The 121,826-nt window shown below is 42.7% G+C and overlaps 4 protein-coding genes across 11 annotated transcripts; 1 reads left to right on the top strand and 3 right to left on the bottom strand.

The window, feature by feature from the left end:
- Positions 1-26,669: 26,669 nt before the first annotated feature.
- On the bottom strand, positions 26,670-64,234 carry CDC123 (cell division cycle 123). 2 transcript variants are annotated; one of them, XM_061368114.1, is made up of 13 exons: positions 64,042-64,232; positions 62,945-63,016; positions 59,198-59,252; positions 58,385-58,417; positions 54,171-54,266; positions 53,125-53,231; positions 45,061-45,109; positions 43,001-43,076; positions 39,416-39,538; positions 35,735-35,763; positions 30,119-30,247; positions 28,279-28,416; positions 26,670-27,512 (listed from the first exon to the last, which is right to left on the bottom strand). In XM_061368114.1, exons 1-13 carry the CDS (start codon positions 64,113-64,115, stop codon positions 27,486-27,488), a joined length of 1,008 nt encoding a protein of 335 aa, XP_061224098.1. In that variant the 5' UTR covers positions 64,116-64,232; the 3' UTR covers positions 26,670-27,485. The 2 variants fall into 2 exon arrangements, with proteins under 2 accessions (XP_061224098.1, XP_061224099.1); XM_061368115.1 differs by lacking the exon at positions 62,945-63,016 and having other exon boundaries at positions 64,042-64,234.
- Positions 64,235-65,148: 914 nt separating this feature from the next.
- On the top strand, positions 65,149-78,181 carry NUDT5 (nudix hydrolase 5). 3 transcript variants are annotated; one of them, XM_061368118.1, is made up of 10 exons: positions 65,149-66,243; positions 68,429-68,536; positions 72,478-72,545; positions 73,662-73,714; positions 74,647-74,754; positions 75,286-75,381; positions 76,324-76,425; positions 76,837-76,900; positions 77,550-77,602; positions 77,858-78,181. In XM_061368118.1, exons 2-8 carry the CDS (start codon positions 68,474-68,476, stop codon positions 76,869-76,871), a joined length of 525 nt encoding a protein of 174 aa, XP_061224102.1. In that variant the 5' UTR covers positions 65,149-66,243; positions 68,429-68,473; the 3' UTR covers positions 76,872-76,900; positions 77,550-77,602; positions 77,858-78,181. The 3 variants fall into 3 exon arrangements, with proteins under 3 accessions (XP_061224102.1, XP_061224105.1, XP_061224104.1); XM_061368120.1 differs by lacking the exon at positions 65,149-66,243 and adding an exon at positions 68,251-68,355; XM_061368121.1 differs by lacking the exon at positions 76,837-76,900 and having other exon boundaries at positions 65,359-66,243; positions 76,324-76,434; positions 77,549-77,602.
- Positions 78,182-79,722: 1,541 nt separating this feature from the next.
- On the bottom strand, positions 79,723-96,292 carry SEC61A2 (SEC61 translocon subunit alpha 2). 5 transcript variants are annotated; one of them, XM_061368094.1, is made up of 13 exons: positions 95,907-96,156; positions 94,739-94,806; positions 92,245-92,386; positions 91,300-91,365; positions 88,948-89,026; positions 86,694-86,825; positions 86,440-86,549; positions 85,687-85,840; positions 84,216-84,376; positions 82,976-83,173; positions 82,263-82,454; positions 82,049-82,125; positions 79,723-80,806 (listed from the first exon to the last, which is right to left on the bottom strand). In XM_061368094.1, exons 3-13 carry the CDS (start codon positions 92,320-92,322, stop codon positions 80,620-80,622), a joined length of 1,434 nt encoding a protein of 477 aa, XP_061224078.1. In that variant the 5' UTR covers positions 92,323-92,386; positions 94,739-94,806; positions 95,907-96,156; the 3' UTR covers positions 79,723-80,619. The 5 variants fall into 5 exon arrangements, with proteins under 5 accessions (XP_061224078.1, XP_061224082.1, XP_061224079.1 ...); XM_061368098.1 differs by lacking the exons at positions 92,245-92,386; positions 95,907-96,156 and adding an exon at positions 96,185-96,292; XM_061368095.1 differs by lacking the exon at positions 92,245-92,386 and having other exon boundaries at positions 95,907-96,155.
- Positions 96,293-97,477: 1,185 nt separating this feature from the next.
- On the bottom strand, positions 97,478-115,383 carry DHTKD1 (dehydrogenase E1 and transketolase domain containing 1). The gene is given in 18 exon segments (XM_061368093.1): positions 97,478-98,023; positions 98,737-98,822; positions 99,317-99,486; positions 100,558-100,640; positions 100,993-101,157; positions 102,129-102,235; positions 103,127-103,277; positions 103,654-103,793; positions 104,495-104,579; positions 105,745-106,057; positions 106,861-107,059; positions 107,750-107,921; positions 108,718-108,987; positions 109,295-109,489; positions 111,280-111,491; positions 112,324-112,479; positions 115,019-115,085; positions 115,087-115,383. Coding segments are annotated over 18 exon segments (2,760 nt in total). The 5' UTR covers positions 115,174-115,383; the 3' UTR covers positions 97,478-97,921.
- Positions 115,384-121,826: the final 6,443 nt, after the last annotated feature.

Raw genomic sequence — 121,826 nt, 5'->3', positions numbered from 1 at the left:
GAATTTAGGGAGTCTGTAATCTTGCTTGACTGACAAGCACCTGCAGAGCTATTGTGGCTATTTGAAGAATGAGTGTTTTTAAAAAATGAGAATTCTACATGAAAAGTTCTCTCTTTGCTGCATACAGCAGAGCCTGCTGCGCCTATGGGGCTCTGTGTGGCTGCATTCAGTGTTTCATTACATACAACTAGATTACATGAACATCAACAGAGTGGTAAAATGAAGCACACAGAAGTGCCAGAATTCAGACTGCCAATAAAACATTGATTTGGGCCCTTTCTGTAGCCGCACGGTGGCAATTTCTTATTACCTGGGCATGCTCTGCAGCTCCGTCAAGGGTTAGATCAGAACAGTGCTAATGAGCAGATGTGGTTGATGTGCTTTTGAACTAGCTACACATATTGCATGTGCACCCAATCACTCCATCCAACAAAACTCCAAACCTTTACTTTGGAGAGGTAGAAGTTCCAACTTTTTTATAAAGCCTCCTGTGGGAATATTGGAAATTTAGGGGAGAAATTAAAAATCAGCTTCTAGATGAGATGGTTTATTTCAAAGTAAAGTGATAGGATTTTTGGAGTAATATTTAAAACTACATCTCTACCACTTTGCTCCTTCCAGGTGATGTTGGGGTTGCTCATATATGGTACAGCTGCTCTCAGCCACACTCGCTGCTGGCCCTTAACATGGGCACTGTGGGAATTACATTACAATGAGCATAAGTAAAGGAGTCATGTCTGCTTTCCAAGATCTTTCATTTGCAACCTGCTTTTCTTCTGCTAAAATACTATAATATTGGATCTCTTTCCCATCGCTGTTTCTGAGTCATACAATATAATCTTCCTTTTCAATTTTAAATCAACACTATTGATGCTTTTCTGCAAAACTGTCAGAAACATGCCAGTTGCTCATTTGCCCAGGTCCATGCTCAACAGATAAACACCCACATGTCCATGCCCATGCTTAGGGTTAAAAACCCATGTGCAAGCTGTACTTTGTAAGGCAGTGACCTCCAGCATCAGAGCTGGAGCAGCTTCAATGTAAAGCAAACAACATTGAAGCACACAAGTGTCCTCTGCTGCCTTTACGACCATGTAGCAACCTTGGATAGTCCTCTAAAAACTGGGGCCAACCCCAGAGAGAAGGTGGATTGTTGATTTCACACACATAGGTATATACATATGCTAACTGCAGTGCAGCAGGAGCGAAGTTATTTGGTGCTGGTCTGCTCTCACAGATGCTGATAGCAACACTATCATAAGTGAGTGTAGACCTTGGCAAGCAATTCAAAGCAAAATGGTATCTCAGATGCTGCATAGCCTCTAGGATGAGCCCAACATGAAATAAAAACCTGGGGCAAGGCATCTCGATAGAACAAGAGGAAACGGCCTCAAGCTGCACCAGGAGAGGTTTATACTAGATATTAGGAAAAATGTCTTCACTGAAAGGGTGCTCAGGCATTGGAACAGGCTGCCAGGGCAGTGGTGGAGTCACCGTCCCTGGAAGTACTCAAAAAACAGGTAGATGAGGCCCTCAGTGCCATGATTTAGTGGTGGCCTTGGCAGTGCTGGGGTAAAGGTTGGACTTTATGATCTTGAAGGTCTTTTGCAACCTGGTTGCGTCTATGATTCAATGCGTCTGTGATCTTCAAATTCGGCAGCACAGGTTACAATCTTGCTTTTTAAGGGACCAGGTCTGACCAGCATGACAAACATTCCCTCCAACCTCACTTTTTTTCCCATGCATTCACACATCTCTTGGCATTTTCAAGAGTGGGAATATTGTAGCTCCAGCCTCTGACCCAAGGTGACCCATTTGGAAATTTAGAGGAAATCCTCTTGGGTATTGTGCTGAGTCATGAGAAAATGAATTTATGATAAGAATTGTTTGCTTAAAAACAGAGACAGAAAGTGGCTTATTTTAAATGAGAAATTTAAATGTTTATTTAAATGAGAAAGTTGCTTCTCTTAGAAAAATAAAAACGGTTCACTGCTATTTCTTTCATTGGATGTATTAAAAAGAACCACAGTTTGAAAGGTGCTCTTTGCTAGGGGACCACAGGTTTGGGGTTTTTTTACCACAGATTAAACTAGTGCTTATGGTTGGGTTTTAATGTTTTCCAGGTTAGCTTTGACACCACAAATTCAGTACAGAAAACTATAAACTCAGCTCTAAAGACGTCCACCACATCAGGATGAACCTGCTGCAGCTGATGCCAGCAACAATGCTCCTTTGAGCTGACTGAAGACTTTTCAGTGACTTCAGGGGACCTTGACTTGGACTGTGCTTCAAGACGATGCACGTGAAGAAAAGAAAATGCCAAACAAGAGACTTCTACAGGTCTTAGATATGCAGTGTTTTGTGTTCATTTAGGGTTAAGTATAATCAATGTCCTTACACCACCCTTAAGCACATTAAAGCCTTTGATCAGTTTAAGATCTTTAAGATGACCTAAGGCCCTTGCTCATTGCAGATAGTTAAGCCACTGTCCAAAAACACACAAAAGCAATGAAGAGGAGGTAATAATGGCTGCTGCCTGTGCTGCTTTTCTCACAGGGAGGAGAGAGTTTAAACTACCATAGGATTTTTAACCATGTCTTTAAAGTGGAATAAGCAAGCATTGATATAGATGTGAATGCTCAGCCTGCAATTAGTTGTCTGAAGACCATCTGGTGCTTGGTTAAGCTCCCAGGTGTTTTTATTACTCTTGAGGTTCAGAGATGCCAGCTAGCCCCTTGAAGTTGTGACTTTGCTGTTTTTATTCTCATCTGAATAAACCTAGGCAGTTAGAGGACAAAAGTCTCGACAACATGATGCAGAGGCCACTTGTTTCACTATGGAAAAAATGGGATTTAAGAGAATAATAACCAGGCTGAACACATCATTTGGGGTCTGCCGTGCCATGCGTGCACTGCAATAAATCTTTAAACTCAGGGTTGTAAATCACAGTCACATAAAAGTGCTCTGGGAGGAAAGAAACTATCAGTGAGGATCAGAGTAACATGGTGGTGAAGATGAATGTGAGCAATGGGAGATATGGCAGGAGCCGAACATGTCTCACAACTTTAACGAGCTGCATGGCTATTACAAGCCCTGCTTGTTCACCTCCTCTTCCAGTCCCTGAGCTGTGGAGGCCTGGGCTCCAGATCCAACAGGCTGAGGCTCATCAATGAGCCAAGCTCTGGTGAAAATGAGAACTGTATCTTTCTCCGGTTGGTGTGGCTGATTTGGCTTTGCATGCTTTGTTCTTGTGGGGAGTACTGAGTTGGGACATTACAGCTCCAAATCTCACATTGAAAGAACATCTGGTGATGAGATAAAGGACTCAAAACCTGTGAAAATATTAAACATAGAATAGAATAGAATAGAGTAGAATGCCTTTACACTTCCAATTCAACAACACAGAACTCATTCAGGTTGGAAAAGACCTTTAGGATCATCAAGCCCAAACATTAACCCAATTCTGCCAAACCCACCACTAAACTATGTCCCTAATAACCACATGTACATCTAAACACCTCCAGGGATGGTGACTCCACCACTTCCCTGGGCAGTCTGTTCCAGTGCTTGACAACCCTTGCAGTGAAGACATTTTTCCTCATATCCAGTCTAAACCTGCCCTGGTGCAGCTTGAGGCCATTTCCTCTTGTCCCATCCCTTGTTCCTTGGGAGCAGAGCCCAGCCCCCTCCTGGCTCCATCCTCCTGTCAGGCAGTTGTAGGGAGCAATGAGGTCTCCCCTGAGCCTTCTCTTCTCCAGACTGAACCCCCCATGTCCCTCAGCCGTTCCCCATCACACTGTGCTCCAGGCCCTGCACCAGCTCCGTTGCCCTTCTCTGGCCCCGCTCCAGCACCTCAATGTCTCTCTTGCAGTGAGGGGCCCAGAGCTGAACACAGGATTTGAGGTGCGGCCTCACCAGTGCCCAGTGCAGGGGCACAATCACTGCCCTGGTCCTGCTGCCGCACTGGCACTGATACAGGCCGGGATGCTCTCAGGTGCCTTGGCCGCCTGGGCACAAGCTGCTCATGTTCAGCCAATACAGGTTTACTTAATTTGTTTGTTTTCTTTTTCCCCTGGGATTTCTCCCTTGCAGTGAACAGCTCAGCAAAGGGGATTCAGCTGCACAGTGAAGGAGCTGCCCCTATGAGTCTCCTTCCTATTCCTGCTGCCCTGTGTAGGGTACTCTGGATGGATTAGCACTGGGAGACAGGAACAAGTCAATGGGAGTTGTGCTCCAGGCACACCAACTGCAGTGAGATGCCGAGTGCTGTGGAGGATCAGTTCTCAGGTGTTGCAAATTGAGTACCCAAAATTAGCAATTGTCTTTGATCATTTTGGCCTTAATCTCCCTGTGCCATGGATCACCAGCTGGTGGTATCGCAGGAGCGCTGTGAAGATAAATGCATTAATATTGATCAGATGCTGAAGCATTAAAGGCGCTTGCAAGGAAATTAATGTTGAATTCAGTGTGCGGTTTGAACTGTGTGTGTTAATGTGGCCTAGAGCCATTTACTGCATTAAAATAACCCCAAATGATAGGTGATAGATAATTAAGGGATGCATTACATTCAGTGTGCACAAAGGCCCAAATTGTGGCTGTGCAGGCTGTTTAATTCTGGTGTTTTCCAGCTCATGAGCTTGATTTCACAACCCACATGGGGTTTATAGACCATACCCCCAGGAAAGAAGGTTTATCCGATGACACCCTCTCTCTGCGCCATCTCCATGCATGTGCCTGTTGATCTCTGCCACCCCAGTAACTTTTGACTCTCATACCTGATTCCAACCACGTATAATCCACCATAGGATTTAACTGCCCACCACACTACTCTTTCATCCAGGGAATATATCCATCAGAGAAGTGGGCTTGTGAGCTTCAAAATAACACACAGAGGCCAGATCCTACCCACTGGGAAGCAGCCAGTGGTCACAGCTTTGCTGATTGGCACTGTGGAAAAGCCTCTCTTCCCAATCCAGCCTGGTCCAAGCTTGTACTGAGTCCATGTTTGCCCTAAGGAGGTTCACAACTCCTTAGATTCATGTGACTTTACTGTTACAGCCATACATCTACTATGAGTTCTGATCTTCCCAAGCTCGATGTGCTCATTTGAGCCACATGAATGCTGCAACAACACAACTCACTTCCAGTAGTGACAGGCCAGAGCTCTCCTCTCCAAAGGAGGTGACTTATTCTGGCTATCTTATCCATTTGCACTGAGAAGAGATGTCGGTAGCCTCCAGCACAATCTCACTGCACTGATGGAGTCACGTAGTAAGTGAAAAGTGGAGGAAAAGAAATGAAATAACACAGAGAAGGGGAGAAGATACGGAAAGCTGCTCACATGCCTGCAAAGTAATCACTTTTGTCATTTAAGCAAAGCACTCAGCTATTTTTTATATTGCTACTGGTAAAGTCTTCTTAGAAGCTAGAAATTAATTTTTTTTTATCTATCTCCTCATTTTCTCTCTTTCCCCTTTGACAAACCTTCTTTGCCAAATGTCCCACATTTCTCACAGAACTGAAATGAATTTGGCTCATCTTGTTCTTTTCTTCAACAGACATTAATGTTGCTGAATAATGAAGAAAGAAGCTTTGCTAATTAGCTGCAGCCACCCAAGAATAGGGACATCAGGACTGCCTGTGGCTGTGCCCTGAGCTCAGATGTTCTTGTGTGGAGGGTAGATGCCTGAACAAGAAGCTACCAGTTAGGCTGATAGAGAGCAATTCATGCAGGAGATAATCCTGTTCACAAGACCAGGCATTATTTCATAAGACCAGACTTACTAAGTCACCAGAAACTTGGTTTGGGGAACCAAAGTGAGATGTTTTCTTGGATCTAGACTTCAAACTATTTTGCTGTGCACAGTTCCCAGCAGCAAACAAGTGATGGAGTTCTGTCCCCTAGAATCACAGAATAGTTAGGGTTGGAAAGGACCTTAAGATCATTCAGTTCCAACCCCTTGCCATGGACAGGGACACCTCACACTAAACCATGTCACCCAAGGCTCTGTCCAACCTGGCCCTGAACACCGCCAGGAATGGAACATTCACAATCTCCCTGGGCAACCCATTCCAGTGCCTCACCACCCTTACGGTAAAGAATTTCTTCCTTGTATCCAATCAAAAGCTCCCCGCTTTGCTTCATTTACACAACATAATCACCAGGTGAGCTGCCAAGCAAAGAAAGAGTCCAGTTCTCCAGTTGTAGCCAAAAGCCTCTTTCAGTGCCAGATCTGAAAGCAGCAGTTGCCAGTGTTTAGCAAAAGCATGCATGTTTTGGAAAGTTTTAGTGGAAGTCCTGACTTTCAGGACACCAGGGCCAGTGTCAGCCAGTTTAATTCTACCAGGCGTTCAAATGCAAGTCTGCTGGGATGTGAGCAGCCTGTGAAACGATCTTCAGAAGGTGAGTTATGCAGAGTTTGGTGGAGAGGAAAAGGGCCTTAGTAAAAGGCTGAATCTCATTTTTTCCAGAGCTCTGTAACACAGCTGGAAAAATGTGCTTTCATCTAATTGATATGAAAGCTACAGCCCCACAAAGGTTGTTACATGGTGTTTAATCAAACGGTGAAATCAATGGAGGTGGCTTTCTCTGATGGAACTGAAGTTCACTTTGTGTACTTTGAAAACTTGTTTAATTAAATGGCTTGGTTTAGACACTCTCCCTTAATTAAATTTGCATACGCATAGAAAGCGAGGAAAGACAAGGTGCTTTATTGAACTCTGCTCCTTTCATTTAGCAATACCCATTTCTTCCTCAACATCAAGCTGCCAAACTCACTTTTAGGCCAGCTATAGGTTGAACCATGCCTTCCCACGCTCTTGTTGGCTTGCCCTCCCTCATGTACACATGTACAGAGCTGGTTTAGTGTGAGGTGTCCCTGCCCATGGCAGGGGGTTGGAACTGGATGATCTTAAGGTCCTTTCCAACCCTAACCATTCTATGAGTCTATGATTCTATGAGCAGTGACTGCTGTGGAGAGTGTGCTCTATGGCCACATCAAACCCCAGCAGCTGACAGAAAAAGGCTCCTTACGTCAGCTTTGCAGTAATTTCTGCTGGAATATGATGACCTGTGTCCTGTTTGCTTGGCTCTTGTCTTGATTTCTCCTACCTGCATGCTGTTTGCTTGGCTCTTGTCTTGACTTCTCCTCCCTGCATGCTGTTTGCATTATCATCATCATGGTTATATAAGGGGAAACTGAGGTGCAGAGAAGCCATTTGCCTGATCATCTCTATCACTGGCATGTTTTGTGTTGAGTTGCATTGAAACTCACTGACTTTAACACAACCCTTCACAGACACTTAACCTCAGCCCCCAAGTGCAGGTCCATGATCTTAAGGTTCCTTCCAACCCTAACTATTCCATGATTCTATGCTTCTATGTCTCCAAGTAAAACAAGAGGCTGATATGAGAATCAGTTCAGGTGCTGTGCATCTCTCACCAGCTGCTCCTCCAGTCTCACTCAGTTTTGATAATAGCTTGAACAAAGAGACAAATTAAATAGTGATTACCCACATCTCCATGTGGTTTCTGTGACATGCCTGTGAGGCTCCAGAGCCGGGCTGGGACCTGGCTCTGCACAGGAGAAGCAAGCCAGAGCTCATGAAAATTAGCACAAAAACAACTATTTGGAAAAAGCCAGGTATGATCGGGCAGGAGAAACCTCCCCAGAACTCCCAGGCTACCACTGCCCCAGAAGTATCTACCACATGAAGGATTCAACCTGTGTTCCCACCACTTTGCTATGTCCTTGAGTAACACTGTCTAGCTGCACCATCATGCCTACGGCTTTTGCCTTTTCTCCTCACGCTGCATCTCCCACAGCCACTGGTTACCCTCCCATTGGAGAGGAATCCAGACATTCTTTGTCCCTATGGGTCACTTTTTGAGCCAGACTGTGCTGTGTTTTGCCATGTTCATGTGTTTCCAGTGCTCGCTGACTGCCAACTATGGTCAGATAAGATCTAATCAGGGCTCTGCAGGCAGGAAAACACCAGCTGGCGTGAGGTTTTACATTGTGCACCCCTGTCTTCCTCATTGAGCATTTCCATGCAGATTCAATCCCCTTAACAAAAAGCTTTCTGTCCTCTGTGGATTTTACTTTATCCCTGTTTAACCACACCTTAGAGCTTGGCTGCTGCAGAGCAAGTTGCGTCCTGGCTCCATCTCCATGGTAAGACTTCACATACCTGAGAGATAGTGTCCCTTCTGAAATAGACCTTGGTGGATATTCACTAAAGCATGAACCTTGCTTGTCCAACTCCCTAGAGCAGCAGAGCCCATAACCTTTGTGATGTTTTGACTTGATTCATTCCCATGTTCAGAAATCAACGAGCAGGCTGAGTCTGGGATGTTAACAACCCAGTTGTCAGCTAATTAGGGCAAACCTGCCAGGGTTACCTGTGCAAACCCAATGCCATTGCAATGGTTTGTATGGTTAAAAATAATAATAAAGTGATGGTGTCCATCAGTGTAACTCCCATGTAAGATGCTGTGCTCAAATGCTTTTCATTTCAAGACTAATGATGCACCAAACTGCAGTGTGCAGACCCTTAATGCCTCTTTATCCAGCTGGATTCTGTGCACCACAGGCATGTTAGACAGCTGTTTTTTACAGTCTTAATTAGCCTGAACTAAGAACCCTGGGCCAGAGTCAAGTGGTCAACAGGTGACAGAAGGGTTCATTTATCTGGCAGAGGTACCTTAGCATGTACAGTCACACATTTATGGCCAGATGACTTCACCATGGCAAGCAAAGCCTTGCAACGAGGCTTTGAGCTTGCAGGGTCATCCTGCCCTTGTACATCTGCTTCCACCTTTCTGCTAACTTGGGAAAACAGACCAGGATCACCAAGCATTGCAGGGTCTGTCCGGAAAGACTCAGAATTCTTGGAGATTGTGCATCCACTGTGTAGGGAAGGCCACTGCTCCCCACCAGGGTGGTTCAACTGGGGAATCATGCTTTGGATGAAGATCTGGAAAAGCCACAATGCACCTGTAGTTCCCTCTAGAAGCCCATGGCAAAGATCTGGACTCATCTCACCTACCTCCGGCCTTCAGTACACACCACGTCTGAGCTTGCTGTCTTCCTTAGGTTCATCCAGTCCACCTCGGGCACTTACTAAGGGGATGAAGGTGCCATTGCTCAGCACTCATTGCAAAGCAAAGCAGGGCTGCTGGCTCAGCATCTCACTTCATTGGACATGACCTCCATTGCTTTCCATCTCACTGCACATCTGCAAGGCAGAATGGGTTCTTGTCCTTTTGCTCTCCATCACCAGGGCAGTTTAGATGAGTGGCTGGTTCCCAGCAGTGCAGTGCTCAGGCAGTTTCAGACTGTTAAAGAAAAGTAGATCTACTAAAGGCAATGAACTGAAAATCACAGCACAAATGAGAAAAGATCTAAAGCAGATAACACCTGAACAGTACTGCCTTTTCTTCGAAAAGTTTCATTATGTACATCAAGAGGTGGATGGGAAAAGTCTGTTTGACCCAGCCTATTTGATCCTTAATTTATGTACCAAATGGGGAAATAAAGTTTTCAGTAGTTTGTGGGTTTTTTTCAACAAGAGCTTCTCTAGTTAGAGAAAAGGGTTGTTCCATAAATGCCTGACATTCTTCTGGAAGGGATAATACTGTTCTTGGTGCTGCATGTCTTATTATAGCACCGTGACATGGGTCTCCTTGTACCCTGGGTTGCTCTCTGTTTGTCACAGGCTAGAGCGCACAGGATGGCAATTCAGACAAACAGCTCTCTTCTTGGAACCCGCCACACCAGGAAGCCTGTGACAGTCACATCTGTGATGTTTTCGACTCAGCACAGGCTCATTTATTTTTCCCATTACCTCCCAGCACAACAATCCCACCTGCCCTGCCACCGCTTCCCATCACCCAGCTCCGTGCTGCTTCTTCCTCCATGAGGAGCCTCTGCACTAACACGTGATGACTTCCTCTTCTTAAAAATCACCTCCCAGCCAGAAGAAAAGCCCTTGTTTGCCTGGGAATGGCTGTTTTCAGAGTATGTCCTTGAGGGGGGAAGAAAGGGCTGTCTCCTTTCCTCTCTTCTCCTTACTGCTCTTATTATTCCTCCTCATTTGTCTCCATGCTGCCATAAGAAAAACAGCAACAAAGTCTCAACAAAGTCTCCATACCTTCTCCCTTAAGGGAATTCTGGATTAATTTGGAAATCCAGGCTGATAGCCATGGGCATATATGGGTATACTTGCCTTCTAGGAACTAATTTTTCTCTAAAGGCCCATAGGGTTGCTGTGGTCAGGGAGGAGGGTGCATAATCTACTGATGCAGGGGTAGATCTTGTAGGTATCAGTTTGGCACCACTTCTTATGGTATATATTATAAATATAATACAGTCATTATAACAGATATTGGGTTACTGGGTAGGAAAAGAGGCTTTGAATGTAAAATATACAAACATTTGCTCCTGATGTATATTCTTTTACTGCTATACTGCCAACTTCTCTTCAATTAGATCTACAATGTTTCTTCATGGGAAGCCCAAGACATTTACTTCCCCAAAGCAAAGGCAGCAACCAGAGCACACAGGCTGGGGACCAAGGCAGTTTTCCTGCCAGTTTAATACTGGGCAACTTCACATCAAATATTCCTGATTTCATCTGGCTTGGGTGATGGTGCCCAACTTCAGCGTCCAAAGTGCCAAGTGGCAACTGAGAATCTGAAGGTGGCACATCACCATCATCATCCCTTCTCCAACATCAGTTTGAAGCCAATACAGTGTGATCCCAGTGAAACTCCAGTGAATTCAACAGTCAGCGGAAATCCAGTTACTCCCAGTTTGGCATGGGGGAATGTGTAGAAGTGCAAGGACCTAAATAAAGGGAGATTATAGAGATGTTCAGAATTGTCGCTACTTTTCACTTACTGACATTGTCCAGGAGCAAGGGGCATTTTGTGAATTAAAATCCAGTAAGAAAATACTATTCTTAGGGCAGAATCTAGCATTTCTTCCATCACTGGCTGCTCAGTGCTGGTGAAGTGTGGCTGTGTGGACACCCAAAGGCTTTCACCTTCACAGTTCCACCATTCAGCACTTCAGGAGCAGAAGTGACACTGCAGCAAGGGGCTTTAGCAGAAGGACTTTTCTACCCATTTTCCCCTTCTTGAGCAATGCACTTTTTCACTGTCATGGGTTTCTTTGACTAGGCTGTTTTCAGCCTTGGCAAAATAAATCTGGAGTCAAGGAAACATCTTTGCCACTCAGCAGTGTAGCCTTGCTACGGATGCTCTCCCACCCTGCTCCTTACTGTTGTTAAATCAATATTAACCACAGGAGCTTACAGCAAAGGGCTCTCACACAGCCATTTGTGCATCTGATGTGCCCCGTGCAGACATGAGAAACCAAGCACTTGCTTTCCTTCACCTTACCCTTCCTGCAGAAGGGATGCTCCCAAAAACCATTCCCCATTCAGCAGCCACCTCCAAATCCTGCCTCCAGGCCTCCTTTACTGCAAAAGCTAATAGGAACATCATCCTAATCTCACAGCTGAGACAAAGCAGGTATCTCCTGCATGGATTGTTTCAGACATCCTCACTGAACTGGCTGCATGCTCCTGCTGTCCCCTGTCTCAGCCTGGAAACACCATGGGGAACATCACCTTTTGGTCAGCACATGAAATTCAGGCCTTTTCTACAAGGTGGATTGCACATCCATAATATAAAGAGGTTAGGTTGGGGTTTTTTTCAGCTTTACATAGTTAAATCCAAAGCATGAGCAAATAGCTATGGTCTCAGCATCATCCTTGTCACCTAAACACAAGCAGCCTGCACCGGCATCAGCAGAGGGGATGGAGGGCCAGCCAGGCACTTAGGCAAAGCTCCATCAGAGGGCTGTGGAAGGATGGATCCTAAGCAGGTTGTCTGAATGCAGCACAGGGTTTGCTTTGCTTCAGATTGCTCAGTAGATTTGTAGGAGGACCTAAGGTACATCTTTCTACACAAAAGCCCTGGTTTGCATGGAGCTGCCCCAGGCGGCACAGAGATAAATGTGAGTTGCTTCCCAAAAACCACTGCTCCCTGCAACCTCACGGGTCCCCACAGGCCTCCAGCTAACATTGAAAGAGCTGCAGTGCTACTCTTCAGATCACTTGTGCCTGTAAAGCCATGGCCAGCATCTGGAACAGTATAAATTTGGAGCTGTGCTGATTTCTATCAGCAGAGAACATCGTTCTTTGGGCTTGGGGTTGTTTTTTTGAATCAGAGAAGATATCCACTAAGAAGCACATTTGCTTCCACTTTTGTATCTGAAATGAAAGAGCAACTATTCTTGTCTGGGGAGAAAACCTAAAGGCCTGATAGCTGCCCTCTCGCAATGCATAACAATTTACTCTTCTGACCATAAGAAAACTTTGGGTTTTCCTCATTCTTGGCACAACTGAAATGTGATTTAATTACTTGTTTCCTACATTCTCAATTGAGAAGTCAAAAAACTGTTTCTTGCCTGGGCCTAAGTGCCCAGGTCTCACAGGAGGGTCAATACAATAACCAAACCCCATGGCCTGCTCCCCAGCAGCAGCAGCACTGCCTGTGCATCAGGCAATGAGTCTTTCTGCTGCTGTTGTGTACCCAGAACTCTGGAAGTGAGATGCCTACAGCCCCAGGGAAGTGTGGTGGGGCTTTGCCCAAAACAGTATTTCTTTCTAGCTCCCATCAAGCTTTCTGGGTTTTTTAGAACATATCTAAGGAATGATGATGTTTTAGTAGCTCAAGGACTGTAACTAAGGCAGACTCCAGCAGGACTGACGCAGGAATAGCTCTTATATTAGAAACTACATAGCCAAGAGACTTTATTAAAAATTTTATTAGGTTCTGAATATCTAAAACCTATGGCTGCTTTAATGATTTAGTCCTTGCTCAGACAGAAAAGCAGTACAAGTGGTGCAATGACACCACATCATTACATATATATTCATTTATATCATGAAGACAGAAAAAACACACCCATGTGAAAACTTTGATACTGCTGTAAAACCTGACATCAAGTCTGTGAACTAGAACTGAAATCTCCACTTCCACAGCCTGCTGATGGGACCTTTCTGCTGTGAGTGCCATGCTGTTATTTCTCCCCATGGTGAGGATGTGCTGCCAGAACAGAGACGCACAGATGAAGTCCTCTCCATCCCACACCATCGTCTCACATGGGACTGTGAGCCCTGGACACACCAGGAAAACACAGTGCAGGTCGTCCCCATGCTGGAGATCCTAGACTAAATAGGTTGTGGAGGGGTGGAAGAGGGAGACTGAGGCAGAACTGCCCCAGCAGGGTGTGTGGGGCTATTGCTCACTCAGGGTTTGGACAGGAGCAGGGGATACTGGGGATACTGTGAAGGGAGCTATTCCTTGGAAGCCTCTGCATCAAACCATTATCTCTCTGGGGAGTGTAAACGTGTCTTTTGGTACAAAGGTTGAAGTTTCAGGGAAAAGAAAGTAAGACCCCCTAAGGTATTGCATCCCAAGCTGAGCTCTCAGCCAAGTCTTGCTAACTTTCTGCTGCCCCAAACCCAGTTTTCTAGCAAGACACTCCATTATCACCCCCCTTGGTGTCATGGACTGGCAGATCCCTTACCAGCAAGCAAGGATGTGGCTTTGTAAAGGTGCTTCAAGGAGTTCTGCATGTGACTGGTGCTCAGGACACATCGTATCTGGCCCTATACATTCAGCACAGCTTCACTAAATGAAGAAGTCTTTCATTGTTCAGGCAGGCTTCTGTGCTGCAGCCCATCACAAAGCCTGTGAGCAGGCCTGTGGGCACCTTTCTTCTTCAGCATTCTGGCTTTAATGGCTTTTCACAAGGAATATTGTCTTTGTGCTCCCTTAGATGAATTGGCAGGCCCTAATGAGCTATGAATGCAATTTAATAAAGCTCACATTTGGAGGACGGAAATGTTTCTGTGGAAGGAAATGAAGGGAGGCAGGAAGGGGGGAAGGAGGGCAGAGAGGTGTGTGGTCTCAGAGCATGAAGATGGAACTGTAAGGACTTGCAGAGTCTTCAAACTTAGAAACAACCAGAAGGGAATATCTGCTTCTGTATTGAGGAATCACATGTGTTTATATCAAGTTACTATTTCCCAAATGTACTCCAGGAGCTGGGACAGGAATGGTAGAGGTGAAAAGGTGGTCTGATATACCAGAGACCTTCACAAACAGGCTTGCTGTTGAAGCAGACACAGACAAGTAGACTGTGCCAAGACTGCAGCTTTACTTCAGAATGACTTGGATTGCTTTGGTCTGATGTGAGCAGCCATGCTGCAATGGCCCAGATTGAGGAGTTCAGCCCACACCTGACTCCATAGGAATGACAAACCTATGTGAGATGTCCAAAATGATGGAGTGATCCCACTGTGGAGCCAGCTTGGACCTGGAGTTTGATGTTCTCCCCAAAAAAAAACCCTGCAGGCAGCCCCCAGGCCAGTCCAAGCCAGGAGCTCTGACACCTATTGTTGAAAGCCATAAAAAGAGGTCCAAAACACATCCCTTTAGTATATTTTCTTTGGCAGCCTCTTCCAGCACAGGGAAGACTGATGGGATGTAGCTAATTGCATAGCTGGCCTTCATAACTGTACCATGAGCATCAGGTATTCTGGCTTCTTCTGCTTCATCTCTCATCTCTTTCCAGAGCAGAAGTTGGCTATGCACACACCTAATTCACTTGATCAAGCACAGATGATGTTCTGAGAGCCAAATCCATCCCTTGGTCTCATCCTATCAATTTAAACTAAAACCGTGATGCATCAGAACAAAGAGGAAGTCAGGCCAAAATGCCAGGAGGATGAACATGGATGAGCAAAAAGCTCCTGGACAAATTCCATGACAAGCAGGAAGCCTACAGCAGGTGGAAGCAAGGACAGGTAGCCTGAGAGGAATATAGAGAAATTGTCTGAGCAGGCAGGGATCAGGTTAGGAAAGCTAAAGCCCTGATAGACTCAAAGCTGGCCAGAGACACTAAGGGCAACAAGAAAACTTCTATAGGTGTATCAGTGATAAAAGGAATACTAGGGGAAATGTGGGCCCCTTCTGAAGGAATTGGGAGAACTGGATAACTGGGACATTTAGAAGTACCTGATGTACTCAATGACTTTTTTGCCACTGGGAAAATGTGGGCCCTTTCCAAAGGAAAAGGGACTTTGAGAAGCCTGCTCCAGTGGAAGGTGTCCTTGCCTGTGGCAGGGGGTTGGAACTGGATGAGCTTTAATGTCCCTTCCAACACAAACCATTCTATGTATTTTTACATATGAAAATAAACTTTGCTAGCTTGCCTTTTTTGGTGGTTGTTTTGCTGTTTGGTTTGGGTATTTTGGGGGCTTGGGCTTATATATACAATTAAATAACCCATACTTTTAAGTTTCAAGTACCAGTCTGTTAGAGGGGGTCCATTATGCCAGTTTTGCTTTGACCACCAGGAACCACCTTTGTTGCATGCTTTCCTTCAACATCAAGGAGAGATCAGTTCCTGGAGTTTTAGACTGGATGATGGCATCTCATGGGCAGCCTCTTCCAGCTGTTGGAAATAAATTGGATTATTGCAACTTTTATTAATGCCACATGGCATGTAAAATCTTATTCTCTCTTGGGGCTGAATCTTGGAGCTATGAGGTGTCTGCAGATGCTGTTGGTGCTTCAGGGCACATGGGGGGCAATCACTGTGTTTCCCAGGATTCCTCTGCTTAAGCAAATGCTCTTGAATAACCGTGCATGAAGCTAAACACACATTCATAAGCCATCTCCACCTGCACACCCAAAGCACAAGTAAAACACTCAAGCTGGAACACAGTCACATTACTACCCTAGAGATAAGTAATTACAAGCATATAAGCAATCCGGTATAATTTAAGCTTCCTTTTTAATGTTTTATGTCAAAGTACCAGACCTGCAATACTTCAGATCGTGTCTGACTTGAAAGGAATCTCACTTTTGGAAAGCTCAGCTCAATATCTACAAATACATCACTGTAAAGAGCATGGTGTCATTGTCTACCAGAGGATCCAGTTCAATGGAAATCCTGAGCAAGGTTAACCTACATGCAAATATTGGTTGGATCAAGGCAACCATCTCTCTCCTGTTTCTCTCTTCATTCTTCCCCCTATATTCCATGTGAGTAATTTTCTGCCCTTTATTTTCTATTTCTCCTGCACAGCCCCTTCCAAACCTAACAAACAACATCTGAATTACAAACTAATAGAATTTATTGAAATCTGACATTAAACAAAATTCAGCTTTAAGTCACTGGGAGTTCTAAATCATTGTCTTAATATTCCTCCAAAGCATTTGATTACTTTTGCCAAATGATGCTTTTGGGTAAATATTTACAGAAAATAAATAGACCTGAATGATATTGTAAGAAAAATCATTTAAAAGGAAGAAGAGCATAGGCTGGGAGCTAAATCTTATAAATTGTACTTTAATTAGAGGGGGAAACAACTTTCTAGAATTACCATGTGTGTTAGTGTCTCATGTTAATAGTATTTTGTGTTTCTTATTTAAAGATGTCTTTCACTTCATTGACGACAATCCATATCCAGACCAGGAGCATTGCCTTTAATTAAGAGAAGCAAGTGCTGGATCTATGAATGGAAACATTTGTAGGAAGTATGCAGCCAGGATTACCTTATTTAACAAGCTGTTGGAGGCTTATGGAAAACGTGAAATATTATGGGCTGAGCACAGCCTCTGTCCACATACGACTATGAGCAACATTACAGATGCAAAGCCAGCAGGAGCCAGGGATGGAAGAAAGATGTGTATGGATGTTGAGATGCAAGACACACCACATGATTGCTCTGTTTCTCCATCTGTCCCCACAGTGGTCCAGTGGCCAATTTCTACCAAATTTGAAAGCTAAAACTCAAAGACATGAAATAAATGCATGTTTTGTGAAAAAACAGTGGTTGGGTAGAGGAAGAGTTTGAAATTAGTGCCTTCCTTAATAAGCAATAGTGTAAGGGCAACAGCTATCTGTTCTGTTTGTCTTTCTGTCTGACCAGATAGCCCATGAGCTGCTGAGCCCAGGCACAAATTAACCCCCAAATTAACCCCAGGAAGTTGTGTCTGGCCTTGCCCATGGCTGAGGAGCACAAGAGAGAAGTCTGACCATGAGGAGCGCATGTGGGAGGGAAGAGTGTTTAATGCAAAGGAATCTGTGTAGACAGGTTATGTGAAGCCTTTGGAAACCAGACTTTGGTTTCCTACAGTTTACAGAAGCATTTATTGTGTTTATTTGTTTCAGCCTCTGCTTCAGATCCTTCTGGTCCTTTTTTCACAAGGGATGCTCAGTCCCACAGTTCTTCCCCAGGAAGATCCTCCACCTGAACAGCTTAGGATGCTCTGGGTGCAAGGTGTGTGCTGCAAGTCCTGACTCCCATCGTGGGTTATTACAGGAGAGAAAAGTGAGCTACAAAAGAATATCCCACTAGTGAAGATTTCCTCCTCTTCCTCCTTGATCACAGCTGCATTTTTTCAGCCTGTCTCCATGGAGTCCCTGGAGGTTGTGGAAGCACACTTCATCGATTTCCACGTAAGTCATGATGAAAGCAAGAAGCACAAATTTCCCACCTGAGCTTCTGCACATCTGCTGCAGAAACTTCTGTGAACTGTGAAGGGCTGAAAGCCACTGTTTTCCCTTGATTTACAGCAGCTTCTTTAGGCCTGGAGAACTGCATCTCAGTCTAACAGACTCATCCTACCAACATGCCTCCTTCCCCTTCCCTACTCTCTTTCCAGCCTCAAGATGGATGGGAAAAGACCACGTGGGGAGGCTCCTGTTGCTGGAGGACATCCCAATAGTGGGCACAAAACCTGTGCTCAAGGAGGACATTGTGAGATCAGAGTCCTTGCAGAAGAAACCTCAGAAGAAAACACATCACCACCAGCAGCACGCAACACTGTTCTCAGGCTTCAGAGGTCCCCAGTCACTGGTTAATGCCCGTTCCAAACAGAAACCTATCTCTCTAGCTGGAAATGTCAGCCACAAGACTGATGGTTGCATATGGCAGCCGCAGGTGTCTGGAATTACTCCAGTTAACTTACTTAAGGGTTAGGTCCTGTTTTTCCCTTACATTAAAGAAGGCTTTGCAACCATGAAGTCAATATGGCCCTGATCTGACACATGAAAGCTGTAGTCAAATAACTATTAACACCCTCGATAATAAAACCCACTTCAATATGTAAGACTAATGCAGACTTCCTACTGAAAAAAAAAAGATCTGTAAACAGCATCTGCAGCCATGTGCTCAAGGTAATAATTAAGGAGAATTATCTTTGCTATGTGTATTAAAACAACATAATTGGAGAAATTATGTGTCCATATTAAAGAGAAGCAGGTAATCTTTTTTGCTTAGGAAATTAACACCAAGCGGAGTAACTGCTTCCAGACCTAGAAGAATCTCAGGCTGAGTAAGAACAGTGAGAACCAGACACCCAAATGTTATGTACCAGTTTCTGCGCTCAGATGTTGGTGGGAAAGATCCTCCTTCTGAAAGCGCAGGGAAACATGCTAAACATGATCAGGGGAGTAAGAAGTAAAAGGCAGCTCTTTTACTGGTTGCCAAGGTATTTAAACTCCGTGCCACTTCCCTAACGGCTAATTCAGTCGATAAATCTCAAGTGCTCTGAGGAGTCATCATTATTTGTTCTTCAGACCCATTCAGCCTTGACTGATGAAAACGCAGCAATTAGCACTTATTTACAAGTTCTCTATGTGGAAAAGCAAGTCAAAAGTGTGCAGGTTAATCCAAGTTCTTTGCTAGTCTAACATTCTTGACTCAGACTCATTTACCTGCTGGGTAGCAGAACATAGGTGAGGTTTGCACAGACTTAAGGTTTGCGGTTTGTTTCTACAGGGACTGATAAAAGAAACTTCACACCAAAGGTTTTGCTGCCTTTCTCATTGATTCATTACTGACTGGTAAACACTACTGCAGCCTTTCTTTCAGAGCATCTCACTCTTGCCCATCTCTCCATCTAGCTACCTATTTTCATTATATTCAGTATTTTAAAGAAAGCTCTTGATAAATCAGGTTGAAAATGGCAAAGAGTTGAGAAATTATTCCATCACACACCATTTTCTGTAACTAAAACTTACCAGCAAATAGTATTAGTGCCTTTTTTATTTTCTTCCTTACTAAGGGTATTCACACTCCAAAGAACATTAAATCCCACAAGGTAAACCCTTTGAGACAGAGACTTCCAAAACATGATGCTTCCTTCCCTTTTACATGCCTGGTCCCATTCTGCATCTCCTTTTCAAAAGTTCTGCTATCCCTTTCCCAGATGTATGCAAGTACAAAAGGTACCAGGTGAGCTTTCTGCCCCTTGCTGTGAGATTAGAGAGAAGAACTTGTCTCCAGGCAATCAGAGTCTATCATCAAGCCCACTAGGCTTGCAGCTCAGGGATGCCAATCAAACCCTTGCTATGAGAAGCTGACTGCTATTCCCAGACTCTGGTTGATTTTACTACTTGGAGTAGATCATCACCTCATGGAAAAAGGAGAAATCCCAAATCCAAACCCAGTGCTAAATTCCCCCTCCTCTTCATCCCTGTGCACTGAGAAGGGCTGAACCACCACTTCCCCAGGAGAGATGGCGGCAGCCATGCACACATAGGAAAACACCACAGGTTCCATCTGAAATCAGTGAAATCAAGCACAGATACAACTCTGAAAAAGCATGTGGCACTCACAGGTGAGATCTGAAGTTTAAGGGGGGATTGTCTCACTGAATAAAGCTGAGATTTTCACTGCATCCTGAATAAGTGGGTGAGGAAGGGCCTCAAGTAAGACTAAGCATAAGCAGTATTATTCCTGCAGGTTCCCAGACTTCCCTTGTAGCTTGCTTTAGAGCTGGGTTTAGAATATCTTCTCCAAGGTCTCTCCTGCTCTTCTTTGATATGAATTAGCTGATTTCTTTTAGAAACAACATGGAGCTCAGCACCTTTCCCTGTATTGAAGGATTCAGATACTGCCTTTTCTAATGAATCACATTCCTGTGTGAACAATGAATTGTCCCATAAACTATTAATTTAAAGGCAGCTCTTAGTGCATCCCTGAGGCTGAGCTTGAATAGCCACGAGGCAGTGCGTGAACGTGCCTTGCGCTCCAGTTGCTGCAACACTTTGACCCGGGCTTGGGCATCCCCTTCCACAACCCTGTGCCATCCCAGGGGCTCCCAAGAGTGGCAAAGCCCCCTTGGCAAGATCAACCTTGGAAGCCAGAATCCTTCCTGTACCAGTAGCACAGCAGTGGAGGAGGGCACCAACATTGACATCCATTGCAACATCTTTGCAGCCCATTCCTTAGTGGCACTGGCTCCACAGGGGATGACAGCGAGCTCTGTGGTCGTCCTCAAGCACCGAGAATGCATTTCCACCCAGCAGATGTAATGCTAAACATGGCCCTGCCAGGAGCTGCGACTGCAGTGAAGAACCTCCAGCAGCCTCATCCAGCCTCAACTCTTCACCCCTCAGTCCCTCCAATTAATCCCACTGGCCCCTCAATGACATCCTGTCCCAGCCAGCCCTATCGTATGCCCCATGGCTGTACATGGAGCATGGAGGTATTCTGCTTTCATCCTGCCTGGGCACAGTTATGCCGCATTGCCAGGAAGCAGCACTGTGACATGGGGTGGCCGGGACGCTGTGTCATGGTGAGGGCCCCACCAGGGGAAGGCCTTCGGGGTGCTGGTAATTTTTTTTTCCCTTTCCCAGTTTAGTTCTATATTCTTTTCCTTTGTTACTTCCCTTATCATTATTATTAGCAGTAGCAGTAGTATTATATCATACTTTAGTTATTGAACTGTCCTTATCCTAATGCGTGAGCTTTGCATTCTTTCGATTCTCTTCCTCATCCCAGCTGGACAATGGAGGTGAGGAGGTGAGCAAGCAGCTGCAATGGTGCTGAGTTACCCACTGGGTTTAAACCACGTGTTTCATAACTGCATTAGCTTTCTCTAAGCTTCTTGAGTTCACAGCTCTCCTCCACCTTTGGGTTGCCCCTTGGAGAAATCTATCTGGGACTGCAGCATCTCTCTTGTGAGGAAAGGCAGAGGGAGTTGGCACTGTTTCACTTCAAGAAGAGAAGACTCAGGAGGGAACTCACCAATGTATATAACTGGTAAGTTGGATATGAGTCAACAGTGAGCCCTGCCAGCCCAAAGGGCCAACCATGTCCTGGGTGCATCATAGCTAGGTGGTCAAGGGAGGGGACTGTCCCAGTCTGCGCTGCACTGGTGCGGCCCTCCCTGAGTTCCATGTGCAGTTTTGGGTGCCTCAATGTCAGAAGGACATTGAAAGTGTATGCACAGGAGGGTGATCAAGATGGTGGAAGGTTTTAAGGACAAGACTTACAAGGAGTGGCTGAGGTGACTTGGCTTGTTCAGCTTGGAGAAGAGAAGGCTGAGGGCTGCCTTCATTGCAGTCGACACCTTCCTCACGGACAGCAGAGGGCAAGGTGCTGATCTCCAATCTCTGGTGGCCAGTGATGGGACATGAGGAAATGGAATGAAGCTTCATCAGGGAAAGTTCAGACTGGATGTTAGGAAAAGGTTCTTCACTGAGAGGGTGGCTGGTCCCTAGAACAAGCTCCCCACAAAAAGTGGTCACAGCATCAAGCCTGTCAGAATTCAAGGCAAGTCTGGACCTCCTACTTTTAGGCATATGGTTTAGTTTTAGTTAGTCCTGTGAGGAGCATGGTGTTGGACTTGATGATCCTTATGGGTCCCTTGCAACTCGAGATGTTGTATGAGACCCTCAGTGACATGGTTCAGTGGTGGACTCAGCAGTCCTGGGTAATGGTTGGGCTTGATTTAAAGGCCTTTTCCAACCTAGTTGATGCTATGATTCAATCTTTGGCCACTCTCCAGTGACCAACATATTTCTCGCAATGCTGTGCCTAAAATGACACATCTCAGTACACCAACCCCACATCAAACAAAATAATCCCTCATTGCTTCCATCCCTCTCTCCTGCTAACCCAGAGCAACACCTGCCTTTTTCCTCCCCCATCACCTTATTATCGCCGTGCATTTAATGGTCTCTACTGTAACTTATCCACTCCCACTGTACTGCTGCTCTGCCAGCTCTCTCCCCATTTTGTACTTACTGTCTGATTTCTCCACCTAACTACAGCACTTTGCACTCGCCTTTATCAAATTTCTCCTTGTTATTTCAGACCATTTCCCCTATGTATTATGGTCATTTAAATTCTGATACAGCCCTCGAAAGTGCCTGTGTGTCTTCTCAAGCCAGTGACAAGTGCAGATTTTTATACAGGCTATTTATTTCCCTGCTCCAGCCATTAATGAAGTTATGGAAAAATACAGGCCCTGCAATAACATGTATCACGGTCTCGCTCACAATACCATCTCTGGCTACATACCAATAGCTATTCCAACTGCAATTTTTCTGCTACATTGTGATAATTTAGTTCATCTCCTTTTTCTTTTTGCTTGTAAAAAGGACATAGTGAGGCAAAGAAAACATCAAATGCATCCGTTTTGTCTGAATCATCCATCATTTTTCTCCATCCCCTCATCTTTTCACACTTAATCATGTGCCTTTCCTTCCAATTTCTGCAGTTTCATTTTGATTGATCCTTACAAGTCCTTGTGCTGCCATTTTCCCTACACATGAGGAGACTGCTGCTGGGCCATTAAAAAAGCACCTCTCTCCAGTTATCCCACCCATCATCTCCCAGACAGACCCAGGCATTAATACCCACACTTACCAAGCTGCCTTGCAGTAAGCGGTCCTTATTCTGCTGCTCTCATCTCCCTGCTTTCTCAAGAGCAGCAAATGCCAACTCCACAACCACCTCTGACTTTAGGATTTTTAATAACTTTGAATCAGTGTGACTGTAATCCAGAGCAGCCAACTCTGGAAGAACACCCTGTATCCCCTGAAATACAAACTCTGCCCTCTGTGAAAAGAATAAAATCCATGAACTCTTTGTCTTTTCAAGTCTGCCCATGTTGGGTACTTTCCCAACAGATGCCCAAGAAGTGAACACCTCCCATTTCCATCAGACTTCATTAAGAATACTGGTGGATGAAAAATTGGACTTGAGCTGGCAGTGTGCACTTGCAGCCCAGAAAGTCAGCTGTAGCCTGGGCTGCATCAAAAGAACGTGACCAGCAGATCAATGGAGGGGATTCTCTCCTTTTACTCTGCTCTTGTGACACCCCCCTGCAGTCCTGTGTCCAGCTCGGGGGGTAACAATGCAAGATGGGACGTGGAGCTATAGGAGCAAGTCCAGGGGAAGCCACTGAGATGCCCTGAGGGCTGGAGCAGCTCTGCTCCACAGCCAGGCTGAGAGAACTGGGCTGGTTCAGCCTGGAGACAGAAGGCTCTGGGGAGACTTTAACGCAGCCCTTCAATACTTAAAGGGGTCTTCTGTGAAGATGAAGAGAGACCTCTACAAGGGCCTGTAGTGATAGGACAAGGGGCAGCAGTTTTAAACTGAAAGAGGGAAGGTTTATATTGACATTAAGGAAGAAATTTTTCACTACGAGGGTGCTGAGGCGCTGGCACAGGGTGCCCAGAGAAGCTGTGGCTGCCCCATCCCTGGCAGTGTTCAAGACAAGGCTGGATGGTGCTTGGAGCAACCTGCTCTAGTGGAAGGTGTCCCTGTCCACGGCAGGGAGTTGGAAGTGGATGAGCTTTAAGGTCCCTTCCAGCCCTAACCATCCTATCATTCTCCAGTCTCACTGGGTATCTTCTTCCTAGGCAGCACTGCATCCTGGACATCAGCAACAGGCAAGGGCATAAGAACATGAAATTTCTAGCTAAGCATGTCAGACGCAGTTATGAGGATTTCTACAAGCCACACACTGTGACCAGAATCCAACAAGTGACGTTCATTTTACTGAGACTCAGAGATGGCTACTTTTCCCCTACTTTCAGTTTTTTTCCCAGGTATTACAAAACACTCAAAACCATCTTTTTCTAAGAGGGAAGGAAAAGTGGACAGAGAGGGGGGTTTTAAAATTCAGATCAGTATTATCCATGATGCTGCTTATTCTAATTTTAACATTCCCCCAAATACCAGATTAGTGCGTACAACACTGCAAAAAGAAGAATCAAGGGAGTACAAGGAGAATGGACAGTCTGGAGCCCAGTACAGGAGCATCTTTCCAAATCCTGAAGTAAGCCAGTACATGTTAGTAAGTACTACTTAGGGGATTACAGGAATTCTGATCCCCACTATCCATCTGCGAGATCAGCTATCACAAACATTGGCTGGGAAAGTGAAGACTCTTCCTTGGTGCTCCTGGCAGTCCAAGGAGCAGTCCAAGAACTGAGCTTCACTGCACTTGATCCGTTAAACACAGCCAGACTTCTTCAGAGCTTGGCATGCATTAACGTCTATATAGAACAACTGTGTGCTACCTTCCCTTAATACTTCATGTTTGTCATCCAGGTGAGATTACAAGTATATTTACAGAACATTGTAAGCATATAACTAAGAATATTTAGTATATAGCTAGCCCTTACTCAGCGAATGGTGATCACATCATTGAATCACATGAACAAGGATATGAATCAAGTGGAATTTTGTATTTTCCCATTTCTGTATAATGCCTACAGGCAGGAACCAATTTTATGATGATCTGAAATAAAATTAAAAGTGTGTCATATACTATTCAGTTTAAAACTGATCTAAAGCATTTTTAATGTATCAACATTAGCTTCCACACCTCCCCAGGAGGAATGGCTGTTAATTATCCTCACAGATCAAAAGGATATATGGAATGAAAATTCTTTTAGAAGAGTAATCTTTAATCTAGCAGACATAACAAAAACCCAAACCCCAACATCTGGTTACCTGAAGTTGGAGACAGCAACAAAGTAGATATAAACTAGCTATTTAAATTGTAAGGATATTCTGGGGAATCTGATTACGTAGAAGAGATTTATATAGTCGGAACTTATCTGTATCAGGGCCTGAACATGGGACTATTATTTTTTCTCTGCTATCTTTTACAAGTCCTCATTAAGCTTAAGCCCAGAGGAAGTGGCACAAGTTTTTGCAACTCTGAAATAAAGTTAATTATTAGTGTTTGACAGCTTGGCTGAGCAATCCATTAATTCAGACAGGTCATTTGTTACCCAAATCATAGGGGAGAAAAACAAACTTTGAATTCATTCATCACCAGCATATAACTATACAGAGAAGTCTCTGATTTTGTCAAACAGCTGTTGAAAGTGATGAGGGATGGAGGAGTAAGTTGTGCCAGAGGGCACTAGGTAGGGGACAGGAGCAGCCAGTGGTGGTCCTTTATTATGGTAGTCCTTTAAGCAGAGGACCAGCACAGGCTAGCAACAAGGAAAGCTGTTAGGGAGACAGGAGCTGGGCCAGTGTCTGATTCCACTATCACTTATCCTAGAAGAGCTCAACTATAAATGCAGAGCATCACAGAAGACTGCAGTTCCTGAAAACATATGAAAGCTGCCAGCAAGGCTAAGAGCTCTGCACTGATTGTGGTCAGTTCACTTGGTGATGGCATTTTCAGGATAAATAAAACGTCAGGAAGCAAAGAACTCTTAAAAGGACACAATGTTTCAGCCTACTCACCTAAAGGGACACTCTAGAGTGAACAGGGTCCCATCAAACTGGTCCTGACACCATATACATTGTGATGAATATCCAGCACAGTAAGCTGTGATAATGGTAAATTAGTTAGTGGAGCCCACAGAAAAAGATACAGGAAACTATCTTGCAGCTTTAAACCAAGATTCAGTACTGTCTAAAGACAATCTGTAGTTCAGAAGCATTTTTGAGCCTGATGGAAATTCCAGGTTGTTATCTGTATTAAGAAGCATGGTGAGATCATCACAGTAGTTTAAGTTATGGCTAGCAATGTTAAAAGAATAAAGAAAGCTTGTTGATTTTTTTAGGTTTTGAAGTTTCACCTGATTTAGAGAACAAACCCTCTGATAACAGTGAGAAAAATGCATCCAGAGTCCTGAAGTTATAGCCCAGCTCCAAGTTAATGATAACCTGTGCCCTAAAAGCTACTGAGAGGTGACTCCATCGCTTCAAGGGTAGGGGTAGATCTTGTATTCTGACTCCAGGAGCTCTAATGTGTGACGTTCCATCACTGTACTTGGTAGAAGTGGATTCTTAATCTGTATACAAGTAAGTATTCGTTCAAAACTGAAGATAAAGACAGTAACAGTTCAACATCTAAGCTCAGATTTAACATCTACGAACAGATTGTAACCAAGCACCGTATCAATTTGACAGCAAAAGCAAGACAAAGAAACATGAACAGCTTTATATACACACAGAAGGTATCACATAACTGGTCTGAAATAGAAACCAGTTTCCAGGTGCTATGAGCACTTCCAAATGTCCTTTCATTTCAACGGAAACTGTGCACACTGTTACCAGATTACTGAGGCCATGCAAGCATCTACATCCAAAAGTTGGCAGCTTCTTCACCTCAAACTGTCCTCCCCACGCCTCCCAGGTAACAGAGACTGGTGAAAAGTGCTTCTGTGTTCCCAAATTTAGCCAAGCTTCCCTTTATACAAAAAATACGCAGTACCACCAAATGAATACAGATTTTTAAGAGTTGAAAGAATAATCATTTTCTTGAGAAACTCAAAGATGTGATACAAAAGAAAAAAGACCTAGTCCACCTATAAAATTACAGGTTGATGTTATGTTTAACTATTTATATTAAAGCCACAGATGATGTCTAGTATGAAATAATGGTAATTCAAGAAAGCTTTACTGCGAAAATGAAATACAATGTGAAGTTTAACAAAGTCCATAACTTTAGCTATTGTTAAAATATTCTCTACTTGAAATGCATTCAGAATTTAAAATTCCTGAAATGCAAAACTTTGACACCTTAAGTACCTAACTATAGCTGCTCTCCAAAATGAAGAATTAGCCTTCATAGCACAGGAAAAAAAAATGTCTTCTCCACTTTTTCTTACATAATGGAAGGATGAGAAGTGCTCCCAAAACAAAGTCAATTTACAATTTGAAAAGCTTATTACAGAAAGAAAACCCATACATTCCTTTCTTTTCTTGTGACTGCAATATTTTAAGCAAGGCTGTGCCTAAATACAGAGGATGCTTGATGTTTTAACTGCGCAAGCATTAAATGTTGTATTTATCACTAAAAAGTCCAATGGCACACTTCAACAGCATCAATCTTCACATTATGAGATAGGAAAACAGTCGTTCTCTTGTACTCAGATTGCTGCTTGCTTGCACCATGGTATAATTGCATTTAACCTGGAATCCAGTGAGAACTCACCCTGTCATTTCATGTTTCCCTGACAAAGCCTTTTTATATAAACAAACAGACATGGAGGATGAACAGCTCTTTGGTGCTTTCATTCACTATAAAAAGCAGGTTTTCTTTAAATCAATAGCTTAATAGTTATTCTAGGTATAGCTTTTGCCACATTTCTTGCTTGTAATTCAATATAATGCTTCTTGATACTTCAGTCATCATCTTGCTGATTTCTTTTCTGTCAACAGAACAGGACAGTGCATAATGTTAGGACACAGTTATCTGCAATAAGACCACTAACAAATCGTGACAAGTGTTTTCAGATACAGTGGGTCTTGGACAATGAATGCATTTCTAAGCCATTTTTTGGATGGAACAAAGCAACATCGGCCCTCTCCCTCATCCCAAGCTATAGCATTTTATTTCCAGTAAGTAAGATTTGCCCTGTATGTTAACCAACAGAATATACAAGAACCAGAAAACATGATGGTGGCAGTAAAAGTCAGTGGTCAAGATGAAGGCAACTTCCTCTTCCTACCCTAGCTTAAACAGATGGCATGTTTTCATGTCACTGTTCATCAAAGGAATAGAGAAATTCTACTGTAAAAGTGTTTCAGGTTTTTTCTTAGTATACTTATCTTCTAACTTTTAAAGAAGTTCTTAAAAGCATTAGCTTCAGCCATTAAAAAAGTACATTTCCATTTATGCTACATTTGTATTTACATTTAAATCAGAAAGAAAAGTCAGTTTTCTTCAGTAAGATTTGTCAAACTGCATTCATTGCTTCCCATGAAGATAAAATTAATTATCTGAAGCAAGCTCAGTATGAAGGTTTGCTTTTCATCACTTTATAAAAAATCAACCCAACAACACATTGTACAGTGGCTTCACATAATACTTCTGCTGTTACTATGTAACCTCTGTTAATTACAAAAGCACAATTCCAGGCACTTTGATGTTGCTATTTCACAAAGATGAATTAAATGTTTTTTACTACTTCTTACCAGTTTAAGAAAGTCAATTAACTTGTGAACATCCTCTCCTGTAGAAAGGTCCACAAAGTCTTTTGGCAGCCGGTAACTCAGGTATGGACTAGGCTGGACAGTAACTTTACTGTTTGTACAACGGAAAACTGGACAGTCCTTTGGAAAACATATGGGGTAAGACAAGAACAGTGCATGTGAATAAAGCTATCAGTGTTTCCTGACCTCCTCCATGAGATGGAGTCACTTTGCCAACAAGTTTATCTGGCATTCACTCAACTAAACCTGTGATGAGAACTGTAGTTGTCATATTAAAACCTGCCCCTTTAAGAGCAAAAGTCAAATGTTAGTAAGTCAAATAAAGGCATTTATTCCCTCACTTTAAAATTTCTACAATGTATCAATTATTACTGCAGTTAATATACATATGCTTATAACAGTGCTGTAACAATGGAACTATGAGAAACTTCAGACAGTAGTATCTACATAAATATGTGGATAAAAGAAATCATTACAACAGAATCCCTAAACTTGGTTCACTGGTTCCTTGCTTAAAGCTGTGTTTGCAAATATAACCTTTCTGAAATCAAGATCTAAGACTTCCAATGAATTTACTTACTGAAGGAAAAAACATATCTATAAACTATCTAAAAATATCTCTAAATGCTTGACTGTAGCAACAGGTTTTGGGTAACTTGATATAAGTTTCAGTTTAAGACACTGACATACAATGCTATCACCCACTGTATGGCAATAAGCAGACTCATTTTAAGGACAGAAGTCCAGTAACTTCACACCAGACTCTGTGATCAGATGTAACCCAAAGCATGAAGACAAGTCATTCTAGTTTTCATCCAGACTTACACCAGAGAAAACTGTGGGGCACTAAGAAACAGAAAATCCTCAAAACAAAAATCGAGTATTTCACGAACAGCTCAAGTACTGGGAGTGTGTTTTCACAAAGAAGACACAGCTTTTGGCAGAAAGGTTCACTGAATGGGTCTTTGGGTGGTGAAACTACAAGAAAATAGCATTAAGACTGGTTTATTTCACTTCCAATGTGTTGTGAAAATGGTGACCAGAACTAAAGCAAAGCTCCAATGTTAAAATCAGCTCCACAAAACTTGTCATTCCAGTTACCTCTAATGCAGTTTAATTGACAGGAAAGGCTCACACTATCTGACTAGCATCTCTCCTCTTGACAACCGCCAAGTGTTTCCCAAGATAAAGTAACATGCTACTTCATATCTTCTATCCAGCTGTCCAAGGACTCGTTAAGATGGTCTCAAGCACGCAGTGAGAAAAAAGCTGGAGTACAAATAAATGAAGACTATTCCTCCCTCTCTGTATTAACGGGAAGTTATTTGTTTCTATGGTGGCAATGCAGCTTGGAAGAGGGATAGAAAATCCTTGCTCTGCAACTCCAGGGAGTTCAACAGGAGGACAAGGCTTCCCTAAGGGTATTTGATATGAGGAAGAGACAAAAGTTAATCTTCTTTTTGCCTATCCCCAGACATAAATCTGGAGCTCTGGGAAACTGTATGACAGATATAGGGAACAAAGGAGAACTTTAAGTGATTAAATAGAAAAGTAACAAATTTTAAGAGAAATTTAAAAGAACACATAAAAACTGTATAAAAGCAATTTCCAGTGCATCTTCCCTGCAGTGTGGTCAAAGGTACAAGATGGGCTTGGACTGTCTGAACTAAAACTTCCCTTGCAGGCATCTGAAACCAGGATGTGACGCTTGTGGAGATTAACTACCATCTAATACAGTAGATTCTACTTATAAAGAGTTTACATTTCATGAGTTAAGAACTATTTACTTCAATGGAATTTGCATCACACCACAGGGCTGTACCTGTTCTGTTGCTTCCCCTTCACCCTGGTCTCCTTTCAAGTTTTTCCCTGAGGTCAGTTCTTCCCATGTAAACAGCAGGGAGTCTGTTACTTCACCAAATGGGTTAAAATCTATTAACCAAATCTTACCCTGCAATGGAACAGAAACATTAAAACAAGCTACAGAATTAAAACAAACAAGCAAATCAGAATACACATACTGGAATTACTATAGTATGTTCAGTCTTTAGGTAAAAAGATGTCAACATTTAAATCACCATTAAAATAACATCCTTTATATTAGACACAGTTTTAAAATTCATCAAGCTATGACTTATTCATTTATTTGTTTAAACAGAAGATCAAACAAAGCTCAAATAAACTGAAATCAGTTCTATTCAAGGTGCTTTCACATGAAATTTCACAGGGATGTTCTATCTAATCCTCATGGTCCCCCTCTGACAGCATGAACAAGGAATGGAAACAACCAACCAACCAACCCAACCAAACAGGGATTTTGCTTTCCATCAAAAGCTACCTCAACAATGGTATACATTCAGCAGACTAGAAGAACTGCTATTCTTTGTCTTAGAAAGGACTATACAAATACAGAGCAGGGTCTGAAAAATGCTAGTAGAGATCATGAAAGCTGAAAGGTGATGCAGAGATATAGATAAAGAGTAACTAAGAAGCATTTTTAATACAGCCATTACTAGGAGTCCAGACTACTTTCTCCTGCCTCATCTTTAACACATCTGTGTCCCAAACAGTTTCTAGTATTATGCACAACAGCATTCCTGGTTTACAACTGAAAATAAAAGCAAAGACTAACAAAACACGTTAAAGGTAACAGTCATCTGCAGGGGAGCAAGATTTTGCATTCCTAGTCACCTCAAGATACAACCCCCAACACATGGCCATTTTTTCTTATCCAGGGAAGTATATTCTGTTCTAATAAAGCAAAACACTGCAATAAATTAAAATTACATGACTACAACTGCTAGTAAGAATTTGCAAAACGAGTATTACATCTGGAAGAAATCAGATCTATCAAACATGGAAGAAAAAGGTTGCTGCAGCAGAAGTGGGACTGAGGGGTTTTATTGCGTTCAGTAAAGAACTTCAACTGGAACTGGAAACCAAACCTGAAGACTGTGTAGCTACTAAAAACTTATTTGACTTTCTCTTTCTTTCCCTCATTCCTGAAGGATCGTCTTTCTTTAAAAGATCTTGATACAAACAAGTATCTTCAATGATTTACACTACAGCCATTTGGTTTCTAAGTTACAAAGATGTTTTTGAAGCCTTCAGTCACAAATACAGGCAAATAAAGACTAACTAAAAGGCATTTTTAATACAGTCATTACATGGAGTAACATGCAGACTTCTCCCATCCACACTACCTAAATGACCCCCACAGGCACTATAGAATAGGAAAAGCATGAAAACCCATATAATACAGAACAGAAATGCTCTGGCTGGTGTGTTACAATCCCCAGGGAGTTACTCATGCAGCTGCAGAGAGTCCCACCACAGAAAATCCAGTGATATTTACTTGTAACTGGAACTGAGGCAGCACCCCAACCACTGAGCTTTCACAGGTCTCTCCCTCTCAGGACAAATCCATGGGGTACATCTCTCACAGAGCAGATTTTAAGAAGCCAATGCACCACAGGAGCAGTACTGAAACCAGACAGCTACTAGAGAAGCTCTGCATTGCAGAGCCCGAGTGGCTTCTTATATGCTTCAGAAGAGTGAAGAAGCACAGATCCACGTGGCTAAGTTGCAACACCTCTGCACTAATATTGACACCATGGGTGCAGAGAGCAGACAGAGGCAAGTTCTGCTACCATTTCCATCTCGGTTCCTCTTCAAAAGGCAGTCACAAATTCTCATTATAAGTGATGTTTTACTTTTGCTAATGGGGACATCTTGTTAGCTCCGAGGCAGCAGGAGCAGGAATCTGGAATGTTAGATTTATTCTACCACACTAGAAAAACAAGCTAATGAACCAATTTAATCACGTACAGAGACAACAGCTGGCAAAGTTAGTTCAGCAGTTCAGAGAATCTCTCCTTGCATCAGAAATGTTTATCCTTAATGAAGGACTTCCCTACGACAGGCTTTTGCGGGGACTCGTCCTCAGCCCAAATACATGAAACAGCTTTTTCATAGGAATCTGAGATCATTTCTCTAAAGAAATATACCCTGGAAAGAAATGAGAACTGGCTTTGAAACTACTGAAAGCAACCCCTGGTTTTCGTGAGCACCCAACAGTATTTCTCCCTCCTTGCAGGCAGCAGTACACCAACTACAGCACCGCTTCCATGGGATGGTCTTAAATCTGAACTGAGCCTTGGTAGCTGCAAAGCTGATGAAAAATGGCAAAACAAGGTAAATATCACTTTTCAGGGCTCATTAAAGGGAGCATATATAACCCTGGTTCAGCAACCAAACTGTCCTGTCTTAAGATTAAATGCTCTTTCAAGTCTTACACACAAAGTCACAATTTAAATGTAGTTCCAGATGACTTGCACTGTGCATCTAAAGTAAAGCTATTTATCTGCCATCTTCTGGTACTAGTAATCTTTGTCAAAGAGAGCACAGAAATGAACAAGCCAGGAAAGCAATGCTGTGCATATCTGGAGGGTAAAAAATCCCCAGCCTGTGTTACATCAGATTTTTCTTCTCACCTTAAACCAGGAACCAATAGATTTACCCCATGATGTCAGCTACACACTTTGTTTTACTAAAGCATTAAGCATGCTGCTGAAAGGAAGTGCCTTGACAAAGACTGTTTAAAGGAAGTTAAAAGATAAAATGCAAACTGAATTGTTACATCTCCCTGCCTCCAGCTGCACCTTCATGCACAGTGATAATGCTCACAAGCCAGAAGCACAAACAGTAGTTGGCCCGTTTACAAGAGCAGCTGTGAGCTGGTCATGGTCTGGAGCCACTCATTGCATTTCCTTGTCTTACCACAGTGACTTGTCTTGAATATGGTTAGAAGCTGTTAACACCTGGGAGATAAACAAAGAGCAGCAGCAGAGCTGATTCTCAGGCTTGTCAGCTGTCACACAATGACTGTGAAATACCAGCAGCAAAGAAATACCCACAAAACCGAAGTGGATCCAAATGAAAAGAGGCTATCAGTCCTGCAACACAACCTCTTCAGGACTAGGTCTCCAGATCATCCAGCTTGGAAGACTGTGTGACAGTGTTTCTTCCTTAAAAGATGTACCTTGTTTGCAAAGCCCGGCACTAGCTCAGATGAGGTCAGTGAAGAGGGACAGGAAAGGTGGACATATAAAAGCTTGTTCTCAATCATGCCACTGCTGCTTCTATGCCACCCTCTAACTCAATAAGCAAGACCTGTGGCACCCTATTCTGTACAGTCTCTTCAGTAATTAAAGCAAGCATGGGGAGGGGGTTGCTTCTCATTCACAACCATATGAAAGAACAAGCTTCTCCAAGCTGAATATTTAGAGTTGAAAGAATTTAAAATAAGCAGACACTGGACACAGCTTTCATTCTGTAGGTGAGGTTGCTGTGCAACCAGCCTCACGAGGAGCCTGGGCTCTGGAAATTAATCACACTCGGCAACACTCAATATTGTTTTTGCTGCCTCTAACTCACATACAAAGGGCACAATGCATAATACAGTTACAAACCACAAAAGCGTGTGTGAAAGGAGGATCTGACACACAAAGGGCTATCTGGCAGTTTACAAGACCTCAGGATAGAAGGCACCTAGATATCTACTAACATACATTTTATCTTGACAGATGAAGGAACACTGTTCATTTGAGATCACGCAGGCTGAAACCTTTTACTTAAATAATCTGTCTTCCTGCCTCAGGTGGGAGGCAGAGTACCCAGTGACAGAAGCTGGTTCAAAGCTGAAATGCTGCTCTCAGTTTGCCTAACAGCACACTCAAGCCTGATGACCTGAGCTTGGGCAGGTAGTTTTCATTATCATGCAGCACTGCTGATTTTAGCCCATAGCCTGATTTTAGGTACCCATGTTAAAAATCATGCTGAGTAACAGCACAACAGTTGTTTTTCACATGACACACATTCCTGTTTAGTTTCTGTTTTGCATGATTTACTATTACACAATTACAAAATACTCCAGCTACATTCAAAGTCAGAAACCGGCCTTACTACAAACACTCCCAGCTCAACAGAAATAAAGACCACCTCCTATCCCGTAACTGTAAACAAGTCAAACAGTGAGACTCATAAATGTATAGAGCAAAAAGCATACAGCAATTTGTTTCACATTTCTGGTTTAGGATTTGGAGAAACTTTAAGCTAAACCACTTGCTTTTCATACATTAATGTGATTTCCCAAATCAGGTTGTGATTCCCAGAATCTAGCTTTGATATTTAAAGCTACATAATGCATTTTTTGTTGTGGTTGCTTTTAGAACAATGCATGTGTGCCTTTCAAGCACAGTTCATCCGACCTATTTCTCTCCACTGTTACTAGGAAAGGTCAAGGTGAGTAACTCTGATCTTGGCACCTGAAGTTCAGAGAGGACATTTCTCCCCATGCCATCATTATCCAGATGTTTGGGGTTCTGATCTGCTGAACACTCAAAACCACAGCTGGAGCAGTTTGAAAAGAAAAGATTAGCTTCCATTTCTCTCACATGTGCTACATTCATATACTCTTTAGACATCTGTCCCTTTGTACCCTAGATTTCCACATATCATGTACAAGTTACCATTTTCCAACCTTACAGGGATAATCTGAAGAAATATTACTGATTAGTTTCAAAGAGTTCAGATACTACAGGGAAAAACATCCTGGGGGGACAGAAGTGATGCACCAGAAGTAATAATTTTTTTGTAATAATCCCCTAAATTTTTTAAGTGAGCAAAATATCATCCCCACCTTATTTTTTTTTTTTAAATAACACAGCCATTCTAGCTGAATGTTCAGATAAATTTCCACCAAAAGCACCAAGAGTAAACACTAAGCAGAGGGAACCGTAGCAACAGGTAGTGCTTCGCTAAAGCATTTAGTAATGCTGTACAATACTAATGAAGTACTTCAAATGCCTCAAGCCTGTGGACAATGTCCTTAATAACACACTTTAGTATTTGGTCAGCACTGAATTGGCCAGATAGTTGGACTAGAGGATCACTGCAGGTTCCTTCCATCTCAGTCTATTCTATTGTAAATGATTTCAGCAAAGACTCCCTGTGTCATAATGAAGACTAAATTGCCTCCAGTAGATCCACAGAGCTGAGAGAACTGCAGGTGAAGCGAAGGTACATACTTTTAAACAGGCTGCTTCTCCAGAAAGTATTTACTAAACAACTGCATTACTGGCACAGACATACTTACACCCATAATCCTATTATCATCCTACTGTAGACAGTCTCTCAACATAGAAAAAGACCCAGGGAACAGAATGAAAACATCAAGTATTTTGGGTTTTTTGGGGGGAGGTTTGCTTAGGGGTTTGTTTGTTTGTTGGGTTTTTTGCCCTTTGTTTTCTTGGGTTTTTAACCTTTTTTTTTCCCCCCCCAAGGACCACTTGTAGGAAGATGAAGCTATCATTTGCTTCATCTCTGTAGCATTTCAGGAAAGCTTTCCACAGAATAAAGTTATACACAGTTCACTTACCCTGCTGTCTCTGTACACATCAAACACAACTGAAAAGGATAAAAAAGAAAAACTTAAGATTAGGATATATAATTTCACAGAAGACATCTAAATCTTACTGGATACTTGTGTACAAAGCACAATCTGCAAAGTCAATATGCCTGAGGAACTGCAAGCCAAAATTAGGTTCATTTCCAAGAGGGAGTTGAAACATTTCAGTAACCACTGTTAATGCACTGAGAGGTTTTTCCATTTAATAATGGTTTTGTCTGTTGATTTTTTCCCCCAACAAAAAACACTTGATAAACTCTTAGCCCAGGAAGAAGTTTATCTTTGACATTACTGCTGTTTGGTTTACAACAGAACTGAGAAACTTCAAGGAAGGATTAACTCCACTGTGCCAGACATCATACTAACATTTAACAGGGGAAAGTTCCTGCCTGACAGAGATTAGGACTGCAGCAAATAACAAGACAAACAGGTTGTAGGAACAAAGGGGGCAGTGGGCGTGCTGAGGAGGAGGTGGCAGTGAAAGGCTGTTTACTGTAACCCAGAGCAGATACAGCACACCTACTGACTGTCAACAACTCTTTCAAAAAGAACCTTTGCTACTTGGTGATCGATGCAAAGCTGCCTTGGGTAGCTCCATTGTTGTCCTTCCCCTTGACTGAATTACGCCTGAATCTTTGACCATGGGTCTTTCTCATAGCTTCTGTTCTGTATGTTTATTCAGCCAGGGAAGTCGACAGATAAGCATTCAGGCATGACTCCATGCAGGACTTGTATCAGTTCAGCAGAAAGAAAGAAAGAAAGAAAGAAAAGCCAGATTTGGAAGAATTTCAGACAGACGTTGTACTGTCACTTCCTTCACTAATAAGGAAAGGAATATTTCAGCTAAGAGATTTCCCAATACATGCTGGATAAACTAAATTCAGGATATGACTGAAGAACACTTGAGCCTAAGTGACTACTCAGCAAGCTGTCTGTCAGTAACAGGGATGTTGATTGATCACATCAATGCGATTGATCACATGAGCAAAGCTACTCAGCAACTTAATCTAACATTTCATGTAAAGTTGGAGGGGCTAAGGTCAAACCACAACTCAACCAGTCACGTAAGTGGTTTTGCCCATCTGGCCTAAAAATCCACACGGCTCTTTGCTCAGTTACGTCACATCAAAACGTCACTCTGGGATTAAGAGCTGTATTTCCTTGAGAAGACAAGCCCTGAGCGCTTAAGCCATCAACACAAAGAGGAGCTCAGCAACCTTAGATTTGTTCTCCAACTGTTCAACTGAACATGTTGCCTGTACCATGTACTCTCAGTAGTCATAGCCCATTGATGGAACTCTTACATTTGAGCTTTATTATCAAATGATGACTGTCAGCGTAAAGCAAATCTATTGGCAATCGTTAAGACTAATGGCATTTAGCAGGATTTACATCCCCATTAAGACTGACTGCCCATTGGTGACCAGTTCAGGACATTCACAAACACTGAACAGAGAAAACCTGAACTGTTCTCTCTTCTTAGGGACCACCTCAGAGCAGGAGTGTCAGGAGGCAGCGAGACTGTAGAAGAACTTTACCAGCAATAGCTCAAAATGAAAGGTAAACCAAGGCTCAACTCTACAATATCGATACCTCCAGAACACTGTTCTTACCGGGCTCTTATGAAAAGTACTGAGAAGATTCTAACATCATTTAGAACTATTTATAAAGAGTCCACCCATCTGTTATCCTACTGCTCTGACTGCAATGCTTCAGCTGCTCTGACTCAACTCTTCCATCTGGAGATGCTACCAGACCAACTGAAAAAAGCAGAGCAAACAGCATCACAATCCCCAACGAAACAAGAAGTCAGGAAGAAAAGCTACAATACCTTGCCTTCAGAAGCAAACAAACAAGCAAACCCAGATTTTTACTGTTAACAACACATATGCTACCAGACGGTGGAGCAACAGAGATGATGGGCGATGAATGAAAGGTGGTAAAAAAAACAAAAACCAAACCACAAACAAACAGAAATCATTTTCTGTATGGCATTTCTCTGAAGCTGGACGAGTCACCAGCATTTAGGGCCTACAAACAAAAGGTTAACAAACCTCATCCCAGAAGGTCACCCTGAAACCTCCTTAACTCAGAGGTAACTCAATGGCATAGTTTTCTGTCCTTTACATAAGATGACAGTTCAGACCTTTCAGTTTCAGAGCCTAAATCTAGGCATCAATTTCCTAAAATAGTGCCCCGAATTCTTATCTAGCAGTTGATTGCATACCAGCTAAAATTACATTGGAACACAGAGGAAAATTAAAAGACAGCAATCACAATGTCAGATCTATATGACTGATCTTCCAAACATGAGGGATATGGACCTATTAAATTAATCTACTGATTTCCAGATTACTAGTCTTCTCCAAGCAGGAATCCTCGAGATCTTCTTGGGACTGAAATAAAGGAACCTTGCAGAGCCAAATGATTAAGAATTGTAATATAACAGAGACTGGCATCAGAAAGTGTCTTTTCAGAATGTCAGGCAGGTCTAGCTGATTGCTCTGGTCGCTCAGCAAAATAGTTAACCATGTTCAAGACTTACCTAAAGGCTGAGTTTTCAAACCTTTATAGAAGACAATACAAAAATAAAACCAGTTCTTTTATTTATCTTATTAAACTGAGGTTTGGTCCATGTCAGACCCAATTTAATTTCTCCATCATATTTTTCACCACTACTGATCACCCAGCACAACAGAACACTATCCAATTCTCACTTAACCATGCAATGAAACTATTTCCAATACAATTTGCAAAGGACTCCACTGTTAAGAATGAGACAATGTACTTGGGCTGCTTCAGTGTATCAAATACCACAGCCTTTATTCAAAGGTTTCAGCAGCTAAACTGCTGTGCACCAATATTCTAGGAGAAATTACTGTAACTTCTTGAAAAGAAGTTTACTAATCCTTTCTTTGATGAATACATTAGAAATTTAGCAGCAAACAGCTGGCAACATCTGTATAAACAGTATTCTTTTTACTGCTGAATGCCTTCTGTTCAGCATTTCCTACCTCACTTCTCAGGTTTCTCTTTTCCTAATTAAAAACAAGTATAAGGGGAAAAGCCTTAAAAAGAAAAATGTCATTTATGCCTTCTGAGAGGATCCTTCACTCATCTGTTGTCTTCCTGAGAAGCTCTACCCTATTCCTTCAGAGTTCTTTTGTTGCCAGTTTTATAGTCATTCAAATACTACATTACTCTGCATGCTCTAGCTACCAGAGCTGTAAGACTCTTCCAGGTTAAAAAGAACCTAGCCCTGTGAAAGCAATAGGTAGGAAGAAAGAGATGCATATACACAGACTTAAAATATTGGGGATGAAGTTATTTATCAAAACGTACCCATTTTAACACTGATCTCCAGGAGTAAATTGGAATTTAGCACATTGTAACTCAATGTGCTGTGGAGGAAACAAGCTTGTCTCATTACAGCACAGCGACAAGAGGACAGGTCTCATTTTTAAGGAGCTTGCTCTCCAAGCCCTTTCCATTTCAAACCTCCCAGCACCTTGCAAAAGCGCTTCAAAGAGGTAGACCCTTTATTTCTAAGTCTTTGTAACTATGCATGCAACAAGTATTCAGAAACCTTCACAAACATCCTCTTTCCCTCCCCCATGCTCCCCTTGTTAACTGAAGCCTTAAGGTACTTACAGTCTTCATCCAGGAATTTATACTGTATGTGTTTCTTGAAAAATTCCTGTATTGATCTACAGATCTCCTCGTGTTGCTTAGAGATATGATCGTAGTACTGTGTGTAGTCCCTCTGTGATATACCTGTCAATATGAAGAGTTTTAGGCATGCAGAAAACCCAACCAAACAAAATGCAGTTATCAGAGATATGCAAGTTATAATTTGTATTTCAGAAGACAGGGTTCTCCCAAGTTTTAACCATTACCAGTGACACAGCATTTGGCTTTATCCTCCTATACTTAATGTACTTCCATTAGGAATCATTTCCTCACACAGTCCTGACCTACATTTAGTGAACCTCATTTTATAGGTACATGCTTTGACTATAGAATCACAGAATAGTTACGGCTGGAAAGGACCTTCAGATCATCTAGTTCCAACCCCCCTGCCATGGCCAGGGACACCTCACACTAAAACATTTCACCCAAGGCTTTGTCCAACCTGGCCTTGAACACTGCCAGGGATGGAGCATTCACAACCTCCCTGGGCAACCTATTCCAGTGCCTCACCACCCTAACAGGAAAGAATTTCCTCCTTATATCCCATCTGAACTTCCCCTGTTAAAAGTTTTAACCCGTTACCCCTTGTCCTATCACTACAGTCCCTAATGAAGAGTCCATCCCCAGCATCCTTGTAGGCCCCCTTCAGATACTGGAAGGCTGCTACGAGGTCTCCACACAGCCTTCCCTTCTCCAGGCTGAACAGTCCCAACTTTCTCATCTTTAAGCAAATTTCAGAAGGAACCTTTGCTTCTGTTCCTGTCTTTGCCTTTCAGTTTCATTCCCTTTGGTTACTCTGGTTAAAACCTTTTCTGCTCTGTACATCAGATGTAGGGACTGGAATTTGGAACCATGAAATGAAAGGAGTAGAGGCTAAGCTTGCACACTAGCAAAGATGATAGATCCTAGCACACCCATAAAGATTCTCATCAACTGATTTTTTTAAGCACAGAGTAACTCATACCTCTTTCATAAGGTGTTACCAAACACATACTTTGTTGATAAGGTGTGTGTTTCATTACAGGCGAAACCTTAAATCCTAACATCAGTGAGACGGCATGCAGTCTAGGGTCTTATTTCTCCCATTTGCCTTGAGGGCTTTCTTGCATATCTGACATTAAATAAACTCTCCCAGCTGTATCACAAGCTCTTAATTTTAGATGTTTGTTTGTCACCAGGACAATACTTTAAATTGACATCAACAGGATTATATACTTGGATGCATCTTAAGTGGCAGGAATTCTCATACAGGATGTGTCAACATCACCACTGCAATACCCTGCTGGACCAATATCAAGACCTGCCCCATCACTGCAAAATGGTTAACTCATGTTATTTAGGGAAAGAAAAAGCCAGAATCCCCTCAGAAATATGGATCAATGATGGCAGTTTGCTGTTACAAGCACCCACAAAACACAGAGATTAAGTTTTACTGTAGGACAATGCTGACTACCTCCAAAGATGCACCCTTTCAAAAAGTTCATATGAAGTTTGTGATGTCAGTGAAACTTTGAATTATTAATACCACTGCAAAACTTAACTCAGACTAGAAACAAGAGATGATGGCATCTCAGGGGATACAGATGTGTAACTGGGAAATTGTTCACTACACTATGCAAGTATCACTCCTTTGTTTGACTGACAGGCTTATTAATTTTAAAAGCATGGAACATATGGTGAAAAATCTTGAAATTGTCTTCAGAAAAGCAGCTGGAATGATAGCTAAAAAACACAAACAGAACAACAAAACACCTACACTCTTGAATGGGGCTTTAAGCAACCTGGTCTAGTGGAAGGTGTCCCTGCTCGTGGCAGCGGGCTGGAACTAGATGAGCTTTAAGGTCCCTTCCAACCTAAACCATTCTATTATAGTGGTATCTCTACTGGGTTTCAAAACAGTAATGAATTGTACAGAGTGTTTTTAGGCATTAGGCTAACACTTTGAGGTATCTAAAAGTAAGTATCACTATATATTCTATATTAAATGTACATTCAAATGTGTTAGAGGTTAATATAGTGATGCGTATCTGTGGCAGTTGTGGTGCTCCAGCAGCATGTAACAGAACATAATTCAGATCTTCTCCTTTTAAAAAGCCATGTCTGCAGCCATTAAGCAATACCCACTTACTGGAGAATATCTCTGCTATTAGCAAGATAAACTCTGGTACAGAGAACCATAATAAACCCTGCGACTGGCACAAATGGAAAGAGAATAGGAAGATGAGCATAAAGTACCAGAACAACAGCCAAATAAAAGGGATATAAGAATGGTATGTGTTGACAGCACCTAGACTAGCACATCCCAAAACATTTATGTGCAGCTCTATAGGATTACACCCAGAACAGGAAACAAAGTACAGGGAATACATTCCTAATGATTCACAGAGGTGAGACACGATGGAGCACCAAAACTGCTGACAGCATGTAACAGCTACAAAAAGGCACATCCAAAACAAGCACACAGTCACCATGCTGAGAAGTAGCGTGGAAAAGCAATGAGGAGACATCTAATATCCCTTCCCTTCCATTTCACAAGGAATGTTGGACAGACCACTTGTATATCTCCACCATGGTGCTTGTGAATGTGTAGGGATGAGACAGACAAAATGAGCAAACTTGATTTTAAAGCAAAAAATCACCCTCCTTCCCATAAAATCTGGATAAGAGCTTTGCTACATCACTGCTGTAACATTTCTTTGTTAGAGGAATTTAGGCAGAATGATTCAGTATTGTTGAGGACAAATGTGCACCAGTCCTGTGCTATTTACATTTCTGTTCATCTTTAAAGATTCCACACCAAAACAGAATTCAAACTCCAGAATAGTATTTAGCCTAAAATGAAACCCTTCAATCCAAGCACCTGTACATGCAGTAGATGTCTAAGCTCTTTCTACAGTCAGCAGAGAACAGTCAAGACATCCAGAGGAGTGTAATTCAGCTGAATTTACCCTAGAGCTACCTAATACACTTGCTGCCTGTCCTAGAGCTGCTTCAAGCCTCCCGATGCAGTCACCAGTTCTTTGCATGCTGTGGGTACCCTTGCTGGTCAGTGCCACTTGAAACATTTTACACTGAAGATTTTGAACCACAGTTAACAGATCAACAGGTTTTCTGACTAAGCTACACTGAATATGATAAGAACTCAGCTCTCTCATACACTTGTGGATGTGTTCTGACCTCCCCAACTTTCTGCATATAATACACACATGTGGTCATGTTTTGTCACCATAATACCCAACTGCTTCGTTCTGCAAGTAGGAGATGATGCAATTCACTCCTGAATATAAAAGAATCACTTACAAAACAGCCTTTAGGTTAAGTTTCTGAATTAGCAATTAGAATTAAGAATATTCCCACTGTAATACTGAGCATGCTGTGTTGTTAATACAGTGGCATGCCACATTTTCAATTACAAAAGGAAGAAAGTATTAATTCTAGAAACGAGGCATGGCAAAGAACCGTCTTCAGATTTAGCTCTGATTCAAGGAAATAAGAGAAACCCCTCAGAACTTCACCTAATAATTTTATCTTTAAGCAAATCCTTACCTAGGAGCTTGTTTTCCTTGACAAAGCATCTGAATTCTGCACCAGGGATTAGCTCACACCATTTGCGAAGAACAAGCTACAGAGGAAAAACAAAGTATTGTTTCAGAAAGGTAACAGGTAATATTTTTTATACCTTCTAGAGCTAGTTTTGCTGTAAGAATAAGATGACCTCTGAAATTATTCCCAGTAGAAGAAAACAAAACAATCTTAACCTTCACTTCACATAATCAGTTTAGCAAATACTTCAGGGCAATTAGACTTAACATTCATTCCACAGAATCACGGAAAGCTGTCAGTTGAAAGGGACCTCCAAAGACCATCTAGTCCAAACTAATTTAAAGTAGAAAGGTTGACTGGACATAGAATCACAGAATGGTCTGGCCTGCAAAGGACCTTAAAGCTCATCTAGTGGAAGGTAGGGACACCTTTCACTAGACCAGGTTGCTCCAAGTCCCATGCAACCTGGCCTCGAACACTGCCAGGGATGGAGCATTTACAACTTCCTTGGGCAGCCCGTTCCAGTGCCTCATCACTCTCACAGTAAAGAACTTCTTCCTTACATCCAATCTGAACTTCCCCTGTTTTAAGTTTGAACCCACTGCCTCTTGTCCTGTTGCTACAGTCCCTGATGAACAGTCCCTCTCTGGCATTCTTGCAGGCCCACTTCAAATACAGGAAGGATGCTATAAGGCCTCCAAGCAGCTTCTCTTCTCCAGGCTGAACAGAAGACTCTCTTTCACCATGAGGACCATCAAGTGTTGGAACACACAGAGGTTGCGCAGCCTCCTTCCGCTGAACCCTATCCAGATCTGATAAAATGCCAAGCAACCTGATTTGATCTCATTGCTTACCCAGCTTTGAGCATGAATCTGGACTAGAGTCCTCCTGAGGCCCCTTCCTACCTTAATTATCTTATGCTCTTCCACTTTGTATGGCATTTATAACTGCAAAATTATTTATGAAGCCACTTCAAAGTTACATTAATGTTAAAGCATGGAAACCAAAAACCCTGCTGAAGAGCACAGAAAATCTGTGATGGAGTTGGCAGAAAGTTGCTCCCTAGCCAAAAGAGCTGATGAGCAGAATTAAATTTAACCAAATGAAACTCTATTTTGGTATACACCCAAGCAGAATCCTGTGACGCCTTTGAAGGCGCAAACCAGTTAAAATAAGTACATGGAGATAGAAATAGTAACCAAACTATTACAGTCATCAGGACAGACTGCCTGGTAATTAAAGCATATCTCTGGCACTTTCTCAAGTTTCTGTGTTTCCTAAGCTGAAGTATTCAGATGAATACATTATTTTGAAGGCCTCAAGTACCGCTGCAGATATTGGAAACTCCCAACACCTATCAATTGCATTAGGAAAACCTCAGTAATCAAATATGATATTCATAATGACAACATAAACCATGAAACTCTTTGTTCCAACTTTTAGATGCCCTGTATCCTTAAAGCACATCAGATAGTGCTTTAAAAAAAAAAAAAAACCAAAAAAGGTTCATTCACATTTCTAAAGCCCTTTAAGACCACAAGAGGATGACAAATGTTATATTGACATAAAAATCATTGTTAGAGAAATGACAAGATGCTATCATAAAAGCAATAGCACCACACAGTTTAAAGCATTGTTAATATCTACATTGTCAGCTTAACTTTTTAATTTGGTAGTGAGCATATGAAACAAGATATGATAGACCACTTCTGTTCAGGATGTCCATAGCCACTACAGGTAGCTTCTCTCTTAGTAATCTCAGTTGTGATCTTCACAAGCAGCACCCTATCAAGTATATATGACTTTTGAACTTGTCCTTCCTAGCAGAACCTGACAGGCATGAGAGAAAATTGCAAGGAAGCTTCAAAAGTCTGAATTTCAACTCCTCTGACCTGCCATTAAATGAATTCCTTATGACCTGTAGCTCTTAACCAGAGCTCCCCACTCTGGCCAAGCAACACAGCTAAAACAAAACAAATTGTATAGACACATACCCAAGCCCAAATGGCAACCTGCCTGTGAGCAAGTCCTTTATTACCTATAAGGCATGCAAAGAGTCCTACCTCATAGTCCAAGGAAGGATCTGGGGAATCATCAGTACAGTGAATAAATCTAGAAAAGTAAAGCATGGGCATTAAAATCTGCTTTTACATGTAAGATTTTAGCTATAGTGAGAAAAATAATTCCAAACTGTGAATCACAAAAGTTACTGTTAAATTCTCTCCAACACATATAAACCAAGTACATTCAATATATAAATAACAAACCTCCTTGTGACAATTATTGGGGCGGGGGGGGGGGGGAGAAGAAGAAGAAGAAGAAAAAATTCAACCTTTTCATCTAGTGTAATTTAGAAGCACTTAAATTTGGACAGGGATGTGGTTAAAATGTATTTATTCACTGTTGATTTTCTCCTGTTTGAATCAACAGTACTGCTCTTTGCTGTTATGCTGGCATAAGTGCATCGTCAAAGAACCAGATAAACTAATCTAGTTTCACTGCAGCATGTTTTTCCTGGTATTTTTAATGTTTAACTTCCTAAACCACACAACTGAGACACATCATCATGCCTCAGAGCAGTTCATTTCCATGAATAAGGGATGCAAAACAGCACCACTTGCACTTCTGATTCCACAGCACAGTATCTTTCTAACTTAAGAGCCCTAAAAAAATACTCTTACAAATCTCTGGAGAGTGGGAATAAACAAAATTATTTCCATAACTGCAAGCAGATGTCAAGGGTCTGTCCCCTGTGAATAGCCATTTCTGTGTGTCACCTTTCAGGAGCTATCAAGAATGGAGGCAGTTATACCCAAGCCAATTTCCATGCACCTTTTTGTCATTTTACAGCAAACTTTGCTGTAAATCCTGTAACTTTAAAAGGGAATTAGCAAAAGAACATGTGTTTTCCTTCCAAATGTACTCGCTGACCTTATTGGCAAACTACTTTGATGCACAGGACTGTGTGAAGGATCACTGCAGAGCAGTAGTCTTAAATGGCACCATTTATACTGTCTCCCTTTGGCACTGAACTTGGTTAAGCAATCCAGAAGTCCAACATCTCTAATATAAGCACTGCATTTCTAAGACACGTCTGCCCAGCCTTCAGTTTGAAGTGAAGAGCTATTGTAAGAGTTCATTCAGTATGCTGCCAGCAGAAATTCACGTTACACATTTTAGTTTAGACTTTAATATCCACTACAGACAGAAAAGAAGGGTGGTAGCAGGCACGCTTTCCATAAGTACTGTAATCAAACAGATCATATATATCTGTAAGCCTATGTAAACAGATAACATCCTTCAACTACAGTTTATATTCCCCACAATTTAAGATCTGTCAAGGCAATAGAAACAAACCCATGAGAGCTTGCAGTCTTGCTAAATTCAGAATTCTCCCCTTACTATTATACATGCTTACCATGCCCAAGAAAATGTCACACACACACAAATCCAATCATAAACTGTATATTTAAAGGCAGCTGAAGTCCAGCCCATGGATTTTTACAGCCCCTGTGCACTAGGACCCTTATTAGCACTCACAGATTTCCATATCTGAGATCAGGGTACCTGCAATCTGTTTCATTCCATTAACATGCAGTCTTTCCAGCACTCAAAAAACATCCTTATGAACAACCAACTTTCCCCTTCCTAACCCTGGGTAAGGAAGCTACAGGTAAGAGCTAACCTAACCCTGGGGAAGAGCTATGTGGGAAAGATACTTCTCCTTTTCTTGTAAGCCAGAACATGAAATCCTGGGGTTGCCATCCCAAACCACACAGACAGCTGAAGTATTGCTGCCAAATCAAGCAAACAAGTAAAGATGAATGTAGCAAAAGTACTGCAAGACACAAGGACATTATTTTTCTTGAGCCTTAATGACACAGGACTGAGTACAAATGAGGAAAAAGACGGGAGAATGCAGCAAAAGACAACTTTTGTAGCCTCATTTTGCTTCTAAATAGTATCACAAGCTTTTGTCAACAAAAAGGACATAACCCCTTTATTTGAGAGGAGGGTAATTTTGGACAAGTCGAGGGAGCTGCAATTCTGTATTTTTTAATTTATTGTAGCACTAATTGTCCAGATCCACCTGAATTCATCTATTACACATGGACTTTAAATGTTACCAGGCAGAAAGCTAGGAGGGGTTTCTTTAACCCACATCCTAGTCAAGTTTGGACGTACTTGAAAGAATGATCAGAAAGACTTTAGGAACACAAAATTAAGACATATCTGGGCTCTCTTTTCTGCAGCTTTTGTAATTTGGAATACTACTAAGGGTAAAGGAATTAAACTCTACTGATTATAGGCCTTGGGCTGTGGTCAACAGCTTATTTATAGATATTTACTTAGACGTCAAGAACAGAAGGATCAAGGTCTCTTTATACATAGCTGCTGCATGTTAATCTCCAAATGCACGTATTTCACAACAGGACTCACCACATGAAGCCATTATGTGGTTTAGTTTTCAACACACAGAAAAGCAATTTCAGAAGGCTTGTAAGAATACTGAACCTTGCTGAAACTTTAAGGACTTAAAGAAACAGGAAATTCATGCATCATTCAGAAAAGAATCTTACACTACACTGTAAGTTGCTAGGAAAAATGGAATGCAAGTAAAACCTCGAGGAAAAAGAAAAAAATCAAGGGCCTCATTTTCCACATGCTCGCATGTGGAACTGTCTACCTTGAAATAGGTTACACTAAAGTCTGAACTGACGGCTACTGTTGCTGCATAAAGGTATTCTAGGAGCCAAGGCACGTATTTATGAGCCAACACTGCCTCCTATGTTCCGTTAGGAGAATGCAGCTTGGTACTCCACATCTCAGAAAAAAACTTCCTAATTTGTAATTCGGTATTTAGAAGCATTAAGTCTGGTACCGAAAACGTAATCAGAATGGTAGCTTGAAAAGAGAAAGGACTGAAGCATCTGGTAGGCTTTAAAGTTACACAATGCGTTAGGAATCTGACAGGCTAAACCTCACTCAAGAGCAGACTTTCGCAACTGTTCTCAGAAACAGGCACTAATCAGCACTTTTACAAACATCACATCTAAAACAAACCAACCAATAAAAAAATATATCTCTCCTCACGTTCCTTTGAATCTTGCACATTAATACATTTGGAAACTTTTCCTTGGCTCAACAGGAGTTGTTTCACCTGCTCCATTAACCCAGTAGATATTTCTTACCTACTAAAAGTGGCATAGGTATACATTTTGCTGTTTCCTGGGCCTAGGCAGGGCTGAGGGGCTCCTTTTGGGCACTTCACCTATCTAACTAGTTTCTCAAAGAGTTCTCAGGAATGAGCTTCTGCAAGTAACAGGTACAGAGCACTGGATGGTCCAATAAATGAGTCAATTTACAACACTTAAGTTATCCTACTCTAAACACATTATCCCATTACCCCACTTAGTGCTCCTCAGGCCACACCTGGAATACTGTGTTCAGTTTTGGTGCCTACACTACAAAAAGCTGTGAACAGCCTGGAGAGAGTCCACAGAAGGGCCAAAAAATGATCCCAGGACTCGGAAGCCATGTGAGGAAAGGCTGAGAGAACTGGGTTTGTTCAGACTGGAGAGAAGGTGGCTCAGGGGAGAACTTATCACCATGTTCCAGTATTTAAAAGGTGGTCACAAAGAAGATGGAGACTTCCTTTTTACAAGGAGTCACGTGGAAAAGATGGGGGTAATGGGCACAAGTTACTCTGGGGAGAATCCAACTGGACACAAGAGAAAAATTTTTCAATGAGAACAAACATCCATTGGAATAATCTCCCGAGGAATTGGAGGATTCTCCAGCACAGGACACTTAAGATTCATCTGGGACATGCTTTGCCTTGAAAGGTTGGACCAAATGATCCCTGAGGTCCGTTCCAACCTGGTATTCTATGATTCTATGTAGCACACATTAGAAAACAGCTGTTCCTACGTGTGACTCATACTGCCCCTCTACAATAAGTCAAAGGGCAATCCCTGAAAAAGTTCTCTGCATTAGATCACTTTTCAGCAAGGTTGAACTCACAGGACTTCTTATTTTACCTCTCCAGTTGTGATTATTAAACAACTGAGAAAATGACACTTTAGCATTCAAAAATCCCAATAGTAGCAGCTGCAGATTTAAAACATCCAGTATTGCCCTGTAGAACCCTAACCCTAAACTTCCAAGGTTTATTAACAAGCCTAATATAACAACATGGTTATCTTATCATTGAAAGGTTATTACTTATCTATCATTAGAACTACTGCTAATATTTATACCAGTCTCAGCGTGGGCAATCATGTTTTAACTAAATGCAGTCCACATATTCTAACCATAAGGAAGAAAACTGTGCTCTAAACCAACACACTCCACAGGGCTTTAAAAGGAATTTTGTTCAAAAGAGGAGTTTCAATCACTTAACATAAATCCCAATTAGAAGGGATATTTTTTACATCACATATCCACAACAGGAAATTTTTGAAAGTCTACATTAAAACCTGAAAAGATACGGATCACATCACACCAAGGGCTTTTTTTGTGAACTCAGGTAAGTAAAATGCAGTGGTCACTTTGAAGCAGAAACAACAGAGTACTTTGAGTGCATTCCTCTGAAGTCTTTGTTAATTTATACAAAATTAACAAGGAGGAAAGTTAGCTCATTATTCTGAACATTTCAACCAACCAAAGTGTCAAAATCATGACAGAACCCAAACTTTTTAAATAGTCAATGCTTATCTAGTCATCCTCAGTATATCTGCATGAAGGCCACGTTTTTTTAATGTTTGCTTAAGTTTTGCATAGCTGAAGCTGTCTTGGAACTTGAGTTGAGAATTACAGCAAGGGCAGTTCCCTGACCTGAGCAACACACAGATCAATACCAGATAAGCAAACAGGAAATGGGAGAGGAAGGAAGAGGCAAAGAAAGTGGTTTGCCTGAAGTCCCACATCACTGGCAAAGCTGGATTAAGAAAGAGACCTTCAAATGGCTATCGCAAAGTTGTTCCCATATTATAACCCTGACCCATGAAGTGGATTTTCAAGCTAATACAATTGAACAGAAAACAAAACAACAACAAAATGGTATACAGCATCTCAGCTGTTATGCAGGGCAAGAAACTTTTAGACCATATTGAGTATTAATGAAATATGGTGCATTTAGCCTCCCTCTGAGTAGCCCTTCCAAGGGATTTAGATGTATTATATATCCAATTTCCATTTGTTCAGCACTTCAGGTTCCTATGCCAGCTACATTTTTACTTTCTGCTTGCTAAGGATGAGGGAACTGGCAGCTAATCGATAGTATGATTAAGGAAGAGCACTGTTCTGATTCAGCAACAATCATTTCACTCTTGGCTGGGGACATTTTGTACAAATAACTTATTAATTTAAAAATACCCTGCACAGATTGGCCAATGATACGTGCCTTAATCAAGTACAACATATTTGTAAAATATAAGATACACAGAGACCAAAGTGATTTTATCCATTACACATGCTCTCCTAGTCCTAAGTACAACTTCCATTCAAAGTCATGGAAACACCAAGGCTGTGCTGTTCATATTAACTCTACCCTGCCAAACCTCCCCCCCCAATAACCCAAATTTATACCAACATTAGACTAGAATTTACAGGAAGGGAAATAAATTCAACAGCTCTCAAATTAAATTTAACCTTTATATTAGGTGATGATCCCACAATCTTGTCACAAGGTTTGCTTATTTACCACCCACTACCTGACCTGGGCTATCTAGCAGCGTGTGTGGTCTTATCGCACTGAAAAAGGAGTCTAAATGGATTGAGCTACTGCAATTTGAGGTGTTGTCTTTCTGCCAGAGGTTATTCTCCCACAGAGGATCTGTGGAAGAGAGTGTGCCTGCTACAGGCTGCTCAGTCACTACCATTTGCAATCCGGTGTGAACTCCAGGTGAAATTACTGATGATTCAAGTTAACACCCATACTGTGAAATCTCACAACACAGGAGCATTCACTGCCTCTACCACTAAGTCAGCACTGTCTGCAGAGGACAAGGTGAATGGCTGAGGCACGAACTCTACCTGGTGTGAGATAAAACTTGACAGAAAATGCACTCATTTCAGTCTCAGTGAAGGTGGTTCAACCACCTCATTATACTACAGAAATAGCATAAAATAAGAGCACAAACACACACACAGAGCTGCCACATCTTCTAAATCAAGCGGTGCTTGCTAAACACTTGATTGTATTCCAAATCGATTAGAAAATGGTTAACCAAATAGGAATTCTCCAAGGAGCTCAGGGTACTTTCAGCTGAACCTCTTTATACATGAGGATAACAGAATACAAAACCCATATTATTTGATATTCATAAAGGGATAATACAAAATGTATGATTCTTTTCACACCAGCACCCTCTCCCCTTCCTCTCAGCCTCTTCTGCACCTCATAATGTCATAGGTTAGACATAATGTAAAGCCTAGCACCAGAATTGGCCTGACAGTGTTGCTAGCACTCCATAAATACAGAGGTAAGGATGAGGATGACGCTACCTATCATTTTTTTAATGTACCAACAACTGGGAGGTGAGAAAAGTGTTATCAGAGTTGCAGGAATTAAAGAAGGCAGTTGCACCACATTTAATGCAACTGGCTTCATATTTTAGGTAAGACAGCTCTTACCACATCATAAGCTACTTTACACAGGAAGTCACATCATAAGCTACTTCACATTCTATAAAGTACCTAGAAGGGTCCTGCATTTGACTGAGTCACTTAAATACTGCGGTAATATAAATAAGCATTCAATAATTACTGGAAAACAATCTAATCCAAGCCATGGACTGGCCTTTGCTTTGAAATTCTGCTTTTCTGGGGGATGGAGGGAAGGATAAAAAAATAGCATCAAGAACATTAAATTCCAAAAATTTTCTTTCGGAAAAAAAAAGGCTGTATTTTAGAAATGAGTGACATGAATCACATGCAGGTAATCTAGGAAGAGTATGTTCCTATACAATTATGCTCTCCTCAAGTGAGCAGATAAAATAAACCCCAAGCATGTTGTATTTGTTATTTTAACTGTAACCATTACCCATAGTCACAGTTCCTGGAGTGCATTTGTTCAAGACCTACAAGAACTTGGGTTCAGAAGAAGCTCTAGGAATACACTTGCAGAAGTTTCAGGCATCTTCCAGGCAGCCACAACTTCAAATTCTACAGCACAACACAAACTTCAACAGCTTCAAAATTTGAAAAGGACATGGCAAAGTAACGCTGTATTACCATGAGAAGCAGCAACAATATGGTAAGTAGGAACAAGTAAATGCCAAAAGGGGTGGGAAAGAAAAAGCCTGTACAACCAAGATTAAAACATCACTTTCTGTGGAAAGCAACTCAGAAAAATGGTCTTAGTCCATACTGGCATTTTGCAGGCACTACTTCAGTATCACCATACAACGGTTTGGGCTGGAAGGGACCTTAAAGCTCATCCAGTTCCAGCCCCCTGCCACAGGCAGGGACACCTTCCACTACAGCAGGTTGCTCCAAGCCCCGTCCAAATTAGCATTAAACACTGCCGGGGACAGGGCAGCCACAGCTTCTCCGGGCAACCTGTGCCAGCACCCCACCACATTCACAGCGAAGAACTTCTTTCTAATACCTGATCTAAATCTCCCCTCTGCAGTTTAAAGCTATTCCCCCTTGTCCTAATATCTTCCTGTTTTGATTTTTACTCATTTGCGTATTAAAACCAAGAGAATTAACAGAAGAATAAAACAGAGGCTGCTCCTCTCCTGTTGACTGAAACTAGGTATTACCAGGAGAGCCTCACTCCCAGCAAGTAACAGTGAAGATAATTTGCCTCACAATTCTCCACACTAAATTGGACTAAATTGCCTTGCAATTCTCCACACTGGCATTAATCTTTGCACCATGGAGGGACACAAAGGAAGAAAGGAAGGGGTGGAGGAACTTCAAAGAACATCTAACTACCATATCTAAAACATATTACAGCACCTGAATAACTTTTAAACATGAATCTGTATGTTTGTATCAGATATTTACCATTGCTGTACAGCAAAGAGTAAGATCTTTCAAAAGAACTGAAAAGTTACCTTTAGAGGGTTGGTGGTTTTTTGTCTGGGTATATGTAAGACTGCTAGAAATCTACTTACGGCTGAGTGAGGTCACGAGTGATGAAATCTGAACTCTTGAAGAGGAGGAAGATGTCACTGAGAGCTTTACATTTCAAAGAACTGTTCATTGCTATCCAGTACGCATCCTAAACAAAAAAAGGAGATGATCCAAAATGCACCTTAACTAGCGGGAATGCAAGCTGCAGATCTAGCTACATATTATACAGTATTTGAAATACAGACAGAAGATTATTTATTTCATGTTGAGGAAAACTTCACTTGCTGAAGTTTATATTACAAGACACAGAATAGTTACTGCTTTTCATATAAATACTCCATTTGAAGCAGATCAAATTCACTTAAAAAAACAAGTTTTGCCTTCCTGTTCCAGACACTTCCTTGGAATGCTTGACTGAACACAAGTTTCCCTTCAGAATATGATACAAACACATTTGGATGCATCCATCCTTAAGGTATAGTTAAGAGTACCAAATATACCTAAAGGGAATCACAGAATGGTTTGGGTTGTAAAGGAGCTTAAGATTATCTAGTTCTACCCCCTGACACAGGCAGGGACACCTCACACTAAACCATGTCACCCAAGGCTCTCTCCAACCTGGCCTTAAACACTGCCAGGGATGGAGCATTTACCACTTGTTTGGGCAATCTGTTCCAGTGTCTCACCACACTCACAGTAAAGAACTTCTTCCTTATATCTAACATGAACTTCCCGTTTTATTGTTTGAGTTTTTTTAAACGTGGTGGTTTTAATCTTTATCCCATGCAAAGTTTCCAGCCAGTATTCTCAATGAGAAGTCTGACCATCATACTCTTATTTGTGACAAGGACACAGGGTTTTATGTAAGAAAGCCAGTGCTGTCTTACGTAAGCCTCACCAAACAGTGCACCATTTAGCTCTAATCCACCAGAACAATTTGCTCTATCATGCTTCACTGATATCTTGTCTATCACTTCTTCCTTCATCACTACACGCTTCTACTTTCCAGTGCATTAAGATAAACCAAATAATCAGAAAAAGCCTCATGATAACATCTGTTCCAAGTTTTGGGAATCAGCATTCTTACCCTGGGAGCACTCCAGTTAAGTTTAGGAAAAACACTACCACCCAAGGAACTTATGGCTTCTTCAACTTTAGCTGTAAACTCAGGAAATTCGGGTGCCTGTACAAAGAACAACAACAACAAAAATATCAGTTTCAATATATTTAATAATGAAAAAAAAATCTAAATACCATTAGAAATATATATTATAGAAGGAATAAGTATGTCCAAAATAAGGAACCAAGAACCCCCTCAAAATAATGTATTTGTAGAAGTAAATCACTTAAGAATCAACTCTGACACATTCAATCACAGAAAACTGAAAATATGACTCCAGTTCTCTCATTACTGGAAGATTCCATGAACTTCAGGGAAAACCCAAAACTTTGTAACATCCATCATGAAAGCTGCAATAGCTGCAAATGTGCAAGTTAATAAGCAGACCTTAAACACATACCTGTTGGTTTATACCTGATCACTGTATACAAATAACATCTAAGATTTAAAAGCAAGAAAACTTTCAAAAATAGCTTGTTAGAATTAAGCATCTCTTTAAAATACAAATTATTTTAAAATAAAATACAAATATTGTAGTATTCTGTCAAAGTATTAAAAGGTAGAAAGAGATAATTACTGTTTTGTAATAAGTTCTTCAGTTGAATTTAGAAGCACAGTAAGAGAGCAGAAGTAAATAAATCAATTCATAGACAATTTGAGTGACAGCTCCTCATTTAAGCTTTAGTTTTACAAAATAATATTAGCAATACTTTAGTCAGCTCTCATATTAGGTCTTAAAATAGCCCCTTAAAATATATTGCATCAAAACAGAGAACATGCGCAAAGGTATGGGTTGGATTAGAAAACCTTGTCTTGTAAAGACCATTGTCAATATTGCAAATATAAGAGGAAAAAAGAAACTCCTCATGATGCAGTAAACTCCACTCTGAATGTGGTGCAGTAGAAAAAAAAACCCAGATTGCTGACCTTTAAAATAATATGAAAGGATTTCGGGTATATGTCAAGAGACTTTTCATGTAACAGAATTTATAACAAGTATGCAAGAACACTTGATTCTGGCTGAGGATTCTGAAACTCAACTCGAAGTTAACTTCTAGGCTAAAGCTAACTGATGTCTTTAAACCAAAGCAGCCTTCACAGCCTCATATGTGACCAAAAAGGTTCATACATTTGGTATTTCCTTTCTGCAGGCCCCCCAAATGGAGACACTTAAGAAAGCACTCTCGCATTTTAGCACAATGACTCAGACTGAACTTCAAACTGTCTGAACCTTTCCTTAGTACATTACCTGCTCTCCACTGAGAAACTACACCTGAAAAACTGAAAGAGTACTTCTCTTATTTATTTTTAGAGCTTCAGTCAATTCTAGAAATGGTTCCTGCAAGAAGACCCTTCATCCGCTGCATCCTGATCCAACTGCCTCTTGTTTTGACCCAAGTGAGGAGTCACACTATATATGTAATAAGAGCAGATTCTAAACTTCCCTGGGGAAATGTTACATCATGTCATCATCATGTCATCTGATTAACACAAGTGAAGAAATACAAACAAGAGGAGAGCTCCAAGGCTGCATGAACAAGCTGGGTTCTATCATTCCCTAAATTCGGAATGCCCAGCTTTGCAACCATCAGTATTAATGCATGTTTTTTTAAACACAATTTTTTTTTATATAATCCTATCTGCTAATTCTTCATCAGAACATACACAGGGAAACAAGTTCTACCTGGCAACTCAGGCAGGTCTTCAAATCAGAATAATCACAACCACAGCCCACTGTATTGCTCCCTGAGCCAAGAAACCAATGTCAATATAACCTGGGATTTATCATTGTAGGATATGAATGAATGACAGCGAATACGGTATAGCAGTCTCCAGCCTGTCCCACTCTTCTTTACACTTTATGTTCCCTATTGTCTCTCTGTTCAGCTTACATATCACTACTTCACAGAATCACAGACTGGTTTGGGCTAGAAGGGACATAAAATCTCATCCAGTTCCAGCCCTCTGCCAAGGCAGGGACACCTCCCACTAAAGCAGGTTGCTCCAAGCCCCATCCAACCTGGTCTTCAACACTGCCAGGGATGAGGCAGCCACAGCTTCTCTGGGCACCCTGTGCCAGCACCTCACCAGCCTCACAGTGATCTACTTTGATCCATTCTCATCTCTTATGGTAACTCCAGATGCAGCTCACCAGCCTTCCGCATTCTGCACAGGTTATTTCTTCACTCTCTTCAACACTTTCAAAACAGTAACAGTCAACATTTAAAAGCACATAGAACTATTTCCATTCACTCCCTGGCAGTCCCTAGTTTTCAGGTAGAGAAAGCATATTTGCCACAATGGTGTCATCAGAGCAATCATCTACCAAATTTGCAAGATAAAGAGCATATTGTGAAATTCTACTTTCAAGAGCCTCTTTCTTTGTGTAGGTGTATTTTTGGAGGATTTTTTTTTATGCCATGGGCATAAACCACAGAATAACAGATCAACTAGGTTGGAAAATGTTCATTATTAATCATTTTCAAAGGTCCAGGTTTGGCAAAAGACAAAGCCCTACCAGTCTCTGAATAAGAGCCACCCTGGAGGCCAAAACAGTCCTCTTCTTCCTCTGCCCATGTTTTACTCCTGAGCAGTATGGAATATCCCTTAAGACAACTCAGGTCAGCTGTCCTGACTCTGTCCTCTCTCCTCTTGCCTGCCCCTGTTGGAGAGGGGCAGGATGCAGAGCTGGAAAAGAAAGCTTTGATGTTATGCAAGCACTGTTCGCAACAGCTAAAAGTTAACTCCATCACAGCCAGCCCCAGTAAAGGTAATGTCTTTAGCTGTAAAACTGCAATCCTTACAATGCTTACATAGCTAAACCAAAACCACTTGGCCTGTACCCTTCTGATGGGTGCCATACCTCTTGATAACGTATTTCCTTTTCGTGTTGTACACTATAATGAAACCTGATTCAAAAGTCTGGTATTTCTTTAGCTGCATTAACATAAATTTGCAAAAGGTAAGCCGGATACCAAAATCCTTGTTCTGACTAATTTGCAATCTAAAGCATCTACTTTCTCAAAGATTAGATCTTTGAACTGAAGATACTAGCATGTGCAAATCTGGCATGAAATAGTTTTATAATCTAGGCTATAAATTCTGTTCTAGCATATATATGACTCAGAGCAGGGCTGTGTTTATACTGCACCTAATCCAGTGTGACCAATTCAACACTGTTGAACACAAGGAAGCTAACAGGACTGAAATAACAGTACCAATGGCAGACAAGTGACACAAGTACATTAACTCTGATGATGATAGTGCAAGAGCAAGTTTCAAAAAAGATGTAAAAGATGAGATTGTTCAGCCTGAAGAAGAAAAGGCTTTGAGGAGACCTTAGAGCAGCTTCCAGTGCCTAAAGGGGCCAACAAGAGACCTGAAGAGGGACTTTTTACAAGGCTCTGCAGGGATAGAAGAAAGGGAAATGGCTTTAAACTGACAGAGGGGAGATTTAGATTAGACATTAGGAAGAAGCTCTTCCTTGCAGGAAGTAGCTCTTCCCTGCGAGGGCAGTGAGGCTTTAGCACAGGGTGCCAAGAGAAGCTGTGGCTGCCCCATACCCAGCAGTGTTCAGGGCCAGGTTGGAAGGGGCTTGGAGCAACCTGCTCTAGTGGAAGGTGTCTCCGACCAAGGCAGAGGTTTGGAACTTGATGAGCTTTAAGGCCTCTTCCAACCTAAACCATTCTATGATTCTACCATCAAAGAAGCCTGGTTGGTATCCATCATGATCCTGATTCTAAGCCAGGCAGTGAAAGGAAAGGAAAAGAAATATAGAAAGAAGGAGAAAATAGTGGCACAGCACAGGTGTAAGAGCAGATTTGAAAATTGAGCTGCAGGGGCTTTATTTCTTCTGCATCCAGTCTGATTAAGTAATTGGGAGATATTCAAAGTGGTGAAAATGAAAGACAGCTATATATAGAGCGAACTCTAGTTCATTTCCTATAGTCTAACAAGTGTGTGATTGTTGGGGATGAAGAAAAGCATTTTATTTTTAGTTAAACAAAATTAAGCCAGCAAAACTTTTTTGAAGTTACATACATCCACACTGCCATCTATCTAGAATGGTCTGAAGAACCATTAAATACAGCATCAGCTATCTCATAACTGGCAACAAGTTTGTATCACAAGGTTACAGAAAGGGTACTGCAAGCAAACCCACATGTTAGGTAGGGCCTTACCTTAAGTGTTGTAGTATTCTCATCATCTGACCACTGTTCAAAATAAGAACAAATCAAAGGTTACTTGTCTCCTGAGCTCCTTTATCATTTATGAGAACATCAAAATTCATCTAGCTTCCTAAAAGCTAGATGTAGATCAAATCATTGCCCTGGAGCTCCAGCAGCATAACATCACAATCCTCCAGTTATTACAGCTGTAAATTAAGACAGGAAAAATGCTGTGTATTCATCAAAGCACTATTCTAAAGTATGGATAAGAGAAGACACCTGTGTATCTTAATTGTGATTTATATCACAAACTTGGACATCTCAGAACTTCACAGCTTTCCCTGCCTAAAGCCTCTCTCCAGCACTTCCATCCTTGGACAAATGACCCATCAGTTTCAGTTATATTTCTTTTTCATCCCATTTTGTACCTTCTGTCACCTTTTACTTTTCTGGAATACCCTTATGAGCTATTATTGCCACAGACACTTTAATTGTCTTTTGAAATAACTCCTCCAAATATTGTACTCCTATTTTTTTCAGGGCATGAAATGGCATTAAGTTCAGTTCCAACATCCTTCAACATTATCTACTCATTATTAAAAACACAATTATCAAGAAATAATAAAAAAGCAGTCTTTGTGAAAGAGCAAAGAAATGTCTTAAACCTTCCATGACAGCATAAATAACGTTTTTAAGTTTCTCAAGGCAACTACCACAATTATTCTTTCTGTGAAGCATTCTCCTCACCTATAAATTACGCAGAAAAGGTTACACACTCATACTTTTTCTCAAGAGACTTGGCATTAAGTTGCATTTTATACGGACCTGTATTTCCTCTGCATCATCACTCCCCTCCTGAGCATGACTGGGTGGATCTTCTCTGAAACAAAAAATAAGCAGGGAAAAAAAATGAGGCACTGAAGTTTGACTTGACCGTATCATAGAACCATAGAACAGTTAAGGCTGGAAAGGACCTTAAGATCATCTAGTTCCTACCCACCTTGCCATGGACAGAGATGCCTTGCACTAGACCAGGTTGCCCAAGGCTCTCTCCAACCTGGCCTTGGACACTGACAGGGATAGAGCATTTACCACTTGTTTGGGCAACCTGCTCCAGTGTCTCACCACCCTCACTGTAAAGAACTTCTTCCTTATATCTAACCGGAACTTCCCCTGATCAAGTTTAAACCCACTTCCCCTTGTTCTATCACTACAGTCTGTGATGAAGAGTCCCTCTCTGGAATCCTTGTAGGTCCCCGTCAGATATTGGAAGGCTGCTATGAGGCAGCATCTACCAGCTGCAGATCTCAAATGTTTTTGTAAGAAGAATAAGCCTCAAAGTCCCTGGCAGAGAAAAATCAGAGCAAGCCAGGACAGAGAACTGAAAACCAAGCACGCTGGCATTAGGCTTGGGCCCTACCCAACACACTTTGCTGCTTTCAAATTAGCAGATCACTTTCTGCTCTGAAAACGCCGCAATTGAAGCTTTTCAACTTCCTATGAGTTCCAACTTTACTGTACTCTGACAGAAGCAGAAATTAAACTTTCATTTAAATTCTGATTTGCCTCTATACTCCTTTTCCAAGTAAAAATTCATTAAACTTTAGTTTCAGATGTTGATCTGTGAATTTCTGGTTCTGAAAAGAAAACATCCACCCTACACAACAAAAAGACTCTAATAACATAGCTCTTAGCTTCTTCCTGAAAAGTTCCTTTTTCTACACAGATGGGATAGTTACAAAACATGAAAGCACTTGACTGCAAATATTCCCTTGAAGTTTTAGGTGACATGTGAAGTTCTTTCATACAGCTGAGTGTGAAGATGTTAAAGGAGAAGACCAAGCTTTTGAAGACTTATTCAGCAAGTCAGTATAGAAAACAGCTTAAGTTCAAATGTAGGTCTCAACTCTTCAACAAGCTAAGTCTCCGCAGCCCCTTAATGTACTTCTATAGGGATTAATCTATTCAGTTGTTGAGATCTAGAGCTCAGATACTAGTTCACTGAAGATTAAAAGAGATCGTGGCCTTGAATGCCATATCACATTCACTTCTACCTAAGAAAGTTCAACTAAGAGAAAAACTGGTTTCTAAAAGGGATTTTCAATTGGAAGCATGTTAAAAAGCGTAATTTAAGTCAATCCTCCAGCTGTTCATTATTGGACTGAAGAGAGCCCAAAATGTTTGCATAACACAGCTGTAAAGTCAGTTGCAGCTTTTCTTAAGGCTTATTAAAAAATAAGTAGATGCTGTTAAAGAAGTTGCACAATTCCGCAGAAGCAGGTGACGAAACTGCTTCTTATCCAAAATGGTTTAAAAACAATTTGTCCTGGGCTCAGCAGTAGCAGTCATTTTTCTCCTTCTTAGTAGCTGGTGCAGTGCTGTGGTTTTGACTTTCAGCCTGGGAATAATGCTGATAACACCGATGTGTTTAGCTGTTGCTAAATAATGATTACTCTAACCAAGAACCTTTGAGTCTCATGCTCTGCCAGGGAGGAGGGAAAACACGGAGGAAGCAGAGACAGGACACCTGACCCAAACTGACAAAAAGGGTATTCCATACCACAGTACGTCATGCCCAGTACATAAATGGAGGCAGTTACCCAGAAGGGTTAGACCGCTGTTCAGGTCAGGCTGGGTATCGGTCAGCAGGTGGCGAGCAGTTATATTCTCTTCCCTTGTTATTTTCCTTATCATTATTATTGCTGGTGGTAGCAGTAGCGATTTGTGTTATACCTTAGTTACTGGACTGCTCTTATCTCAACCTGTGGGAGTTACATTCTTTTGATTCTCCTCCTCATTCCTCCAGGAGCTGTGAGAGGAAGGTGGGGGTGAGTGAGTGAGGGGCTGCATGGTTCTGAGTTACAGGCTGGGCTTAAACCACAACACGGTTTTCTGGATTCCTTTTATAAATAAAAAAATAAAAAATTATAAAAGACATTTCATCTTTCCAGGGTGTTTAAAAAGCTTCAGTTTTAAATAAATTGATTGCAGAGAAATTAGACATGACTCCCTTACACTCACAGCCTAATTGGTTGCTCTGTGAGAGGTAAACTACCAGTTAGGAAATGATGGAGTGTGGACTGATTTCTGAGTCTGATCATTAGCAAGGTGTCACATGCAGTAATCATTGTACAAGGAAGCCATACAGTGAGATTCTAAGCAGAAGACAAAGAACATAGCCCAGGTTCTTACCAACTGTTTCAATATCTATCCACCTCATTCTTCTCCATTCAAAATCTTGGTATAGGAATACATACATACAGGACATTCAGCCTTGCCATACGCACGGATTATGTGTATGCAAACAATTATATGAACTCAGTAATTACTAGGATTCTATAGATAGCATCCAAAGCGACTTTGATAGGGTCAAGAGGTGGGCCAGTGCAAACCACATAAAGTTCAACAAGACCAAGTGCAAGGTCCTGCATCTGGGTTGGGGCAATCCCAAGCACAAAAACAGGCTGGAAGGAGAATGGATTGAGAGCAACCCAAGGAGAAGGACTTGGGGGTGCTGGTTGACAAGAAGCTCAACATGACCAACAATGTGCACTTGCAGCCCAGAAACTAACAGTGTCCTGGGCTGCATCCCAAGAAGCATGACCAGCAGGTCAAGGGAAGAGATTCTCCCCCACTACTCTGCTCTCTTGACACACCTCCTGCAGTCCTGTGCCCAGCTCTGAGGTCTCCAACAAGAACGTAGACCTGCTTGAGCAAGTCCAGAAGAGGCCACAAAGATGATCCAAGGGCTGGAATACATCTACTATGGGTACAGGCTGAGAGTTGGGCTTGTTCAGCCTGGAGAAGAGAAGACTCCAAGGAACCCCAAAGGGTGCCCGCAACAAAACTGGAAAGGGACTTTTTACAATAGGATAAGGGGGAATGGCTTCAAGCTGACAGAGGGGAGATTTAGATTAGACGTTAGGAAGAAATTTTTTACTATGAGGGTGGTGAGACACTGAATCAGGTTACCAAAAATGGTGAATGCTCCTACTGCAGCAGTGTTCAAGGCCAGGCTGGACAGGGCTTGGAGCAACCTGGTCTAGTGGAAGGTGTCCCTGCCCATGGCAGGGGGCTGGAACTGGATGATCTTTAGGGCCCCTTCCAACCCAAACCATTCTATGATTCTATGATATTGAGAATAAAACTCACTTTACTCCTGGATAAGGGGATAAAATCACTTTACCCCTGGATAAGGCAGCAGGCACATGAGTGGTGTGGGAGATATCAAGCCTCTGAATTGAGCTAACCGTATAAAAGCAACAAAAGCAAACCAGCAGACTAGGCACCTAAGAGACTGGTAAACTCCACAAGGAAAGCCAGGGAAAAAAAAAAGAACCACTTGGTCTAGACTGAATGTATAACATGGATTTTAGGTTCCACATCAGGTACCAGCAAGTCGTTTTACTGACAGCACCAGCTTGCTCACATGCTCATACAGTATGAGCTCTACTTCAGCCAGACTAGTCAAATTTTAATAAATCATTATGCAAGATATGTGTAAACAAAATAGTGCTGTGACTATATCAAATAGTATTACTAGTTGGAGGGTAGGGGGAAAACACTCTTTACCTTCCAGAAACCACAAGTGTTCCATCATCCAGCAAATATTCTTTCACATTGTCTGGTAGCGGAAGTATCACACTAGAAGAAACATAAGAATTTCTTTAATCACTTATTATTAATATTATTTGTTAAAATAACCACAAGAGTTTAATATGAATAGTATGTTTTAATACATCGCCTCTCAATAATGGTATGCTTTATTCTCTAACACTACGAGAAAAAACATTTCTCTGTCTGCCCTCTCACTCCTTCCCACAAATCAATGCCCATTTTCCCTCCAGGAAAGTAGAGGAAAAGGAGGCCAAAATTTTGAATTAAATGCACAGAAGTGCCACATTCCTTCAAAACTCTTAAGAAACTCCAAGAAAGAGTGTGTTTAGCCCATGAGAAGCGGGCATCTTGCTCAATCCAAAGGTTTCCCTTCCAGATCCAAACCAAAACTTGCATATACCACCTGAATCTTCCAAAAACGCAGAACTGCCACTACACTTATCAAATATATGCATGTGCTACACTCTACAAACCATAAAAGATTAAATGCTTTGATTACTAACAGTCTTTTTGATCCAACAGGGCAATGACCTGAAGCTTGACTTCCCTGAGTTACTGCCAGTTCTCATAACCGTCTCCTAACCTGCAGCAACACCTTAGAAACTGCAGAATTTGCTACAGCTTCCAGAAATACACAGAAACATGAAGTGAGTCACTTGGTTTGGGTGTGCTCAGCCTCAGTTTCTTTGAGGACCCAAGTGTGAACAGCAGTGCTGTGGAGACCAGCTGGTGCTTGGTCCCACCAGGATAGCTAGGAGCACCGAGTCCGCCCCCCCAAAAAAACCCTCAGGGTATGTATAGGGAGAAGATCCCAGCTCCTGGGGCTCCAGCTGACAGCTCGACCAAGCCTTCCCCACCTCCAGCCCAGCTCTGCCCCACACGTGTCGCCCTCTAACTCACCCAACCCTACCACAACACACGCTCATTTCCAACACAACCCAAGGCAGACCAGCTCCACACATCTACCCACCTTCACCCCACACACTCCTCTCCCGGCCTAGGCCTGCACCCAGCCCAGCCCAGCCCCACACTGCACCCTTCGCTCCCCTCACCTGCGGATGGTGACGGCCCGGAACAGCGGGTACCACACGGAGAACTGGCAGTGCACCACCTGCTCCTTCTTCATCCTCCCCCTCAACCCGAACCGGCCCAGCTCGCCCTGACCCGCACAGCTTCTCCCCGCTGATCCCGGAAGCTCCCGATCCACCCGGAACCTCTCCCGCTGCTCCCGGCGCTACCCGAGCCGCCATCGCGGGTGCACAGGGTGCAGTCCCGCCTCAGGGGTGCGCACCTCACACTGGTGTCCGGACGGGCGGTAGCGGTGCGCTCAGCTCACCTCACCTCAACCGCCGCCTCAGCGTGGACTGGAGCCGGTGCTGCCGCCGCCGATCCCGGCTCCCTCAGCAGCCGGGTCACTCTCCCGGCCTCCTATGGGTGCGTGGCCCGAGCAGGGGGTTCCAGGGTGGCTTTAAGGGAGAGGGTGTATTGCCCGGCTGGCAGGGTTTGTTTTCCCGCTTTGTATTTGCTTGCGTAAGGTTTTACCTCTCCAGCGTTATAACGGAGCTCTACAACGACAGAGCTGTTTCTCCTCCCGCTGGGCTGCGTTTCGGTTTGTTAGTGTTAAGCCCCATCCTTGACAATGTTCGGGGCCACGTTGGACGGAGCTTGAAGCAAGCTGCTCTAGTGGAAGGTGTCCCTGCCCGTGACAGGGGTTGGAACTGGATGAGCTTTAAGGTCCCTTCCAACCCAAACCAGTCTGTGGTTTTTGGGAGAGTCAAGTAATGACTGAATAATACGTTCTTTTTAAGCTGTCGTCTCTTTGCGTGTGTGCCCGTGTGGGAGGCTGTGTCGTTTCCATACTCTCACCTGTGCTGTTTGAGGCTGCCTCCCCAAGCCCTCACGCATCAGTTGTCTGAAGGTTGATAACAATATGGAGAGGACTTTAATCCTCTTCTGCTTATGCAAGATGGTCTTTGTTGTTGCCTGTTCTGCAGGACAAGAACCAGTTGTTTTTCTGTATTCTATTTGGTGCTGAGAGCATCATCCACACTGTTAAGAACCATGACAAATGTGAAGCATTGTTTTCCCCACATTTTCCTCTGCTTCTCTCCTATCAACTTCCATTAATTAATTTATTTTGTTGCTAAAGTCATAATGCTGAACTCTGAGTGTGCTGACTGTTGGTAACAAGTTTAAAGTGACTTAGGAGATTTTAATGATCTTTACCTTCAGCACATGTATCTCAACATAATGTTAGTTATATCATGCATAAAGCTCTGCCAGTGTCCCTTTCTGCACGTTCTGTATAAGAAATGATGTATTTTGTTTTATCTGAAGCTTGCCCTAGGGCACCATTGCTGAGTTTATGTTAAACCTGATTGCTGTAAGCTGGGTTGTGGAGTTTGGATCAGACAATAGCTTTTAAAAAGTGATTTATAAAAGCTAATCCCTCTGTCATGACTTGGATAGAGTTTAAGGTAAAGCCCTGGTAGCTTGGCTACACTCTAAGATGATTCAGAGGCTGCAAGTTGGTTTAAGATTTTAATTCCTGGGAAGGATAATTTGGAAGCTGTAGAATGGTGGGGTCTTTCGTTGAAATGAAACCACTCAGAAAGTAAAAAGCCATGGGAATAAAGTTATACTTTGAATAAATGGTATGCCCTTTTCTGGTCTGAGTTTGACCCTCACATGAAAGAAATGGAACAAGTAGCCCTGATTTGCCAGCAAAAGAACCTTCCTGCCTGAGGGCTGCAAGATGGGGTCTATTGTGAAACCTAACACAGGGCTTTAGAAACCTTACACTGTACTGTTAAGTTTAATTTTCAGTTGGAGCTAATTTCTGTTTATGCACAAAAAGTGTTGCCACCCTTGACAGTATAACTAATGTGAGGTATCAGAATTGCAGCCTTCATTTAACCGAATGGCTTTTCAGCTTTGTAACAGCAGAAATTCTCACTTCTATTCAGTCTACTGAATTTGGGAAAAATTCCTTTTTTGGTGGAACCTTTTAAAATGTCACTCATACGTAGAGTTATTGCACCCACTTGTGGACGAAATCAAAACTACAGGGGCTGCAGGAGGTGAATTCCTCACTGTTTTAATTTTAGTGATAATTCAAATCACTGAAGCTGTGTAATATTTTGTTCTTTCCAGTCACAAGCCACCCTCGAATCTGTCCACTGCAGAAGGGAGCTGTGTTGAAAACAACTTCTGCCATGAGATGAGGTCCTAGTATGGTTTTGTAACTGATGTAGGTAAGTATTAATACTGTTCTACAGACCATTACTATAGCAGCTTGTGAGGTTTAGGGTACAACTGGGGTTAATCCACTTTTGGGGAAGATGCACTGATATTTCCAGACTTGTGTAGAAGGATTAGTATGATCATTGGAGCACAATTTCCTGTGAGGGGAGACTAAAAGACAAAGATTTATTCAGCCTGATCAAAAAAAGGAGTTTAACAAAGGTATGGTTTGCTGTCTACTCACTTGATATGTTTATACTGTCAATCAAAAAGGAAACAAACTTTCCAAACAGGAGGTGAATTTGTGGTAAGTAACTATGTGAGGGGTTTCTGGTTTTAAAGCTGTATACTTTGGACATCGCACAGAGCCTCCTTTGACTCTTTCCTCTGGATGACCAGGAATCTCTTGGAAATGCTATGCTGGGCTGGACTTCTCTTGCATAGGTTTTGTGAAAAGCTTGATCTTGTATTTGAAAGTCACAGCAAGGGACCATGGCTATTGTGCAGCTACAGCTCTTAAATCCTGAGTGAAGGGAGTTGGAGACTTCGCTGGCTCAAAACCAAACTGGCAGTGGCTAACTTAACTAACGTGGGATAGAAATTGAATTGTAAGTGAGGTTCTAGAACAGTTTTTTGTACAAATAGTAGTAAGATAGGTAGTAAACCTACATAGCTATAAGATGGAGCTTCATTGTTTTAAGAAAGGATTATAAAACAGATTTTTGGAAGAACAGAATTGGGTTTACTAGGTCAGGGTTTCTTTTCAGGAATTATGTTGCGTAAAAACAACCTGAACATTTGACCACTATGACCTGCTTTATACAACAAGACTGTCCTAAGACTTAAGAAAGAGCCTGCCCTGTGGACATGCTGAGGAAATGGCATTAAAACATTAAACATTAGTTTTAATCCTGCTGATAACCGGGAATATTTTGTAGGACCTATTCTCTTTAACTACTTTGTGGAATTAAAAGCAAATCTAATATTTAAGAAAGCTGATTGTTGCTGCATGCTCTTAAATGTTTCACAAATGTGGAGTAGATATTACCAGAAGAGGATAAAGATGAAGTAAAAGTGCTATAATTGGGTATGACAGAGGCGGTGGTTACTTGCTTTTGGTGCTGTTCGTTGCTAGAAACCCTGGTGTGAAGTCATCAGAAAGATTCCTGTTGACTTTATGGCAACTTTATGACCGTCAGTGCTAAGAATGATAGGTATCTTTAAGATTAGACCATCTCTCCTGGTGTTTAAACTGGTTTACTTCTTTATACTGTCTTTTTACTTATGATTCATGCTGATTTTCAGGACTTCAGTATTACAACTTCATGTCGGAGTTTAGCTTCCTTGGAATAAGAGCTTCTGTGCTGAAAGTGCCCCATAGCTCTGCAGTGAGACAGGGGCTAATGGTGAATCTCTAATGCATATATTTTATTGCTTACTGTTGTGGCTTTCACCTACCACTGGATTGAGAGAAGGAGTGGACAATCTTATCTTCCTGCAGAGCATTAAGATGCAGGCTGAGGCACAGAGCTGCAGGTGCAGAGCATTGCTTGGCCACGTGATCAGTTGCCTTTTGCACGGTGTTATCCACATCATTCCCAGTAAGCACGACTGACGTGCAGTGGTCACACTAACTCCATGTGCCTCCTAGGCTTGCAACAGAGGTGACTTTTTGACCTTGTTTTTTGGGGAAGGATTGGGTCATTTACGTGTTTGTGATGCATGGAAGGTGGAGGTAGGCTCTAGTTCTGATTCTTTCTCAACAGCAGACAGTTTTTACCACCAAAATCTGGTATAAGGTTTTTTCCAACTTTGACAGTAGTGTGCGTAGGCTTGTTGTGGCAATGCTGAGTTAACAGAGCACTTCAGCCACATCAGGATGAAAAAATTTGTTTCCATCAGGGTGCATCAATTTTGCCTCTATGTGTGTCTGACCTTTGAATAGTTAAGCAGGGTGTCTTCAGCCAGCATAGTTGATTGGCAGCTGATTGGACTATCACAACTATGTAAGTCAGGGATCTGACCCAAACTTCTACTTCTGCTTTGATTTATTTGACTCTGAAACTATCAGGTGAACCTGGAAACTGAACTGACTTGTCATCACACATCCCTAACTTTCTCCAGCAAGTTTTGTTAATTTAGAATGCAGAACCTTTTAACTTTTCTCTGAAAGCAAATATTGACTTTGTTTCATAGTAACCTGGACTTTGATCAGGAGGGGAGAACCTGACATTCCTGAAAATGGCAGCTGAGAAGTCCACAGAAGTTGGAAAAGCTGCTAGACAATTCGTCCTTAAAGAAGAGGTACAACACTTGGCTTTGACACGTTTTGTTTTTAAATGAGTTGAGACCAATCAGAGTTTTGTGAGTGCAGAGTAAGAAATGCTGTAGATGCTGTGTGTTTGTAAGAATCTGTTCAATAGACAGAACACTTCTTCCTGATGGGCAGAGAGTTTTAAAAAGGTGGCATTTCTCTTTGTTGAAATAATCATAACGATTATCAATGGAGAGAAAGGAATCTACAGTGTTGTATTATTTTAAGCTGCTTTGGGCAGGGGGGGGCTTTGTTTGTTTCTTCTGTTGTCTATCCAGGCTGTTTGCACAGTTCAGTAGTAATGCTGATACCTCTTAGAGACTGTACAGTCAGTGGATCATGATGCTCAGCCTTGGTTTCCATTCCTTCACGATGAAGAACCACTAAGAGTTGCCTTAACATTGAGGATTGTACCTTCTTTGATGGTCTCTGGAAGGGTTTGAATTTAGTTGATTGCTGTTCTAAAGACATTAGTAAGGAGGTAGTAAGAGTTTTGAAATAATATTCTGTGCACATCTTCACAGACTGAGAAGATACTAAGTCCTAAGGAAGGAATTTGGAGGTAATTCTGGGTGTTCTGTTTATCGGGAGCACCCTACCTTAAAATGCCTCAATTTGTTTCTCTCCTGAGTAAATTCTTAGAAGTTAACCCTTGGTTTTAAAGTGGCAACAGCATCATGCTATTGCTGTCACACAAATGTAGTTTCTTTTATCCAGTGTTCCATCCTTGGAATGAACACACAGGCTTGTAATTTCTCTAGGTTTCAAGGTAAAAAACTTCAGACTTGTGTTGTTGGGATATATTTATGGCTCTTCCCCTGGGGTGTTTGTGTAAGATGCATATTTCTCAAGCATAAGGGCTTTCATTTTTTTATGCATCTGGGGGTTTCTATTAAGACCTGCATTTTTGCAGGCAACATTTTAATTTTATCCCTTTTTTTTTTTTTTTCATAATGCCTCTTAGTTCCTCTGCTTTGGAATGTTGTACTCCCTGGTGTCATTGGAAGTTTGGAATTAGGCTTTACTGTTTTAAACTATTCAGTTTTTTCAGTCATCCTGTAGGATTAATACAGGAAAGTATTTACTGTGCCTCTGCCAGTGGCCCTTATATTAGAAGTAGTTCTGTAACTCTTCAGTAGCTACATGGTCTGATGCTGGACAGTCTTCTTCCAGCAAAGTGGAGCTGATTTTGTTTTACTGTTCCCGTTTCTGGGAGGTCTATTACAGGCCAAAATCTGTACTTACGAATACCTGATTAAAACCAGGACATTTTGTTTGATGTTGTTTCTTTTGTACACATAAAATGTACTCTATTTTTTCTTCTGTCTTTTTGGAGTGTGGATAGGTCTCATTGCTTACAGACCAGGGATTTCTTTTTCCTCTTAAGATTCCTGGGGACAATGATGTGGTTCTGATTTCAGCCATTTTCCCCTTTCTGCTTAGCAATAACTTGGGGGGGAGGAAATGATCATCCAGTTCTATTGAACACTGCAGCGATATGGGATCACCTGTAATCTGCCTTTTTGTGTTCTCTGCAATGTTTAAAGGCATTCATTAACACAAAACATTTAGCTGTATTTATTTCACTGAAGTATATTCCTCTCTTTGGATAACCAGCAGAACACAATTTTCTTCTATTTGTCTTTTGGATCTTCCTGTACTCTAGTTCTGCAGTGATTTCAGAGTGAATACAAAGCTATTTAAAATATACCTAAATGCTTCCAAACTGAATTACTTCTTGTCTCTGTAATGAGCAGAATATATTTAATCTCCTTTCTTGCTGTTTTTGTGACCACAAAGCCATTAGAAAGCCCTTTTGAAAACACATAGCTCTCCTTTTCCAATTCCCGTTATGTAGAAATATTATACTTTCCAAAATAAGTACAAAACTCCTACATGTAAAGTGCGTGTAGCAGGTTTACAACCATGGGAGTGCTACTGTTATTTCAATTGCTTGTCAAATAGTTCTTTGGAAGAACACATTACATGAGTTCATCCAGCTCACTTATAATTTCCTTGATACCTGACTCGCTTCAGATTTGCCTCCTGCCCCCAACTGGTGCTGTACTGTGCGTGTGTACCCTAAATAGAGCTGTATCATAGACTACATTTTGTTTCTGTACATTCTTTTTTTAGTTGGTGAATCTCTCACTTCAAAGTTCAAGATCTGCATGGCCACACAAGCCCTATTTGCTCCTGTCCTGCACTAGAGCATTTCAGTCTGCCAGTCACATGAATGACCTCTCAGACTTCATTCTTTGCTACAGTTTTATGTTGTGTTTTTTTTCCACACATCCTTATTTCATAGAATCATCAAATCATAGAACAGTTTGGGATGGAGAGAGCCTTAAAGCTCATCCAGTTCCAACCCCCTGTCACAGACAGGGACACCTTCCACTAGAGCAGGTTGCTCCAAGCCCCTATGTCCAACCTGGCCTTGAACACTGCCAGGGATGGGGCAGCCACAGCTTCTCTGGGCAACCTGTGCCAGTGTCTCACCACCTTCACAGTAAGGAATTTCTTCCTAGTATCTAATGTAAATCTCCCTTCTTTCAGTTTAAAGCCATTCCCACTTGTCCCATCACTACATACCCTTGTAAAAAGTCCCTCTCCAGCTTTCTAGGAGGTACTGATGTACTAAAGCACTGAACTTTAGGCCCTGGGAGCTGCTCTGAGGTCTCCCCAGAGCCTTTTCTTCTACAGGCTGAACCAGCCCAGCTCTCTCAACCTGGCTCCAGAGAGGAGGTGCTCCAACCCTCTGATCATCTTCACAGCCTCCTCTGGACTCGCTCCAACAGGTGCACGTCCTTGTTATGTTGGGGCCTCAGAGCTGGACACAGGACTGCATGGGGGGTCTCACGAGAGCAAAGCAGAGCAGGAGAATCACCTCCCTCAACCTGCTGGTCAGATTATTTTTGATGAAGCCCAGCATACACTTGACTTTCTGGGCTGCAAAAGCACACTGCTGGTTCATGTTTTGCTTCTCATCAACCAGCACCTCCAAGTTGTTCTCTTCAGGGCTGCTCTCAGTCCATTCTCCTCTCAGCCTGTGTTTGTGCTTGGGATTGCCTTGACCCAAGTCATGACTTTGCGCTTGCCCTTGCTGAACTTCATGAGGTTTCCACTTGCTTACCCTTGTTCTGTTGCTGTCAGTAGTGTGTCTCATTAGATAATAGGAAGTGCTTTGCTCATCTTCCTGATTACTTACGGTTTCTGTGCTCAGACCTATTGCCAACTTGATACAAAATTCTGCAGACAATCTTGTCTGCCCGTACCTTCAGCAAAGCTTAAAATAGAGGTTACATTGAGTAAATTGCTGGGCTAATACCCAGGGAAAATAAACTCAACTCAGAAAAGACACTTTGTAATAACATCAATGCCAAGCACTCAGTCAGCAGCTCAAAATCCTAAAAGGGCAGGTGTACATCACTGCTTACAGAAAACAGCAGTTCCACAAGGCCACAGTCTGAGATCACAGCAAGAAGAGTTTCAGAACAATTTGGTTTTCAGTCTTGCATGCTCAGGTATAGACCATGCTCTCTGGTAAGTAGGCACTCATGATCACCAGCATAGCAAAAGTCTGTGCAGACCAGTCACCCTTTTTCAGCTGAAACACGACCTCTGCAGAGGCTTCCTAAAAAGCTGAGGACTGTCCAGTATATAAAATCCCAGTGAATTTATTGAAACTTGCTTATAAAGTCATGTTAAGAAAAGTTACTGGGCTTATTTTCTGTTCCTAGTCAAGAACTTGGAGTAAATGTGTTTTTCTGGGTTAGCTGCAGGAATGTTGTTGCATGTTCCAGCATGTATTCCACTGCTGAGATTTTTGTCTTCCAGAGAATCCAAAAATAGTGGTGGTGTTTCTCCCCTTAGTTCCCAAGCTGGGATTAATCTTATAACGTATTTAATTAAATAAAATCCTGTATTTTAGGTAATTGCAGAAAGGAAATGGTTGAAACTTGAAGAAACAACTTACACTGATCCCTTTGGTAAAACCAGGTAACTGCTTCTCTGGCATCTCAGACTTCTATACTGTTCCCAGTCAGCATAGCCCCAGGCTAGACAACAGGAGCATTCCAAACCTGTTACTCCAAACAAGATGAGAGTTATTCATTCTCCAATAACTTTATAGTTTGTACTGTTCAGAGAAAAATGAACTCTTACTCTAGCAGATATTCTGGCATGTGGCATTGAACTGGGTTCCTAAATGCTTCTGGGCACAGTGGATCCTGGTTTACTTGGCATTTCCAGTGCCTTGCAACTGTGCAGAAGCAAGTTGTAGCCACACAACTAGACTGATGACCAGTGTCTGTCCCATGGGTTTTCTGGTTCTTCACTGAGGCCTCCCTTTTGCCTGCTCATGGTGTTGGAGCTTGTGTGCTACTGACAAATGACTGTCCTCTCATGTGTTATCACACCTGTTCAATCCTTCTGTGTGCTTTAGTTCTGTGTATCTTTCTAGATGTGACAATGTGGCTTTACTTTCCTCAATATGTTAGATTCTCTGCTGCTGTCTTTCTCCAGTGCCTCCCAATTCATCTTTAAAAAATAGCCAAGATTGGAGTGTTTGCGAAAGGATTTTTATTGCTGGTGGATTTGGGGGGGGTTACTTATCCCATTGCTTATTTTGAGAGGGAAGCTTTGGTCTTTCCTACGTGTGCGCTCTTCATGTGCTCAAGTAACTGAGCTGAGAGCTCACAGTAACTTACACTATAAAACTTATGCAAAATCAGGATAAAAGATGAAATCCACAGGGTCCTGTTACAAAACTGTCTTTCAAAATCTGACAAGTGTTATGTATGAATTGCTTTATTTTTGCACTTTTCCAGGATCACTTATACAAGACTTGCTTGGTTTTTGACAATCACTCATGTCCTTCCCTTATTTTTAGTATCTGAAACAGTCATTATTTGTTTTCTCTCTCCCTCTTTAAATAGGCTGAACAAAATTATACTACAGACATTTTAAAGTGCCAGTATATGACAGAGCCTGCCTAAGCCCGACTGCTTTCTTACAGGCCCTCACTGTGTGATGGTGTATTTTGCTTTTAAATGAAAGTATCAACCGTAGAAGATGACTTAAACATTCATTTGTTCTTTCCTCTGTGTTAAACAGAACGTGGGAAACTGTAAAGCGTACTGGCAACAAAAAGGGGATCTCAGCTGATGGTAAGACATTGGTGCTTGGTTTTGTCTGCATTTTTTCCTGTTAAAGAGCTGACAAATTCATGGACCTTAGAGCAGCTTCCAGTACTTAAAGGGGCTGACAAGAAAGCTGCAGAGGGGCTTTTTACAAGGGTATGCAGGGACAGGACAAGGGGAAATGACTTTAAACTGAAAAGGGGACAGATGTAGAGTGTATGTAAGGAGGAATTTCTTCCCTGTGAGGGTGCTGAGGCGCTGGCACAGGTGCCCAGAGAAGCTGTGGCTGCCCCATCCCTGGCAGTGTTCAAGGCCGTGGCAGGGGGTTGGAACTGGATGCGCTTTAAAGTCCCTTCCAACCCAGACCAGTCTGGGATTCAGTGAATGAATGGAAGATGGGGAACAAATAGGTCAGCAATGTTTGCTGTACCCTTGAGCTAATTAAATGCAGGCTTCAGTGTTGAAGAGCCAGAACCTTACTGGTAGGAGTGTTTTCCCAAGATCATTTTATTCACTTCAGAACAGCGGAGCAATTCCAAAGATGTCCTGGGTGCCCTGGTAGAGAGTAGCTCACAGATTGGTCAGTTGGGTCTGCTGTGAGGGGCTTGGGATACAGTTCTCTTTGGGAGATGATTTAGCCATGAAGGGAGTGTGTAGGGAAGTTCCATACATTGGCTCCCAGTCTGCAGTCAAGAGAGCATACCCCTAGTACTGGTGGGCTGAGGCTCAGTCTTGCTTGGTACATGTGCCTCTTGTTTTCTCCTTGAAGATCCCATTTTGGATTTTTGCCTCTCACCGCACCTAACGGAATGAGGTTAAATTCATAGTTCAGGATTCTGGAGCAGGCATCTAAACGTTTAATGCTCAGAGTAACAGTGCTTGTATTCCTTTCCAGCTCTAGCACCAAGTACCTTCTGCTGTACTCTGATTGTATGTACTTGTGTCTTCTGCGACTGTAGGTGTCGCAGTGATAGCAGTACTACAGAGAACTCTCCACTACGACTGCATTGTCCTCGTGAAACAGTTCAGGCCCCCAATTAATGGCTATTGCTTGGAATTTCCTGCAGGTAGGTGGCTGGAGCATTAAGATGGGCCACAGAAAGCTGACGGTTAAGTGTGTTTAGATGTGCTGGGGGTGTCAATCTCAAGCAGTTCTAACTAGAAAACCATGGTGAGCTCTGTAGCTCAGTGTGCTATTCCCAAACAGGAATATTTGGTGATGAAGGATACAAAATGGGCTCATTTTAGCAGATTGGAGACATTTTGCACAGCAGTCTGGTAGCAGAATATTGCATTTCCCTCCACTCCTTAAGAGTCAAAGCATTTGGCTTCTTTCCCTTATGAGGATATTAATGCTGTTTCCTGGGAAGTTAGCAGATAATCAGTCTGGGAAGGCTTCTGTAGACAATCATATGAAGAGGACAGCAGCCTGATGAGTCCTGGAACTGGAATCCTGCCTAATGCTTCAGATTTATCTCTGTGTAAAAGTATTGTAGTGATGATGTTTCACCTCTTCCATAAGGCTGGATTCAATCTGGGATGGGTGTTATGGTCAAGTGTCTACTTTTAATTGTTTCTGTGTGTTATTTATCCCACAGGCCTCATTGAGGAAAATGAGACTGCAGAAAGCGCTGCATTGCGAGAGCTGGAGGAAGAAACAGGGTACAAGGGGGAGGTCACTGAATGTACTCCAGGTCTTTGCTTTGTCTTTTATTTCCCACCCAAAGCTAATTCTGCCTTTGACAGGTACTCTAAATGTCTAAAATGCTCTAAAGAAAAAGAGCCTTGCAGGAAAGTCTACACAGATGAGCACAAAGCAGTATCCCATGACTGGTTGTTGCTGAGTCGCTAGCTGAACTGAAGTGACAGTTTGATGTCTATAGGGGAAAACTTTGCTCTTAATTAAGATCCTTGACACAAAACCTAATTGTTCAAGCTGTGATTTGGCATTTTAGTATAAAGGTCTAAATTGCTAGACTTAGTGTGAACAGCTTTTGTGAACTTAGGTATTAAAAAATAGCTACGTGATGCAGCCTGACTGGAGGTCACCTCATACCACTGTGGGGGGGTGACAGCACTCAGGTTCTACGGCCAGAAAGGAGAGACTAATTGGAGTAAATCCAGAGAACCTTTGGAATGTGATTGTTGCCAATGCAAAGCAAAATGAAGACAAAATGAGCATCACAAATTAAACTTGAGAAGGTAGAAAGGTGAGGCAGCTTCCCTAGGATTACAAGTGAATGTCATTATAGTTGAGACTTGGCTCTTGATTACCAGGTACAACACGATGGGGACTGATACGGAGACAGGTGGCGGCAAAATCAGACTTGACTGAGGAAGCCTATAAGGCAATTGTAGTTTACAGTTTAATCTGCAGTCTGTGGGATGCAAAGCAAACCTAGCTGTGGAAAACAAGTCTTACAAGGAATCTGTAAAAGTCCCTTCCAGAAGCACAGGAACACTGCTTTTAAGAGCCTGTGAAGACAAACTTTTCACAGCCTTTCCAGCCTGAACGTATGCCAAATATGTGTTCTCCTCTTGTATCAGGATGCATTTCTGTGAAAGCTTTTGATAAAATGTCAAGGTGCCTGACTTGTGCTTTTGACAACTTAACTTCTGCCTGTGCTTGTTGGCAGCTCTCTGCTTGGACCCAGGTTTGTCAAACAGCACCACACACATTGTGAGCGTCACCATTAACGGGGATGAGGCTGAGAACACAAGACCTAAGCAAAAACTGGGTGAGTTTTGTACTGTTTGTTTGAAAATTCAGAAAGGGTAACAAAAGAATGGGTTTAAAAGAACTGACCCTACCACTGTAGGGACATCTCTTCTGTCCCAGCTGATGTAGATGCTGGACATCCTTCAAATCATATCCTGCAGTCTGGATAGGCAGAGCTGTGTTTCTCTGCTAAATTCCCTGGGAAGACCTCTTAGTGTCAGGTGTTGGCAAACCCAGAAGGAGAAATCTGGGTGCCACACTTCAGTGAGGGCCATAAGCCCTTGTGAACCCTGATACTCCTGTTAGTTGTGGCTTGACCTTGGAAATCACTACAGTGTCACTCACAGTCAGCTATCAGAATGCTTTTTAGTTGTAACCTCTGTGTACGTCAACCCCCTTAACTTACTCCTTTTTATTACTTTCCTTGCAGATGATGGAGGTATGTTGGGTAACTGCTCCCACTGACAGCAAGGTCAAGAGTGAGCTACGTATGACAAGCTTTACTGAGAACATGTCAGTTAAAACTGGTTCTTATTTGGGCTTTGTTATCTCCTGGCCCTAATAAAACATGCAGAGGCTGATTTTGGCCTAGACGTGCAACATTATTGCATCAGTTCTCAAGCACTGCACCTATAGCACCAGTATCTCAAAACATACAAATGACTAAATTCACAGTAGGTATAGAGGAAGCCCCAAAGACAATGAATTCAGGTGGACAGGGGAGGTGTAAGTCAACGTATATTCATCAAGAGCAAACTCTTTGTGCTGTTTTAGTCTTCAAATGCATCTATAATCCATTACTGTACCTGTATAAATCAAACAAGAGTCCATTTCAGTATATTTTCCATTTCTAGAAGGGAGAAGGTCTCGCTTTGGAAGGGTTCTGACCCCCCCATGGCTGTCAACTGCACTGTTTTTCCCAGTTTCTTTATGTCAGACCTGTTTTTTAATGACCCCAGTCTCAGACTTCCCCCATTTAATTGGCTTTTCGGCGATACGCATGCAGGCTCAACAGCTTTTGGATGACAATAAGCATTAAGTCAGTTGTTTTTCCCCTTTTTAAACTAAGAAACAAGACACTGAGGTAACTTCCTTTACTGTTTGCAAATTTAAAGGTGTGTAACACTTTTGTTCTCTCCTAGAATTTGTGGAAGTTATTTCACTTCCAAAGAACGACCTACTGCAAAGAATTGATGGTAAGAGCTTGCTGACATGCTAAATGCACATTGAGAAAGCCTTAGCTTCCCTCCTCATGGCCTTTCTCATCCGAGAAACCTCTGTCTTAAAAAGCGGTGAGAGACATGGCAAGGGAAGAGTTAGTGACAGCATCAGGTGCTGGCATGAAGAGTTAATGTCTGGACTGCTGCACAGCTTTGTTTTAGTGCAGGACTTGCATGTGTATAGAGGAGGAGTTTAAACAATCTCATAATTTTATTTTTCTTTCTTTCCAGAGCTGGTGGCAGAAGAACACCTGGCAGTGGATGCCAGGGTTTACACCTATGCACTGGCCCTCAAGAGTGCAGCAGAAAAACCGCTCCAAGTCCCTTTTATGAAGTGAGAAATGTGGTTGGAAACTGCCCTGTTCAGATGGCTCGGAAGGTTTAACTTTCCTTGTAATAGAGGTCCTTTGCTTTACTTGTAGAGCAAAAGTATTCATAGGAATGGCCCTGTTATTTTTATCTGGAATTATGTAACTAACAAAAAGTGTCCCTTTAACTGCTCAGGCTGTCAGACCTTGACTGAATAATGGTAATAAAAGTGCTGTTTAATTTTCAGAGCAGCTCATCCCTCACTGTGTTTGTCAGTGCAGTGTAAGGAAGATGCTTAAGTGACTGTGGTTGGTGTTGTACCAAAGCCCGTTAACTCAAGGCGGGTGCAGGAACAGTGTCCATCTTCCTCATTGTCGTGGTTTAACCCCAGCCAGACAGCTTTTCACTCACCTCCCCCACCCCCCTTCCTGCCCTCCCCCTATTCCCAGAGGGACAGAGAGGAGAATCATAAAGAATGCAACTCCCACGGGTTGAGATAAGAACGGTTTAGTAACTAAGGTATAACACAAATCACTACTGCTACCACCAATAATAAGGGAAATAACAAGGGAAGAGAATACAACACCTCAGCACCAGGTGAGCGATAACTCCCCCCCCCCAGCCTGACCAAGCACCGACCGATACCTCCTCCAACCCTCCAGTCCCCTAGCCCTTCTGGGTAACTCACAGTTACCTCCAGGGCCTGACGTGTTGTGGTATGGAATATCTCTTTGGTCAGTTTGGGTCAGGTGTCCTGTCTCTGCTTCCTCCTGGCTTCCCCTCCTCCCTGGCAGAGCATGAGGCTCACAAAGTCCTTGGCCAAACCAAAACATTGTTACCAGCTCTGTTCCCAGGCCGAAAGTCAAAACACAGCACTGCACCAGCTACCAAGAAAGAGAAAAATGACTGCTACTGCTAAACCCAGGACACTCATCTCTCATCCACACACACCAGTAGCATCAGCAAAATAGCCATCAGTGATTCCTCCATGACAGGAGCAGCAGCATGGGGACACACTCTGGCTGCTGTGTTTGAAACTGCCTTTTTATGCTTTAGACCTGAGGGGTTGCTTTCTTGTCCCAGTTGTAACTGAACTATCCAGAAAACTGGTTGGTTTAGCTGCAACAATCACAGCTGTGGCACCAATGCAACATCCCAGGGTCCATGACCCAGCCAGGGGATTCTGTCTGAGACATGAACTTACGTGCCTGGCACCTCTGTATGCCACACACATGTCCCCAGGCTGCCCATTCCCTCACTCCCATTACTTGTGGGTGAATCTTCAGTGTATCTGTGCACAGCTGACTGCTTCCAGTTACACAAACAACTACCACTGCTTAAAGGTTAGGATCTAAGTGCTGTAACAAACATATCCTCATATCAAAATCTTGTTCTGAAATGAATTTGGGTGAGCATGCATAACTGGGAAGACTTTCCTGCCTTAGAAAGGAAGCAGAAAACGTGCTTAAGATTTTCCTGTCATAACAAACAACAAAATTACTTTCAAGTTAAGTATGAGAGAAGACAGAAGAAATCAAAACATGAAATCAAAGGGAAAAAAGAATTAGTTACAGCCAAGTGGAAAAGCTCAAAGATTTGAAGGGGAGCAATCCTGAGGCTTGATTTTAATTAAGGCTGCTAAAAACTGATCAGAATTATATTCTAGAACAAGGATGAGGAAGAAAAAAGGAGACTTCCAGACCCTCCCCCTCCCAACAAAGCATGTTAGGAAAGATTAGACCCTGCAGCTGAATTCCATCTCACACGGATGAGACACAGGAGAGAGCTTAATTAAATAAGTTTATTGTCTAACGTTTACAGTTGTATATTGCCGCTGTAAAGGGCGACAAAGATCTGCAGCAGGAACTCCTCATTCTCCCTTTCCCTCCCCTGAACAGTGCTTGAGGAACCAGGCCTTGTTCTTTAAACTCACAGAAGCAAAGTGGACATGAAGTTTTAGTGGCACAGCTCACACGAGTACAGGTTGAAATGGAACAGCGGGGCTCACTTCCCAGTGGGACAGCAGCTGCCACCACACTGTCCCCCACACAGCAGGGCAAGATCCCAATGCCCTGGGCCCTGCAGTGCAGCAAACCCAGCCCAGAACCAGCTCCCAGGTGAGATATGTATCAGGCTCTAGTAAAATATGATTGTCCACCCTTAGAGCTAAGAGAGGTGCCTGAGTGGAGACAGCGCAAAAAAAGGAGTGCCCAGTTCAGTGATGGGGAAATGCAAGTTAAAAAAGTATAAAAAACTAACATAAAATACAAGCTCCAGGTACATTTTGTCACATGGCAATTAATTTTGAATTCATATTTCTTTTTTCTCCTCTTAAGGACAGGGAAATAAAGTTAACATTTGAATGCTGTGTGCAAAAAGTGTTTACTAACACCAAACTGATACATTTGAGCATCTCACTGCAGCGTTTGGACAGCAAGGTAGATGAACTGGTTTCCAGCATCACAGGCAACACTAGATAATACTTAAACAAGATAGATAATGTAAACTGGATTCTTAAGGCAGCCGGTACTAACGCTGCTCACAGGTGTTGCTCGGTGCCCATTGCAGGAATGGGCCACGCAGCACTTGAAAACACGTCAAAAGAAAATAGCATTGTTGGATTAAATGATGCATGTTGTCAAAATACTTTCCCTTTCCACACAAACCATGAAATATTTGGACATCTAGAAAAATAATGCACCTACTCCTCCAACCTCAGCCTGTTCTTTTACAAATATTTCAAAGTACTGATAAATAATAGTGACTGCCAGCAGAATGCCAGTGCCCGAGCCGATGGCACCCAGGAAGTCAGCCAATACTGAAAGGGCACCAATGCACAATCCACCAAATGCAGCAGCTGTAGGGATATACCTGCACCACAGGGAAAGAGAAAAGAAAGTATTCAGCATCAGGAATCTTCACCCAAAGGCTCAAACAATGCATCTGCTACTATAGCAATCAACTGGAATACTGAGTGACAAAAGTTGAGGGAGGGGATTCTCATCCTCTACTCTGCTTTCATGAGAGCCCCCCCTGCAGTTCTGTGTCCAGCTCTGAGAGCTCAAACATAATAAGGATGTGGAGCTGCTGTTGCAAGTCAAGAGGAGGCTGTGAAGATACTGCAAGTGCTGGCGCAGCTCTGCTCTGGAGCCAGGCTGAGAGAGCTGGGCTGGTTCAGCCTGGAGAAGAGAAGGCTCCTTAAGGAGAGACCTTAGAGCAGCTCCAGTGCCTAAAGGAGACTGATACAGACTCAAGAGAGTGGCTGTTTACAAGTGCATGCAGAGACAGAACAAGGAGGAAGGGCTTCAAACTGCCAGAAGAGATTTAGATTAGACATTAGAAGAAATTCTTCCCTGTGAGGGTGATGAGGCGCTGGCACAGGGTGCCCAGAGGAGCTGTGGCTGCCCCATCCCTGGCAGTGTTCAAGGCCAGGTTGGACACAGGGGCTTGGAGCAACCTGCTCTAGTGGAAGGTGTCCCTGCCTGTGGCAGGGGTTGGAGGTGGATGAGCTTTAAGGTCCCTTTCAGAAGAAACCATTCTATGTTCTATGTAATTTAGCATTGCAAATGGAACTGTGCCATGTGCTGTCTTCCATATTTGTACAAAGTAGAGACTAAATTAAGTATTCACCAAGAGGAAAGCTGTGTGAATAACTGAACACTGGGAAAGTTTTTCACTGCACAGGATAGCACATGTGTATGGAGAATTGCTATCTAACTTCTACAGGAGCAGGAAAACTGCTCTGACTGAAACACAAAGGGATGCATCTACCTTTCCATACAGACCAGCAGGCTTTGTGTATTGCATAAAATACCACTTTTATAGTCTCAGCTTAGATCAGGAATGGTAAATTAAACACTTGTAAAACCCAAGGAATCTTCCTTGTACAAACACAGCAGAGATCCGGGCCAAATTCTCTCATTATACCACTTACACAAGAGGCACTACAGGTAAACCTTATCTACTGCTATAAGTGCCTTGTGTGTTACCAGGAACAGCTGAAAGGGAAGAACCCGAACACGTGCAGTGGAAAGAGGTCTCCAATGTTTTCAAGAACACCTGCCCTAGCTGACAGGACCCTCGAGCACCCTGTTAAAGTCACCGTTTCCTTACCTGTTCAGCTCGTGAACCATTGAAGTGTCCCTGTGGCCTCTCATCACCATCTGCTGCTCTTTGAGTTGCTTGGCAACCTGCAAAAAAAGAGAGTTTTATGGAACTGCTGCAGTGTTTCATAGTCACCTGATATTTAGTCAGAGGAGTAACTGATGAGTGATTAGCCAGGCAGGTCTAAACGAAGACATCTAGGCAGGTTTATCACAACACCTACGTCTTTTGCTGATGAGCCAGACACCTCAATCCAAGTCTTGGAGAAGAACGCGCAGGATCCCAACATAAATATGATATAAACTATGACATGGACAGGATCCTCAAATATTGCACCCATGGATTCAGGGGGAGACAAGTAGTAGCACAGGCCACCAACAGGGTAAGAGCGAGCAGGGCCACCACCACTGACATCCTGTGAGAGGGGAAGAAAAAGGAAATCAGTTATTTTGCCAAGAAAGGTTGGAATAAGTGATCCTTGAGGTCATTCCAAGCTGGTATTCTGAGAGATTCCTCACAGACCTCTGACATTCCTATTACAGACTGGTTTGGGTTGGAAGGGACCTTAAAGCTCCTCCAGCTCCAACCCCCTGCCACAGGCAGGGACACCTTCCACTAGAGCAGGTTGCTCCAAGCCCCTGTGTCCAACCTGGCCTTGAACACTGCCAGGGATGGGGGAGCCACAGCTTCTCTGGACACCCTGTGCCAGCACCTCAGCACCCTCACAGGGAAGAGCTTCTGCCTAATACCTAATCTGAATCTCCCCTCTGTCAGTTTAAAGTACTATCCTGTATTTCCAGAAGAATTCCTCTTCAGTGATTAAAAGAGCTTTTATATACAAATGTTCAAAAGTATTCAGCTTTCTGCTGCTTAAATTTCAGTTTCACAATGAAGTAATACGTACAAACAGTTCATTTTAAGTGGTAAAATACTTACTGCCCACTGTCCTAGTAAATTCACCAAGAAGTTGCCACTAAAACGAACAGACAACATCTGGGAAATGACATAGAGGTTTGAAACTAAGGCAGACTGCAGAATGATGGGAATGTTGGAGGTATAGAAGAGCTTGATTGGATAGCTACTGTACTGTCCCCGGTAGCGTGCAGACTTGATGGGTAAATCAACACGAAACCCCTATGGAAAGAACACAAACACACCAGGCTTATTTCCAGCACAGGTGGTGCTCCTCAAATGCCAAAAGCCATTCCTGACCACAGCCTTCTGGCTGGATAAACAAGGAGTGCAAGGTCTGAGACAGTGAAAGCCGGAGGTTTCTGCCTCAGCCTGGATACAATTTTAAGGAGTTGTAAGGGTTACTGCTTTGTTTTATTATGCTCTTTTTATATAAACATAATCTCTCACCTGCTAAATGACATCCCTTTAACACACACTTTATAGAATAGGGCTCAATAAAAGACTTTGACTTAAGTAGCCAGTTATCATCAGGAATTGTGTGGTAAGGCCCATTCCTCTGGGGCAGGCCTCTGGCTGAGTAGACCCAAGAAAAGCCACATGGATTTGAAAACCACATAACCCGAGTTTTTCTGCCAGCACTGACTCAACAGCTTAAAAAGAATAATAATAAATCACATTTTAGCTACACACACAAACAAGAAAATCACCCTATGGATCCTGCTTTAGTGTCCACTTTAGTAAATACTTAAAAGTTTATACTTATATACTTGGTATTTAAGCATAAGCTTAAGCAGTCAATACTTTAATTTTAAAGAACTAAATTTAATGCTAGCTAAGGATTTCAAGAAACTGATCAGAAAACCAAATCAGCCCTGCACTGATTACATGGCTGTTTCTAGAGTAAACCCACCCCAAAGCAGGAAGACTCTTCACTCTGTCCAAGAATATTCTTCCAAGTCACTGATGAGTATTCAGCCATATCTGTGTGACAACTACTGCAATTCCAGAAGCCATTCTTAATAAAAATACTCTCAGTGTGTGTATGGCATTTAATGGAATGTGGGCTACAGAACTTAACAGCAGCACTGTCCCAGAGGTATGTTACTGAACAACACTACTGAAATAAGGAGAGTTCATTGCTCAAAGCTGAGAGGGATTCGACTTTAACTTGTGCATTTCCCCCCAGTGACTGCAGTGTTCAGGGTCTGTGCACTCCCACCTCTGCAGCTGCAGAGCTACTATGAGGAACTGCTCATTTTACCTGGAAATAGATGACTACAGCAAATACAAACACTGTAGCAATCAGGTTCATGAGATTGGGCAGATTCTGTCGGTAAAAAGCTTCTCGCAAAGCCCGGACCTTGTCGGTTCGTGTAGCCAGAAGGTGAAATAAGGCAATCACAGCCCCCTCAAACTCTGTCCCTGCACATAACAGAAGAGTCAAAGGAATTTCAATCTGTAATTTAAAAACCTGTTAAAAAAATGGCATCTTTCTTTTGGAAATTTGACACAGTAAAATCTGATACAATCGGACATAAATCCTGTTTTAACTGATGTACCACAATACAGGATTCTGGTTAGCTTATAGATTGTAGATTAATCTACCAAAACATTATTACTGGTTAAAACAAACAACCAAATCCCCAAACCAACCAAACAAAAACCCCAAGTCACACATGAAAGAATACACTTCTCCTTTCTTTTCTGGGGCAGGAGAATGATTAGAAGTAATAAACAATGAGGAAAATAGCTTTAGAAAAGAAGTAATAAAATACAACAAAGCTCCTAAGGTGAAATGAAAGCAAACTAAAATAATGGCTCTGGACTCCAGATGTATTCAACTAGTTAACTCCTTGATGCAACAGGCTGTATCTTAACTTAGCATTGCTTATTTCTAGGGTCTCAGGACAACCAGATGTCAATGATTGGCTGAGGAATGAAGAGATGGTAGTGTCAGAAGAATCAAACCAATTTAAAGTAATTTGAAGGCACCAACTATAAAAGCATCCTATAGCCACAAGTAATAGTTGGATCATAACCAGCTCCTCTGAACACAGTATTTCTTGTCTTCTCTGTTTCGAGGGACTAAATGATACTGAAACAAGACTAATTTGGTTTGGAAATCCAAAATCTTCAGTCAGGGGGCTTTAACTGCTGCAATTGAAATCAGCAAAGGAAAACTTGCAGGTTATTTATTCACCTTTATGTAAGTCAGACAAATTTGGTCTTCAGTGTTAGACATTTAACTTTAGAAGGTAATCCTAGAATGGTTTGGGTTGGAAGGGACCTTAAAGCTCATCCAGCTCCAACCCCTGCCATGAGCAGGGACACCTTCCACTAGACCAGGTTTCTCCAAGCCCTGTGGCTTTGAGCACTGCCAGGGATGGGGCAGCCACAGCTTCTCTGGGCACCCTGTGCCAGCGCCTCAGCACCCTCACAGGGAATAATTTCTGCCTGATGTCTAATCTAAATTTCCCCTCTGTCAGTTTAAAGCCGTTCCCCTTTGTCAGTCCCTTTCCAGGTCTCTTGTTGGCCCCTTCAGGCACTGGAAACTGCTCTAAGGTCTCCCTGGAGCCTTCTCTTCTCCAGGCTGAACCAGCCCAGCTCTCTCAGCCTAATAATAATTATCACACATTAAACATTTTTAATAGCCATCAGATAAACACTGATAGTTTCTGTATAAGTACATATCCACTGGAACACATTATAACTAACTGTAATAGCACATGTACCTCTGCCAGTGTTGATGGTAGTAGGACTGAAGGCCTTCCAGACAATGGTTTCACAGATATTGGTAGCAATAAACAGGGAAATACCAGATCCCAAGCCATAGCCTTTCTGTAGCAACTCATCTAACAGCAACACGATCAAACCAGCAACAAACAGCTGTGGGAAAAGGAACAGAACTGAGTAGAAAGAAGAATAAATCAAGTCAAAAATTATGTATTAATTCCCTGCTTCTGTATTTTCATCATCTTGGAGTATGCTGAGGAAGTTTTTTACCTATACATCATTCCTGCAGTATTTCCGCCCTCTCATGTACAAACGCCTGCACATCTCACCTGGCAACAATCCCCGTGACTTTTCAACACAGACACTTGCAAACAGATTACTCAGTAAGCACTGGATTTTGGGTATCTACTGCTTTGCTCTACAGGATAATGTCTCAAAGCTGCATCTGTGCTGTTCAGTGAGAAGTCCTTCATGATACTGAACAGGAGCTACTTCTTCAAAGTCTACTAATTCCTTTACTTTGAGGTAAACAGCAACTCCTATCTGAAACAGTTGTGATACTAACTATCCCAGCTTTCTCCTCCTTTATGGAATATTTAGGATTTCTCATACATAGACAGGTACAAACGGTGATGGTTTACAGCATTAAAAATAAATAAATAAAAGGCAACCAGACATAAAAAAAGATTTTTCTTTCCAGCTATACTGTATCCAACCAGTCTCAGTTACGCACAAAATAGCTCATTACAAACCTGAATTATAATAAGAAGACAAATTCCAGCACCCATTTCAGCAGGATCTCCATACATTCCAGTCATAACATACACAATGGCTTGCCCAATGGTAATAATCATCCCAAATACTAAAACAAGAGAGAAAGCAAATCCTTTAAATATCCTTTGCTGCAATCACCTACCAAAGAAATCTCAGAGCTACTATCCCTTAGGCAGGCTGCTTTCCCCAGAGTAAAAACGTGCTCACTGCTTTCCATTGGAACAGTGCTTACACTTCTGAGCTCCATTGAACAGGGCTCTGTCTTTTGGAGTGTCACCAACTTCAATGATCTTTGCTCCAGCCAGCAGCTGCATGATCAAACCAGAAGTCACAATGGGGGAGATACCTAATTCCATCAAAGTACCTGAACAGGAAGAAAAAGTAACACTATCAGATATTAGGATATTAACACAATTGGATATTAGGAACAATTCCTTTACCGAGAGGGTGCTCAGGCATTGGAATAGGCTGCCCAGGCAGTGCGGGAGTCATCGCCCTGGAAGTGTTCAAAAACCATGTAGATGAGGCTGTTTAGTGACGTGATTTAGCAATGGTCTTGGCAGTGATGGGGTAATGGCTGGACTTGATGACCTTAAAGGTCTTTTCCAACCTAATTGATTCTATGATTCTAATTGCCATTCAAACATCTCTCCTAAAGAATTCCCCTCTGAGGATATTAGGTCTGGTGAAAGGTTTCTGAGCTATAAGGAACACTTTTCATAATGCTTCCAACATATTCTATTCCAGCCCAGGTATGATCAAAGCAAAGACTGTAATCTCTGCACAAAAGAAGGCTGCTGTGCTAAAATCTGTCATTTTGAAGGCAGCATGAAAAAACCGTGTAGCATTTCACTTCAAATACTTCTGTGGAACCATGCTAACACCAGAGGTCAATGTACACAGAAACTCAGCATTTTGGCATAGCCTAACAAGGAACAGTACATGCACAGCTGATCAGCCCAGTAGCTTCTCTGTCCTCTCACACCATCTCTGGAAGGGGCCCCTTCTCTGGGGGAAGATATCAGGCTTTTCCTATGGATCAGTCATTTATTCAGAAGCTTTGAGTGACATGTGCTGCCTAACAATAGCAGGGGCTGCCCCTTCCCTCTTACAGTATAAGGAAAAAAGTGGCTATCCATCCCCTAGCCTCTTTTTTTCCAGAGATGAACATATCTGGCATATGCACATTTCATGGCAAGTAATCCTTATTTATTTCTTTTTTTAGGATCTCTTTCTACCTCTTTCTATAGATTATTACCTTCCTTAGATGCCCCTGATGCCTTTCCCTGAGTGTTTCTTTAGTTCCACTGTATCCTTTGTGGCATGGCAGATTAGGACTGCGCAATATTCACTTTGTGGCACTGAGCTTTTCAACCTGTACTAAAGCCATGAGGTTTTCCCTCTTATCCCTCAATAGCTTCATTTCCTGAAGAGCCTTTAATAAGTCATCTGAATTCAACAAAGGGGTTTTGAGCACCTTCCTTATTGTCCTGAGTCTTAATTTCTGCCTAACTACCATTGGTAGCCTTCATTTCAGCTCTATCTTTTCAAAGATTCAAATCTCTACTTCTCCAACGGGAAGAAAATGAGGATGTCAAAAACTTCAGCTTTTACCCCCCATCCTCCAATGATCTCCAGTCACTTGACATAGGTGAAAAGTAACCTTCCCACTCATGTTTTTTAGTGCTTTCAGTCTCTCTAATCTTCTGTCTGGGTAGTGAACAGCTTATTTTGTACCTGCTAGTGAGACATAGAGTTTTATACATAAATTCTGCAGCAAGGTTTGAAGCAGGTAGCTTATTTACCTTCATGTGCTATCTTCACTGGTGTGACCAAATTAGCCATTCCTAAATAATTTGTACCTTCACATTAGAGGGTTCCACTGATTTTCTTAGTTCCAGCAATTTCCATTATACAGATGAGGTCAGTGTCCCCATTCACAGTCACATGTGAGATCACCCATCTGAGCTTTACACTTCCAGCATTAGTTTAAGTCTTCTTATACATTTGGTTGGGAGTCACTTGTCTATTCTAAACTAAGTTAGTTTGGCTTTGCTGAACTATCAGCCTCATCACCTCTGCCCTTAACTTTCCCACCTATAAAACTACTCGCATACAATGCTGTCAAAATACCATGAGGCACGTTTCTAGCCTATACTCTCATACTGCACATTCGTGCTCTTTGTAAGTGGTGGGGCAGAAGATTCCCTGTCCCATATATTAATCAGAAAGAGGCTGCTCTACAATTCAAAAGAGAATCACCCCAGAACTTCAGAATCAAGATTAATCTCATCTGCATGTCAAAGGAAACCCCATCCCCAAGGTGAAGAACTCCTCGAGGATCAGTCAGTTTTAATTACATCTCTGTTAAGAACTTTACAGAGTGTTTCAACATGACATCTGGGTTGTATGAAATTTAACAGCCAACCATTTATTTCCTGCTCTGTTTATAGCCATAAAAACAGAGGAAGGAATAATCTACTAACCTCTGTTTGACGCAAGAATAACTCGCATCCAATAGAACGGATCTGCAGAATCTGATGACATGATTCCAAACAAAGGTATCTGTCAAAGCACACAACAGTGTTAGACATACACAAAGCCAGCACGCATTAATCCAAAACTCTAAGTGCAAAATGGTTCAACTATTACACTCTTTAGAATCATTTATTCCAATTCTTTTTAATTAAACCAGAGGCACTGACACCGTCTATTTTAATCCCCCAAGTGGGGTATGACTCAGAGGACTAAAATAAGACCCTTCTACAGGAAAAAGCAGAAACCCCTAGAAAGAATCAGTGCCCATAAGCCAGATTCCTGCAGTTAAAGATGTAAATGCCTGACATGTCATTCTGGAATACTACAACTCCCCAAAAGAACAGAAAAAGCATAAAGCTAGTTACCCACCACAGATCATCCACAGAACAGGGGAAAACATCAGATTACTTATGCCATTACTTATTTCACGAAATCTTTGCAGCAAATTGGAGTTTCAAATAAAGAGAGAGAAAACTGCAGCAAAGCATCTTGGAGATGACAGAACGAAGCAGGGTTTTAATTCTTTCTTTTAAACTGTCCTAAGTAGAATTTATTTCCCATAAAAATTAAAGATACAACATAAATTACGATGCAAGCACCTTCTTCCAGCAAGTTTAAACATTCAAATTCCACAGCTGGCGATGTGTTTTAATATATCCCATGCAGAACTGTCAAAGTTAGCCAAGTTTATACAAACCCTCCAACATTCTATATGTCAATCCTGACGGATTTTGAACTCTTTACAACTCTTCTGCATCACAAAAGCAGCAGACCAGTAACCCAGGCAAGTTTATAGATTTATTCCTGAAAACTCCAGTCTGCACCATTCAATTTCCTTATTCAATTACTATAATAATTTGTATAGATTAAAATTCTTAATGATGCATATATCCATCAGGGAGACAAAGTACATGTTGTTCTAGCTCTGGTATCATGCCCACCTCCTCCTTCCAAACAGATAGGTCAGTACAAGAGCTGGATTTTAGCCTTTCAACAGTCCTTCAGTGCTGTAAAGAGTCATTATTAAACTATTGCTCCAGATTCTAGAATTGGTCAGTTGATAAACATAACTTAAACACCCTGAATCTGAAGATGAACAGTTCATTTTAAGTATAAAAACATAAAATACAGTTCAGTCTAAGAGGTCTACAAGCTCTAAAAAAACTACGCATCAGTATATGAATTCTTAATGAAACCCAGCAAAACAACACTATCTGTTTACAACCCAGGTACAGGTTCTAGGAACTGACACGGATCTGTTGGAACAAGTCCAGAGGAGGCCACGAGGATGATCAGGGGACTGGAGCACCTCCCATATGAAGACAGGCTGAGAAAGTTGGGGCTGTTCAGCCTGGAAAAGAGAAGGCTGCGTGAAGACCTCATAGCAGCCTTCCAGTGTCTGAAGGGGGCCTACAAGGATGCTGAGGATGGACTCTTCATTAGGGACTGTAGTGACAGGACAAGGGGTAATGGGTTAAAACTTAAACAGGGGAAGTTTAGATTGGATATAAGGAAGAAGTTCTCTCCTATTAGGGTGGTGAGGCACTGGAATGGGCTGCCCGGGGAGGTTGTGAATGCTCCATCCCTGGCAGTGTTCAAAGCCAGGTTGGATGAAGCCTTGTGTGGCATGGTTTAGTGTGAGGTGTCCCTGCCCATGGCAGGGGGGTTGGAACTTGATGATCTTAAGGTCCTTTCCAACCCTAACTATTCTATGATTCTAACTCCTGCAACTATGAGTAATAAAGACCATGTCAATGTTTACAAAGAACTCTGTCTTGGAGGGGTTGGGAATATCTTTGCCAGCATATTCACAAAAAACAAGTTCTGAATGTCAAGTTAAAAGACCTCAGGAAAACATTTCCTGCAATCTTTACAACCCATCTGCTTGTTCAAGAGGAATCAGGTAAAAGGTCAATTCTGTTTCACTCAACACTGCTAAAATGTCAATTTAGCTACGAGCAGAGGGTAAAAAAGACATCAAATTGCTCAGTTTGCTTATGCTGCTCAGTGTGTAACCGGCTGGGCTGTTGACCCTGCAGCCAGTATTCTCATCTGATAGGAGCCTTCATATAACAAGAAAAAACATGATTTATTTTAGACTAAATAAAAAAATTAGTCTGTGAAAACATATATAATCCATAATAGACTTCAGAGAATCAGGTTTAACTGAAGTATTAAATACTTCATCATAAAGTAGTAGATCAAAATGAAACACAAATACAAACTTCTCACCCTTTTAGCGTTCCATTTTATATGCACAGAACACACAGTGTCTGAACAGAGAGAACATCAACACCCACCTGGCAGCATACCAAGAAAATGAAGAGCGTGATGGCTGTCCATAGCACCTTCTCTCTGAACTGGATCTACAGAACAGATCATAGAGGTTAATGTGTTAACTGGATGTAGAATTTTCACTGTGCAGAAACAATGCAGAGTAAAATTAATGAAATTAATGAAATTAACTTAATTAAATGCAAAGATTGAACCAGAAGCATCATCCCTCATTAGCATTTAATATGATTTCAGATTTTATAGAGACAGTCATGGGCTTCTGTGTAGCCAGAGAAACCTGGGCTCTGTCAGACAGCATAGCTGAGACTCAGTCAGTAGAATGTATTTTATATAGGATTGTAATACAGTGGGTATTTACAGAAAAGTGACAGCATGGCTAAAAACACAGACATACCAGACCAAGCATGAAAGATTAATGCAAAACCCCCTTTATGTTCAGTGATTAGTGCTCTATGATTCAACAGGTTGGAGGCACTGTTTTGTAAGGCTGGAAGTTACTAAACTAAAGCACTAGACTTTATTAAAAGATCTAACTGCTGTGAAGACAAGTGAGAACCACCAGAAGAACCATGAGGTTTGGGCAGTAATTCAAAATGCTTAGAATTAAGTTCTTCAAAGGGTGTTAAAGAAGCTTAAAATCACCATTATCTTCATGAACACAGACCAAAAAATCATTTTGACTCCTTTTTCCCCCCCTCAAATGCTTTTATTGATGCAGATTATATATTACTTTATAAAAGGAAGTCAGATTAATGATCATTAGTCACTAATACATTGAAAAGGATCTCAGGATCACAACATTTGAGGCAACTGTAACTAGTGCCAGGCACAAGAGAAGAATCACAAGATTTAAATTTGAACCAGAGGATTGCTCAAAGCATGAGGTAGAAAGAAATGCTCCTAAAGAGAACAGAGAGCACCAAGATGCTGTTTTATCTTCAAGCTTCCACCTCTCCTCCATGGACCAGAAACACAGGATAAGCGTGCTCACTGGAGGCAAGAGTACCGCAGCTACTAGAATGTGACATGAACTAACAGGTAAGACAGATACAGCAGAAATAGAGGCTTTCTGCCTCCAACCACTGAACCTGCCTGGAGAGAAGTAACAAGAAGAAAGATTAGTGCCTGATTTTATTGGTGCTGAACACCCACAAAGGAGAAACTGCAAACTGATGCAGCAGCACAGCTTCTCAAGCAAGAGAAACCCCATAACAGTATCTTTATGAATTACATCATGTACTTACTTTGAAGTAAAATAATGCCTCTAATTCAATTTATTTACTGATACTGCCTCACTCTTTTAAAAGAGGCCAGATGCTAAAAATACAGGAGTACAAAGATAAAAAAAGACAAATAGTGACAGCAGCAAATAAATCCAGACAGTGTCTTGACAGTGTCTTGTGTTCGACTTTACGCAGTGCTGACCCACTTTACCAAGTGCTGTTTGAATTCTACAGTTCAGATTTTAAGTACAGACTTGTAAAAAGAAAAACACTTCATCAAAGGATCTCTGCAGCCCCACTGTTAACCTCAGCTCCCAGGGCATCACTCACGTTCTACAACTGCCCTGGCTCTCTCTGTAAGTGCATCGGGTATGACCATAAGAGAGATTCTGCATCAACCAAATTAGAGTTATTCCCAAGGAAAACAGTCTCTCTGATTCAAAAAGATGGGAAAATAAGCCCAGGAGGCAGCTGAATCCATATGCCAGGAACAACAAAATACAGACTGGTACAAAAACACTGCAAGCACAAGTGGTAACAAGCACAGGGATGATACATTCCATCATCTGATCAGATTCACTTGGACATTTTATTCCTTTGACATTTTTCTTGTAATTTATGAAATTGAAGGGACTAAAGCTCCATCTTCTTGGTGTTCTGAACAGTGTGTTCTACTCAGAAAAATCTGTGCTTATGAGGGAAATATGAACTGATATTACTAACTACAAAGTAGCAATTGCTTCTGTTCATCGAGTTGGTCAGAACACAAAAGCAACACTCCCCACTGACAGAAAACATCTCTCAGCGAGAGCCCAACTAAATCAAAACTCCACCTTCACTTAATGCCCTGGCACCAGCTGGCACAGAGCTCATTTTCTTCCTATAACTGGTACAGCGTAGACAAAATAGATTTATTTTTCTATTTTGTTATCTTCATTTCTTGTCCTGGCCTTAACCAATCCACTCAAACCATTACTAATGATGTCTGCCAGTGCCAGCTTGCAAGAAAATAGTAAGTAACAAAGATTAATTAAATAGAATGATCTAACTCACTTGATAAACTACACGTGAGCAAGGAACAGCACTTAAGATGGTCAAAGGGCTCTTCAGTGTCAGAAGGAAGCTCCCAGTTATATTTTCACTTCAAATCTGGACAAAGCTGGCAACTGGCAGCCATTGCCCAGACAGCGACCTAGATAGTAATAAAGACAAAGTGACCCAAATAGAGAGGACAGGAATCTTGGCACCTCTCTGAGAATCCTTCATCTGCTCTTGGAGGACACAGACAGATTGAGTCCCTGTTCCTCTCTGGCAAAGAGAAAGGCAGGAGGAAAAAAGAAACCAAAAGCAAGAGAAAAATCACAACTGCCAGTGAGCTCTACAGAAACATCAGCGTCTGTAGATTTGTCTTGGCTGCTTCTTCCCATCCACCCCACCAGACAAAAATGGGATGGATGTTATCAGTTAATCCCAGATAGGCCATAAATCAGCACCAGGAGATTGCACTATGGTTCACCACTGCAGAAATAAAGATGATACCTCTCTCATCCATCAGAAGATCCCCTCAGATGGTGCCATCTTCCCAGATGTGCATTTTCTTTTTAAGAATATAAAAACCAACAGTTAGCTCTTAAGGAATTTTCATGCCAGTCAAATTTGTTACTCCAATGAGAACCTTTGCCACCTAAATGGTACGTGCTTGCTCGAGTTTCTAAAGTAGGCAACAGTGGCTACAGGATGGGTTTTTGCCAAGGCAGGTCTCTTCCTGATCTGTAGAAATTCATTAATTTTAATCTAGAAAATGTGCTGAGGAAATGGGAGGCATTTCTAGGCCTAAGGGAACAGAGATCAGCTGTAAGTGAACTCAGTTCTCCGATTTCAGATCTAAGACAAGTGTCACACCCAGTAGGTGAACAGGGAGCAACTACCTGCCCTATGTCACAGACCACTTCCCCACTTCATCAGGGTGAGTCACACCTAGGGGAGTAGAAAATATTTTGTGGAAAAGGAAGAACTAAATCTGTGATTACCAAGTGGAACAAGTTACCAGAAGGCTGTTAAGAATTCCTCATCATGGTAATATTTTACCTTGACATGGATTTACCTCCTTCAAGGAATATGTCCTACTTCAGGGCCCACTGTCTGTATTTATACTGCAGCATGGACTCGAATATCACAATATGTGTGAACCAGTAAAGGAAGAACATAATGTGGCACTCACTTTTCGCTCTGGTTTCTGGATTTCGGGTAACACTGCACAGAATGGCTTAATAACTTCTAAAAATTTTACTGTTCCAGGAAACACACACACACAAAAGAGAAAGACAAATATATTAATGAGCCTTTATGAATTCAGAAAGCTTCATACAACTTTATTAAACTTCTAGGAGAAAACATAAAGTAAGTGAATTATTTCATCCACACACTAATTTGGCGTTTAAAAACTAACGGCCTCTTCTTAAAACAGCTGAAAACAGGGAATAAATGTGAAAGGCAGTTCTTTTTCTATTCAATTTGGTCCATTCTTCTCTCTACAGCTGGAATCATTTCAGATATGGCACTGTGCACACCACCAGAAGTGAACTAAACTGTATTCCACCTAAAAATAAATGACCCAGTATCAGCCTGTGCTGGTTAAACACGGAAGCAAAGGATACTGACATCAGAGAGTACCCCTGTAGAAATTAGTATGTTGTATTTTACAGCAATATTTAGCTAAGAAAATAATTCGATCACTAAAATATGTTCAGGAATCAGCATTTAAATCACTGCAACTCTTATTCCGATCAGAACTTTAGGTATGTTTGTTAAAATGTTTGGTATATCTCTTTTGACGGTATCTCCTCTAACATCACAGAAAAGCTCAACAGTTAGAGCTCTTTCTCATGTGTTTGATGGTTCATCTGTCCTCCAAAACTTGCATGTTATTCCCAGCCCCAACACATTCAGACACCCACAGAAAACAATCATCGGTACGTTTCCGAAGAAAACGCATTTATTACACCGAAAGCCAAATTTATCAACATTTTAGTCCAAATGTCACGGTTACTTTCACATGTTGCGGTGATAAATTCTCCCTGTATTTACTTCAAGTCGCCACATAGCTCATCACAACCCGCAACCCGCCCCGCAGCAGACGGCTCCCAAGCTAAAACACCGAGACCAGAGGGACAAGCAAACCCACCCCACACGGTGCCGACCAGTGCTTGGCCTCCCTCCGCCCGGCACCCCGAGTCCTAGCCGGGAGGAGGCTGCCCCGCTCCCGCTGCGCCTCAGGCACGCCGGGCCACGTCCTGTCCTGCCCTCCCGCAGGCAGCGATCCCGCTGCCCAGAGCGGCTGCCCCATAGGCCGGGCCGGCTCCCCGGGCCGCCCCCCTGCCCGTACTCACTGCCCATGGCGGCGGGGCCAGCCGCTCCCCTCCGCTGCAAGCCGCTGCCTTCGCCGCTACTCTCCGCCGCCTACCGGCGCCGTCACGTGCCGCCGGCGCAGGGCCCCACCCCCTGGCGCGCAGGCATCGCTCCGGACGACTATCGCTGCCCGGCCAGCACGGCGCTGCCGGCGCGGGGGCCAACGGTGGTATCGGCCCCAGTAGAGGCTCTCCGAGAGCCACCCCGCTGCAGACGCCGACGTGAGAGGAGAGGGACCCGCCGCGGGGGAAGCAATAACTGGCACCGGGCGGATCAGGCTGCCAGCGGACAACCACGACTGCGAAGGACCCGCTGGTAGCTGTGCTCCCAGAGTGCTCCGAGAGCTGTGAGGGGAGCGGCCTCACACCGCCATAGCTCCGCCCCAGCCCCGCCTCACACCGCCATAGCTCCGCCTCAGCCCCGCCCCAGCCCCGCCTCACACCGCTATAGCTCCGCCTCACACCGCCCCAGCCCCGCCTCGGCCCCGCCAGACCGCCTCCTGGAAGGAGGAAATCGTCTCTTCCTCACTCCGGATCGCAGCCGTGCTCGGATCCTGTCAGTCCTTAGGAAGTTAGAGTCGATTTCCTTGGTGGTGGTGAAAGACTGGCCCAGGTTGCCTAGAAGCTGTGGCTGCCCTATCCCTGGCAGTGTTCAATGCCAGGTTGGAGCAACCTAGTCTAGTGGAAGGGGTTGTAAGGGGTTGGAATTGGCTGAGCTTTAACGTGTCTTCCAACCCAAACCATCCTGTGATTCTACAAAAAGCTTGTTTTCCTGATGTGTTTTCTCCCTGTCACCAAGTTACTGCTGTCTTTAATGAACTGCTCAACCTAACATCTCATTCCTTCCATGTCTTTTTTTTTTCCCATTCCCATACTTCTCTCTGAAAACCTGGACACCCCATAGTGCACAACTGCTGCAACACTTCCTGTATGCCTAGTTAGCTTCTCTGCCATCTAACAGCATGTAAAGCTTCACTTCTGCTTGTGTTAACAGCCCACAAAACTCTCCTGTGGAAGGAGTGGGACCTGCTCAGTTACCCAGGTGGAAAATTGCCTGCTGCATGTCCTCCAGGAGTAGAAGAAACAGAGTTAACCTCTAACTCAGCACATGCTCTGGCTCGTGCCTGGTAGCAGTTAGCCATCATGAAAGAATGGTGTTCTGCAGGCAATCTGCATCAGCAACACCCACAAAAGCTGCATTGAAGTTCTCCCTCCTGATGGCATACCTGGGGGCTTCACGGCCCATCCATGCAAAGGAGAACTTCCCAGGTACAAGGTAGTGTCACTCTTCAAGCCTCTAGAAACTTCTTTGACCTCTACAAAACATGGTTCTAAGACATGCCATGATCTCTGCAGCCTGCTTTTAGCCCTGCAAGCTTGATGTGAAAGTACTGCTTCTCCACATAAGAAAAACAGTGGTGCCTGAAGCCTTCCAGAGCCATCCAGCAATGTCCCCTCTAGGAATCCTGCTTCAGCCACTTGTACACCCATCAGCTATGCCCAGGTTTTATTCCTGGACCATAGGAAAAGAAACAAGAAAATCCACAACACTCTGCTAGAGAAATGTCTCTCTCCCAGGCATGGGGAAGCATTCATTGAACCAATCAGCACTAACACTTAGGTGGGAAGCAACTGTTTCCACACATGCAACTTCCCAGGAAACCATCAAGTGCAAGTAAGCAATCTGACACAAGGTATGTTACAGCCAGCCTCGTCCATCTGCCCCCTGGACTGGATTATTTTTATTTATTTAGACTTTTAATTAAAAGATATTGGTAGAAAATACTACAAGAGAATGAGCAGTATCTACAGTAACAGGCACCACCTCTCAGCTCTAGCTCTTCCTCTGTGTGAAAAACTGCTTCATTATTGCAGAACTTGATGGTTGTTTTTTTTTCATTTTGGAGAACTAAAAGGTCTTAAGGGTCTGTCTTTTGTTCTTCACAGGAGGAGACACCAACTATGACTGACACAGGAGTTGTCTGCCCACTGAAGACTTATATGAATGTCTTAGTAAGGATGTCTTCCTGCTGCTGGTGGTGCAGGGTTCCAATGCCAACTGCTGGGGCTGGTAAAGGAGGTCTGCTCACAAGGCGGAACTGTAATTGGAGTCAGGAGGAAATTGTTAATGGAGCATAAACACAGGATCACATCTCAAGGTCCTCTGATGCCATGGTGGTGTCTGCTGTCAGATACTGGGCAGTCCCAGATGGCAGTAATGCAGGAAATTATCCTGCATCTCCCAAAGACCACGGCTCCAAGAATACTGTAGTACAGACTCTGCCAGAGTAAACAGCAGTTTTGGGTTCTCCTTCTACTCACTTCAAGCATGTCGTTTCCTACCTGGGGTCTTTCATTATTCCATCTACTTTGACTAAATACCGGGTAAAAGAAAGCTCCAGTCCTGCTCACCACCACTAAAAGGTACTATAAAGAGTAAACTGAAAGACAGGAGACTTAGATTAGATCTTAGTCAGAAGTTCTCTGTGAGGATGGCGAGGCCCTGGAACAGGGTGCCCAGAGAAGCTGTGGCTGCCCCATCCCTGACAGCATTCAAGGTCAGGTTGGATGGGGCTTGGAAACCTGCTGTAGTGGAAGGTGTCCCTACCCATGGTGGGGGGTTGGAATTAGATGAGCTTTAAGGTCCTTTTCGACTCAAACTCTTATGTGATTCTAGAAGCAGCTTAAATTAGAACACAAATTTGGTTTAGGCATCAGGCTTAGGTTTTTTGTTTAAGCACCACAAAAGTTTCCATTCAAGGAGAACTTCCAACTTCCTTTTAAAAACTAAAACACCATGGGGACATCTTACCTTAAGGCCCAGCTGCTTTTCAAACCGTGGTGACACAAAGGACCATGGACCCATGTTCTCTGGTTCTTCCTGACTCCAGATGAAGGCTAAAGGAAGGATAAGGGTACATTGCAAACACTCAGATTTATCTTCTGAGCAGCTCAAGAATAGCTTTGTTTTTTGTAGCACCTCTGCCTTTTTTGTTTTGGCATTATCTGTGCAATCAAGGATTGCCAGATTAAATTCTCTTGCAGGTCACAGCTTGCTAAATTCAAACCAAAAGTAAGTCCACCATTAGGGTATAGTGTGGATATATTCTGCTTTTATACTGCCATTTTCAAAAGCTGCTTAAAGGACTGGACTGCAAAGATCAATGCAAAACCTGACCAAAATGCTTCTCCTGGATTTTTAGTAGTGTTTTATGGAAGGTAACGAAGTTTTTTTAGCACAAGTGGTAGATGTCTGTATTATCTCAGTCCAGAAACACTAAATGTATGGGAGGAAAGCTCAAAGAGGTAAAAGCCACTACAACTCTTCATCCTAAAAGGCAGGCAACACATTTAGTTCAGTGTAGAAACACAAAGGTAACCATCTGGCTGACCTTTTGCACGACTGTATTTGCCCAGCTCTTGCTGTAGAGCTTCCAGGGGGAAAGGACACAGTTCTTCAAGTCTCAGAATAGCCACATTGTGTTGTTTCAGTCCTAGTTTCTCTCTCTGCTTCACCAAAGCGTAGTAGTGCTTACCAGAACAGAGCACCACGCGGGTGACACTAAAGGGAAGTAAGAATGTTTCCGAGTTTAGCATTTTGCAGATACTCTATGCAGAACATTTTCACTCTTTCAATAAAAACAACCAGCCAAAGTTTAAAGACAACTTCACTGCTATCCTAGACCATCTTTCCTTTTCTTTGCCTTCCCCTCCCTCCTACTCCTCTCCAGCAGTTGGCCAACTAACCTTTGGGAGCAGTATGCCAAAGTCTGGAAGTCCTGTCCAGACTCAGTCAGTAGTCCTGAGAAAGTTACCTTACAGTGGGATTTATCTCTCTTAGCTTTAACAACCTAAAAATTAACCACCTAATTGAAGCTACTCATCTATGTGCTCTCTGTACAGAATATACCAGAGTGAGAGAAGCACCTCCAAAGGACAGTTCTCTTCCATGCCTGCTGGAGACACACAGTACCCTCCAGCAACAGGTGAGGTCCTGGCTGCCTGACCTTACTGGACAAAAGCAAGGAGCAACTTCAAAAGCAACTTCACCACACCACTTCAAGACACTTGAGATACTTCCAGCCTTTTGACTGTGGCTAAGGATGCAAACATCAGGGATGCTGTCAGACTTGGGTACCACTGGGACAAGGACCAGGTAAGAACCTTAGGAGGTAAAAAAAAGCCCAAAGGCCACAACTGCCCACTGTGAATAGTATTCTCTAATATCTGAAGAGAGATGCACAGGCAAAAGTTATTACTGCCTTCACTCCATCAGCCCAGGTGTTCCAACAGCACAAGAATTCTGCACCTCTTCATCACATCACAGCTGTTCCCAGTGACTGTCAGCTAATGGACATGGCATGGAACAGCACCATCAGATTAAGAACTATGGTCACAACTCCACGGCAGCAAGGGCCGAAGGCCAAGACACCTTACTATTGTGCAGACAGATATGGTAACTACCAACAAGTAAGCAGAAGAAAAGGAGAGAAACAAGTAAAACTAAGTCACCCCCTGCAAAACATTTTCCCCTGAAGTCACCTCTTTCATAGCACTTCAGACTTGAACTATCAGGTAAGACAAACGGAAAGGATAGCCTTTCTGAGCTTTTCCTCTCAGGAAGTTCAGCTACCTTTTAGGATCTACTGAGGAGTCACCAATGACAGGTTTGAAGGTTGTCCTCGGAGCCATTTCTTCAACACTCGATACAGCAGCCTGCATGGGCAAGAGCTGGAAGTTACCAAATCTTGCTGCCTCTTCCCTCAGGCCACAGCTGGGGAGAGGATACCAAGACAGGATTTTGGTAAGTACAAAAGATAGCATCTTCCCTCTCCCTCCTATTCCCAGTGACGAAGGCTGAGACGACAAGATTCTCAAGAACACCACCAGATCTAGAGTCAACCTTACTTCTGGCTCATATCCACCCAGCTTTAATACTTAACCTATCTAGCCCCAAACAGGCAAAACCCCATTGATCTGACCCCAAAACAGAGAGAGAACAAAGTGGAAGAGAACACAGAAAAGGAGGAAGAAGAAGAGGAAAAATGAAAATAAGTTTTCAGCTTACAGGGAGCCTGAGTAACACTTTTGGAGAAGCAACAATGAGAGGTTTCCTGAAGTTTCGGACCATTTGCCGCCGGAGTAAATGGAAATACTGTGCTGGGGTGGTGGGATGGACAACTGACATGTTCACCTGGTCTCCATCAACTCCCTCTTCTGAGCTGTCACACATCTGTACAAGGGGGAACACAGCAATATCTTGTCAAGAAGCAAGCAGTGAGCCAAATACACAAGAGGGAATCCAGGCACATAAGGCACACTAACTAGCATAGAAGAACAAATAGCTCAACTCAGACATTGATTGCAAGGGAAGAACAACCTCAGAGAAGAAATGGCTTCAGCATTTAACTGTAAGATTGTACCTGAACTGCCTCCTTCCAGCACACTGTAACCAGGGCATGACAGTTTTCCTAAGTGGTGAGGTCATGATTTCTTCCTCAGAACAGCAGCATTCCTTTAAACATGCTCAACCCCTTCCTTAAGCCATTACTCAGATGAGAAGGATTTCATTTACGTACTGTAGTCATAAGGGCACAACGGTGGATATTTAGTTGAGGGCTTTTTAAAATGTGACACAGGTTTACTAACTGGTATTTAATAGTGTCCAGCACCTGTTCGTATGATCTGTGAATGGCTGCTCAAAAGGGTGACTGACTGTTTCTGATGCCAATCCCCAAAATGTTTTCTATCGGAAGTGCTCATCAGAGGTCTGCTGTTCACAGTTCAGCAATTCTGGCTCGCTACTGGACTCTGTGGAACAGTGACATTGCTGAGGAGCAACAATGAGAACAAGGACAGTGGGCAGTACTGATGCATGTGGCACTAGGACTGTCTGCAGAGGGCACAGCACATCAGCAAGCACTATGCAGATCTCATGTTAGGAAACCTCATGTTGCCACACACCAAAGCTGCTTCCTCACCACATCTAGACCTACACCTTTCCATCACAGTTCCTGCTCTTCCTCCACTTTCAGGCCAGACTGTTCCTATCTCATCATGGTGGTATGATCCTGGTATATCACCCGCTTCTGATGTCACTAGCAGGTACATCAGGAACGGGACATTTTGCAGCAAGACTCACAGAACACTGATTGTCAGTGCTGTGATGGGGGATATGTGAACCTAAGAGGTGTGGTGGGGTACCTGTAGGAAACGTTCCATCCGGCAGGACGAGTGCTCAGGGCCTGCACCATCGTAGCCATGGGGAAGCAGAATCACTATCCCACTCTGCAGAAGCCATTTGGCCTCACCTGAAAACACACAATGAGGAGGAAAGAAAACATAATGTCCACAGAACATACAGCCACAAAACACATAAATCTGCATAAACTACTCAGGTTTTAGTACTCAGCTAATTTCCACTCATTACCTACAAGCCTGAAGCACGCTGCTAGTGTTTTGCCATGGGATTCCCAGCAGTGAAACAGCACACATAAAATGACCCGACGTTATCATGTAACTTTGGGCTTCCAGAAGACCGAGCTACTTCAGGGATTACACTCCAATCCAGAAGGTAACTCATCCCAGCTTCAAACACATGGTGAAGGCAGGTGGGCTAAGACAGCCTCTGAGTTTCCATCTGTGATTACAGAGGGAATGCCAGAACTCTGGGAACCTACATACAAATATCCCACTCCAGAAACACCTTTGCATTTCCTCAGCATGTTCCAGCTCAGAGAGATCTTCTATCTGAGCACTCAGAAAACATGCTACAGTCAAACTCAGAGGCTGGTTGTAAGGCATTGTTGTGGGGCTGGTTTGTTGTAAATAATCACAATTTTCCTTCTGTATTGCTTCAGAAATTTTTCAGATGCCTTGTGAAGGAAAGGTTCAGCCTAAAAAGCTATCAACCATAATACACACAGTAAAATAAAGCTGGGGGGGTGAGAAAGAAAGGCTGTTAATATAATCAACTGTCATTTTGGAAGGACTGTTTCTGCCAAAGGTGGGTGACTTTCATTTTAGATGGACTGTCTCCAGAGGAAAGCTGCACAGAAGTCAGGACTCACAAGCTCACAAGACTTTTTCAGAAAACAGAATTCTTTTCTCAACATGGTGCCCTTTTACTTTAAAGATGAAGTATTTTCTAAAAATGTGCTTAGTAAATGATTTTAAAATATATTAGCTCCTTGTCCACTCACCTCCAGAGATGAAAGTGTCAAATATTATCTGGGCTCCATTAAAGAAGTCTCCAAATTGAGCTTCCCAAATTGGCAGTAACTTAGGGCTCTCAATACTCATTCCATATTCAAAACCAAGTACAGCTTCTTCAGACAAGGGACTGTTACTCACCTAACAAAAGGAAATTGTTGGGAAGGGTGGGTGAGGAAGAAGACAACCCCAGGTTAAGAACCTTTGGAACCAGGCACATCAGAGCTAAGCACACCAAGGACATATACTCCTAAAGGCAATTGATGGTCACCTCTTGGTTTTCCTTTTGAATGAAGACACTGAGGGGAAAAGAATAATAGCTGATCTCTCAAGAAAAAGGAAAATCCCTTGTTAAAGAGGATAACTACAAAGAATGTGGGGGCCCTGACAGTTTCTACTCTCTGTATCTGGTGGTTGCCAGAACATAGAGGCTACCTACACGTCTCAGCAGCTTTGACATACACATTCTCTTTCAGCATAACTTGAAGCAGGTTGTCTTCTGGACCACAGAACGTACCTCTAGGAAACCTTTCTGGTCTGGGGACATATGATTCAGGGGAATGTAGGTATCATCTGTTTCTTGGCAAACCAGCATTGCATGGCGTTGGCTAAAGGTTCCTCTGCCAACATCTTGTCCGCTTAGTCTGACATTAAACCCTTGCCAAGCAATAAAACAAAACACTGGATTAGCAAGTCATGTAAAAAGAAAACATGCAGAACAACAACTCCCCACTTCTAAAACATTACTTCTCTTGCTATGTCTCTTCTTTGATTTCCCCTCGTCAGCAACATCAAATACAAGATGGAATTCTTATCCAGCAGCAGCTCCAACTCCCAAGATGTGGGATGTGCCTACAGAGAGGCTCAGACACTTCTCTTTTCTCCTCTCTGCAGCCAAGAATTATTTTGTGGTAAATGGTTCAATTTACAGAAGCAAACTGCAAGAAGTGTGTATTCTGTATCATATGTAAATGGAGATATGAATTCAGGCTAGAGCAGATGGAAAAGAAGTAGCAGCATGAAAAACTCTCTAGAAGTATCTGGGAGGCCCCACTGATGGCAGCTGCATTGCTCATGTGCTTAGCTCTACACATAGATGGTTTTGGGGAGTTTTTGGGGGGCAGCAGTAATTCGTTAAGACATTTAGTACTCAATCCACAATTAGTGACATACAGGATTCATATTTACCTTCTCCTACTACCATGCAAATGCTAATTGCCAAATTTATATCAATCAGCTCAATCTTTAGACTTAGAACACGCTAAGAAGTATAACGTTAGACTTTACTGACATCAAAGCACAAACGTTAGACTTTATTGACATCAAAGCACACGGCCTGCTGTCTCGAAGTCTCTTACCTTGGCACAGCAGAGAACCAAATGCTAAAGTTTCAGCTGTTGCCCAGTCCAGCTTTTTTCCTTCCTCCATTTTCTGAACTCTTGACTAAACAAGTAAACAACACAGAAAAGTTACTCTATTGCCTTTTTCCACCTGTAGCTCTTCTGGTGGCACAGATCAATAGCAGAAGCTATGAAAGAAATAACATGCCATAGAGAGAAATGCTGTATTCCTGCAGCCACCTTAGGAATGGTATACACACAGTCTTAGCTCAGATCATCCTGCAGCAGGTTGCCCTCTGTGATCCTGAGGATCACAGAGCCATGGATGACCCCGGTGTTCACATACCAGTCAACACATTGTGAACTGACAAATGAGATCTTAGCCTGAAACTGCTAAATATCTCAGCACAGAGTGTGCTCTTGACAGACTTTTGGTTTCCCTGGTTAGCAGTGCAGAAATACACCAGGTCAATGTATTTCAGTCTCCAGTATTCTGCTCTGTTCTCGCCTGCAGAAATGCAGGCAAAAAAAATCATAAGAACATCGGTCATCCCAAATACCCAACTCACGGCCTCTCTGCAGCTGCCAACCAGACACTTGCACGTGGTCAGCACCCAGAAATGTTCACAGCCCCAAACCAATCCAATTCCTGCACACCCACCTAGCAGCTACCAAAAGCTGTCTGTCAAACTTGACCACGTGTTTATGCTTACATTTGTATATACAAAACATGAACACTCACTACTGGCTCTAGGAACTGTGTGCACCATAACCAAATTACTGATTCATTCTCTCATAAAGCACTCATTATAATCATAGAGTGCATCATGGAATCACAGAATCATAAAATCATAGAATGGTTTGGGTAGGAAGGCACCTTTAAAGCTCATGTAGTCCAACTCCCCTGCAGTAAGCAGGGACATCTTCAACTAGATAGCTATATACATGAGCTAGATAACTATATAAATGATAGTAACTAATCATAATAGCTTCTATTATTTGTGTTTTCTATAAGCTTTTTTATTCATTGCAACCAAATATGGTTGAAATAACAGAAGTATGTGGTCAGATCTGGAGGAGAGGACATGTCTGTCTTCAAAACCAGAAGGAAAATGGTATAATCCCAGCTTTGAAAAGAGAGCAAGCTGTTTATCCTAAAGAATACTATGCTCTTCTCTAACTGGCAGCCTTGCAGTGTTTAGAGTTTTTCCTATAACAGGTTGTATCTTTCAGCATCAGGACTAGAAGCATCATTACGCTCTCTGGACCTGTGCATAGGTCTTCAGAAGATGGCTGTGCATCTGGAGTTCTTCAGGCACCTCTACAGACTTGGCTCCAATAAACTGCAGGAGAGGTACAGGCATCCCTGTGTCCCAAGTTGTGATTGTAGCAGAAGGCTCAACGAAGCCTTTCCATTGAGCCTGCAGGTTGGTAGGAGGTGGGCTATATAAAGTCGTGTTGGTGAGATGATCATTCAATTTAGAGTAGTATGTTGTCTTTATCTCAGACACTTCAACCTCAGTCATGAGCCCAGCAGCAATGAGGTGTTCTGCATATGTGTCCGGGATACTCTTACGCGATCTGTCAGGGAAGGAAATAAACTGCATGCACTTTGAGCCTGAAAACAATATCACTGCAGAACAAGGAAATACCATCTTACTACTGTCACGTACTATGGAAAACTAAAATATAAAGTATGTCCTGGTGCATTATACTCATTTGCATCAAATTTGTTTTCCTGGCACCTCCAGAAAGATAATAATTCTCTCTTGGATATGTGCTTTACCGTTCTTTATTTTAAAAAGTGCCTGTAGTTCACAGTTAGAAGTAAAAGGAAGTCAAACAAACCCTCCCAGTTAGACTGACTCTGTGCTATCATGCGTATTTTCTTCAGTCAAATTGACAGTAGAATTTCAGTATTAGCTGAGAATCAAGCCATCCATCCCATAAATGCTTCACCTAAAACACCAGAATTCACTGGCCAATAAATTTTCATGTGTATTTTAATCTGGGGATAAGGAAATAATCTGAATACATTTAAATACTTGTCAAGATGAGTCCCCATTGGAATCAGCAGAACCAGGCAAAGATGAGACGAACATTGTACTGGTTTCCTGCCCCCTCTTCCACATTATATACACAGAAGATAATGGGACACACAAGACATCTTTGCCTTCTGATTACTAGCAACCATGAGCTGGAAATTCAAGGGCTATGTACAAGACTGCTCCCCAAGAGGCATCAAGCTACATATTCAAGAACTCCCACCTTAGCCAAGGGCTGCTGACAGCGTAGCTCCACTTACATAAATACTTGTCAGTAAGGCAAAGAATCTTCATTATGAAGTAGGTTTTGGGTTCCCCATCAGGTGATGCTGCCCTTACCTGATGATTCTGTACATGCTGGGATTTGTGAAGAACGGCTCATCAAGTTCATTGTGGCCCCACTGCCTGTAGCACAGCAGGTCAACTATCACATCCCTGCGGAATTGGCGTTGGTACTCAACAGCCAGTCGTGTGGCACGGACAACTTCTTCGGGATCATCCCCATTCACATGGATAACTGCACATCCAACAATTTTACCTGCCAGGGAATCAAAACATAAAAGAAATTGCACCCAACTCCTTCCAAAGAAAGCTGACATACACCTACTGTGCCAAAAACTACAGACAACTCATGCAAGTGTATTTAACAGAAACAAATCTACAAAAGATGCTCTCTGAGACAAGAGCTAGGATAAGCTGTAGGCGTCTTCCCTGAGAGAAAGTGCAGTTAGTTCAAACCGTTGTGATAGTTTGAGCACAACTTTTTTACCAGCACTAATTTCCCCAACACTTTCTCTACACAGTTCCTGCATCTTATTAATATGCATGGAGTATGTGGGGAATTGGAGTTTTGTTTCCTTCTTATCCTAAGCTATCCCTAATATGAATTCAAAGCTGGAAAGGGACTTTTGACAAGGGCATGTAGAGATAGGACAAAGGGGAATGGCTTTAAAGTGGAAGAGGATAGATTTAGATAAGACATTCATAAGAAATTCTTCCCTGTGAGGGTGGTGAAACACTGGCACAGATTGCCCAGAGAAGCTGTGGCTGCCCCATCCCTGGCAGTGTTCAAGGCCAGGCTGGACAGGGCTTGGAGCAATCTGCTCTAGTGGAAAGTGTCTCTGACCATGGCAGGGGGTTGGAACTGGATGAGCTTCAGGGTCTCTTCCAACCCAAACCATTCTGTGATTCTATAATGATTCTATGACTCTAATTCAACTATACATACCAATATCACTACAGTACAGAGACGATCTTCCTCTCTCTGGAGGAGTAGTATAGCCCAGCTGGTTATTAACAATCAGGTGGATGCTCCCACCAACTCTGAAATGTGGTAGATTAGAAAGGGTCAGTGTTTCAGGAACAATCCCTTGCCCAGAAAAGGCAGCGTCACCATGCACCTACATTAGGGAACAAGATGGAAAAATTTCATTAGAAAACACTGGGGGAACAGAAAATCAAATCCATAACTCATTAAGACAGACCTTTTACGTTGAGTAGGTAGAACAGTTTCAGCTGGATGCACTTCTTAACTCCTTTCAGACTTCTCTTCTAATGACTTAAGAGTTTACTTAGGCTTATTGCTAACACAAGGTCATAGCAGTCAACATCTGTACATGACTGCCTGATGTAATCCCTGCCTGGAACTGACCTATAATCTGTTGCAGTTGCCCCACCAGTGTATAGATGACTGCAAGTATCATGGCTATAGCAAAGCTGCAGCAGTCAGTAGCAAGTCACTGACCACTGAACAAAAGAGAGACAGTCACCACAGCATTCACTACATGCTTTGCTTGAAAGTTAAATGCTAGTGAACTGGGACTAACGCCTACTCCCACCTGGTGATAACTCTTCTCCCATTTAATTTAAAAGGCAGTTAACAGCGGTGGTTTAAATACAAAAGTGGTCTGTGAGGAAAAGCACATGTGGTTCTCAATGCAGAGTATTATTAAAATAAAGGAAGGTAGCAGAATCAGTTCTTCTGAAAACCTAGAAGTAGAATTGTTTAAATGTCAGTGTCAACACACATGTCACCTGGAAATCTTCCTCACCCCCTTCTTTCTCATAAAGGGGATCCCAGTTCTTGATACTCTACATTAATTCACTTTTGACTGATATTTCTGTATACACCACCTCCTTTCACATGCTAGTCCAGAAAGTCTTACAAAGATCAGTTACAAATTGTAAGCAAAATACCTGCAGGCAAATAACTTTGTCTCCAGGCTGTGCAGAGCTCTCCGGTGAGTAATCTCCATCAAGCAGAGTCTGTTGCCTTCCTCGTGTCTTGCCCATGGCCACTGGATTAATGGCTTCTAAATGTGAGGGGTTAGGTAGCAAGGTGACATGCACAGGCCTGTGGGAACCGAAGTCAAGATCTACAGAAGACGTCAGGTGGGAAAGAACATCCCCAATGGCTGCTGAATTATCTGGGAACTCACTCAAACCACGCATCTTCCGGAACATGAGCTGCATGGAAACACATCTGGTTAAAATGCCTTTTCAGATTCATTGACGCATTGAAAGAAAAGCATTTATAGAACCTACTCCTGAAATTGCAGGATGCTTTTGGTAAGAGCACATAAATCCCTTCATTAGAGTTCTTTTAACAGTCTCCTGCAGACATTTGGCTGAAGTGCTGAGAGGAGGGGAAAACACTCTCACACAGCTAACTTTTATTGCTCCAGCATTTGCAACATGACAAACTTCTGGAGTTTTATTCTATTGCAAATAAACCTGACATAAAACAACTGCCAATGAGATTATAAATCTTTACCTCAGGTGGAAGCTGAAGTAAACCTGTGAGAAGATTAAGTCTTCCACGATGAGGCATTCCAAGAATAATATCTGTCACCCCACTGTATGCACACATCTTGAACAATTCGTGGAAGAAACCCATCATGCTCTCTGCTCCTTCACCACCATAACGCTTCACTGTGGCAAACTTTGTGGCTAAGAAGTGATCAAACTCCTATTAAAACCAGGAAAGGTTCAGCATTAGGCTATTTTAAGCAGCAGTCTTCTGTTTATAAAATTGAAATATAATGTTTGTACCTTTAAGGCATTCAAACCTAAGCATTCCCCTAGAAAGTCTCAGTCATTCTCCACCCACAGAGTCTAAGAACAAAAGTTATGGTGACTACAAGAAATCAGTGCTTCTCTTCTCTTGAGCAGAAAAATGTTGGATTGAGGACCAAACTTTCTCCGTCTAACATGGAAGGAGATGCATGAACAAACACATCACCAGAGCAATTTACAAATTTCTTGATAATTTAGCTATTTTGGGTCAAAATTAAGGTATTCTTTTACAGTACAGACCTTTAACTATCCTGAGATGCAAAGTGCTGGGAAGCACAACATTCCAGTTGATTACTATTAGACATAGTCCTTAGTACACAGGTCGAAGAATGCTTGAGAGAAGGAAAAGAAACCAATCTATATTTACATCATCTTCCTCTCACTTCACTCCACTCATCTAATCCTAGAGAGCTCTCTAAGTGACAAAGTTTTGGAAGCACCGGATGTGTCTGTAGTGTTTTACAACTGAAGACTGAAAATAAACGAAGGCTGTAAGCAAAGACTGAGCCACAGCCAAAGATCTGAGCCAACTGCTCAACACCTTCTACTTAAGCAACGTTTAGTTCTAAAGAATAATGTATAAAAAACTAATCACACACAGAAGCAGTTTTTCCTGTCAACGTTAAATTCTACACTTTAAGTATACTTCTGGACATACTGAAATCACATCAAAGTCCCAATTTCAACCTCCTGTGTCACCCTCAAATTCCTCCAACTGCCAAAGAGACAAGAAAAATACAAAATGTGCCATATATTTCTGTTTAGTCATTGGTAAATATTACATTTAACACTCCTTCCACTTGGAAAACTGGAAACAGGGACACCTTCACAGATCCTGCTCTTCTACCTTTCCATCCTTCTGGATAACACAGGGAGAAAAGGGAGTGGGGGCTGGAGAAATAAAAATATTCACACTACCGAAGTATTGGAATAAATTTTCTCTAAACATTTTGCAAGTACATAAGTCTTTCACTTCCGTACAGAATTAATTGAACAAAGGCTCCTTTGCAGAAAAACAGCATCGATACCAGTGCTACATGGCTAACACCTCTGTCCAACTCTGTTTTGTTCTCCCAAAACCTTAAGAGACATCATACTTTAAAGGTAGTATAACAGATTATCATGAGGGTGAAAGGAAAACAGAACAGCTACATTAAAGCACAAAATGTCACAGAGCTCTGCCCAACCTTACCTTCCCAGCAGTAACATTTAATATAAGCTGTCAGATCAGCCTAAGAGAATCTCACTTTTGAAGACTGATTACTCATGGGTTTAAAGGGCCATTATTTGTGTTTCTGGATGATAAAGACCATGTGTTACAAGAATCCATATTACACACAATATATGTTCTAATTAGTTCTAAAAGCCTTTGGGGTTTGTAACTGGCTGGAAATATTTTCCTAGAAATAATTTCCAGAGTACTCAATACAAACCAAAAGGTATCACTATTTGTTTCAATAATGGGTGCTAAGCAGGTACAGCAACAACCTCCACTAAGTGCTATACACTGCGTTTGTGTATAGCACTTCTTCAAGCAAAACCTTGTACTTCTCCTCTTGCACACACTGTCAAAGCCTTTCAGGAAAGTGATTGTTCCTTTCCTGCATGAATAATGTCTGGAGCATTAAAGGGCTCACAACAGACTTCATGCCTATCACAATCCAATAGCAGCGAACAAAGCACCTGGGACTCCAACATCAGTTTGCACAGGTGTTTCTTCTCTTCAGGTGTAAATGCTTCTTGTTTTAGCTCTTCAAACCTTTTAGCAAACCATTCTCTCTCCTCCAAAGTTGGAAGCTGGCTTGTTTCTATGGAAATATGCCCACAGAATATATGGTCCAGGTAAGCCAACACATCCTCTAGGGAAGCCTCTTCTTTTCCCATGCTTAGAAGCCCTGGTGGGAAATAAACGTTTTTAGCTCTCTGGGGGAGGAGGGAGAAGCACTGAGACCAAAACTGTTGTCCTGCAATTACATTAACATTTTGAGTGTATAAATTAATGTCTTGTCTTCCTTTCCTTCACTTTAAAGCAAAACTCAAATCATTTTATGTGCACACTTCAGGGTTACTCAGATGAGGGTCTCTTGCTTATTTATGAGTAAGGTACTCAAAATCATGAGCTATATTGTGCTTATTTATGAGTAAAATGCTCAAAATTATTACAGGTAAAGTGCTCAAAATGTCTTTCTGAAAGAGTTTACTATGAATGACCCAAAGCCCCTGTTTTTGTGACTCAGTACAGCACTCAGTATCTCCTGGCTCAGACAGATGAGCTCCAGTCCAGGTGCATCACAAGTACATAAGCACCTGTTTTGCAGGTGGAGAAAATAAAGCACAGAGAGAGACCCTCCTTTGTTCAAGGCCACAGCAAGAATCTAAGAGATCCAAAAGACAAGTCTTGACTTCTGCCCCAGTGCCCTGACAGCTGCACTACAGTGTTAAGTATTATAGTAAACCACAGAATGTTACAGCAACACAAGAAATTAATGTGTAATCTCAGGAGCTGTAAGAACAAGAAAGAATTTTCATGATTTCCAAAGACGCTAGAAGGTAGCCACGCATTACACCATTTCTGCAACATATAAATAAGCTGAAGTTAACAATTTTCAGTCCAACAGTTCACTACTGATTAAGCCATCACTCAATATTTGGCTCTTCTGCAGAGGCCACAGCCTCTCAATAAATCACCCCTGAAGAGAACTTGCTGTGCCAAGGCTGCAGACATACCTGTAGTAATGAGAGGCCCCTGAAGAACATCAGTCAGTTCCTGGATTTCGGGTACTGTGTTCATAACAGCTTGGCCAGCAAACAGTGGGTTTATTTTGGCTGCCTTATGGCCATGTTCAGTGTATGCGGTTATTAAACGAGCAAGAGCATGGTCAACTGAAACAAAAATAAAGCAGAACAGTACCATATACGTGCTTATACTTCATCCATTTACAGCACAAATACAGGAGTAATCTGTTCACTGATAATCATCAAGATTCTGGCTGCAAAGAAAGTTCTTCTAAGCAGTTTTCACCTTATCATCCCACAACAGCTCCCATCATTAAACTGCTAAATCTGCTCACCCATCCAATTCTCAAGTGAGTGTACTCCTGATTTCCCCCACAGCTGCCCTCATAGTTAGGCTCCTGTAAACATATGCAAAACTACTTCATTTTCATAGAATCATATCATAGCATCCTTCCACCAGAGCAGGTTGCTCCAAGCCCCTGTGTGCAACCTGACCTTGAACACTGCCAGGGATGGGGCAGCCACAGCTTCTCTGGGCACCCTGTGCCAGCAACTCAGCACCCTCATAGTAAAGAACTACTTTCTTATATCTAACCTTAATCTCCCGTCTTCCAGTTTAAAGCCATTCCCCATGTTTCATTCTTACATGCCCTTGTAAAAAGCCCCTCTACAGATTTCTTGTCAGCCCCTTTAGGCACCAGAAGCTGCTTTAAGGTCTCCCTGAAGCCTTTCATACTCCAGGCTGAACAAGCCCAACTCTCAGCCTGTCTTCGTATGAACATCCATAGGAAACTTGCTTTGAATCTCTTTACAACAGGTACATCCAACTTGAGAATGGTACACTACCAGTCTGCAAAGTCTTATTTCCTCAACCAACTCCATCATACCAGTTAGGCTTCCCTGTTCCTTGCTGATAGGAGGATAAGGTCTTAACAATAAGGTGCTATGAATTCAAACAACAAAAAAATCTTGCATCTTCAGATGCCACCACCCAACAGCACATGCATGTGCTGAGCCAGGCATACTAAAAACTAATTTGCAGACATGTTTTTCAACACACACCAGCAACACACAGTTACAACCATTTCACATCAACGTCAAAACCACTACTGACATATGCAAAACTGAGCCAGCTCAAAGGTCATGTACACAACGTTACCGTCACAGAGGACACGTCACAGACCAGTCGATAAACTGTACACCAATCACAGCAAGAATCTGCTACAAATAAATGATATGAACCAGTTAATAAAGCATTTCTAATGTCCATGCTGATAAAAAAGTGTGCTGTGTTCGGTCTGAGGACTTTCATTTTCTAAACCAATGTGACTTCTGACACCACTTCACAAAGTTATTTCTCTGATACTCATATTTCCATTGCTAGCACTCCGCTCCAGCTATTACATTCATCCAGTCCGCCTATTCAAATCTAGTCCTTTTCTGTAACAGGTTCTGCAATTTAAGAGCAGAACCTTTACATCTCCCATGTGCCAAAAACACCTTAACATCTCAGCAAGAAAGTCCTTTAAAGCAATTTAAAACTATGATTTAACAGTATATTAACCCTTTACATGCTTAACAAAGAGGCTGCTTAGAGATGGGACTCAGCATCCAGGAGATAACAAACTGGTTTCACTCCTGCTTGTGTGCCATTGGCTTAATTCCTACAGCTTCCTGAAGTGTTAATGCAGGGATGACACTCCTACCCTTGAGAGTTTTCTGCTTGAAGTTATTTTTCTACTATAAAACTGAGCTGAAAGCATCAACAGGAGACAGTTAATCTGTACTCAGCTATTCAAATACTCAGCTAGTTCAAGCACCTCAGTGGGCTGGAGCAGCTCTGCTCTGAAACCAGGCTGAGAGAGCTGAGCTGGTTCAGCCTGGAGAAAAGAAGGCTCCTTAAGAGGAGACCTCAGAGCAGCTCCAGTGCCTAAAGGGGCTACAGGAAACCTGGAGAGGGGCTTTGGACAAGGGCCTGTAGGGACAGCACAAGGGGAATGGCTTTAACCTGACAGACGGGGCACTGAGATGAGCTCTTAGGCAGAAGCTCTTCCCTGTGAGGGTGCTGAGGCGCTGGCACAGGGTGCCCAGAGAAGCTGTGGCTGCCCCATCCCTGGCAGTGTTCAAGGCCAGGTTGCACACAGGGGCTTGGAGCAACCTGCTCCAGCGGAAGGTGTTCCTGCCTGTGGCAGGGGTTGGAGCTGGAGGAGCTTTAAGACCCCTTCCAACCCAAACCAGTCTGTGATTCTATTAATATAAACAAAGAAAACCACAGGGGCATGGTACGGGTACTTTTAGGAGCAGTAAAACTCCACACGAGCCCATCACTGAGTTAACTCCCGCAGAGGGTGCACTCACACTCACTTCAGCCCCTGAAGCTGGGCTCGCTACCACCAGACTTCCAGGCTTCGCGGGCCGGATCCAGGCGCCCTCAGCCCCTTAAGTACAAAGCCCTTCAAACCGAAGTTTCAGCGCCCTCGGAGCTGGTGCTTCTCAGGGTCCGCGGGGCCGTCACCCCTCTGCAGCGAGCACGGGGCTGCCCAGGGAGGCCCGACCCACCCCGTCAGAACCCAGCTCCCTCCGAGCCGCGGCGGGACGAGCGGCACCCCCTCTCCGGGGCACGTCCCGCCGCCCTCCCCTCAGCGCAGTCCCGGTGGGAATGGAGTTGGGGACGGGGGTGCCCGACCTGCTCTGCCGCTTGCCCCTGCACCGCGCAGCTCCGCCGTCCGCCTGCTGACCGCTTTCCGCGGCTTAGTAGCCGTAGACACCGCGCTCGGTGTGGTACCAACGCCTCAGGCCGCCCCGCCACAGAGCGCAACGCACAGACCCCGCCGCCGCCATCGCTGCCCTCCGCCTACCGCCGGCCCCGAGGCCGCCACCACCCCCGAGAGAGGCGGAGCCGCCGCTTCCCGCCCCGCGCCCGCAGCCTGAGGTGGCCCGTGAGGGGCCGGTCCGTGTGCACGTCCGCTAGCTCCGACCGCCCAGGTGCTTCTTAGAGCCCTTCAGCACCTGCAGGAGCGTATTGCAGCATGCCCCATTGGAAGTGCCTAAGCTTCCTATGAAACGCTCTCCTGAAATGTTATCACAGCTTAATCCTCAGTGTATGGTATTCTGGGGAGAGGTTAGATTGGGAAAGACATAATAACCGCATCTCCTCTGGAAAATCTACCAAAAAAAAGGCATGAGTTATAGAGAAACAAAGTTTTAACAAAATCTAAAAGCTTCATCTAAAGACTTCAGGTGCCTGTGAACCATTTCCACACATGAATCAGAGTTCATTGAGTCATAGAATCCCAGACTGGTTTGGGTTGGAAGGGACCTTAAAGCTTATCCAGTTCCAGACCCCTGCCATGGGCAGCTTCTCAGGGCACCCTGTGCCAGTGCCTCAGTGTAAAGAATTTCTTCCTAAGGTTTAAACTCAATCTCCCCTCTTTCAGGTTAAAGCTATTCCCCCTTGTCCTGTCCTGACAGGCCCTTGTAGAAAAGGCTCTCTCCAGATTTCTTGTTGCCTCTTTAGGCACTGGAAGATTCTCTAACATCTCCCTAGAGCCTTCTCTTCTCCAGACCACAGCAGGACCATGAACCATCACAGAAGGACCAGAAAGTCACCAGGAATAGTCAGCATGGCCTCACCATGCTTGACCAACTAACTGATCAAGGATAACCTTCTAGAACAAAGTGACTGGCCTAGAGGGGAGAGCAGTGGATATTGTCCACTTGAACTTCATTGACATTGTCTCCTGTAAGATCCTTATAGACAAAATGTGGAGGTGTGGGCAGGATGAGCAAACAGTGTGGTGGACTGAAAACTGGTTGAATGGCCAGGTTCAGGGAGTGGTGAACAGCAATGCAAAGTGTAGTTGGAGGCTAGAAACTAGCAGTGTTCCCCAAGGGTCTGTAGTGGGTCCAGTCCTGTTTAACATCTTTATTAATGATGGATGATGGGGCAAAGTGTACCCTCAGAGTCTGCAGATGGCACAGAACTGGGAGGAGTGGCTGATACATGAAAGGGTATCCCTCTTGCTGCCATCCAGGGGGCCCTCAACTGGCTGGAGAAATGGGCCAAAAGCAGCATCATGGAGTTCAAAAAGAAGTGCAAAGTCCTGTCCCTGAGGAGGAACAACCCCATTCATAGGACATGCTGGAGATCCTGGTGGGCATGAGTCTGAACAGGAGCCAGCAATGTGCCCTTGATGCAAAGGAGGCAAATGGTATCCTGGGCTGCATTAAAGTATTGCCAGCAGGTCCCCTCTACTCAGCATTGGTGAGGCCATGCTTGCCTTCACATGCACCAAGTTCTGGGCTCCTGAGTACAAGATAGACATGGACATATTGCACAGAGTCCAATGAAAGGCCATGAAGATGATGAAGAGATTGCAGCACGTCACACATGAGAAAGGGCTGAGAGAGCTGGGACTGTTCAGCCTGGAGAAAAGAAGGATCAGGGGATCTTAACAACATATATAAATACCTGAAGAGAAGATGCAAAGGGGATGGAGCCAGGCTCTTTTCAGTGCTACCCAGTGACAGGACCAGAGGCCATGGGCACAAACTGAAACTCTGGAGGTTCCCTCTGAACATCAGGAAACACTTTGTCACTGTCAGGGTGACCAAGCACTGGCACAGATTGCCCAAGGAGGTTGTGGAGCCTCCATCCTTGGAGAGATTCAAAAGCTGTGTGGACAATGGTCCAGGGCAACTGACTTTAAGTGGCCCTGCTTGAGCAGGATATTGGACCAGATGACATCTGGAAGTCCCTTCCAACCCCAATCATCCTGTGGTTCTGTAAACTTTGGTGAATGCAGGCCTGAGAAGTGGGAAGCACACTGGCAAGTTGCCTTTCCATAGGTTTGTTTGTGCTCATGAATCTGATTTGTAGACTGCTTTCACAACAAGGAATTCAAAGAATATTTTTCCTCCAAATCAGACCATGGTTATATGCTTGATTATGACAACTCACTTGGCCAGGGATTTAATGAGTTCTTGCAGAGGGGCTACTTGCGTTCCTTGAGGACTGTATGGTTGTTTTTATGCATATTTATAAAAGCCAATTTGGGAGAAAAAGAAAAGTTAATGACCTTTAAGAAAAAAAGATACAGCCATAGAAGGACAGCTGACGTGGCCAACAGAATAAAGTATGGTACAACTGTGACTTCAAGCATTGATTGTTTCCAAAGTATTTTAGAACAAAGGAACCTTGAAAAGAATGTTGCAACATCACATGATTTTGTGGAGTTCACAGTAGAGAGGCAGAAAAAGTGATACGGTTAAATATCTCCATTCTGTGCTTGGAGAAAAAGACAAATGTTGCAGGCAGATTGCATGATGATGAAATACATTTCCACAGCTCTTAAGCAAACAGCAGTGAAATAGTAGGTATTGATGTAGGTTTGCATTAAAACAGATAAGTAGTTGAATGTTTCCCAATTAGCACTCATAGGAATAGGATTAAACATTAAAAATCTCCCAAAGTTACAAAAGACTAAATGAAATGGTTCAGTCACACAATGTGAATCTTAGAGTAGTAGCGGGCTATTTGTGTATATTGATTCACTAACCGGTTTCATCAAGTCTAAGAATGGGTTTATGGAATATATATCTCATCAAGTCAACTTCTTGGTTTTGTTTCTGTGATTCAAAATTCAGTTAATAAAGATTTAAAGTACTTTTAAGACTTTTGCCAGAATAATCATCGTGCGCAAGACATAACACATGGCAAAAGCCTTGCTGTAACTTCATGTAGGTCAATGAAAGGTTTTGTTGACTTTAGTTCATGTCTAAATGTGAGAAAGTGGCACCTGTGCAGGCAGAAACACTACTGCCAAGGGCATATGCTCTGGTTCTGAAAGGGGACTCTCCTGGCCTGAATCTTCTGGGAAAGAGGGCCTGTCCTAGAAAATACTCCCATGTGAAGTTTATTCAATAATACCTGATGTTCCGGCTAAGAAACTAGATATGCTTCAAAATCAAGGTTTTATCTAAGTCATTTTTATCTAAATCATATGTGGCTGACTACCTAGCAGATGTAAACTTGTAATACTCAACAGGAGCCCGCACTGTGCACTTGCAGCCCAGAAAGCCAACCATATCCTGGGCTGCATCACAAGAAGCGTCACCAGCAAGCCAAAGGAGGGGTTTCTCCCCCTCTACTCTGCTCTCATGAGATCCCTCCTGCAGTCCTGCATCCAGCTTTGAGAGCAGCACAAGAGGGATGTGGAGCTGTAGGAGCAGATCCAGAGGAGGCCATGAAGAGAACCAGAGGGCTGGAGCACCTCTGCTATGGAGACAGGCTGAGAGATTTGGGATTGTTCAACCTGGAGAAGGCTCCAGGGAGAACTTAGAGAAGCTTCCAGTGCATAACGAGGCTGAGAAATCTGGAGAGAGGCATTTCACAAGGTTATGTAGGGACAGGACAAGGGGGAATGGCTTTAAGATGACAGAATGGAGATTTAGATTAGGTATTAAGAAGAAGTTCTTCCCTGTGAGGGTGGTGAGGCATTGGCACAGGTTGCCCAGAGAAGCTGTGGCTGCCCCATCCCTGGCAGTGTTCAAGGCCAGGCTGGACACAGGGGCTTGGAGCAACCTGCTCTAGTGGAAATTGTCCCTCCCCATGTCAGGGGGTTGGAGCTGGATGATCTTAAAGTCTTTTCCAAGCCAAATAAGTCTGTGATTCTATGATTCTGTGAATATTTTAACTAGAATATCAGCTGAGAGCATATCTAAAAGGATTGTAGTCCTTGACACTTCAATAGTTACATCAACCTGAAGAAACTGCCCACAGATTAAGTCCTGACGAAGTCTATCAGCTGGAGTTATGTGGTGAAGGGTGGTTATCTTGGATCTGAGTGTCAGTGTGGACTGGATATAAGCAAACGTGATTTATTTCAACAGGAAGACACAAGGTTGTACACCATGAAAGAGTATATGGACCAAAATGTAGCTTCTTTCTAGGAAACAGTGACTATAAATAATCTCAAAAGTCATGGGAATAAAACAGATTGGTCTAAAAAAGTTACATGAATTTTAGATTACTTTGCAAAAAATATCATTCTCTGGATTTGGCTGCAAGGAAATACTGAGAACACCTACAGATTTTACATGAGGCCAGTATTTGGCTCAACTGTGATTCTTTGCTGCATGCTGTGTGCATGTTTGGTGCCAGCAGTTGAGGAAACATACAGAAAAAGCTGGGAAGAACTGCTTCAGGAATGAAAAGAAGGACAGACATGCTTTATAACCAAGACTCAGGAAGTGAGACCTACCTGGTTTTGATTTTGGTATGTTAGTAGAAAAACTCAATTAGTACATACACAAATGAAATAGGTACTTCATAAGGAAAAGTTTTCCAAGCTATCAGACAAAGGGAAAACAAGGTTTACTTGCATGGTCTTTACAAAGCAGTTTAAACATAGTCATAGCTATGGGGGAATCACAGACTGGTTTGGGTTGGAAGGGACGTTAAATCCCATCCAGTTCCAGTCCCCTGCCATGGGCAGGGACACCTTCCACTAGAGCAGGTTGCTCCAAGCCCCATCCAACCTGGCCTTGAACACTGCCAGGGATGGGGCAGCCACAGCGTCTCAGGGCAACCAGTGCCAGTGTCTCACCTCCCTCACAGTAAAACTTCTTCCTAATATCTAATGTGGTATAAATGTGGTACAAATTCAGAAGATTTTGTTTCCTTTCGAAACTGTAGTGGTAACACATCTTATTCACATTATGAAAGGCAGCTATATCATGCTTCAAAAGAAAACAAGACAATATTTCTTGAAATAATGACACTGAAACTGGTACTTAAGCCTAATATAATGCTGAGCCCACCTTTTCAAACCAACCCCCCAAAAAAGAATCATTCAAAGGCATCTGTTGACAGGCTGCAGGACTGGTGCCTTTGGAAAACACAGCACCAACAGTAGTGTGGAGTTCCTCTTCCCATTTAACCCCCTTTTTTATGTGTTCAGCATATGGATCTTCTCTCCTCTAGTGAATCAGTTTAATCAGCCCAATGACTCAAGGTATTTGGCAAGTAAATTAAATCTTTGTGTAGTAGGGACACCTAAATTATCTGTGTCAATAACAAGCATGACTTCTTCCTTTAAAACTTTTCTAGAAAGAGATTTCTGGGCATGTTGGCAAAATGAGTGATGACATTAAACAACAGGGAAGACAGCTCTTTCCTGGGGAAAAAAAAACCAATGTGGTCCTGTACCATTTGGCATAGAACACCCAAAACTCTGGATCAGTAAAGAGAGTCTTACATTTGGGCTGACTCTTGCTTCTGAATAAAACAGGCCTTTAACAGCTGAGTAATCTCATTACAAACATCCAGCCCGGTGCCTGCTGTCACCATTCATCATAGAATCACAAAATAGTTGGGTTGGAAGGGACCTTCAAAGCTCATCTACTCCAACCCGCTCTGCAATATCATGGACACCTTCAACTAGATCAAGTTGCCCAGAACCACATCCAGCCTGGCCTTGAATGTCTCCAGGGATGGAGCATCCACCACCTCTCTGGGCAGCCTGTGCCAGTGTTTCACCACCCTCATTGTAAAGAATTTCTTCCTCATGTCCAGCCTGAATGTCCCATCTTTTAGTTTAAAACCATCACCCCTTGCCTTAGCACAACAGGCCCTGCTAAAAATAAATACTTGTGTGTGTTCACTGTATGTCTAGATGGGTGTAAATGCCTTCCTGTGCCAAAGAAAAGTTTCTGCCACAATCTGGATTCTAAAAGTAAAATAAATACCAGATTCTCACTCTGAAATTCTGCATGGTGACAGCTTGTTCCAACCTGGGTGACTCTGGAGTTGCCCGATGGCTGACACCGTGCTTGGGTGCTCCAGCTGTGAGCACTTCACATAACCTAGCAGTTTTTTGTTGAACTAAATTTGCCATCATAAAATGCCTTTGGTTGTCCAGACAAGAATACTTATTGGACAGGATGAAGCGGAGATACCAGATTTACACTGCAAAACACAATAGATGACAGCAATTAAATCACCAATTATTAATAACTCACCATTATGCCACTGTGTTCTGGGCCCCTCACCGCAAGAGTGACACTGAGGTGCTGGTACAGGACCAGAGAAGGGCACCGGAGCTGGTACAGGGCCTGGAGCACCAGTGTGATGGGGAACAGCTGAGGGACCTGGAGGGTTCGTCTGGAGAAGGCTCAGGGGGAACCTCATCGCTCCTTACAACTACCTGACAGGAGGACAGAGCCAGAAACAAGGGATGGGACAAGAGGAAACGGCCTCAAGCTGAACCAGGACAGGTTTAGATTGGGTATTAGAGACAATTTCTTCCCCACAAGGGTTGTCAAGCACTAGAACAGCCTGCCCAAAGCAGTCGTGGATTCACCATTGCTGGAGTGCCTAGAAGACGTGCGGATATGGTGCTAGGGGACATGGTTTAGTGGTGGACTTGGCAGTGCTCGAGGAACGGGTGAGCTTGATGATATTGACGGTATTTTCCAACCGAGCTGCTTTTGTG

Source organism: Neopsephotus bourkii, unplaced genomic scaffold (genome assembly GCF_033783945.1).
Source record: "Neopsephotus bourkii isolate Nb327-2 ecotype Australia unplaced genomic scaffold, CSIRO-AGI_Nbou_v1 NB_1423, whole genome shotgun sequence".
Taxonomy (NCBI): Eukaryota; Metazoa; Chordata; class Aves; order Psittaciformes; family Psittacidae; genus Neopsephotus; species Neopsephotus bourkii.
The sequence above is the reverse complement of the archived record's forward strand: the minus strand, read 5'-3'. Positions and strand labels throughout refer to the sequence as shown.

What these genes read in the sequence shown, in the direction of transcription:
- CDC123 (XM_061368114.1), bottom strand. Translation starts at nt 64,115, where the DNA reads ATGAAGAAGGAGCAGGTGGTGCACTGCCAGTTCTCCGTGTGGTACCCG. An exon ending in ACTCGTGACCTCACTCAGCC is followed by an intron (nt 45,110 to 53,124) that starts GTAAGTAGATTT and finishes TTACTTTTCTAG; the next exon opens with ATTTATTCACTGTACTGATG. An exon ending in ATGTGTACAGAGACAGCAGG is followed by an intron (nt 30,248 to 35,734) that starts GTAAGTGAACTG and finishes GTTCCATTGCAG; the next exon opens with GGTAAGATTTGGTTAATAGA.
- NUDT5 (XM_061368118.1), top strand. Translation starts at nt 68,474, where the DNA reads ATGGCAGCTGAGAAGTCCACAGAAGTTGGAAAAGCTGCTAGACAATTC. An exon ending in AATTCGTCCTTAAAGAAGAG is followed by an intron (nt 68,537 to 72,477) that starts GTACAACACTTG and finishes CCTGTATTTTAG; the next exon opens with GTAATTGCAGAAAGGAAATG. An exon ending in GATCCCTTTGGTAAAACCAG is followed by an intron (nt 72,546 to 73,661) that starts GTAACTGCTTCT and finishes TGTGTTAAACAG; the next exon opens with AACGTGGGAAACTGTAAAGC.
- SEC61A2 (XM_061368094.1), bottom strand. Translation starts at nt 92,322, where the DNA reads ATGTCACATTCTAGTAGCTGCGGTACTCTTGCCTCCAGTGAGCACGCT. An exon ending in GTTCAATGGAGCTCAGAAGT is followed by an intron (nt 86,550 to 86,693) that starts GTAAGCACTGTT and finishes CTCTTGTTTTAG; the next exon opens with TATTTGGGATGATTATTACC. An exon ending in GTCTTCTTATTATAATTCAG is followed by an intron (nt 85,841 to 86,439) that starts GTTTGTAATGAG and finishes CTTTTCCCACAG; the next exon opens with CTGTTTGTTGCTGGTTTGAT.